The sequence below is a fragment of the Rattus norvegicus genome, chromosome 8 (genome assembly GCF_036323735.1).
Source record: "Rattus norvegicus strain BN/NHsdMcwi chromosome 8, GRCr8, whole genome shotgun sequence".
NCBI lineage: Eukaryota > Metazoa > Chordata > Mammalia > Rodentia > Muridae > Rattus > Rattus norvegicus.
In genome coordinates, this window is record NC_086026.1 from 37,842,553 (window position 1) to 37,971,519 (window position 128,967).

At 43.5% G+C, this 128,967-nt stretch overlaps 1 protein-coding gene and 1 long non-coding RNA gene across 5 annotated transcripts; both read right to left on the reverse strand.

Annotated features, from left to right (window-relative positions):
• Positions 1 to 14,854: 14,854 nt before the first annotated feature.
• Positions 14,855 to 77,935, reverse strand: Aplp2 (amyloid beta precursor like protein 2). 4 transcript variants are annotated; one of them, NM_012906.1, is made up of 18 exons: positions 77,275 to 77,479; positions 44,933 to 45,106; positions 44,035 to 44,158; positions 37,194 to 37,306; positions 35,732 to 35,922; positions 34,325 to 34,545; positions 33,183 to 33,350; positions 30,423 to 30,553; positions 29,262 to 29,336; positions 27,738 to 27,896; positions 27,275 to 27,403; positions 23,743 to 23,842; positions 22,957 to 23,109; positions 21,443 to 21,478; positions 18,817 to 18,902; positions 17,957 to 18,031; positions 17,491 to 17,646; positions 14,855 to 16,200 (listed from the first exon to the last, which is right to left on the reverse strand). In NM_012906.1, the coding sequence occupies exons 1-18, from the start codon at positions 77,377 to 77,379 to the stop codon at positions 16,099 to 16,101; spliced, it is 2,298 nt and encodes a 765-aa protein (NP_037038.1). In that variant the 5' UTR covers positions 77,380 to 77,479; the 3' UTR covers positions 14,855 to 16,098. The 4 variants fall into 4 exon arrangements, with proteins under 4 accessions (NP_037038.1, XP_038938011.1, NP_071965.1 ...); XM_039082083.1 differs by lacking the exon at positions 33,183 to 33,350 and having other exon boundaries at positions 77,275 to 77,935; NM_022520.1 differs by lacking the exon at positions 21,443 to 21,478.
• A 36,731-nt stretch (positions 77,936 to 114,666) lies between these two features.
• LOC134480153 (uncharacterized) lies at positions 114,667 to 123,297 on the reverse strand. Its single transcript, XR_010054346.1, has 2 exons — positions 121,212 to 123,297; positions 114,667 to 114,943 (listed from the first exon to the last, which is right to left on the reverse strand). It is a non-coding gene; the product is annotated as an uncharacterized LOC134480153 (long non-coding RNA).
• Between the last annotated feature and the right edge of the window lie 5,670 nt (positions 123,298 to 128,967).

Consider the following 128,967-nt stretch of genomic DNA (forward strand, 5'->3'; position numbering starts at 1 on the left):
GAAACTGCTGCAGAGATTTTAAAATGTTTTTCTTTTCCTCCTGGCTCTCAAACTGCCGTTGCAAAATGGACTGCCTGATGACAGTCCGCGAAGCTAACGATCGGTGTATTAAGCCCTTGCCCGAGCTGTGGTTGAGTTGATCTTTGGTTACAGTGTAGAAACAAAAGCTTGCTGTAATTGTATGGGGATTAAAGCCAAATGGGTTGAACTTAATTAAGGGAAGGCTAAACTTCTGCCATGCACAGAGTGTACTCAATATCTTGATCCGGCACAGTGATCCCTAGGAAGGACCTTGGCTGACATCTCCAATGGATACACTGTGCTCAGATTGTCCCGTGAGCACCTTCCCTGGGTAAGCCGTCTATGCAGTTCTATGAGGTAAAAGCAAAAGCTCTAGAGCTCTGAGGTGGGCTACGGAGCTGCTCTGCGCACAAAAAAACAGCACTTCTGAGCAGAGTCTCATTGTCTGCGGCTTTGCATTGGGCAGTGGCTTTGGATGGCCCTCTCGCTAAATGGTTTCTATTCCATCATCCGGTGCTAGAAGCATTGCTCACTTCTTTCTGTCCTGACCCCACCCACCTACAAACAACAAACACATTCATGAACACCCTGACTGTCCTCCTTCCAAAATACGCTCGCAATCTCTCTGCTCGGTCTTCTGCCACGCCCCACCCGAGCTACCGTCGTCTAAGATGGTCCCGGAAGACTTTCTTTATCCACTCTGCTGCACTCTTAATCCATTCGTTTCCCTGGGGGTGCTGGGAATCTCCGGCTCTCTTGTATTGTAGGTCAGCGGAGCCGTAGTCCTCATCCCCAGTCCCAATCCACTGGGATCACAGTCCGAGACAGAGTGCATCCAGAGTGTGTCCGCGTTCTCAAAACACAAAAGCTCTCGAAGGCGAGGATTAGCATCTGTCTCCCCAGCACACGCAATGAGTCATTGTTATTAGAAGGTGAATGTGCCCCCCAAAAATGACAATAAACACTTTCCAGTTTTTCCATTATCACCTAACTTTTCAGGAATAAATGTGGTGAAAGTGCAGAAGACGTAAGACGGAGAGAGACATCACTCCTGTGTGGGATAGCGGAACAAGAAAATGCAGGTCACCTCTCTCCCTCATCGGGAATACCTGGGCCCAGAATTCTCTGGGGTTTGAGAATATCTGCATACATCTGAAGGGCAGAATTCATTGACTTTTCGTGTATATCCTATCTGTGTAGCTGAGTGTAACTTTATACACCGTTATTAGTGTGTGTGCAGTCTACCCTGGGTGTGGAATTGTCCACTTGTGGCATATTGATAATGTATTTTTCTTTCTTAGAATAGGGTTGTCCTCGGCCTGTAGAGTGAGTGAGAGTGAGTGAGTGAGTGAGTGAGTGAGTGAGTTTGAGGCAGTCTCACTATGTAGCTCAGGCGGGCCTGGAATTCACAGATTCTTCTGGGTGTTGGGAGTAAAGTTTCTTTGTGTTGGGATTAAAGACGCGGCTGCCGCCATGCCTGACAACCTGACAACCTCCTCACTTCCCCTCAAGTCATACAATGTAGCCTTTTCTGACTACTTCTTTAGCTTTACTTAGCTTAGTAATCTTCTGTTTGTGAATATGTGTACACTAACACCCACCTTTGCTTTTTTATTTTATTTTTTGAAGACAAGGTTTATTCCGGGACAGTGTTCCTTGTGTAGCTCTGGCTGTCCTGGAACTTACTGTGTAGACCAGGCTGGCCTCGAACTCACGGAGAGTGAAAGGAGTGCACCACTCTAGCCTGGCTTACTTGTTTTTTACCCTCCCCTTTACTCTTTGATCACAGTCTCCCCATTGTTTTCTGTGCAGACTCTCCTGCAGTTCCATTTCGGTTTTGCCAAATGTCTCTCATGCTAGAATCCTTTTACTGAGCTCCCAGGACTGATTTTTCTTTAAAAACCGTCCTGTTCAGAAACTCACCAAAGGCTTATTTTCTTTCTGTCCTTCCTTATCCGTTTGTGTATGTACCTTTGTGTGTATGTGTGGGCAAGCTCTGCCTCAGTGGCACACATGTTAGGACTACTTACTGAAATTTGTGCTCTCTTCCCACTATGTGGGTTTGAGGGATCAAATTCAGTCCATCAGACTTGGCTGCAAGCACCCTTACTCAGTGAGCCATCTTGTGCTCCCTTTACTTTGGAGAGAATCGATTTCACAGGGAGTGGGACGACGACGATGATGATGATGATGATAATGATGATGATGATGACGATTTTGTTTTTTTAATATTTAATATGGATCTCCTATCTGGTTACTTCTTGTCTCCTAAACTCTATACCTCAATTCTAAATTCATTAGGAAGTGGAAACAGTAATATTGAACCCATTATTCCTGCTTATTGACTTGTTGAATACTTAGAAAGTAAGACTTCACAACATCCGTTTATATTAGCATGAACGTGCACGCATATGTGCGTACGGGCGCGCGCGCATACACGTACACACACACACACACACACACACACACACACACACACACACACGGAAGGCAGGAGGTCCGGGAAGCAAGGAAACGTCTGCTCATATTTCTCCTCATTAACTGGCTTAAAAGGTTGACTCCTTCATGTCTTCTGAGGTTATCTGGTAGCTTTCGGGCGCTGTGACCAAACGCCTGACATAATCAGCTTACAAAGACTGTTCCAGCACATGCTCAGTTGGCGGCTTTGGGACCTGGAGTAGCACAGTGTAGCATGATGGCACTTTGTAGACCAGAACTGCTCGTCTCAAGGTCAGAGAGAAACAGAAAAGGCCAGAGTCCCACAATCCTTTCCAAGGGCATGCCCCCCAGAGACTGGAAACTTCCTGTTGGGATCCACCTCTTAAAATTTCCACCACTTCTCTTTTGTGAGACTTATTTCTCTGTGTAGCCATGGCTGTCCTGGAACTCAATCTGTAGACCAGGCTGGACTCAGAGCGTCACCTGCCTCAGCCTCCGGAGAGCTGGGTTTAAAGGCCTGTGCCACTACGCATCCTGCCTCTCAATGGCACCAATGGAGCTTTGGCCTCATAAGGCTCTCTCTATAGCCAAGCGATTGCAGACTAATCGGTTTGGCTTTACTGTTTTTTGTTTTTCAGTGTTGGGGCTTGAACCCAGAGCTTTCTATTTGAGCTCTGCACCATTGAGCTGCACCCCTAGCACAGTCTGCTACGTTTATAGGTAGGACTCTGGAGATTTAAACGTCTTCTTGGTTCACTGACATCGTGAAGCATACGTACGTTTAACTATCTTCTCTTTGAGCGGCGAGGTTCGCTGACAGGTTTCCCTTTCGGCTGCTGTCCTAGGCATCTTTACTATACTTACGTATACATTCCACATTCGCGGGAGCGAAGGCGCCTGACCCAGTCCTACACATCATTACATTCACTCTCCACATTTACAGTGTACATGGCTGACACTACCCATCAGCCATTTCTTTACTATATCCTGAGAATGAAACGTCAAAGTCTTTTTTCTCCCCCGCTGAGAGAGGGCTTCTGTGTAGCCTGGATTGTCCTGGAACTCACTCTGTAGGCCAGGCTAGCCTTAGAGATCCATCTGCCTCTGCCTCCCTGGTGCTGGGATTAAAGGCTTGAGCCACCACCGCCTTCCTTGAAATGTCAAAGTCCATGCCTTGGTCCCTTGGTCATTGTTTCTTGAACTTTAGGTAAGAAAGGTAGGGGTTTTTATTTTATTTATTTTATATTGGTGCTAGAGGCCAAACCAGGGGCCACACTCACGCTGAGCTGTGTGCTGTAACTCAGAATTGCAACCTTGGTCTCAGGAAGCTGGAACCTTAGATGAAATGAGGTCCTCCACAGGTTCCAACTGAGACTTTCATTACAATGTAGGCACACACAATAGCACCTTATTCTATCTGTAATTCAGAGAGCCGTCATGTGACTTTGTTGTTCTAGCAACACTGGGGATTAACCGAGGTCTCACGCATGCTGGGCAAGTACAGCCCCAGCCTCACTTTTTATTTTTTTTAAGGATTGATTTATTTATTTTATGTATGTGAGTACACTGTCACTTTCTTCAGACACACCAGATGAGGGCATCAGATCTCATTACAGATGGCTGTGGTACTTGCTGGGAATTAAACTCAGGACCTCTGGAAGAGCAGTCAGTCAGTGTGCTCTTAACCTCTGAGCCATCTCTCCAGCCCCTTGAGTATTTTTTTTTTCCTTCGAAGCTGGGGACCGAACCCAGGGCCTTGTGCTTGCTAGGCAAGTGCTCTACCACTGAGCTAAATCCTCCCCCCCCCCCCCCGAGTATTTCTTAAACACATAAAATGTGTTTTAGTTGGGGCAGAGAGATGGCTCAGTGTTTAAAAGCACTGGCTGCTCTTCCAGAGGTCCTGAGTTCAATTCCCAGCAACTACACAGTGACTCGCAATCATCTGTAATGGGATCTGATGCCCTCTTCTGGTGTGTTGGCGACAGGGTGTTCATATACATCAAATTAATGTGTTTTAGTCAAGTTTATTCCCCATCCCTTCCCTCTAATTGTTCTGCTACCTCTCCTCCCCAGTACTCTCCCCTCTAAATTTCACTTGTCTGATTTTTTAATCGGTTGGGTCCACTTCATGCTGCCAATATGTGCACGGGTGTAGGGGCATCTACTGAGCATGGGCAGACTTTCGGAGGGTGTGTCCCTGAGAGGAACTGCCTCTCCCTCTCCTAGGAGACATCAATTGCCACCTAACTCCTCAGCAATGGGGGGGACCTCATGACCTCCCTCCTCTATGAGATTTTGTCTGGTTTCATCTCAGGAGGTCTTACGCAGGCAAATCACAACTGCTGTGAATTCGTATGTGCACTAGCCCTGCTGTGACCAGAAAACACGGTCTTGCAATAGCCCTCTACTGCCTCTGGCTTCTACAACCTTTACACTCCCCTTTCGATGATGATCCCAGCACTTTAGGAGAGGTCTCTGTGTATACAATATAGACATCCCATTAGACCTGCACACTCTGAAGTCCCTTCTTCTGTGCGTAATGACCAGTGGTGAGTCTCCATGTCAATTCCCATCTACTACAGAAGAAGCTTCTCTGGTGAGGGTCGTGAGACTCAATAATCCATGGCTATAGTGATAAGCCATTAGGACTTGATTTAATATTATGTCCATTTAGCAATTGGTAGTAGTAGTTCTCTTGTAGGGCCTATGATTTACCATGTCAATGGCGACAGATACGAATTTCATCTTGTGGGGTGGGTCTTAAATTCAAATGGGAAAGGAGTTGGTTATTTCCATAATGACCATTCCACGGGTGGGTCTGTGCCAGGTTGTTCAATTTCTATTTCAGAGAATTCACATCTGGGTAAGACCGTCGGTTTCTTTTCTCCTCCAGGTGTGTATGAAAGCTGGCCAATAGGAATGAAGCTTCTAGGTTAGTACCAGTTTGATTTTTCAATGTCCTATGATACAAGTGTTTAGTATCTGCAAAAATAGGGTCCAGGGGGGCTGGAGAGATGGCTCAGCAGTTAGTAGCACTGACTGCTTTTCCAGAGGTCATGAGTTCAAATCCCAGCAACCACATGGTGGCTCACAACCATCTGTAATGAGATCCAATGCACTTTTCTGGTGTGTCTGAAGACAGCGACAGTGTACTCATCATATATAAAATGAATAAATAAAATCTTAAAAAAAAAAAGGGTCTGGCCATCAAGTTCTGGAAGGTAAACCACAGGATGGCAGTAGCCTGTTTGGGGCCTACAGAACACCATGGGCCAATAGCTGGAAAATAAGCAACCTATTTCTGGTGCTTGACCTTTTATTTTTGAGACAAGATCTTAAGTGGCCTTGGTTGGTCTGAAGACCACTCTGTAGACCAAGGCTGGCCTCCAACTGAGGTCCACCTGCCTCTGCCTCCCAAGTACCACAGCAATTCAAGTCGTGTCACCACTATCGTGCTGTGTCTTTCATTTGGTACCCTATGGTATCCAAGAGAGGCTCTGTTTTCCTGTTACAGGGTGAGTATGCATGTGTTTTAGAAAGCTTCAAGATTCTGTTTGCACGTGGCATTTTCAGGAGTCTTTAGGGTCAGTGAGTGATCCCTCCCAATATTCTCTCCTCCACCCTGCCTTCTCATCCCACACTTCATCTAATTCATCTAGTCTCACTTCTCATTTAAATGACCCTAAGTCACACTCTGTCCCAGAGTCAGAGAGGCAAGAAGGGCAGGAACAGGAAGCAGTAAAGAGGAACAGATTCGCTCTATCACGCACTCCTACTTTGATGTATCATGCTGCTACGGGCCATGAACAAAACAGCCAAACCATGGTCCAAAACAATGGTTCTCTATCTGCAGCTCTTGACCCCTTGGGGGGGGGGTGTCGAATGTCAGGTATTTACATTATAGTTCATAACAGCAACAAAATTGTAGTATATAGTAGCGATGAAAGAATTTCATGGCTGGACTTCACCACGTGAGGAATTGTACTTAAGGGTTGGAGCATTAAAAAGGTTGAGAATCGCTGGACTAGAAGCTCTGAAAATAAGCCCTTCCTCTTTGCCTCAGCAAAGAAACTGAACACATCTGAAATGCCTGCTTGGGAGCTATTCAGAGTCCATCTAGAAACAGCTCACTCTGGGCTACTCGGTGTTAGCCTTCCCTGCCTCTTCTGTCCTGTCTACCTTATAGCACACCCGAGATCATCATTCCTTCAGGGCAGTGTGTGTGGCTACAGCCAGCCTCCTGCCTGGTCCACAGTGCCACATAGGGTTTCATTAAAACCAAAGTCCACTGAGTCACTCACTCACATGCTTCGATTAGGTTAAAATTGGTTAGGTTAAAATTCTTACCATTTGATAAAAATATGGCCATATAATTTTTTAAATTCATATTTAACACACACACACACATACACACACACACACACACACACCCCACATACGTATTTGTGGATGTTTTGTCTGCATACATCTGTGCATTTTTTAAAAAGATTTATTTATTTATATATAAGTACACTGTAGTTGTCTTCATCCACACCTGAAGAGGGCATCAGATCTCATTACAGATGGTTGTGAGCCACCATGTAGTTGCTGGGATTTGAACTCAGGGAGTCTGGAAGAGCAGTCAGTGCTCTTAACCACTGAGTCATCTCTCCAGCCCCACATCTGTGCATCATAAACACATCTGGAGTCCTGCAGAGGCCAGAAGGGTATGTTGGGTCCCCGTGACTGCAGTTACAGTTCTAAGCTACCATGGCAGTGCTGGGAATTGAACCCAGGTCCTCTGGAAGAACCAGTGCTCTTAGCCACTGAGCCATCTCTCCAGCCCCCAAATACCTTCTAAATCATAAAGACCCTGAAGCTATCTTTATAGTAGCCCCACCTTATCCTCAATTTCACTTTCAGATGTTTCCGTTATCCTTGGTCAACTTTGGTCTAAAAATAAAAAACGAAAATTATACAAACAAAAAGTCATCTTAAGTTGTCTACCATTTTGAGTAGCTTAATGAAATTTCAAATTATTCTACTCCATCCCATCTAGGATTTGAGTCCTTTTGTTTTAAATTTTTATTTACTCAGATAGGGTTTCAGATAGCCCAGGCTGGCCTTGAATCTGCTATATGGCTGAAAGTGACCAGCTTTTCTTCTCAGTGCCATTTTGGGGCTGGAATTACAGGTGCACGTCATCACACCTGGTTTATGTGGTGCGGGGAACTGAACCCAGGACTTCCTACATACTAGACAGGCACTCTACCAACCTAGCTACATTCCCAGCCTGTGACTCACAGTATCAATGCTATATGTACGACTTTCCCATTAAGTTACTTAGTAGCTATTGTAATGAGCAGAGCAAGCGTCATTGTATCTCAGGGCTTGTGTTAAAGTAACCCCTAGCCACTGTGTCTCTGTGCCTGCAAGATTTGCCTCACTCCATCTCTCCACATAGGCACTGTACTGTGTCCCATTGTCTCAAGAGAAAGGGGGAGCATAGTAATGAGACATTAGCATTGCTACAGCAGCTACAACGGTTCCATTCCTGTTAATCTCTTACTGTATGCAATTAATAAACTGAGCTTAATGATAAGTGCGTTGGGCAGCTTTCTAGCGATGTAATAAATACCTAAATATCAACTTACAAGGAAAATGATGGAGCAAAATTGCTTACCCATGACAAGCCAGGGAGAGTAAATGATTAAGTCAAAACCCCAAGATCTACTTCAGGGGCACCCCCTAGTGACCTAAGGGCTTCCCACTAGACCCCTCTTACAGATTCTAACACCTCCCAGTACTGCCAAGCTGGGGACACATGGCCTTGGCAAGATGTAAGGATCCAGACAACAGCAACAGGTATGTGAGTGGAGGAAACACTTTCAAAAGGAGTTAGTACGGCCTATCTGTGGCTTCAGGCAGCCACTGAAGGTCTCACTGAAAGTGCATAGAACTAATGAGGCTAATAATGTCACTAATAAGCTTAATAATTAAATGCCTCAGGGTATGGTAGCCACACCTGTGATCCCAGCATTCAGAAGCAGAGACATACAGCTCTTGGTGGGTTCTAGGCTAACCTGGTTTATATATTTAAGTTCCAAAAACATAAAAAATAAAGTATAAATTCTATATTATTATTGTGATTAGATCTAAGTTGCCTAGGGTGGTCTCTAACTCCTGCCCAGGGTTCCAAGTAGCTAGGACTAACAAGTCAACACTCCAGAGCTCAGCATTTCTGTATTTTTAAATACACATATGGGGAGGGGGTGTTCTCACTAGTAGCCATGGCTGGCCTGGAATATAGACTAGACTAGCCTCCAACTCACAGAGACCTGCTTCCTGAGAGCTTTAGTGTTTTTAAAGTAGATTGGACTTGACCAAGAAAACACTTTATAGAGTCATTTCATGACAGTGTTTAAGGTTGCTGAGTTTCCAGGAGCTCAGCTTGCTTTCCTATTGCTGTGACAAACCACCATGACCAAAGCAATTTGGAAAAAGAAAGCACTTCATTGGACTTGTGTTTTAAGGCCCGAGTCCACAGCATTAGAGCTCTAAAAGCAAGGCAGTGGCCAAGAGCCCACTCCTCATCCACAAGCAGGAGGCAGAGAGGATACTGGGAATGCCATGAAGTCTTTTGAAATCTCCAGCCTTGGACTGGAGAGATGGCTCAGCGGTTAAGAGCACTGACTGCTCTTCCAGAGGTCCTGAGTTCAAATCCCATCCACCACATGGTGGCTCACAGTCATCTGTAATGAGATTTGATGCCCTCTTCTGGTGTGTCTGAAGACAGCTACAGTGTCCTTATATATAATAAATAAATCAATCTTACTGTTGTCAGCTGCTCAGTACAGGTATCGGGAATTGAACATGGATGCTTTGCATGAGCAGCGTGTGATCGTGTGTTAACCACTGAACCATGTTTCTAGTTTATCTTTGTAAAATACTTTTTTTTTTTTAGAACGGTCTCTAGTCCAGGCTACCCTCAAGCCCCCTAAGGATAACCTTCAACTTCTCATCTTTTGGGCTTCTCTAGGAATACAGGCACGTGTCTGACTTATGTGGTGGTGCCAGTGATGGAACCCAGGCACTCCCCCAAGTGTTCTATCACCAGCACTCTTCTGCCATAAAAATAAGAGAGCTTGGGGTTGGGGATTTAGCTCAGTGGTAGAGCGCTTGCCTAGCAAGTGCAAGGTCCTGGGTTCGGTCCCCAGCTCTGAAAAAAAAGAAAGAAAAAAAAAAAAAAAAGAGAGCTCTATTGAGTGTTGCAGTTTAACTATGAAATGCCCCCATGAGCTCGTGTGTGGAAGACTTGGCTCCCAGCTAATGGTGCTGGGTAGAAATGTTATAGGTACTTTAGGAAATGGAGTGTTGCTGGGGGGAAGTATGTCATTGGGATCAAGCCTTGAGGATTTTCTTTTGATACAGAGTGTCACTATGTAGCTCTGGCTGGCCTTGAAAAACCAGAGATGCATCTGCCCCTGCTTTCGTGAGTGCTAGAATTAAAGGCGTGGACCCACAAGGTTTCATAACCTGACTCTACCTCTGTCAGCTCTCTACTTCCTGACTGCCCATGGCTACCCCACCACAAAGGGCTTCATCACCTCAGCAACTGTGACCAAGGACAAAGCCTTTCTCCTCAGTGGTTTGGTGTCCCGGTACTTTATAACAGCAACAGAGAAGCGACTAGCACTGCAGAATCACCAACACAGTAAGATGTGTATGTGTCTGATCTAAGCTCTGACACACATGCCACCTGTGGGACTACTACCATTATCTAGAATGTTCTTTCCGTTTTGATGACTCATTAGGTACAGCGTTGCAACAAACTGACCTTAGGACCAGGCTTCCCAATTGCTTTACTTGAAGGTATCAAAATACAAGTTAAAAAATCGTAAGAGTGCATTAGTCAGCCTGGCACCATTGTGACAGAGTGCCAAGTGAACGGCTACAAGGAGGAAGAACTATTTTTGTTGGTGCTTCCAGGCCTAGTCACTTGGTCTTGTGGTGAGACAGCTCATCACATTAAAAAGCATGTAGCAGACATCTGCTTACCTCCTAGAGACCAAGCAACAGCGGTGTGGGAAGGGAAGGGGCTAAAGCCCCAATGTACCTCCCAAAGACACTTCCCCAAGGGCCCAACTTCCTCATACTAGGTCTCACCAGTATCACATGCCGGAGGTCAAGCCTGACAAACAGGCCTTTAGGGAGACATTTGGGATCCAAACTTGACAAAGTACACCAGTCAAGCATGAAGCTTCAAGGTTGACCTTGAAGCTATATAAACCAGGAGTGGTGGCACGTACCTACAATTCTAGTACTTGGGAAGGGGCAGCAAGAACAGAGTTGAACAGCTAAGGATCTCTCTTGGCCGCATAACAAATCCGAGGTCTGTCTGAACTCCATGAGACCCTGTCTCAACCCCTCTTCCCTTTAAAGCTATAACAGAGAGAGCTTAACTCCCTATCCTTTTAAATGTAAGTTATATGAAACTATCTTTCCAAGGACAGAATTGTTGGGGCGGGGTAACATAATTTTAAAGTAGATAAATCTGCTACCACCAGGCTACTCAGATAATCAAGGTCACTACCAACTACATAACGTGGACGGTGATATTTTTGGGGGGTGGGGAGGGGGGTCTGTGATCACCCACTGATGTAAGTCTAACTCAGAAAGTAGCACTTGTTTAGTGTGTGTGATGGTTTAAATATGCTTGGCCCAGGGAGCAGCGCTATTAGGAAGTGTGGCCCTGTTGGAGTGGGTGTGGGCTTTAGTATCCCAGTCCGAGCTGCCTGGAAGCCAGTCTTCTGCTAGCAGCCTTCAGATGAAGATACATAACTCTCAGCTCCTCCTGCACCATGCCTGCCTGGATGCCACCATGTTCCCGCCTTGATGATAATGGACTGAACCTCTGAACCTGTAAGCCAGCCCAAGTAAATGTTGTCCTTATAGGAGCTGCATCCTTATTGGTCACAGCATCTGTTCACAGCAGTAAAATCCTAACTAGACACTGTGTCTTGGGTTTGATCTCAAACAAAGAAATTAAAGTAAAAACAAAGCAAAACAAAACATAACCCCCAGGGAGGCTTTAAAAAAAAAAAAGGATTTATTATACATTAGTACACTGAAGCTGTCTTCAGACACATCAGAAGAGGGCACCAGATCCCATTACAGATGGTTGTGAGCCACCATGTGGTTGCAGGGAATTGAACTGAGGACATCTGGAAGGGCAGTCAGTGCTCTTAACCACTGAGCCATCTCTCCAGGCCCCCAGACCCCCAGGGAGGTTTTTATACGACAAACCCAAGCACTCTGATGTTTTAAGGTGGAATATCTTACAAGACAGGTGACCAGTACTCACCTGTCATGACCACCAAAACAACAAAGACCACATCCTAGGAGAAAAAGTGAGCTGTACATATAAAGCAAGGAGAGGGAGACAGGGAGAGCATGCGCTTCAGGAGCGCACTATGCCACTCAATGAGGAGGAGCATAAGCGATCACCCCGGCCAGGTGTGTGAGGTGCCAGCACTATGCCTGTCATCCCAGCACCGGGGAGGCGGATGCTGTGAGCTTGAGGTTAGCCTGATCTATGCAGCTTCACTCATACACACACACACACACACACACAAATAATATCTGAATCCTAAAGGCTTTATCTCCTCCTTATACAATAATTTGGTAAAGACTATTTCATCTCTTTTCTGTCTCCATTTTGGATTTGGTACATAAATAATTTAAAAATAACTATAGATATCCACATGGCGCTGCTTCCTGAAAAGTGCCATTGAGATCAGGCATAACTCTACTCAGTTACTGACTGGGGGAAAAAAAAGGCTGTCATCGTGCTTATTGTATAAGCCTTGAGCGTCTGATGTCTGTTCCCAGGATTCACACAAAGGCCAAAGGCTGGGCAAAGCGCACCCACTTGTAGTCCCAGCCCTGGGAGGTAAAGATTCCTAGGACTGCTGATGTGTCCAGCCAAAGAGGGAGATCCAGGTTCAGTGAGAGACTAAGTGGATTGGCTGGAGCACTTGGCAGTTAAAGAGTACTGCTGCTCTTCCAGGAGACAGGAGGATTCGGTTCCTCGCATCCATGTTGGACAGCTCACAAACCGCTAACTCTAGCTCCTGGGTGTCTATCATCCTCTCCAGGCCTCTGCACACACATACAAACACATCATATACACACACACACACAGATTTTTTTAAGATGGAGAAAGCAGCTGAGGAAGACATCTGACATCAACTGCTAACCTCCATGTATATGTGCACACATCCATCCATACATAAACATATACACAAATACATACACACATACTTTGAGACAGGGTCTCCTACGTAGTCCCAGTTGGTCTTGAACTCTGAAAACCAGGCTGACCTTGAAGGAGTTCCCTTGAATGCCTCGGCCTCCCAAGTGCTGGCATTGTAGGAGCGCACCACTGTGACCCATTATTTGACTTTTAAATTTGTTATCCAGATCTGGATTTTCTCAAGTCCTCTCTAATCTAGGTTCTAGGGAAAATGTAATTTATGCCTAATCTCTGGGCGGCTCGACAGAAGGACTGACTAATGAAGTCTGTGGTCAAGAACATAAAGAGGCATCCCTATCTCATAGGCAAAAAGGCAAGAGGCACTGGTCTCTTCATTTTACAAATGAAGGGAAATACTCCTTTTGGTCGTAATCAGAGTCTGGCTGAGTCACTAGTGCTGGTGACAATGTTGTCATGTTTCAGCTACAATCAAGATGACCCCTTTCTTTCTGCTCTGCCCTTGTTCACGGCCTCTCCTAAAAATCTGACAGTATGTTTCTATGAATGTGTCCTCCCCCGCCCCCCTCCTCTGGAATCTTAGGGACTCACTGCATTTTAACCCGTCTTCTAAAATAGGAGTATTGACTGCCATGGCGATTGTCTACACACCTGGGTCTGGCACAGATCTCAGCCACCGAGCTTGGATTTGCAGTTGAGAGGACGGGCAGAGAGTAGCCTTTCACACTCAATAGCAGCACCTGAAGTTCACTGCAAGGTGGGCAGGGCCACATTCCCCAGAGGTCACAGCTTAGTCATCCAAGCAGAAACCAGCAGATGAGTAAGTTTCCCTCTGTGCCCACGAGGGAGCTGTACTACTAGGGTGAGGTCAAAGGGCAGTTCCTGCTTTACGTTTCTGTGGGTGTTTCCTTACAAAATTTAATCACTATATGGCTACCATAAACACAACTACCTCTACAGTTTACGGCGAATTCAGTTAAACGATCAACGCTTTGCTGCATGCAAAGCAAATCTGTACAGGCTGACACACACAGGCCTGGCTGCGTTAATTCTTGTGTTCTTATCCAACCTCCGTCATAGCTGTGCTAATCCACTGCGGGCTGTGCGCTATCCTCTCACAAGCTTTCAACAGAGTGCTGGTGACAAGTTCTGAGAGCTGACCAGTTGGATAGAACTGGACAGGGGTTGACTTGCAAAGATGACCAAGCCACACAGTACTTGTGTCTGTCGGTGAACAGACAACAGGTACCAAATAAACAAAGCTGTATTTTGGATTAGATAATGAATGGCAAAGTAACTTCCCAGACAGCAGTAGAGGGTCCAGGAATAAATATACCTCTTTATGCCACTTCAGATATAAGGGTCCCTCTTCATGACTCTCTTAGCAGCAACCTGAGGGGACATCATAGAAGCAGCTGGACAGTGTTGACTATTCACAGAGAATCAGACTGCTGGCAGCAACACCCCCCCCCCCACCCATTCTTCCTGGCTTAGAAACTCATACAAATATGGCCCCAGTAACTCCATGTTTCATAACATGTATTAACTCTTGGAGTAGTAGAGCATTTAAGACCGAGTGCTAACAGTGCACTGGGAGTAGCTAGAAACCCACAGCACTGAGCACAGGGGCCTCCTAGTGGCAAGTTAATAAAACTCAGACACAGGTGCTATGGACAACGTCCTGAAAATTCAGCCATGAGTTCTATTAACATTATTCTCATCACTGGGAAGAAGTCTTGGCTACATGGCCAATGCCGCCCTTCAATTCAACAGTCCTCCTGTATCAGCAACCCCTCCCCCAGGTGCTGAGATGAATTCCACAACATCCAGCCTCTTGGGGGTTGTGGCGGGGTGGGAGTTATGTGTATGACTGTTACCCGCATGGAGGCCAGAAGATGGTGTCAGATCCCCTGGAACTAGAGTTACAGATGGTTCTGAGACCTGAGCTGTCTATGCTCTTAACCACTGAGCCATCCATGATCCAGTCACTTTCTCTGAAAACAGAGCTCTTGGTTTAACTTACTATGGCCACTGTAATACAGGCTAGTAACTCTTCTCAGGAGAAAGATGCCCTTCATCCCCAAAAGCAGGCCTAGAAAGCTCCATCGTCGTAGATCAATGCCATGGTCAGTAACGAGGTGCTCGGGGGAAGTTAAAGTGTTTTATTGATGTAATAAGTTCTGTACATTCTCCACAGATCATACGAAGGAGTTTGTAGGTAAAGTTTCCATCTGTGCATAGTGGGAAGAGGCATGGGGGGGAAGGGGAGGGAAATCACAGAAAAATACAAAAAAAACCAAACCAAAACCAAAACAAAAACAGTAGCAGGTTACCAGAACCCTGAAAAACAAAACAGCAACAAAGCACTAAGGGCTGTGGCATCAACTCCAGCTGCGTGACATTACAAGTCAGTGAAGGAAACACAGTGTCTACAGATCCAATTTCATGTACAGCCCAGAACATCGTCCTTTCACCTAATGAGGCCTCCCGTGAAGTCTCCTGGGTCCTTAGCCATGTGTATATCGGTATTCTCTGAGGGGACATCAAAGGGGCTGAAGAGCGGTGGAGGAAGTGAGGTACGAAGGCAAGCAGAGGGTCAGTGCATGGGACGGAGACGTCCAAAGAAGGGGGTGGTGCACTCTTGGATGCACTTGCTGAGGAGAGTGGCTAGGAGGCTACCGTAAACAGCTGTGGAAGAACACAGAACAACTATGGGCTGGTTGCTGTGGAAGAACTGGATTTGAAGGAAAGCACAGTGGATCTAGTTTTGCATCCAGCTAGCTCAAGGTGACTTAGCCTTGCTTGGTGACAGCACTGGACACCCGGCACTGGAAGCACTAGGCTTCCAAGGAGACTATGCCTAAAACAGTCAGTAACTGCATACAATGTACTTCAGTTCCACTTACATTTCTCAGCAACCTGAAAAGGGGAATACTGCCTTTATACATTAAAACAAATGACGACAAAACCAGCCCAGCAAACGAGCCTAAAGAACAGACTTACATAACGGGAACAGCCTGTGTATATAGTCTATCATTGAAAAATCAACATTTTCCATTTATATAGAGCATGTGTGAGACAATACAATAGAAGTGGCATTTCTAATTTAAAAAAAGAAAACTACATCCATCAGATATCTGCAATAGATCTTTTTTTCACTTAAGGTTTATATATCATATATTGTTATATTAACATCTTTTAAACCCATTTAAAAGAATGGAAATTGCAATCCTACAGTAGTACTTTATAGTCTTAACAATCCAGGAGAGCAGGATGTAGGATGAGGCCTCTGGCACCGCTGGTGGTCAGCAGTCAAGCACAAACGCTGAGGCTCTTCCAGCCCACCTGCAGCAGCCTCAGCCAGGGTGTCGCACACGCTGCTGTCCTTAAATCTGCATCTGCTCCAGGTATTTGTAGGTTGGGTTTTCATAGCCGTGGTTCTGCATCTTGTTCAAGTGACGCTCTTCTGGGGTGAGCATTGGATCAACCTGCAGAGACAAAGACTGCAGGTCACTGTGGGGTACTAAGGAGGCCTGCAGAGCCTCAGAGCACCAGGCTGTTCACTGTCCGACCCCCAGGACTCAAAGCAGCCCAGCACAGATCAAGCAAGAGCTGGTGTCAAGGACAGAGGGAAGGGAAGAGGTCAGAAGAGGTCTCTCTGAAAGCTTGGTCCCAGTGACAGAAACAGAAAACAGCCTGCTGACAAACTTGACAATTTCTGTTTGATCCTTGGGATCCACATGGAAGGAGAGTTACTTGTTCTAATTGTACACACGTACACACACACACACACACACACACACACACACACACACACACACACACACGAGTAACTTAAAAGACCATTACTTAGGCTATCTCTACTATGTTATCTGTCCTTATAAGGCTCATTTGCTGTCCTGTTTTTAACACAAGGTGGCAGTGCTGCTCCCCTTGTCAAAATGCTGTGAACCGCAACACACTAATACACACTTACTCAACTTTTAAAGGACCAGTTTCTTGGTAGCCACAGTGACAAGTGGCTTCCAACCATCAGGTTCTGGGATAGTGGGCAAGTCATGTCATGCTCAGCTACCAGACAAGGAAAGGGTAGATGGGCTGTTCACTTTCAACTCAGACTCTCCCACAGAGGTCGCACCAGCACTCATACCTTCTCTCCCACAGCATTACAATCCTCGACCTACACACCTAGAAGCAAGAACTTAACGTTTCCCACCGTCCACTAAAACTGAGCTGCACACGACTCAGATCGTGCATCAGCAGACACAGAACACAAACAGCTTGCATTTGCTTTCTGTCCCCATCTAACCGTTATAAAAGAGTGTCACAGGCAACATATCTAGCATATTCAGGACCCTTGGTTCAATCCCCGGCAACATAAACAGGTGTACAACACACACACACACTCACACTCACACCGCCATCAAGGACAAGTTTCCATAGTAACAAGTGGCTCTCTGAAAAAAAATTCCAAGAAACTAGTGAAAAAACGTTTTACTTTCTGAAGCCTGTATTATGACCTCCTGGTACCGACCCACCTAACTGATTAAAAGCCATGCTGCAAGTGGGTGACAGTCCCTTGAAACAAGAGCAAGGTAACTCAGAGATGGCTCATCTCCAAAACGTGACCTATACAAAGGACAAGAGCAGTAAGCCCAGCACTCAGGAGTCCAGGTCTTTGAATTACAGTCCCAGGCCTAACCACTCATCCCCGGTTGACAGTGCAGAGCAAATCCTCATCAGCTTAGGCCAAAGGGAGAAGGCAGCCCAGTCCTTACCTCCACAATGCCATGGCTGATGGTGCCGTATTGCCTCTTCCTCAGCATCACCAGGCTGATGACGATGACTGTAGCAATGGCCACCGCGATGACCAGCAAGCCAATAAGGGCACTGCTGCTCAAACTGAAGTCCTCCCGTAGAGGCCCCACAGAGTCCTGAAACAACAGAACACAGTGACTGCCTGGAGATCAAAGGGGACCACGTGCCTCTCAGTAGGTTTCGAAAACTCTGGGCAACACAAAGATCTTGCTTTGTCAGCATCATTAACATCAGGAAGGTTGCCTACTTTTTCTAATCTGCATGAACATTTTCAGTTTTTGCAGTCATACTCAGAAATACGGAAAACTGGGCAAGAGCCCCTTAGTAACTGAAAATACCACAGATCTTTCACTTCCACTTGGAACTAAGATGACTAGAAAGTAAAAGACATGAGGACCGCCCTTCCATTCTGGATTAAACACATACCGGCTCTTCCTCCAGACCCCCAACTCTCTCAGCATTGAAAATCATTTCCTTAACATCCAGAGTCTCGTCAATGACCTGAAATCGTCACAAACATCAGCATTTACTCAGTGAGTAGGAGGGAATGAACACAAATGGCACTTCACAATGCTACGGGGCGCTGGGAAGCTATTTTCTTCCATCAGACTGATCCAGATCACTCAGCAAACCTTCAAAAGGAGGTAAGTGTGGGGCGGAGGTACTGTATGGTGGCTACTCTAATCCAGCGAGACTCTTTACCCGAACTTTCCTTGAAGTAACTGTGGTGGCGACAAAGCTCAGGACAGATAACTAGCAAATGACATTTAAACACTAAGTTCAGGTCCAGCCAACACTCAGCAGGTAAAAGTGCTTGCCAGGATAGCCGACAGTTTCTACATGGAAAGAAGAGAATGACTCCTAACAGTCCTCTGATCTCTGCACACCACAGCATGCATGTGATACACCACCCACCCACACAAGAGCAATTAAAAAAAAAATCAAGTTCATCTGAAGCCATTAAACAATCTAAATGGAGAGAAAACACCAGAAGAATGAAAGGAGGTATAAGAAAAACAGAAACTCAATTTTATCAATTTTCCACCTAATAAATGTTTACTTACTTGAACATAGCCTCTGATGTATACCTTTCGTTACAGGTATGTTTTTCTACTATATACTAAGCTTCACTGGTCCCCTCACCAGCAATCGGTGGGCATGGCTGGTTGCTCCCCTGTCATCTACTAGTGGACGCCTGGCTCACTATTAGCCTGGAGTACTACCCACCATGCCTTTTGCTCTAGTGTACAAGAGGAAGTGTGCTATGCAGAAGACAAGTGGCTCACCATATTTTCATCCATTTTATTCTTACTGTTGATCACCTTTTCTTCTGCACCAATCAGGCCCCCATCTTGCTCTGCCATTCCAGATCCTGTGTAGAAAATGTTGGCAGTTGAGTTCCTCGGCAGCTCACTTCAGACCAGTTTCTCAGAAGCAGCAAATCCCTGCCTGAGGGCCAGAGAGCTTCTTACCAAACACCCCCACGCTCTGTAAATCTGCAGTGGCATGTTTGAGGATGCACTGTTTTGCAAGGATGAATGGTACAAGCACTTTCAAAAGACTGATGCATATAATGAAGGAAGACACAGCACTTACTGGTCTCCCACCTGAAGGAATGGAATGTAAGCCTTGGGAGAGAAGCTGAGCCTGAGGGGGCTCCATCCCTTACACACGATTCTAACAGCACCTGCTATGCAACCACACAATTCTTTGGTACCTAGAGCCTACTGAACACATAAAGGACTGCTACTGCATGTGTGTGGAGAGCATAGCAGTTTACTTCAAAAGAAATTGTTTCTGCTCCAAACCCTTGCCACCTTCTACCCTCAAGTCCTCCTATTTGCCCTTCAAACTTCAGGATCTCTAGGGAGACATTTCTAGGTTGTAGCAGTTAACATACGTTTGTAATTATCTGTCTCCCAGTGGATGTCTAATCCCCCAGACTTGGATCCCAGAGTTAAATCTCGAATGGTAGGTAAAGCCAAGGTGAATAGGGAGAAAACAGTTTATCCACATTGAGAATTTTAACCAAGGCAAAAGGAGCAAGAACAGCACCTGTCCTTTTTCCAAGGTCAGAAATGGCTTGAGCCAACATCACTCGTGTGGCACCAAATACACACCACGTCTGGACTCAGAACAGACGCAGAAAGAAAAATCCCTTTTATTTTTAGCTTCAAGCGTGTGACTCCTGGCTATCACAAGTTACTTATTATAAGAATATATTTAGTATATATATTCATATACATATATATGAATGATTTGAATAGGTTATACAGAGACTCTTGGCAGCCAACCTGACATGCTAAGGTGACTGCCTACAAGTGAGTGCCATGCAGGTTACATTCAGCCCTGCTGTCCTGGAGATGCCAAAGGCAGGCGATGACACAAAGACCAGTCTCAGAGAAGCTCTTCATTTCACAACTAGACTTGTTGTCTTAGCACAGTCCAACAGGAGTGATTAATAATGGCAGTCACCAGGCTGCTGAGCTTGCAGCCTAGTTAATTTATTAACTTACTACTGTAGCCAAAGTGGTGCATTTTTTTTAAAGCATTTACTTCAAAAGAAAAGCATAACCTGATACCAGTTATTTGTGTCTCAAAAAAAACAAAAATCAAACAAACAAACAAAAAACAACACTGCCTGCCTACGATTCGAGAAAGAGGAATTTAGAAGGGCACTGGCTTACTTAGATGGATGCGCGTAATCAAGACTACTAAATTCTAACTCTGAGCTCTTCCCACCTCATGCTCTTCTCAGAATTTTAAAAGAAATACTGAATCAACTCATTTAAAGGCTCGCTCCAGGCTATCCCAATACTGTAAGTCTGACTAAACTTACTTTGGTTCCATAATGCACAGAAATGATTTTAATAGACCAAAGTTAGTAGTTATGTTGTTCCAACACATTTTTTAAAAGTAAGGCAGTTAAAAACAGTGGAGCTTAGTGTCTAAGATGTACACCTGAAATAAATATTAGCACAGTGACTTCCAAGAGGAGACACAGTCCAGTAATATTAGCATGCAAAGAATTTTCAACAGAGTTAACTCATCCTTTTTGATTCTAAGAATAAAATATGGCATAAATTAGAACATAGAATTGTGAGCTAGGGAATCTCACTTGTTACAGCCGTGACCACACTACCAAAGCCAAGAAAGTACACTCATAAAATACACTAAGAACAGGCACTACTGCCCATGACTCAAGAGAGGGGACTGTCTAATCACCTGGGACCTTCTGTAGCTGTTACTCGTAACTCAGGCAACAGAAACCACATGGGCCGTGAAGACAGCCTGGGGTCCAGACCTTGATCCTTTAGTTTCTTAACTTGCAGATTTGGGAAGCAACACATATAATCTCAGAGGGTTTTTCAACTGCCTAATCTATAAAACTGAGCCAAAAATCCTGCCCAAGAGGGAGGTTTGGTGGGTAAACAAGATAACGCAGCAGTGTTTTTAGACTGGAGACAAAGCACCTTGTGTTTTAGACGTGCTACCACTCAGGAACATGAGATAGTGGCATGGACAGAAGATAAGACAGCAAAGGGGGAAAGCCACTGGTAATGACAGGGAACAAAGAGGAAGGAAAATTACAGTCTACCTGACTGCAAAAGTCAAGCGTGGTCTTACACAGACTAGCTACAAACAACAATTTTGTTAAACTGAACATCCTTTTTTGACATTTCCCCAGACAAAGACTTAGGAAAGCATCTGTTTCTTGGGCAACTAGACTAGGAAAGCCAGGGGACTTGTTAGTAACATGGAGACAGGGCTACTCTAGCTTCACTCACAGCCATGGCTAAGGAAATGAGGTGGGGAAAGTCAGATGGTGGTATGAAACATAAAATGAAACTTCCAACACACCGGGGAAGTGAGAAGGAATGAAGTCTTAAGGAACATCTTTGACAAACCAACCTTTTTTCATTGGGTGGTACAACTCCGGCTGAGTGTCTAGCAGAAAGGAAAACAATAAAAAACAAAATAGCACAAAAGGAGATTAAGAAAGAAAATGGTTTCCTTCTAAGTTCCTCTCTATAATGTGACCAAAAGGCATTTTCCTTAAAAACTGTGCCTGAGATTCCCATAAACAAGCTGACCATGACCTAAATAGCAAATGGCTACATGTGTTCCTGAGGAGAAAGAAGCGGGAAGTCAGGATCCGGCCATCTAAGAGACATTTGGAAGAGCCCCGTATTATTCAGCTTACCCCATAAAACTATTCTTCTTCTTCTTTTTTTTTTTTTTTTTTTTTTTAAAGAAAACAGTAAAAAAATGAAGTTAGTATTGTGGTTCACTAACAGAGACACATGCTTTCCTGTAATGTTCTAATCCTGAACAAAGCAGAGAGAAGCTGTACATTCATGGCCACTGCACAACCTCATGGAGGTTTGGGATCTGTGGAGTGGGAATTAGGAATGGGGTGACATCACTTTACCCATGTTTCTTAGGTACAGGAGGGTCAGGTGCACAGGGCCTGAACCTCTGAGCTAACTGGCTCCAAAGGTGTTTTTGTAGAAGTCTAAAAGCTACCTTGCATGCACACCTTTCCCACTGGTCTGGTACCTTCACTAGGCTACAATATCTAATCAGTCACGTGACTACCCCAGAAGCTACAGGGACTGAAATGTCAGTGTGGATCTACTTAGCATCTAAGCTATGGGACACTCTGGACAAGAACTTAATCTGTTCAAACCTTAGGTTTTCCAAATGGGACCCTCACAGTACCTACCTTCAAAAAGTGTTGTGAGGATTGGACAAACAGCATCCAAGCGCCATGCCTAACTAAAGCTGGCACACAGTTAGGATTCCAAAGCCACGGACATTTCTATCCTTACCACCCTCACCATCAAAACAGCAGGAAATAGAATCTGATTATACAAACTGGGCTTAGGGCACAAGTCTCAGCAGCTTGTTTATTTTTGGTACAGACTCACAATTTTCTGGGACACTTTTAGACACTGAGAGAATCACCAAGAAAAACATGGCTATGAATCAAAGGATACAACTTCTCACCTAACTCACTTCAGAGATACGACCCTGAGCCAGTCAGGGCACCACCTCAGCCTCTCCCCCTAATCTGCCTCCCAAGACTGCTGGGAAAAGAATGAATATAACCAACATGAAGGTTCTGTTCAACTCAAAGGGAAGCATCCCCACATGTAAGAGACATCACGTAAGCAGAAGGCTTGCTCCAAAAATGAGACATAGTCCTGATTTCCTAACGGTATTAGAGTGTAGTATTACTTCCTCATGGAATTCAGCACAATACCTGCACATAGTAGGTGTAGGGGAAAAACATGTCCTCCCTTTCCCCGCCTCTCTCAACAGCACAACCTCCCCAACTCGGTCAGGTTTAAAATACAATCCAATTGTCTAATTTTATGGTGCTCTTCTCTGCTCCTAGGGATGGCTCTGAGGACCATACATACCTTCGTTCTCAGACAAGGATGGGAAGGGATGGAAAGGGTGGAACGGCGGGATCTCCTCACTTTCCTCAGAGCTCACCCGGACATCCACAGGGTTCTCTGAGATGGAGGAGGTAAACTGGTCCATATCTGCTCGCTGTTCCTGAAGGAGCTCATCTAACAAAAGCACAACAGGGAGCAGACAAGCACCTTTTAGAAGTAGGTCTAGGCACAGGACCAGCACTCTAAGAAAGGCCAATTCTTGTCACCCCAGACCTAAGACCTGGGAACAAGTCTGTAGTCTGCAACCCACCTCTTGTCTAGCTCCTGCCTACTGCCTGACTTTATGGGACATGTGGTCCATCTCTAACTCATCACACACAACAGCAACTAGACACCTTTGAATTATTTCACTATCTCTGCACAGCAACAGGAATTCTAGCAGATATTATCTACAGGTATAGCATTTTTACCCCGGAGTGTGCAGCACAAGACCAATGGTATAGAATGACTACAAGGTAAACTGGAGACAGGAAACTTCCCAGGCCCTGCGAATTCACACCCGGGAGCTTCTTCCGCTAGTAAGAGTGAAAGTCAATGAAATTCAAGGCTCCGTGGCTCCCAGCCAGTACATCTGTCTTTGGAGACTCTCGGCCTTGTCATATAAGCCTCCAGTCAATGCCAGGCTTTCTGAAAGCATGGTGTGCTGAAGCCTGTCTCCCCAGCCTTGCTTACTCCTTACATGCTTCATCCTAGTCGGTCATCACTTCCTGGCCTCAGCAGCCTGGCTTTGATAGAGTTGGTACCCACCAATTTCCTCCTGAATCTCTTGAGCCACATAAGGCACTTTGTACAGCAGAGAGAGACTTTGGTTCCTTCTTTCTTCAATGACATGGAGGTGTGTCATCACCTAGAAGCACAATATTGAGAGAGGCCTCGCTGAAAACTACCAAATCGGGAGGAAAAAAACACCCACAGAGAGCTCCAGAGACCCCAAGGTTCTCTTTCCTACTCAACGCAGCAGAGCAGGAAAGCCCGAGAAAGCACACCACGTGAGTGATGCAGTCACTCGCCTACAGAGAGGGCTACGCTTGCAAAACATGGTCCTGAGGAGCTGGAGAGGTGCTCAGTGGTTAGAGCATTCGCAGCTCTTGTGGAGGACATGTAACCCCACATGGAGGCTCACAACTGACTCCTGACTCTAGGTACAGGGGATCCTAAACAGCCTCTTTCTGGCCTCCATAGGCACCAGGCACACATGCAGTCAAAACACCCATTCACATAAAATAAATACATTTACAGATGAAAAACAAAACACAAGCTCACTAGTCAGTTGATTTGGTTTTTATACAAGACAATCGTCACTAAAAACACTGAGTACTAAAAACACAGAAGCCCGGGTTTGGAGGTACTAGACCTTAATAAATGTTTGCTGAGTCTGAGAGGAGGGAAAGTGCTGTCACTTTTTCAGCCAGTAAGATTAGAGCAGGTAAACTTACACTGAAACTATGGTGGGAAGGCATGGCTGCTCATGGACTTGGCTTAGTAAAACAACTGTCTAAAATATTATGGTTAAGGTCAGGACTAATTTACTCCCTTTTAAATTATGGTTCTTAAAAAAAAAACAAAAACAGATAAGGCACAAATAACTAATTTTTAGTAAGTGTTGAAGAAAGATTTATCCATGCTAGCTCACTATGTTTCCAAATGCAAAGGTTGTTAATTCAATAACAACAAAAGCTTCCAAGATAGAAAAGGTGACTCACAGTCCCGTTACCCACTCAGGCCTAGGCCTGCACTTGCTGAGCTTCTCCTAAAGAGGGCGCTCAACACCAGTGTACTGTGTGGCCCTGAGGCCATTAACATGAAGGGTTGAAATGGAAGAAAAATTAAAGATGCTTTTACTGTAGATTGATGTGCTTCTGCCCTTTAAAAGCAAGATGACAGTAATTTAATTTTCTACTTGCCATTCTGCCAATCAAATATACTGATGGGAAAGCACAAGTGTGAGTGCCTTGGCAAAAAATGCAAATGGAATTGCAGTGTGCTTCTGGAGCCTAGGCCCATGCAGACACCATTATACCTCCTCAGAGGAATTAGGGCCCTGTGACAGGGTAAGAACCAACCACAGGATGGAACAGTGGTTATTAATCATGACAGACTCCTTAGAGCTAAAGAGCCTGAGTGGCAGGGATAAAACAGAGAAGCACTAAAAATATTACAGGACATTAATTTCAGACTATAAGGTATATATGAAACATAAATCAATTTCAGGTTTAAACTTGAGTCGCACCCAAGAAAAATATTTTACAGGATTTATTTAACTTTATATGTATGGGTGTTCTGCCTACATATATGTCTGCGTACTGACTTGTTCCTGGTGCCTCCAGAGGGCCAGGCTGTGAGCTGCCACATGGGTGTTGGATATCAAACCCAGGTCTTCTAGGAGAACAGCCAGTGCTCTTAACCATCCAGCCCCCAAGAATCTTACTGTGCACATAGCAAACATTTTTTAAAATTACCAATCAGAAACACTTGCAGGCAAGGCTTTTTTTTTTTTTTTTTTTTTTTTTTTTTTTTTTTTTGGTTCTTTTTTTCGGAGCTGGGGACCGAACCCAGGGCCTTGCGCTTCCTAGGTAAGCGCTCTACCACTGCGCTAAATCCCCAGCCCCACAGGCAAGGCTTTTAAGTAAGGGATGTTAATCATGCAGCTAGGTGAGTGCTTACACTTCCCAGTGCTCAGGCAGTACAGAGGACAGGCAAGGCAATGCAGTTCAGTGCCCCATTTTGTCAGAATCACAAGCTGAGAACAGCTTACAGTTCCCAGCAGTCTGTCCGCAGAACTGATAGGTTGGGCTGACTCTAATTCTTCATTTACCTGCTGTGGATCTTTGTCTCAAGAATTTGCTAAGAGGTTATTTCTATACTGATCAGCCACAGGGATGTGTAGCACAGCAATAAAGTACTTGCCTAGCACGTGTAAGGCCCCAGATTCTACCTTTAGCACACATACAAAAAAAACCCACCAAACCCAAACCCAAACCCTCTCCATTGTATTATTATATGCAGTATATATTGTATTATAATATAAAGAGAAGATTAAAAAAATATAATAAAGGATGTGGTCAAGGATTCATTCTCCCGCCTGTCTTCCAGAGGCAGTCCCCAGCTCCTGGTATGCCCTCTTCCACTCCATCTAGTATAAAGTAAAACCTTAACTCCCATAATACTAGCAGCTTCCTGGGCCACAGAGACATCCCTTCCCACAGTCCGTTCCTCACACATCAAAATTCTCCAATTCTTTCAAACATCCAACTACCAATGTGAACTCTGAACCTTGGAGGAAAGTAAATTTATTTTAAAAGATTTGATTTATATATGTGAGTACACTGTAGCTGTCTTCAGACACACCAGAAGAGGGCACTGGATCCCATTACAGATGGGAAGTAGTCAGTGCTCTTAAACTCTGAGCCATCTCTCCAGCCGTGGAAAGCAACTCTTTATCTTCATAATTAACAAAATTAATTTTCTATTGCTCTGTGAGCTGTACACAAGGAATCCAACTTTGCATCATGAATCTAACATATAAACTTATGTGGTAACACAAAACTTCTGCCCAACAAATGAGTGAAACTCAGCTGCAGTCTCCTAAGACTTCTGGGTAAATTATTGTATGATCTTACTGTAAGAAGCTGGGACAGTTTCAGGAGTGCATAGAGCACCCATTAAAGCAGGAGGATAACATGAGGAGGATCATGATGGGATCACACAGCCCTCTGAAAAGCCAATAGAATGTTAGAATCGGCAACCCTAGGTACAGTTCACAGTTCACTTTCTATGAATATACAGACAGTACCAAACAGACACCTGGACAAACGACAGTGGGGTAAAGCTGGGTCAGCACGGGACAAACTCAGAGATGTCTGTCTGAATAAAAACCTCAATGGCTACAACAAGAATAAAGTGTTTTGTCTTGTGGCTCTAGAGATCAAATCCTGGGACTCAAACACATAGGGCAAGTGTCCCAAGCAGTGAGCCAAGATCAACTTTTAAGGCCTACATAATGTAGCTGCCTAGGAAAGGGAATTACACTAACTCAGGTGATAAAGTGAATCAAATGAGCGGACATAAAATCTGATTTGGGAACTGACTTGTCTCTTAACGAAATGTCTTTTTTTTTTTTCTTTTCTTTTTTTCGGAGCTGGGGACCGAACCCAGGGCCTTGCGCTCGATAGGCAAGCGTTCTACCGCTGAGCTAAATCCCCAACCCCAACGAAAGTCTTCTAACAACAAGCACAACCAGCAATGTGTTTCTGTGCCCGCTGGAAATCTGTTAGTTTACCTGGGATTTCATCTGCGCAGCCTTTTCTGGGTCAACAGCCAACACATGTTGGTAATGACGAATGGTGTGCAGGCGATCTTTGTTCTCAGCACGGACGTAACGACGAAGAGCTTGAAGAATGCGATGTGGCTGCAAGACCAGAAATTCAAAATAGTGGGGTAGGAGAGCCCACAGTACACATGGAGAAGTCGGTGGGGAGTTCTTCTCCACGTTTGTGTGGGTTCTGGAGATGGAACTCTGGCTGTCAGGTATGTGCAGCAGGTGCCTTTACTCTGCACCATTTCACCAGCTTCCTGTCCAAGGCTGCTTCAATCTAAGCATTAGAAAAAGCTGGGGACCACTTAACTCGAGTTCTCCTACGAACTAGTTTACCCAACTCCTCCTGTTTAGTAGGCTGGTTGAGACTCTCCTGCCTCTGCCTTCCACGTATATGCTGTAAGCAGGCCACACTAACCCAACTCACCCGAGGAGGGTCAGACTGCAGGGCAGCCAGGTAGTTTTCCAGAGCTATGCGCCGACGGTCATTCAGCATTGCTTCTACTCGGGCCAAATGGGTCTCCACAAGCTGCTGCTTCTCACTGGCTGCTTCCTTCTCTAAGGCTTTAACCATAGCTTGGAAATGCTAAGCCAAGAAAGAACAAGAAATTTGTGGATCTGTAGGAAGTCTATCAAGCTCATACCCTCAGAGTTCAATGCTTCCCTTTGCCTAGTACCTCTGTGCTTCCTAAGACAGTAACAGGTTCAGTGGCGCAAGGGCTAGGCACTCAGTCTCTTATTTCTATTAGGATGCTTCCATTCATAAAAAACAAATTACATTTCTCATGTTTCCATAGCTAACATTACTAAGTTTGCAATTTCAACATCTGGTTTTTCGATGTTCACAAAACAAGTTACCAACTTCTAAATCCCAAAGCCAATAACCAAGAGACACAAGTTTCATGTAGCAGCAACATGGTGGCTCACACTGAGTCACGCCTACTAGAGCTGTGAAGAGAACATTTATCTGTGAGCTGCCTGGCCACGTTTACTGGCAGCTTAAGGTAGCCCGGTCAAATATCCCTATAGATGAAATTGCTTGTGTAAGAATTAAAGCTCTGAGATTTTGAGTAACTGACCCAAACAAGCCAAGGTCTTCCAGGAAAGATAGCAGTGACTTGGAAAGCTAACCTGACATATGCCTACTTTAAACTGTGTGCTCAGGGGGCTGCAGAGATGGCTCAGTGGTTAAGAGCACTGACTGCTCTCCCAGAGGTCCTGAGTTCAATTCCCAGCAACCACATGGTGGCTCACAACCATCTGTCATGGGATCTGACGCTCTCTTCTGGTGTGTCTGAAGACAGTGACAGTGTATTCACATATATACATATAATAAATAAAATCTTAAAAAAAAGAAAATGTGTGCTTAGACCAGATGAGGTTTTGTTCAATTCTTAAAACTGGCCCCCACTCACAAGTTAAAGGAATAACACGATTCACTTTTCAAAACCAAATTAGTCTTCTAAATTGCTATTTCTATTGCTAACCCCTCCCTTCTAAGGAAGGAAATACAATCTGTTGCTATGATTTTGAGGCTACATTTTTACGAAGTAAAGGATAAGTTTACATTAAAGATCTTTGTTTCTGCCTTTTGCCTTGTCAATGAGTCTGCCAGTTTCTTTTTAATCCAGTAGTGTTGAAAAACAAGCCACAGCCCATGAACAAGATGACAGGGGCTTTTGCCAAGAAAGCAGAATTAACCAACAGCTAAGCCAAGGTTATTTCCTGCACAAATTAGGTGTGCTCTAGGAGAGGGTTTGGTTTCTTTCGGCCACAAGTAAAAAATACTAGTGGTGAAACTGAAATGGGGAGGAAAGGAGAAGGGGAGGGGAAGGGGGAGGGAGAGAGGACTTCCTTGTAATTTAAGTCCCTGTAGGAGGAGGTGTTACATGACTTGGACTGTGTTTGCAGCAGGCCAGACCGGCCCTCTGTCCCCGAGAAAGCGTCCCACCTGAATGAGGGTCTGTCGCTCTGCCTTGGGGAGGTTCTTGGCTTGAAGTTCTGCTTCTTCCCACTCCTTTTTTACCTAGAACAAAGATCAAAAACACTCATCAGGGAATACTCCTCCGAAACAACTTCCCTATTTTCTAAAAATACTGCTGGGTGCTGAATCCAATGCCGGAAATTGTGCAAAAGGAAGCCATATCATATGATCCTGGAGTCCAGACTGTTGTTCAGAAGTTTCTAGGCCTCGGTCATTCCCAGATCCCCTCGATACATTATCTTCTTGTTATATACCTTAGGCAAGTTATTCTTTATGCTTATTCTCCCTTCGCTTAAAAACTGAAAACTAGAGTAATGCCTTTTATCAGAAGTGTTATGAAAATAAATAATGGGCATTTCACTAAGAATAAGTCCAGTGTAGAGGATACAAGGGCAGAGCACAAGTCCAGCAAGCAATCCCTATTATTACTGCTGTCCTGAGACAGTCTTATAGTTCAACCTGGCCTCAGGCTCTCAGTGTAGCCAAGGATGACCTTCAAGTTCTGAACTTCCTGCTGCCTCGTCCACAGTACTGGGATAACAGCTGTGTCCCTCTAACCTGGTATATGTGGCACTTGGGACCAAGTCCAGGGCTTTACGCATGCTAGGCAAATAATCTTCAAACTAAGCTAAGCCCCCAGGCAAGGACAGCCCGGGTTAGGCTAAACATGATCTTGGAGGATGAACTATGCTATCTCCCTACTTTTAGAATGCTTCCAAGTAAAGAAACATCCCTGAGACTTAAGACTCTTGCCCTGGCAATTAGAAAGCATTAATAACTGTTTTACTTATCTAATTTAATTTTACAGTTTTATAACCCAGGTCTTCAATTTTAACAGTGACAAAAAATGGATTTTTAAAAATAAAAATTTAGAGTCAGCAATAGCAAAAAAGAGTAATAAGCAAGTGCCCAAAGAGTGTTCAGAAGAATCTGCAATGCCACTGAAAGGAGTGTTATCACAGGAGAGGCAGTAGGTGAAGAAAAGAGACTCATGGACCTAGGAGGTAGCTCTCCAGAACCTTGTGGCATGCCTTAGAGAGTACTTGCCTAGTGTGCACCAGGTCCTGGCTCCAATCCCTAGCACCACAAAGGAAAACCATACAAACAGCGTGAACTGGTGATGTTTACCCTGTCCATTCGGCTGCGATGCCGAATTTCCAACTGCTCCTTAGCCTTCTGAAAGCGGGCGTGCTCATTGTCATCAGCCGACGTCTCAAAATACACGTCCACATCATTGGTTGGCAGGGGAGTCGGGGGAACTAAACAAAGTCACAGAGGGAGTTCTCTTTAGCAGTCAGGTAAACAGTCAAGTTCAGGACCCACAAGATGGACTCCATCTGTCTTGGGCCTTTGTAAGAGAAGCACAGAGCACCCCACCGTTAGACTGCAGCGGGCAATCTTCTCTTTCACTGACCATGTCAGTCCATGATAATCCAATAACTTAAGGGCAGCCCGAAGCCCTAGCATCTACAGCACCCATGAGACATTTACCTATAATTAATTGGGCAAAAAAAAAAAGACCTGCTTCTACAACCTTCCCTTCAGAACAGGAAACCTGAAAACCTAAACAAGGGCCACCCTACTGTTTATTCCTAATGGTACGGAATATAAACCAGGGTTGAAACTAGACTTGTGGAGACATTTCCACACAGGTGCCGTCCATTTTTAAGAAGCAGGCTCCTATCTCTTAGGGCAAGCTTGGGGTCTTAGTTTTGGGAACGAATTCAGGTGCACGTTGTGTGCATATAGGTTAGCTGGACGAAGTCCAAACCACACTAGTTTAAGCATCGCTGAAGGACTCTTATACCTCTGTCCAGTAACAAGCTAACTAACGGCAGTTAACTAAATTTCTATATTTGATGAAGATGCCTTGGTGGTCTTGACTCATGATGATGACTGAGGATGCTTCCAGTTGTCCTCCGGAGCAGAGATCCATTAAAACAGAAACCTCTTACCTCACTCCTGATTAGGCGTGGGCTGTTACGGCCCCCAAGGCTAGTGCTTATGTGCAAGATGGACTGGGCAGGCAAGTTTACTCTGCATAGTTTTAACCCATTAGAATAGGTATGCAACTATGAGAAAAACCAAAAGAACAAAGACCTAGAATCAGCCAGCCACTCCACAAGATTAATTAGACGCAGCTTTCCTTGCTTCCTTTCATTAAGCCGTGTAAGTATAATTGTGTTATTTTGTTTCTTTGTAACTTAAAAAGGATCTCAGTATCTAGCTTTCAGATCAACTTAATTACAGTATGTTTCTTGGGAAATTATATTCTTCTAGTGTTTATTCAAGGTTTGGTGAAATTTTTCAAATCTATTTATGCTATTTTATACAGTCATCAGCAGTGTAAAGACTTTCATGCTGCATGAATGGTTTTGGTCTCTGGGCTAGGAAAATGCACACAGTGGGTCTAAATACTCCTAGAAACTAAAAAGGACAGCGCAGCACTGTGCAGACTTACTTCTAGAGACATGACCTTCAGGTCAGAATCGTGACAAGCTCAGCCTACCCACTCCTCTCAGCCCCCGTGAGATGATGTGATTACAGAGAGCCTGGTTGGTATCCACAGGTACTCCAGGCTCTCCAGCTCAGAGGCCTGCAAGAACACATACAGGAGCTTCTCCTCAACAGGGCTCTCCTGGCCCACAGGAAGCTTCGTCTCGTTCCAAAGCACCATCTGCGCTTTAGGCAGAAACAGTGTCTCCATATTCAGTGAGGTAATAAAGGGCCTCAACTCCTTAAACATTAGCCTGATACAATGTTTTGATAGTCCTTAGATAGGTCGTTTTTAAAAGCAGTAAACATCACAAAAATTCCTATCTCTAAATCTGTTCTAAATAAACTTTATGGATGGGAGTTCCAATGGCTCATTCTTTACCTTTCCAAGACTATTAAATAAAAACAGCCTTTTCCTAGTGTAGCAGGAATGGAAGCAGTAAAAGTACACCACACTAGATTAAGATCTTAAACCTCCTTGGGAAGAGGAAGACAGCAGTGAATAAAAAGCCATCCGAAGCTACAGCAAACATCAGGGACAGACAGCGACTTATTCCAATGAGTTCCAGAGTAGAAACCAGGGCAAACTGCCTGGTCTGAGGATTTTCCTAGCACATGAATTAATGCCCCAAGACAAAGTCTTAACAAAGGAAGCAGTACCTATGAGAGATTAAAAAAAAAAAAACTTCCTCTATTTAACAGGAGTCAAATGCAACTAAAATACTGCCCTCCCTCTGAAACCAAATCACACACACACAGAAATGCACTCACTTCCTAAAGCCCTGCACAACCCATGTGACCACAACACCGACAATGCTGAGTCAAGAAGTTTAGAGCGCAGAGTTCTTCCCACTAGAATGCACAAAACAAGCTGTTCCAATATTCTGGAATCCCACAAGTATCCCTGTTGCTACTCCTTTTGACGGTAGGTATCCTAAGAGGTAGCATGTAGCACAGGAGCCAGCAAACGGTTAGGTCAAAGTCAGAAAAAGAGGCAAGGCCCAAGGCACATGCTTGAGCACGCTCAGTGCTATCATGTAAGGGCTCTATGGTACCTCTCAACAACAGCTGACCAGAAGACACTAATCCCCACCCCCACAGCCTATGAATTCCAAGGCCCACAAGAAAGAACAAGACCCTGAGTGGGCATACTACCACCAACAACCATCAGTAGACACACAGGGGACACAGGACACCAAAAACTGAGCTTACAACTGCCAACAGGAGAGCAAAGCCTTGGTCTAGAAAGCACAAAGATGAGGGGAAAATGACTGACGGCAAACACCTGAGTCAGCATAAACATGACAGATGCAGTCACGAGGACGGCCAGGAGAGACAGAAGGCTGGACAGGATGGCACTGCTGTGCAGGGCCAGCACAAGGCGGGACTTACTCATCGTTTTACACACAGCCATACAATAATCCTCAGACTCAAAATTGTTCCTGTTGCCGCCGCAGCCGCCATATATAAAGCGTACGCACTTTCCCTTGGAGAGGTCGAAGTACCAACGAGGCATCACGGCCCGGCAGGGCCCCGTCATGGCCTCCTGGGAGCAGACAGCTGTGTGAAAATGGTCAGAGTGTCAGCAGGGCAGAGGCAGTGCGTGCAATGCTTCACAGTGCCCCAGGCCAGCTGGGGCAGAGCTGGAGCCAAAACTAGCCCATAAGGCCCTGACCAACCTCACCAATATAGGCAGGCAGGACCGTTTTCCATGTGATAGAGAGGAAGATAACTTTACTCTTTTGGTTTTGCACTGAGTCTAGATTAGTACCACAGGCTGACATAAAGGATCTCCTTGTGACCCTCACACTTGTGATCTATCTGTGCAGTGGTGACAGGTGCCCTCCTTGTTTGTTTTGATGGCTCCTAGGATCAAAGGAGTCAATGTGAGAAGGAGGACCATTTAAATACCTGCAGCAGGGGCTAAAGTCCCTGCAAAAGACCAGTGTTTCCACTGTCAAAATCTCCAAATACATCGCACACTTCTACACCAGTCAACAATTTCCCTCCAGCTGAGTGCTTACTAATTCTTCGGGTCTGACACACTTTCAAACATACAATCAGCTGTATGTAATGGCTCTAAACTATCGTAGCCTCTTCCTTTTCAATTTCATCTTACCCACTAGACATGCCTGACAAGGGTAGACTATAGACAGGAACACACATGGGGAAAGAAAACCAAGCAGTCGCTCCGCTCTAGAGAGCTGGTCCCTGAGCAGCACGGAAGTGGGAAGCGCGCTGGGAGGACAGCACATCGTAGCTGGCTGTGGAGGAGCCTGAAGCCAGGCTGCTGCTTATTTCCCAGTGCGACTCTTAGATGCCAAACCCTGCTTTCTGGCTCCGTTCTGAATGTCTTCTGGGTGCGCCACCCGCTCATGCTGACAGCTCCACTGCCACACGGGAGAGTCTGTCTTCCTGACGGTGCCGACACTGCTTCACCTTCTGAGACTTACCCATGCTGAGTGATGAACGCAATACAAGCGCCAGGTAAAGACGCATGTGGATCTTAAAGCCATGGCTTTACACTGCGTTACCTTTAACATCGTGAGCAATCTCCTTGTCTGAGATGGTGCCATCGCTGCTGGGTTCAGTTGGGTTCTCCTCATTGTAATCATCTCCTTTAAAGGAGTCATAGTAGTAATCACGGTCTTCTACCACTTCCTCCCCTTCCTCCTCCTCCTCCTCCTCCTCATCCTCGTCCTCATCTGCAGCTGCTTCTGTGAAGTCTTCCAGATCTGCTTCGGTAGGAAATTCACTAGGGACCATATGCCAAAAAGCAAAGTTAGTAGCAATTTTTATGCACAAATCATGATTCCCTGAAACATAGAAACAGAAGCAGGAAGTAAGTCCATCTCACGTGTAACATCAAAGCCCTCAGCACAGCTCTGTGTCAATACAGCACTGCATTAACCTGTAAAAATAAAGTGGCCTGGTGCTGCATGCTGGTTAAGAGCTCTGAATGCTCTTGCAGAGGACCTAGGTTCAATCACCAGCACTTACATGGAGGTCCACAACCACCTCTAGCCCCAAGGGATCATCCTGTGCCCTCTTCAGACTTCAAGAGCATAGGCATACACATAAGGCACATACATGTATGCAGACAAAACACATATATGTAAAATAATAAGTAATTAAAAAATGATGTGGTCCAAACTGATGGAAAGAAAAAAGCCACAGGTTTTCATATATTCAGTTATGACTAAAATAAAAAACTAGATGACATTCAGCACAAGGAGACACTCCTGTCCTGGTGGTTGGGTTTTGTCACCTGACATAAGCTTTCTCTGAGAAAAGTCAGTTGATAAAATGCCTCTATCAAGCTTGCTCATAGGCAAGTCTATATGGCATTCTCTTAATGATTGATTTCAAAGGCCCTCGTCCACTGTGGGTGGTTGTCACCCTAGACAGGGGGTGCTGGGGTACATGTGACAGTAAACTGAGCAAGCCAGTAAGCAGCACTCCTTCATGATCTTGCAGTCCCCATCCAGGTCCTACCCTGTCTTCATGGAGGACTGGAAGCTGTGAGGTGAAATGAACCCTTTCCTCCCCAGACTGGTTTTGGTTACTGTTTTATCACAGCAGTAGAGACCTAACTTCCCAGTCTGCTATTCCTTGCAGCACATTCAATACCAATAAATTTTTCTTTGTATTCAGAAAATAAAGAAAAGAAAAACAGAAAAGAGACCTATCTAAGACACTGACCTTACCTTATTCAGCAATGAGGGACCAACAGCCACTTTTACAGAAAGGCTAAAAACCAGGCCTGCTGTGGTGTCATAAAACTGTAGTCCCAGAACTCTGGAGACAAAGGCAGGCAGATCTCTAGGCCAAGACCAGCCTGGTCTGGACAGGCCAACAAAGGCTACAAAATGAGACCCCTATTTCACAAATCAAAGAAAACCAGACAAAATAAATCCAACACTTTAAACAAATTATCAAACCTTTTATCAAGAGCATAGTCTTCTTCTTCATCCTCTTCCTCTTCTTCCTCCTCTTCTTTGGACATAGTGGAGTCAGAGTCAACAACCTTTGTCTGAGGGCAGCACACATACTCAGTGCCATGGAACTGGTCTACCCCACAGGGCAGCAGCATGCCATAGCTATATAAGGTCATCCCCTCAGTCAGACATGCCTACAAGAAATGCACACATCACATCAGGACATGTTCATAGCTCCCTCAAGCCCTAGTTTATCCAAAAGAAATCTTTATCAGAACACTTAGGTGGTAATGCATTCTCTTCTGGACACATTAACTGTTCTGCCAAAAAATTATCATACTATTATTTTAAGAAGTTTTTCTTAATGTATAATTTCATCTTAGACAAAAACAACTGAAAGACCAAACTTAAGATCTAACGAACAATTTAAAGAGTTTCAGGAATTAACAGGTTAAAGCTATCCAAGGCCATTACTCTGAGATAAGACACTACTCAAGAGTCTGACTAAAGACAAATTACTGGAAGACTAATCTAACTGAAGGATCAGCATAAGAAAGGGTGTTCCCCCCTATCAGAAGAATGAAACTGCATCCAAACTTGCTCTGCTAAGCTTGTGTGACTGTGCACTCCTAGGTTTTCTGGAGTTGGCTAGCTCTGCACTGAGGAGCTGGGAATGCCTTCTTGGAAGCTCTACTGACGACATTCGTGATCCTTGATTCAACTGTCTTTAACACCTCCTACCCCATTCTGTGGTGTTAGGGATTAAACCCACCAAGGCTTGCACATACTAGAGAATTGCTCTTGTAATGAGTTATATCCTAGCCCAAATGGAGGAAATACCACTGAAGTATTTCCTGTTCCTTTTGTGACAGTGCTAGGAATAGACTGAGCCCAAGGCTTCAAACATGCTCTGTAGGGCAACAACTTTATATCCTTAGCTCCCTAACTGTTTTAACTCTAGAAACCACGCTTGCCCTGTTGTACCTGTGTACAAAAATAGCTGGTCTTCTCCCAAGTATCTTTTCATTATCTGTATCTATGTGTCTGCCACATATGTACAGGTGCCTGTGGATGCCAAATGAGAGCATGAGATCCAAAGACCTGAAACTACAGGTGGTTGTATGTCACGCAATGTGGGGGCCGGAACTTAACTCAGGTCCTCTGAGAGGGCGGCAAGCACATGTACGCTGAACCCTCTCTCTGGCCTCCTTCTAGGTATCTGTGATTTAACACTGAAATATCTAGGTGTGGTGGCACACACCCCTCTTAATTACAGCAGGAGAAGGCTAAAGCTGGAGGACTGTGATGAGTTCCAGGACAGCCTGAGCTATATATCAAGTACCAGGCCAGTTAGAGCTACACGGTTTAAAAAGAAAATTTAAAAGAACGCCCTGGTGCTGGTGGAAAGGAACGCTCCTCTTCTGACCCCTGGGGACTGCCTGCCCCACACAAGGCGAGCTCTTACCTCCTTGACGACTGTGTGCCACCGCTGATGCTTCTCACACACCTCCATCCGCTCTTGGTGGAAAAACTGGCAGTTTTCTGGAACTAGCAGAACATCACTTACAAATTCACCCACTGGGAGAAACAAAAGGCCTTTGTCAGAAGCAAACCTGGTTGTGATCCAGGGTGAAGACAGCCTTGAGTTTAGATCTCCGGATTACTGTTTGCAGATAGCTGCACAGCCAGGCATTCCTAAGCACCAGAACAACTCACCCCACCTGTAGCTTTGCCAGGAACACTTCCTGGCTACAACCCTGTGTGGGAACTACTGCAATACGTTTCTGGGAGATGTGACAGGATCCCCTTCCATGACCACCTCAAGTGACACACCTCATGACCAGTGTGCTAAACCTTTCTTCACAAAACTATTAGAACAACTGATAGATAAAATTTTAAATGGATGATTAATCACAAAAAAAGCAAGGAATCTTTTCGGTGGGAAACTACTGAAACTTAGTGACCAGATACTGTTCCAACTCAGGACACGCTGATGCAATGCTCTGAGAGTCTATCAGCATCACCTACAGCAGGCCTGCCAGAATTGTTTGAATGTGATCCTAACAAAACAAATCCAAGCTCCGAGATATTCTACATTTCAAAGATCTTTTTAATGTATGTGTATGAGTATATTTATATGCACAAAGGTGCGGGTTAGCACAGACCCCTGGAACTAGAGTTACAGGCAAGTTTGAGTTACCTGACATGGGTATTGGGAACCAAATTCTGGTCTTCTACCAAGTGTAGCAAGTGTTCTTAACTGCTGTGTGAACCGTCTTTCCAGCCCCCAGGAACAGTTTATTAAACAAATGGTCTGAACTCAAAATATATTGTCAGTCGAGATTTCAAAGGCTGAGAAACTCTCCTGGTCAAATACAATGTGTGCTTCTTGTTTGAAAAAGGAAAACTATAAAGATTAATTTAACATTTAGGGAAGTGTAGTGACTGTATTACCATTATACCATAGATTGCTCCTGTTTTAGAAGCAAGTTTAAGTTGTTTAGAAGTGAGTTGTTGGGGCTAGAGAGATGGCTCAGTGGTTAAGAGCACTGACTGCTCTTCTAGAGGTCCTGAGTTCAATTCCCAGCAACCACATGGTGGCTCACAACCATCTGTAAAGAGATCTGATGCCCTCTTCTGGTGTGTCTGAAGACAGCTACAGTGTTTTACATAGAATAAAGATAGACAGACAGACAGATATAGGAAGAAAGAAAGAGAGAAAGAGAGAGAGAAAGAGAAAGAGAGAGAGAAAGAGAGAAAGAGAGAAAGAGAGAAAGAGAGAAAGAGAGAGAGAGAGAGAGAGAGAGAGAGAGAGAGAGAAGAGAGAAAGAGAGAAAGAGAGAAAGAGAGAAAGAGAGAAAGAGAGAAAGAGAGAAAGAGAGAAAGAGAGAAAGAGAGAAAGAGAGAAAGAGAGAAAGAGAGAAAGAGAGAAAGAGAGAAAGAGAGAAAGAGAGAAAGAGAGAAAGAGAGAAAGAGAGAAAGAGAGAAAGAGAGAAAGAGAGAAGAGAGAGAGAAAGAGAGGAAAGAGAGAAAGAGAGAAAGAGAGAAAGAGAGAAAGAGAGAAGAGAGAGAAAGAGAGAAAGAGGAGAAAAAGAGAGAAAGAGAGAAAGAGAGAAAGAGAGAAAGAGAGAAAGAGAGAAGGAGAGAAAGAGAGAAAGAGAGAAAGGAGAAGAGAGAGAAAGAGAGAAAGAGAGAAAGAGAGAAAGAGAGAAAGAGAGAAAGAGAGAAAGAGAGAAAGAGAGAAAGAGAGAAAGAGAGAAAGAGAGAAAGAGAGAAAGAGAGCTGTTTCAATGTCCCAACTTATTTTCAAGTAATTGGCAACCAAAGTGTATAGTGAACTTATAGTAATCCATCTGCCTCTCCCCCCTGAATTCTGGGATCAAAGTTATGAGCCCTACTGCAAACTAAATTCTTAAAAATGAAAAAAGGAAACAAACAAAAAAACCAAATTGACTCAGTAATTCCAACTGCCCTAAGTAATAAATAAAAGTGTTGTTAACACTGGCCATGTTATTAATATAAAAATAGGAGAGTCATCAAGGAATGAATTAAATGCTGGTACCTACACATGTTAGAATATTAACATCATAAGAAATACAGCTGTATTTAATATGGATGTTTTACCACGGCTTAATAAAATTTTTAACAATCAATAAGCAACTGTTGGACATAGCAGCATGCATCTGTAATCCTAGCACTGGGTTCTGGGTGGTGGTGGCCAGGGCTACAGCGACACCTGTCTCAACAGAACAAAACTGTATCATTAAACAAAAGCAAAGAAGCTTACCCCTGTATTCCTGGTCACTCTTACTGCAAGTTGATTAACTTAAGGCCAGGCCTGTCTCAGGCAATGACACGCATAGCCCTAAAAGTGGCATATAATAGCTGCCCAAGGTCAATTAAAAAGTCTATGCAATCTTATCGCATTCAGAAAAAAAGATATTTAGGCATATCTATCTATCTATCTATCTATCTATCTATCTATCTATCTACTATCTATCTATCTATCTATATGCATGCATCGGAAGAAAACTTGGCATTTATATAACAAAATGTACATTATGGGTGACTACAGAAACTGGAGTTGACCATTTTTACCTCTGCCCTCTATTGTAAGCTCCTTTTATTAAAACAATAAAATAAACTTTCCACACAGTGAACTTGGAGAAGAGCATCTGCATTTCAGCATCAGCTCTATCATTCACTGCTCCTAGTCTTTCTTAGCATCTGCTACAAGACTGCAGGGAAACTTACCTAAGCAGACCATCACTGGTCAAGGTTTACAAACACTGAAATGCTTTGTCCTACTTGAAGTTTATGTCTAGTTTGTAACAATGCTCAGTTTACCGCTTTCAGTACAGTACAGCAGCATACAATCTCCTAAACTCGTACAAGCACAGAAATGCACTGGTTGGGATGCCCAACGCACAGATCATGAAGAGAACCTGCCCTGATCAGTTAAGTTGCAGCTCTGAGTTACCTGTCCCACTCAGTTTTCCTCACCTCAGTCCAGTCAAACAACTGGTTTCTTCCAGGTTTCAAACCCTTTCTGGAGGTGCACAAATCTCTTATAACAGCAAAGGTTGTCAATCACTTGGGTTAAGTCCCCAACGCTGCTACACAGGCAATAAATCTACAGCAGACATACTGTCCGCTGAAAGTAAAAGGGGGCTCTTGGAAGCCATAGTCAGGTGGCAGAAAAACAGCAGAATGAGACCTGTCTGATAGATCCATTGGTGACATCTCTGAGGTTAACATGGCCCCATGGGGCTGACTCACTATAGAACCCTTAACCTTGCATAAGGACTCGTTCTGGCAAGAGAGAATGTTTAGTGGCTACAGTAATCCAAAGGCTACCAGGCTGGCCAAGGAACACCTGTAACAATGCACATATAATATCAGAGATGACTAAACGTCCTCACAGATAGCCTGAGTCTTACTGTTCCAATCCTATATATGTCACAGATACCAAAGGCTATTTGTGAGGCAGGGGAAGTCTGAACTGCATCTTTTAACTAAATGTACCATATACCATCTAGAGGAGTCACACTGGTTGGCAGATTAGAGATGCAGTGAACAGGTATCTATAGACATTACAACATTAGACCTGACACAAATCCTGCTAGCAGCTCACCTTCAATTTGTGATCAAGACATTGTTCTTGGCACCGGAGATATAGATCAATTAATAAAATATTTGTTCAGCATGCAAGAAATCCTAGGTTCAGCCTCTATTATTGGGGGAATGGGGGTTAGAGAAGAAAAACCAGGTATATGGCACATGCCCATGATCCCGGAACAAAGGAGCTGGGAGCAAAAGATTAGAAGTTCATCCCTGGTTACATACCAAGTTTGAGGGTAGCCTAGGCTATATACACCCCGAAAAGGAAACAAAACAAAAACGAAGGAAGAAAATATCACTCTTTTTCTTAACCTAGAGAAACCAGTAATCAGAAAACATCACACACAGCAGGTAGAGCAGACAGTAGACACCTCTATCCTGTGTAGGGCACTGCATGAACCCAGACACATACTCAACTTTCAAATCCACACAACAGCAACAATAAAACAAAATGGGAGAGGGGGCTGAAAAGCTGAAAGGCTGTGGGGATGACTTGTTGCTTTCCAGGACTCAGAGTCAATTCTCAGGACCCACTCAATGGCTCACAACTAGCTTTAATTTCAGTTCAAGGAAATCTGATGCCCTCTCTGGCTTCTGAAGGAGGAACCAGGCACAAATGTGGCACAGACCTGCATCCAGGCAAAACATCCATTCACATTAAACAGAGGAAGGAGGAAAAAAGAGTTGTGTTGGAGAGATGGTCAAGAGTGTGTATTTTTGGGGTTGGGGATTTAGCTCAGTGGTAGAGCGCTTGCCTAGGAAGCGCAAGGCCCTGGGTTCGGTCCCCAGCTCCAAAAAAAAAAAAAAAGAGTGTATATTTTTCTTACAGGACCTGAGCTCAGTTCCCAGCTCCCACAGCTCCAGGCTCACAATCACCAGCAACTCAGCTCTGATGACTCTGACTTCCACTGGCACCGCATTCGTGTGTACATTACTCTCACCCCTAATTAAAAGTTAAATCTTAAAAGAAAAATGAAACTAAGAACTCTAGGACATCCAAACCAATTAGCAGAGGTACCTAATAAAATATATAGCTACTTTTCATTCATTCTCCCCATCTCTTTCTGGTTTACTAGGCAGAAGTTTGGGGGAGTTTTGTTTGTTTTGAGACTGGGTCTCTCCATGTAGTCCTAGCTGTCCTAGAACTCAAGAAAGATCAGGCTTTCCTGACACTCGAGAGACTCTCCTGCCTCTGCCTCCCAAGAGCACGGTGGTGTAGCTTTTCAAAACACATGCATGTGTTTATTATGTTGTGTGGAGAGAGAGAGAGAGAGAGAGAGAGAGAGAGAGAGAGAGAGAGAGAGAGTATGAGAGAGAGAGAGAGAGAGAGAGAGAGAGAGAGAGAGAGAGAGAGAGAAAGAATGAATATGAATATGTGTGTGGCAGTGAGAAGACAACTTTTGGGAGTGGGTTCTTCCCACACGCTACAGCTCCCATGGTCAAAAACCAGAATTTTTGCTAAGACATAATTTGATCATCTTATATCACTAACGGCAACAAACTGTGAACATGACTGAGAAACATGCATGAAGGATGGGGTCACAGTTCAGACAAGAAGTGACAAAAAGGAGATATAAGCCAGAAATTCACATTTTCTGGTTCTCAGTACTCTGGGTGCCTGAATGGTTGGGTTTGTTTCTTTGCTTGCTTGATCAAACCACTAAACCAGCACAGCTTTTGAAGATAACGTTGTTAGGTCCAATAGCAGCTTACTATCAGGGCTCATCACCTTAGTACATGCTGGGCGCTGGACAATGCACTCGGGTCAAACGCTACCACTTTACCTCTGGCGACGTTCATGGGACTTACTTTTTAATCACAGAAACCATTAAAAACACAGTCATGAAGACAGAAGGTTGTTGAAAGACTCGAGAACAATCAAACTAAGCTAGGCAGTGGTGGCGCAAGCACTTAAACCCAGAGCTTGTAAGGGAGGAGGATCTCTTGAGTTCTAGGCCAAGCTGGAAAAGCCAGGGCTACACCAAAAAAACAAAAACAAAACAAAACAAAAAAAACAACAACAAAAAAAAAAACCCTGAAGCTAGAAACACATCAAGCGTTGTTCCAGTTGCAGTTTGAGAAATTTATGGGTGAGTTTCTCAGAACGAAATGGAAAGGAAGACCACCCTTAAACCACATCATACAAATATACAAATATACAAATGTTTTAGCATATTCCAGACTCCATAGCAAGGTGTCCAGATCTAAGGGAGATAGCTAAGCATACACAATGTCCCTTCTTTCTGCTGAGGAATGCTGACAGCCACACAAGCACTGCTTGGGTCTAAGTCTTCTCTTGGCAATACTTTTTTACTACGTGTGAGCCTAATAAAAGCAGCATACTCCATTTTTGCTGATGTCTGTAGTTTAAGGGAAAGTTTTGATGGAGGGAGGGAGAGGAATAAATTTAACAGATGGCTCAAATTAGATCTAAAGATCTCCTCAGATGTCAGTGTTAGTGCCTTACCTGTGTTAACACGACTAGGCCAAGCACAGTTGTTTTACCCTTACTAGTATCTGAGACCCAATCTGTTCTTGAACCACCCAGACTATGTATAATACTGTGAGTTAACCATTCACATGTCAGACAACAAAGGGTTAAAAAAACTACATTCACTAAGTAACAACCCTATTTCTGAGGAACACACTGTCACTCACAGCTTTGTTCAAGCTAGCACTAAATGCTATCTCACCAGTGACTGAATGACAACACTTGGGGGTAAAGCCCCAGCCCTTGAGAATGGCGGGTCCACAGAGCAACTGGCCCTGGCACCTGGTCACATGTTCCCTGTCCTGCGAACTACACATTGCCTGATCTGACTAACAGTGCAAATGTGAAGAAGATGAACTGCAGGAACAGAGGACCCTTTTTCTTAGCTGCTTTCTCAAGTGCTACTCCTCAACTATCTTTCTTAATACTGATTTCAAATGTTAATGTTAAGGGCAAATCTGCACTGCGTTGGTGTCCTGGGAAAGGCTCATCCTCTAGAGGCAAAAAGAGGTCCACAATGGGAAGGCATGCAGTCTCAAGAGAGAAAGTCTACCACCCACACAAGGAAGCAACAAGAACCCATAGGAAAAACTCCTCCACTAACTTTAACAGATGCAGATACTTTACTGGGATCCAAGAGCAATGTTCAAGGAGCAGGGAGGAATACTTCTAAAAGGCAACCGAAAGCACTTACCAAGACACTTGAATGGTATAACAATGTGACTCCTGCACTGTTTTTTGTCCCTTCGGCACCAACTATCAATATTGACTGGCTGGTTTGCTTCCATCACATTTGTGATCTGCAGCTCTGGATATATCTGTTTAAGAACAACAAAAATAACAAAAGCCACACAATAAACATGCCCGCAGATGGACAAGTACCTCCGAGACCACCCATCGGCTACATCGACCTCAAGTTCTACTACACTATTCCGTGTTCTAACGACAGAGTAAAAATATACTGAACTACTACTTTTCTCACTTTTATAACAGATATAAATGAAATGCCTCCAAAAAGTTTTTTTGAGACGTTATCATCAGCGTTAGCCAACTGGAGAACAGAATCATCTGACTTGCCTGTATTATGATAGCACAGGTTTTTAAACTGGTCACTAAACCTGCCTGTGACCTTGTCAACTTCACCATATTCATCCGGATGGACATGGGGTCCCTTGGCACCAATGGTGCATTTGTTCCCTGAGCATTTCTGCAGGTCACACAGATCTGCAAATTCACCATCATCACTCTGCCTGTGGACGCTGCACCTGCTCTCTCTAGTTCCAGTGCAAGCAGATACAACGAAGGCTAGTTTCCTTTTGATAGCTTTTATTTCTGCCTCCTCCCATTGATTATATTTAAAAATGTAGTCTAAATGTAAGATAAATGCAGCAGGCTTTCAACCCAAAACTAATCTGACCTGGCGGCTGTCAAGAAGCAAAACCTCTGCCCAATCTAAATCAGTAGATGGAACCATACTTAGAACAAAGGGGGCTAGAGCTCCAGTTGTTAGCACTGGGTCTTGGGCAGGGGAACACATACAACCCTGACACAGAAAAGGGGGACGAGGGGGAGCGTTCTGGCAACACTCTTACCTCCTGGCAGTACTGAAGAACTTCCTCCTTTGTTCCCAGGCAGCTCTTGGTGCCGGTTGGGTCAGGCTCCCACTTCCCAGTCTGAATGTTCACATGCATGTTCAGCTTCCCACAGAACATGGCAATCTGAGGTTCAGCAACCGCAAAGCCTGTTCCAGCATTGGCTGCGAGAGCCTATCAAAGACAAACCAGAGGCTTCAGATGTATGCAAAAGATCTGCAAAGGCAGCCATTTAAGGACTCACACAGGATCCATTACCTCACAACTAGATTACTCAGTACAGTTGGAAGGTGCTAAAGAATCCTGTAGGAATATTCTGATGTGGGGGTAGGGGGTCAACCAAGCTGGCAAGACTGGTTATCAGGCACTTATTGCCAGCCTGACGACTGACCTTGATCCCCAGGACCTACAGGATGAAAAGAGAAATGACTTCCATGTATGTCAAGAACCTTTCATCCATTCAACTGCCACCCACCTGAGGGGGCGGGGGACACAAAAGAACTACCAAAAACTACATGGAATTGAAGTTCTGTCAAGTTTGAAAGCAAGCATTTCCAAACAAATAAAAGAAAATTCAACTTTGTACTTCCCTAAGTATGAACAGGTTTATACTGACTGACATATGAGATCAGTAACAAGTGTCTCTAAATTAGAGCATCTGAAAATCGAGACAGCCATGTCTCTAACCAGTGCCTCTAGTGGCTTGGCTCAAGCTCGATTTGGTAGAATAAGTATGGCTCAGTATCAATTGGGGGAGGGGGTCTCTTTTAAAAAATATTTTATAATCTCAGATATTTACTTTTTGTCTTTACTCCACTCTGGCACTGGAGAGTCAATCTAGGGTCTCATGCACCCTAGGCCTGAGAGCTACACCTGTGCTACACCACTGAGCTACACCTGTGCTACACCACTGAGCTACACCTGTGCTACACCACTGAGCTACACCTGTGCTACACCACTGAGCTACACCTGTGCTACACCACTGAGCTACACCTGTGCTACACCACTGAGCTACACCTGTGCTACACCACTGAGCTACACCTGTGCTACACCACTGAGCTACACCTGTGCTACACCACTGAGCTACACCTGTGCTGTACCACTGAGCTACACCTGTGCTGTACCACTGAGCTACACCTGTGCTGTACCACTGAGCTACACCTGTGCTGTACCACTGAGCTACACCTGTGCTGTACCACTGAGCTACACCTGTGCTATACCACTGATCTACACCTGTGCTATACCACTGAGCTATACCTGTGCTGTACCACTGATCTACACCTGTGCTATACCACTGAGCTACACCTGTGCTATACCACTGATCTACACCTGTGCTATACCACTGAGCTACACCTGTGCTATACCACTGAGGTATACCTGAGCTATACCACTGAGCTATATCTGTGCCTCTTTTGACATTTTTTACTTTGAGATAGCATCTTGCTAAGTTACTGAGGCTTGTCTTGAAACTCACTCTGCCCAAGCGGGTCTTGAATTCTTCACGTCTCATCTTCCTGAGTGGTTGAGATAATTAGCCTGTGGTACTTTACATAAACAAACCCATCCTGCAGAAAGTATGCCAGAATTTAAACGACTTTTGGGTATGTACGATGAAGTGAAATGGGAAGTCTAACCGCTACTGAGTACTCGGGCTATCCAGAAGCTGACTACCATCCAGTCTAATACAAGCTGCTCATTCCCTCACATGCAGATCATGACAGCAGAGAACAGCTAAAACTCCAAATAATTTCTTTAATTCACTCCTACAACAAAACATCTCCATCAAACAACTAAATCTAATGACTATACTTCCTCAGAACTCCATCTAGTGTCAAGTCAAAACTCACTAAAACATTCCCAGTCCTAAAGAGGAAAATAACAGTGCTGAGAGAACATCGTCAGGAAGAATGTGACCTTGTCAGTTGGAGTGGAGAGCTATGGAAGGAAGCAGCAGAGCCAAGTCTCAAGCCTTCATCACTGACGTGTTGAGAGATTTAAACATAGAGCTCTAGTTCCCAATGTCTCTGTGCTGGTCACAGAGTAAAAGTGGACTGTAAGTAAGCCAGGGAAGGGCTCAGAGTGCTAGAAGTGTGTGGTCCAACCGAATAGTGGTAGCATGGGCTAAGGTGGTGTCGAGTAAGAAGAGACTCACGATCATAGAAAGAAAACAGTAAGACAGGTGATAGATTAGAGGTGGAGAATAGAAGAGGCATCGAGTTACATTATTTGCAGTATTCTCGGAAGGGAATATTGGAACACCACATTTTCTCTCATACATTCATTCATACCATGATGCTCAAAAGTCACAGGGCTAGCAAAACAGAGCATGAACTGAGGCCGCCAAACCTGAAGGCAGTATACTCATTTCTTTGTTGAAAGCTGATTTTCTCAGGCACTTCATTATAGCATAATAATACAACAATGTTTAACAAAGTTTGCAATATTCAGTAGTGGCAGCCTCAGTCATGGAAACAGAACACAAAAAAAGGATTTCATAAGTTATGCATGTGTCTATTGTTCTAGTCCATCAAAAGGCTGAGGCAGAAGTCCATGAGTTTGGAACCAGTCTGCTCCACAAAGCAAGCAAGATCCTAACTTTTTCAAATAGAAAAGAAAGGGATAGACGGATTTCATAAACAAATTTATCTCATTCTGCATAAAAAATATTCCAGCCATTCTTTGGCATTATCTATGTTTTAGGACAAGACTTTAGTCAGGAACAGCTCAGAAATAGGCAAGAAATAGTATTTAGTAAAGGCAAGGCAGCACCTCTCAAGCAATGTGCCCTTGAAGACACACGCATCTGAGCATAGTGTTACAGTAGTCCTTTATCCATGGAAGTTATGCTCCTGCACCCACAGTGGATGCCTAAAACTATGAAGTACACTGAACTGTATACATGCTTTTTCCATGCCACAAAAAACTTACTGTATAAAGTAAGCATAGGGGGAAAAAAAATAAACACCAAGGGGCTGGAGAGATGGATTAACAGTTAAAAGGACCAAGGTTCAACTCCCAGCACCCATAGAGGCTCAAAACTATTTGTAACTTCAGTTCTCAGGAAATGGACATCTTCTGGCCTCTGCAAGCACTAGACATATATGTAGTACACAGACTTACATGTAAGCAAAACACCCATACCATGAAGCAAGTTGGGGAGGAAAGGGTTTATTCAGCTTACACTGTCCACATTGCTGTTCATCACCAAAGGAAGTCAGGACTAGAACTCAAGTAGGTCAGGAAGCAGGAGCTGATGCATAGTCATGGAAGGATGCTTCTTACTGGCTTGCTTTCCCTTGGCCTGCTCAGCTTGCTTTCTTATAGAACCCAGTATTACCAGTCCAGGGAAGGCACCACCCACAATGCCCCCCCGACCCCCTTGATCACTAATTGAGAAATGCCTTATGGCTGGATCTCATGGAAACGGTTCCTCAAGGGAGGCTCCTTTCTCTGTGATAACTCCAGCTGTGTCAGGCTGACACACAAAACCAGCCACATCTAATTATATGGGAGACTGGACAGAGAGGGGACGCGTTTGACCCTTAAGTCCTCAGAATGAACAGGGATAAGAAATGTTGATTAGTTGTATGCGCTCACTGAGCCACAACCTTGAAATGGTCGATTCTAGTGCATTTATCAGCCAAGACTATGTTCCACATGTTACTCATTATGGTTGCTGGCTAAAAGACCACAAGAGTTTCAACTGTATAAATGCTCAGTTAACGGGTCAACCGCGGAGGTCAATACATCAGTGTAAGTGCATTTGATTTCTGCAGTGAGATGGTCAGTGTTATCTTCCCTAAAGAGTCTAAAGTATCAGAGGTTAAAGCAACAGGAAGGAGAGCAAAACAGCCAGATCTCACGTCAGTTACCACCAAGAAAAGAGAGTAACTGGAATCAATCCAGACAGCTAATAGGATACAGTGATTCACTTCTGAGTTCAGAAAGATTAATCCTTGTGGTCATGAGAGACTCTCAAGACAGTATCCTCTGAAATATAAAAGGCCTCTGTGGGCCACATGTAGGAATCAACTAATCAAACATACCCCGACCTCACCTAGAGCGTGACAGGGTCACTGTTCTGCGATGTTTGTACGTCTTTCCTTGGAAATGCTCTTATTTAATGTGCTCTCCATTTTCTTAAGCACCGACAGCGCCTTGACCCATTACTTCAACATATAAATCAATCCACTTCCTAAACTAACATGTTACAAATGGGACTTCACTGCCAAGTCAGCACTTCTGATATCCTGTGAACTTGGAATCCTCTGTGAAAGAAAATTAATGCCCCCGCCCACACACTGGCACTTAAGCCAGTCCCTGTAATCTATGCACACGGCAGCGCTTTCAAGGCTTTGAAAACAAACTGCATCAACTGCTTTCCTAGCCAGGGCCTCCACTTACTTAATAATTCATCCTTAAGAAGAAATCCCATTTTATTAATTTGGCTCAGCAAAAATTCAGCTATCTAAGGAAAGGAATTCAACTTAGTAGACAGTGCTCCTAACACTCTGAAGAAGTTTGAAGCATTTTCAGCCAATATTTGAAACAGAAGTCTGGGCCTGCAACAAATCTGGTTTTTGGTTTATTTTTTTGTTTGTTTGTTTGTTTTGGTTTTGGTTTTTTTTGGAGCTGAGGACGGAACCCAGGGCCTTGCAATTGCTAGGCAAGCACTCTACCACTGAGCTAAATCCCCAACCCCTAACAAGTCTGTTCTTAAAGTCACTTCATGAGCCCAATCCCTGGATGGAGTTCATAAACTGTCTCCCTTCTCAAAGCTGCTAGGACCAAGGCAGCTCTCCAACCTCAAAGCTGGTGATGTTAATTCTTTCCTCACTGAAACTACTGTCCCCAAATCAAACCTGGCCTTACAGTTTGATAAAGAGCCTACTGAACTGGTAGCAAGGCTTTCTCCTGCAGCTGTGGAAGTGAGGTTTCCTTAGATGGAAAGGCAATGCTTAGTGATACACTCCACCATTTTCCAGCCAGTTCCAGCCAACAGCTCAGTTCCCACAGTGAAGCCGATCTCTACAGCATCTAGCTAGGCTTACAGACTAGTGATAAAAGACACTCAGTCGAATGTTCTTATACCCTTTTCAAAAAGAAAAAATAGTAAAATTTGAAGATACTGTTTCATTCCTCTCCAAGCATTGAATAAACAAACCTTCATGATCACCAGGCAGTGGTGGCACACACCATGGGCAGAAATAGTCAGATCTGAATTTGAGACCAGCCTGATCTACACAGAGTTCCAAGACAGCCAGCAAAACCCAATCTCTAAATATAAATATAACGATTTAAATATATGTCCACAAACTTTTCACCAAAGATATTCTTATCAAAAGAAAGTGAAATACATTCTGTTCTTAGCACAGTTCAAAATTCAGGAGAAAAAACATAAAGTTGGGTTGGGGATAAATCTGGAAAGAGCTGGGGAAGAGAAAGGATGTAATAAAAGTATATTGTATGCAATCTAAAAAATAATGAGCAAGGGGAAAATCTTTCTCAGGCAGTGGCTAAGACAATTAGAGTGGACAAAAAGACAATTAATAGTGGAAACACTACCAGACACTAGTGTGAATCTCACCAGCAGCTAAACATTAAGGAAATGGGTCAGGGAAAAGAAACCAGAACTGTTACAAAGCAGGAAAGATCAGGTCCCAACCACAAATGAGTGCAATGTGGGAGCTCGAGCAGGATGCTGGAACAGGAAAAGGCCACTGGTGGGGGAAACCGGGGCAATCATTTGCGTAAGCTGTGCCAACACAAGCTCCTGTACTCCATCTATGGGTTATGTAAGAGATAAACTCCTCGGCTGGGCTCTCCACTGCAGAGAATTCTGCAGGATTGTCAACTTTTACTTAAGGCCTAAAACACTCAAAGTAAAACTATTGGAGAGTTGATGTAACTCATCAAAATAGCACCTAATCAGCATGTGCAACCAGTGGGTTAGATCCCAGCACCACCAAAACAACCAAGTGGTTTGTTTTAATCTTGATCAAACTGCCTAGATCCCATTCTGGAGGGCATAGTTTCAATTTTAGAAATCCAATCTGTCAAAAAGAAGACAAGCTGAGTCAGGTGTCAAGTATATCGCAGCTCCTGGGAACCCTGGGGTGGTCTGAGTCCAAAAGCTTGAGGCAAAAGTGGGCAACACAGTTAGACCCTACCTCAGAAAACAGGATGGGGAGTAAAAGGAGTGAGGGAAGGAAAACACACACTTGTAGATCAGACAACCAGTAATGATTATCAGAACACACTCAACTCCTGAAAAGCAAATGCCCTAATATAGCATATGATGGATATTATACACATGAAACACTTTGGTTGCTGTTAAAAGTGTGAATGGTTAAACCCATCAATTTGACATTTAGATGCCACCTCTAGGCATGTCTGGGAGGCTGGAGCCACAATGTGCACATTTCATAGACAGGGGTGTCAAAGGGAGAACAAAGGTAGCATAGCACAGCATTTACTTTTGCTTCCTGAGAGGCCAATGTAATCCGAAGTCCCAAAATTCTGCTGTCCAGCTAGAGCTACTTTTGTTTTGTTTTGTTTTTTTAAAGATTTTATTTATTCATTTATTATATATAAGTACACTGTAGCTGTCTTCAGATACACCAGAAGAGGGCATCGGATCTCTTTACAGATGGTTGTGAGCCACCATGTGGTTGCTGGGAATTGAACTCATGACCTCTGGAAGAGCAGTCAGTGCTCTTAACCACTGAGCCATCTCTCCAGCTCACCTAGAGCTACTCTTAACCCCACATGGCACCTATCATAACGTTCTGTGCCCTCAAACATTAGCCAAAAATAGACTCTTTCCTCTTAAATTGCCTTTGTCAGGCATTTTGCAGGAGCAACAAGTAACCGATAGAGTATGGTTAGAACACTGGTTCTCAATCTTCTTAAGGCTTTGACCCTTTAGTACATTTCTTCATTTTGGGACCAGCCCAACCATAAAATTATTTCATTAATACTTCATAACTATAATTTTACTACTATTATGAATCCTAATGAAAATATCTGATATGCAGGATACCTGACACTCGACCCCTGTGAAAAGGTCAAGGGATCTTGCCCTATACGTTAAGAACCTTCACATCACCTTCAATAGCATGTTTAACCGTCAAACAGTTCAACTAGTTGACAAAATAACAGAACTCTTAGGCAATGTAAGTGGGGGAAAAAAGACAAACTTGTCTTTAAAACTCACGTTTGATGAGGCCGGAGAGACTGCTCAGTGGTTAAGAACACTTGCTGCTCTCACAAAGGGCCTGGGTTCAGTTCTCCGCACCTATTAGATTGCTTATAACTGCAACTTTAGATGATCTGATGCCCTCTTCTAGCCTTTGCATGTATATGATGTACACACAAGTAGGCATACATTTATAGACATAGAAAGAAAATAATTTTTAATAATAGCAATACAGTTAAAAGAGTTTACTTTATTCACTGGGTGAGGGGAGGTATTTGTATGCACATGCTACGCATGAATGTGGAGGACAGAGGCCAATCTTCATGAATTGATTCTCTCCTACAAAATGAGACTCAGGGCTGGAACTGGAATCATGGGTCCTCACAGGCTCAAACGCCAAGCCATTTTCCAGGCTACATCTCAAAGGTCTTGGCCTTTATAGGTATAGGGGGAAATGTGAAACATTTAAAGCTATTATTCTTAGACTGATGCATATCGACTATTAGGTGTTGTTTTCAGACATAATAGTTTGTGCAAATAACCTGTTATTAAGAACTTTAAATATTAAAGCAGAAATGAAATATCATTTCCAAGATTGAAAATGGTTTAGATGGTCTCCAGGGCTTTTTATAGGAACATGGTAATTTGTCCAACTGGATTATATTGGTAAAAATCCAAGCATCATTATTAAATAGAAGCCTGATTTTCACCTTATGCAAGAATGGAAACTGAGTCTTTCATAAAGAAAATTGTTCAAAAAAATAATAATGCTTAAATTGGTTTCCAACGCTATTATAACACAGGAAGTCTAAGAAATTTACCTCTAGGTGTGGGGTAGAGATCTATGAAGGACTTATCTTAGATAAACAGCCATCTCTCTGCACTCTCAGAAGGGGTCCATGCGGTGGCACTAAGAATACAACTCTAAGTCCAGTTCCATCATCAGCTACCTATGCGCTACCTCCTCTTAAGGTTAACTAGCTCCCAAGCCCACTTGTCCTATGATGACAGGTCAGGAGGACTGGAGAGATGGCACACTGGCTTTTCTTCCAGACGACTTGGGTTGGATTCCCAGACTCACATGGTAGCTCACAGCTGTTACTCCAGTTCCAGAGGACCCAATGCCCTCTTCTGGCCTCCACAGGCGCCATGCACACATATTGTGAACAGACATATATCGATAAACATAGAAGTTTGAAAGAAAAAAACCTTTAAAAGGTAAATCAAGCATAATTCATATCTGAAGTCACAGCACTTTGGGCAGGTGAGGGAGGGAATGAATTGAGATTATAAATTCAAGGTCAGTATAGGATACAGTGTGAGATAAGAGGGGTTGGAGTGGGACGCAGCTGAATTAGGAAGGACGGCTTAGTTAATAAAGTGACTGCTTTGCAAGCTTAAGAGCTAGCATGAAGAAGACTACCAACAGCAACAGCAGGGCTGTAACCTCAGCAGCGGGGAAGTGGACAGGAAGGGCCCTGCCAAAGTGGACTGGTGATCCCAGGTTTAGTGAGACCCTCTTTCAAAAAGTGGGGCAGGGCACATTGACTACACAGGAATAACATCCAAAGTGGGCCTCTGGCTTCCCTAAAAGTACATATCCATGTTCCTCTGTAAGCCTGCCCTTGACCCCTACAATTCATTATTTCAAATAGAACAAAAATCTTTTATGATATTATATGAGCTTATAAGAAATGTAACAGACTTTCAATAAGTAATTGTTTTAAAATAAATTTTAATACAAAGTGTTTTGAAATTTTGCTTATCACACAAAAGGAGTTCAAGCATTTATAAACATCATTATCAATATTTAAATTTCTTCATCTATAGAACAAGGCTACTAATATACCTCCTCTCATACCTGTTATGTGCACAAAAGCACAATGAGCAATTCCTGCTGCAGAACAAGCGCCGTTATCACTGTGCGCCTAAAGATTCCGTTCTATCAGGGTTGGGTAGATTTAGCTCAGTGGTAGAGCGCTTGCCTAGCAAACGCAAGGCCCTGGGTTCAGTCCCCAGCTCCGAAAAAAAGAAAAAAAAAAAAAAAAAAAAGATTCCATTCTATCTGGCTGCAATTACACACAAGTTGGCTTAAATGAGAGGCAATCAAGTGAAGAACACACGAGGGCCCCATGTGTTCATCATCTCTCCAAAACACAGGTTGGCATCAAACTGGTTTAAAAGACTACATTTGTTTTTATGTTATTAAATTTGGAAGTGGATTTAAAAAAAAAAAAACAAACAGGTTGCATTACTGCTCCATGCCGATTGTAGGAACTCAGACATAAAATATTTGTATGAACAGTCAGTCCTGCCATTTTTAAAGCAAACTACTAGAGCTGCTGCTTGTTTCCTGGCTTTGAGCCACTTTCCAGCTGAGTCAGAACTGAGGTCAAGATGGACCTGCTCCTACTACCAAGGCACATCTGAGACTGACATATTACAGGGGCTACTGAGATGGTTCAGGAGGCAAGTGCTTGCCGCACAAGTTAGGTGATCCAAGTTCAATACCCAAAGCCTGTATAAGGGTAGAATGAGGCCACAAAGTTCTCTGACCTCCACACAAGCACTATGACTGCACCATATACACAACACACACGCACACACGCACACACGCGCACGCGCGCACACACACACACACAAACACAATTTTAACAACAGTGACAGTTACTTCTTTATGGTTTTACCTTTTTTGTGAACTTCACACATACACATGAAGTACTTTGATAATATTCACTCCCAATTTGTTTTCTTGATAGCCTTCCATATACTTTTAGTTACAAAATATTACAAGTTAATCCTTTTTTGTCTTCTGATATTTCTTACTTTGGTGCAATATAAATGAATTTTAGTTTATACAAAAGGTAAGAAACCTAACATTTAAAGGGTGAGGCTTTTTTTTCACACTGTAACAGATAAGTCTACTTTCCCAAAACTTCTCCAAGAAACGCCTCTTGGGAACTCACTGAATCACATTCTCTATGATGACATAACAGTCATTTGCCTAACTCTGCAAAGCATGCCAGCTAACTGCAGAGATCAGGAAGCCCAGGGGCTTCTGTAGTGACATAGTATTATCTAAATCCTATGGACTTGGCCTTCATCTTTAACTCACTGGCACTAGCATTACTTAGGCTGTTACTAAGAGCTGCGTGTTCAGGATTAGAGAGATGTACAGGAATGAATTGACTTAAATCTTAAAAGATGAAAATCTAAATTATTCTTAGTGAGTCACATGATAGAAATGGAGGTTTTCTACAGCATATCCAAACACAAGCTAGCAATCCTCTTAAGTTATAAGCAGCCTCTGGATGATCGGATGCGAGAGTGTTTGGTTTTTATATGAATCTAATCACTGACAATCTAGAAATTGTAAGCATCTTTTTTTTTCTTTTTTTTTTTTTAAATATTTTATTTATTTTATGTATATGATGAGTACACTGTAGCTGTCTTCAGATACACCAGAAGAGGGCATTGGATCCCATTACAGATGGTTGTGAACCACCATGTGGTTGCTGGGAATTGAACTCAGGACCTCTGGAAGAACAGCCATTGCTCTTAACCACTGAGCCATCTCTCCAGCCCCGTAAGCATCTTTTAAGTTCTTATAAATCATATTTCTTAAAATATTCCACTTACCAGATAATTCTACTAAAATGAGTATTTAACTTGGAGATTTTACCAACAAGGAGAAACTAACCAACATTCTGTTTTAGCCAAAACATATATTTAACTACACAGTATCAAAATTTACTATAAATGGCAGTGTATCAGAGATTTGAAAGTGGATCCACGTCAGTTCACTTGTTGAGAAGGGGTAAGAAAACTAAACCATGTACCTTGAAACGCTGGTGATTTCACATACAGGACCATTTTTATATTTATTTTCATATGTATGCAGCTTTTGCTTCCATGTATGTCTCTGCATCATGTACATATATTAACTGCAGAAGCCAGAAAAAGGGGGTCAGATTCCCCCCTGGAATTGGAGTTAAAGACCATTTTCAGCTGCCATGTGGGTGCTGGGAATTGAGTGTGTATGGTCTTCTGTAAGAGTACCCATCTCTCCAGTCCTGGGATTAATTTTACTGATGCTTTAAATCTAAAGTTCCCCAGATACCTACGATAGAGATAATAAAGTTTACAACACGTTTGGTGACATCATGAAAAGTAAGAAATACAGAGAAGTGGCAGACCTAAGTGGCAGAATGCTTGCCTACATTGCATGAGGTTGTGGCTTCAACCTTCAGCACTGCACCATGACTAAAAGCTGGTGTGAGAGGGGACGCACAACATCTTGCACCAGTGTATGCACACGGCATGTAAGGCTAGAGAGTCACTGTCTTCTTTCCAGACCAAGTGTCCAGAATTCTGAGATACCTTCTTTTCACATTTTGTTATTAAAAGGTCATAAAATGACAGCACTGGTAAGTAGGTAGCCCTTTTTAAAAAAACATGGTCTTTTTATAATGTGACGTAACTGCAGCCTTCTCTACCCAAAACTTCCTTGTTGGGCTTGAGGTGGTCAGACGTAAAGTCACCTGCTGCTAAGCTGACCTGACTCCCGGGGCCCACGTGATAAAAGGTTAGAACAAACTCCCAAGTTGTCCTCTGGTTGCCACATGCACACTGCTGTCAACAAAATAAATATTTTGAAACTTACAAAAAACAAATACTGGAAGGCACGAACCTAACTATTTCCAAGAGTCTATGATACTGAATGGCAAGAACTTCTTGGGTAAATAATCTGCTTCTTTCTTTGTAACTAAAAAAAGATTTTTTTTTTAATGACCAAGGGTAGGGACAAGTTTACTTTTTTAAAAAAAATTAAGTGTATATTGCAGATGCCAAGAACTGCATGCTGACAGGAGCCTGATATAGCTGTCTCCTGAGAGGCTCAGGCAGAGCCTGACAAATACAGAGGCAGATGCTTGAAGCCAACCATTGAACTGAGAATGGGGTCCCCATTGGAGGAGTTAGAGAAAGGATTGAAGGAGCAGAAGGGGTTGCAACCCCATAAGAACAATGATACCAACCAACCAGAGCTCCCAGGGACTAAACCACTACCCTAAGAGTACACATGAACAGACCCATGGCTCCAGTTGCATATGTACCGGAGGATGGCCTTGTTGGGCACCAATGGAAGGAGAAACCCTTGGTCCTGCCAAGGTTGGAACCCCAGTGTAGGGGAATGTCAGGGCGGGGAGACAGGAAAGGGTATGTGGTTGGGAAAGAGGATAACATTTGAAATGTAAATTAAAAAATCCAATTAAAAAAAGATCTGGAGTATTTAAAAAATCTATTTTTAATAAAAAGAAAAATGGTAAGATTTTTTTTAAAAAATTAAATCTTTAAACAGTTTTGTTACATATTTCCCTACCTGCAAGCAATATTATATACAAATCTTGATTAATAAATTTTAACTTTTAATGCCCATTGAAACTGGGAGAATAAGAAATATATGAAAGTGTTCCACCCTCAAGTTCAAAGCAAGTCAAAAGACATCTTTCTCATGATTTATGTAGCATTTAAATTTAAAAGTAAATAGACTGCACCATCAGCATGCACCAGATCTGCTTTCAGACAATAATTCTCCCTGCCTTGGACCAACGCCCACATGCATTACTGTAATTATCAGCAATTAAAAAAATAAAGTAATAACGCTAATACACTCCATAAGTCAGTATGTCTACTGCTTGCCGAATGGGCCATTAATTAGCCTTTCTAGGTACATGTCACCTAACTATTACATAAATGCATAAAGAGGAACAGGAAAACTTAGGAGCAATAGTGAAAGGAATAAGTAAGGACAGAGACACACATAAACATCCCACACACAGAGCAGAAAGTACAACAGCACTTCAATTCTGCTAGTCAGGTGGCCACCGGGGAGCTGATCAGTCTTCGCCCATCAGGATCCTGTCTCTACCCACCTCTAGGTCCCAGAAACACTAGTTAGTTCCAGGAGATCAACAACATGACCATGACCTACCAGGCCCACAGGGGGCAGTCCCTGAGTCTACCCCTAGATGTTCCAGACCATTTTCAGGGCAGGACCAAGCCAAGGGGCTTTATTCCAAGCCCTCACCTGTGAGTCTCTTTCCCTGGTCTTCCTAAAGCAGATGTGTGCTCACCTTTCAGGACTCCACTCAGTGGAGACCCTCAGAACTGTCTCAGTCCAATCTGTAAAGGTTCCTCCCAGCCTCCCTCATGTGCTGGCCACATCAGCACTAAAACTTAAGTAACTCACCTCTATCTAGCAATAGTACCTAGCATAGAGCAGGTAATCAATTCTGTTCTGATTTCTAGAACAGAATCAGGCTCTAAACCCAGAGCTCTTGAAGTCTGTTCTATACATTTCCCTAAACTACAGTCAGCAGTGATCTCTAAGTCAATACAGCATTAGCGTGTTTATCAGCATTAGCGTGTTTATCAGCATTAGCGTGTTTATCAGCATTAGCATGTTTATCTAGAATAAGAAGTGTATGTGAAGAGATGTTAACAGAACTGAATGCACACGCAGAGCTCTAGCACTACCTCAGGCAGCCACTGCAATTCCAACTCCAGAGGACCCGATACCCTCTTCTTACCTTCACAGGATTTGTGTGTATGTGGCATAAACTCAGACATACACACACATTAAAATAAATGACTAAATAAACAAAAAAATCTACACAGGATGACAACCTTCAATTTTGAAAACCGTAATGTTTACAAAATGACTTTCTTACATACATGGATTGAGAAACAAGGGAGGGTCAATATACTAGACACAAACTAACATTGTTCCCAGCGAAGGTAAGCACAACCCTCAGAGGTAGCACTTGGAGGCTATCAGTTGTTCAGCTGATGTTTACTTCCTCTTATCTTAACACATCCTTAGCATTTTTCTTGGTCTTTTAAGACCAGACAATAAGAAGAATTTTTTTCAAAGTTTAAGATGTCATGATTTCTTTGTGGGACAGGGTGTTTGTGCCACGCATGCAGAGTCAAAGAACAACCTACAAAAGTCAGCTCCTTTACCTTGTGAGTCTCAGGAACTGAGGTGGGGCTGCCAGGCATGGCCATAGCATCTCCTTTACCCATGGAATCATCTCCCTGGGTCTTTCTACACTTTACAGGTTTTTCACTCTTAAGCCATCACACTATCTTAAAGTATCCATTCTCTTGTCCTGTTAGGGATTCATTTCCATACCAGACATGTGCGGTATGGATTACAATTTCCTGTCTGTATTTATTTTTATTTTATGTGCATGCTTTGCCTGCATGTCTGAGCAAGGGTTGAGCAAGGGTGTCAGGTCCCTTAGAACTGGAGTTAGACAGTTGTGAGCTGCCATGTGAGTACTGGGAACTGAACCCAGGTGCTCTGGAAGAGCAGCCAGTGCTCTAAACCCAAGTCATCTCTCCAGCCCCACAATTTCTGTTTTGTTTTTTTTTTCCCCTCCCAATTTCTGGTTTTTAAGATTCTTTTTCTATGCGTGTGTGTTTTGTCTGCATGTATTTTGTGTACCACATTCATGCCTGTACCCTCAGAGGCCAGAATAGAGTGTCAAGTCACCTGAACTAGAATTAGATAATCGTAAGCCATCGTGTGGGTACTGGGAATTGAACCTGGGTATGTTCAGCAGTCAGTGATCTGAACTGCTGAGACATTTCTCCAGCACATATTTAGGTATTATCTCTCTGAAGATGTCTTAGTTACTGTTTTATTGCTGTGGAGAAATGCCATGACCAAGGCAATTGGGGGCTACCTTATAGTTTCAGAGGCTTATTCAATTATCATCATGGCAGGGAGCATGGCAGTAGGCAGGCAGATACGGTGTTGGAGCAGCAGCTGAAGACTTCTATATCCTGATCTGTCCACAGGCAGCAGAAGAGGGAGAACTGGGTCTGGCTTGGGCTTTTGAAACCTCAAAGCCCACCTCAGTGACACACTTCCTCCAACAAGGCCACACCTCCTAATCCTTCTCAAATAGTGCCACTCCCTGATGACTATGCATTCAAATATATGAGTCCATGGGGGCCATTCTTATTGGTACTACCACACTGGAATTACCAATTGTATCTTTCCTTTTACATGCTTGGTGCCCAAAACAAAGACTTGAGACTGCCAGAAAGGCCCATGAACACTCTGCTGTGCACACACAGGTCTGCTGCTCTTCTTTCTTTCTTTCCTGAAGCCAACAATCCACCCTCTCTCCACTCCCCCACTACAACGGGAGCCACTACTCTCCAGGCCTGAGGTCCTCAACTGTGCTTCATAGTCAATCTTTTATATCAATACTAAAGATATCTTAATCTGTCCTGAGTATTATTTCTATTGCTTTAAAGCACTAAACACCATTCAGCATCTATGACTTTTATCAATTCAATCATTCAACATAGGAGATGTTTATTAATGTAGATGCCAAGAAGTTAGCAAAATCTCACATAACCTTTTCTGTAACCGTTTGTATAAAAGACAGAGGGAAAGATTTGTTCTAGTTTCTTTCTGATAAAAACACTCTAACCAAAAGCAACTTAGGGGAGGAAAGGATTGATTCGGCTTACAATTCCAGATCACAGTCCATCATTGAGGGAAATCAAAGCAAGAATCAAGGTAAGAACCTGAAAAAGCAGGCCTGCTTGCTATTCCTTGCAGAATTACCTCTAACCTCTGAACTCACTTGAAGCCTAGGAATTACAGTAGAAACCATGGATTACTCACAAACAAATGCTTGGCTAGCTTTTTTACAAAGCCCAGAAATGTTAGTTTGTGTCTGGATAGTGCAGTCCATTAAAGGCTGGGCCCTCCCACATCCATTAGCAATCAAGACAATCCCCACACACATGCCCACAAGGCCATCTGATACGGGCAATCCTTTATAAACTCTCTTGTCAGGTGACAAAACTACAACAAGGTTGCACAAAAGGAAAAAAAAACGCAAATGAAAACATGTAAAGTTAAGCAGAAATACTGGATAGGAGAGGGTAAAGGAGTCGGCAAAGGCTCTGCTGTAAATTACGGCTCAGGGTGGGGCACATGCCTAGCACACTCAACAATTCAATGTACTGTGGAACGAGGAAAATTACCAGCAGGTCATTATTCAAAGTTTCAGTTTTCATGGTTTACAGAGAACTGTGGCCAAGAAATACTGAATGGGAAATTCCAAAAATAAACACTTCCTAAGTTCTGAATTGCTTACCATTCTAAGTTACAAAATAAAATTTCACTCTGCCTTACACCCAGGGCACAAATCATTCCTTTGTCCTATGTCACTACCCACCTAAGTCATTTAGTAGCTGTCTCTCAGCTATCAAACTGTTTCAACACAGCACGCATGCTCAAGTAACCTTTACTCCACCTAGACACAAAAGCCATGATGGTTGCAACTCAAGCCTGCTTTTTCTTGCTTCCTCCTTTCCTCTGTTCCTCCCTCAAACCTTCATTCATTCATTCATTCATTCATTCATTCATTCATTTTTGGGGGGTGTACAATAAACCTATGTCCTTGTACATGCCATGCATGCACACCATACACTTCTTTCACATACCATATTAAACTATCACAAAGGGCAAGTTCAGTTCTGTAAAATCTATTCAAGCCATCTTGACTACGGAATTGCTAAAACTGCCCTGCTTATTACTTACTAGTATAATTACTGTGCCTAATTTATTAATTAAGCTGTTATCACAGATACACACACATATAGACTTGTATGTATTTACATAAATATCTATATATACACAGGTGTACTCTGTGTGTGTGTGTGTGTATGTGTGTGTGTGTGTGTGTGTGTGTGTGTGTATGCCTGTGTGTGTGCACGCATGTGCTGGCATATGTGTATTTCAGAAAAATAAAATAGTAGACAGAGTTCAGTGTACTCTGAATTCACAAATCTACTGGACATTTTGGAACAGACCTCTCACAGGTAAGGGGATCCATTATAAATGTTAAGAGATCATTTCTCAACCAGCTTTCTCCTTCTTCCCTTTTAACAAGGGTTGAAAAACCAGAAGCCTATACATAATAGAAAACAGGATAGGTAGACCCCAGCATTTCCTCACCGACTAAAGGAGCCTGTTGCTACTTGGCCCCTGCTGCCAGATGTTATTTCTTCAAAACCTGGCAAAAACTTTTTAGATTAAAACTATTAATTGAAAATGAAAATATTTACCTAGAATATAATTACAGTCAAGTCTAACATGGTGAGGACAAAACAAAATAGGGACAGCCATACTCCATTCGCAAACTACATTTTTTTTCGTTTCTTAACCTAAATTTAACAGATTAGGCTTCAGAGTAAAGAGGGCTGGCAATCTAAAGAGCAAAATTTGGCAAAATATAGGCTAAATTCTGATGGATCCTGTCAATTACAGAATTGCTATAATAATTTAAAGATCTCAACATTTGGGCACAGGACGTAACTCAATGACAATATATGCTTAGACAGCACATGACCCTGGATTCGTCCTCAAGACTGAAAAGATCTTAATACTGTTATTAACACCACTACCCAAAGCAATCTGCAGACTCAGTGCAATCGCCTATCAAAATCTCAACAGATTAGAAAGGCCACCACACAGGTCATACAGACTCTCATATCCTGAAAAGGAGCAGTTCAGAAATAAACCTTTATATATATGGCCAACTGATTTTTGACAAAATTGCCAAAACTATACAATAGGAAAAGGACCTTTAAAACAAATGGTCTTGTGAGGATGAAATTGGACTCCTACCTTAAATTACATATAAAAATAAACTCAAGGCCTGGGGAGATGAGTGAGTGGTGAGAGCACACACCATGAGAACAAAGGGACTTGTGCTGTCAGTCCCCAGCATCCATGTGGGCACAGCTGCTCACACCTGTGACCCAGCTTTGGGAGGAGCTCGACAGCCAGTTTAGCTGAAACAGCCAACCTCTGTTGCAGAGACCCTGACTCTCAGAGGAAGGGACTAGACAGCCTCCTCTGGTTTCTTCAGGCATACCTGTACACACACTCTCACACAAATAAACTCAGAACTGTGGGATGCCTTACACTCAAAGCTATGGCTCTCAAATATCTCAAGGGAAAAGCTTCATGGCATGGCTTCTCGGATACGACATTAAAACAGGGAACCATAGGGAAGAAATAGAGAATGTCCCTGTATCAAACTTTACAACGTTGTACATCGAAGGACCCTATGTCAAGAGTGAAAAGACATGGGAGGGAGTACTGAGTCACTGCTCTGATTCACACCCAGAAAAATAAAGGGAACTCTTGCAACTCAACTATCTAGTTGGAAAACAAACATTTTGAAAAGACATTTCTTCAAAGGAAGGCCAACACGAAAGGACATTCAACACCACTAGTTATAGGACTTACTCAAACCCACACCACAACAAAATGCTGCTCCACACAATTAGGATGCCTGCTACCAAAAACTAGTAATTCTAAGGGGAAAAGAACTACTACCAAGGATATGGAGAACCTGGAGCCCTTCACACTGCTAATGGAAATATAAAATGTACGGTCACTGTGTAAAACAGCTTAGCAATTTTCAAAAAGAAAACAAGGAATTACCAAAGACCTAGCGATCTCATGCATGGTTACATAGCCAAGGACACACTGCTCACTGCAGAGCCAAAATGCAAGGCAGAGTACCCAACTCTGCTATATCCACAAGGACAAGCAAACAAGAGAACTATCAATATAGGCCTAGAACCCCACAACTGGGTAGGTGAGGGCTGTAAAACCAAAACGGGGCAGGTGGATGAGAGTGAAAGGAGGAAACTGTCTGTGTAACATTAATGAACAGGGGACACACTGTTCCATAAACCTGAGCCAGTCAGAGCCAGTCAGAGAGCAAATACTTAGTGATCCTACTAGTGTACCTCATCTAAAATAGTCAAATTGTAGAAACAGACATCAAAATTGTAGTAACCAGAGGCTGAAAGGGAGAAAAGGTTGCTATTCAACAGGTGGAAGTTTCTTTATGGACTCTCCATAAATTCTAGAGATCCAAAACAACCCTGGCCAATACTTAGCAATGTATTGTGTGCTTAAAATTTTAAGAGGGTTGGTTGAGAAAGCTTGGTAAGCAAAGTTAGTATTGCGTAGAATACAGACCTGAGTTTGAGCCCAGAACTCACATAAGTAATGCCAGGTGTGGGTAATATACATTATAAGCCCACAGAACAGATGTGAGGACAGACTGGGGCTCACTGGCTAGCCAACTTAGCCTACTTGGCAAGCCAATGAGACCTTGTCTCAAAAACCAAGGTGGAAGGTGCCTGTGGAACACATGCACTCACATACATATGCACCAACATATGAATGTATTTCCATACACAAAACGAGGACTGATCTCACTGTAAATTTTCTTGCTGACAATAAAAAGTTTACTTTTAAAATGATACGTTTTCTATTATATATATTTTACTACAAAACTCAAAGTTGTGGATTTTGAATTGTGTGATATAAAGAATTTTTGCACTTTTTTGGCTGACTATAAACTACTATGAAATAAACCTATATAATTAGTAAGAAGAAGGGATTATGATAGATTGAAACAGGGCTGGATGATGTGGCACATGCTTTTAATACTGGCACTCGGGAGGCAGCGGTAGACAGTTCTGAGTTCGAGGCCAGCCTGGTCTACAGTGTGAGTTCCAGAACAGCCAAGGCTACTTAGGAAGCCTATCTCGCAAACAAACAAAAACAAAACAAAACAAAACCCAAAACTACCGACTAGGCACTATCATTTGTCCCAACAGAAGCATATTTTCCTTCATTTCAGGAACTATATTGCCATAATACCCTGCACAGCAGTTCAACTCCTACTGACGAATCAATTACCATGTCAACACCTTCAAGCTTTGAACAAGTTACATCCAAAAGTTCTTTAAATGACTGCCTGAAATGTGTGTCTAAGGGTTAATTGGAATGAAGTAGAGCTCAGTGTGCACAGGCCAGGGCATCCTCCGCACTACAGAAGCCTGTCACTGTGGTATCCACCCAAAAGGTGGAGTGAGAGGCTCAATCTCACTGTGCAGCAGCCATGAGAACAGCCTGGGCTACATGACCTTTTGACCCAAACAAAGAAAAAAAAATTGCAACATTCAGTGGGGCGATACTTTTGGGGTCCTATAGGAAAAGAGACAATTGGGCAGAAGCAGTATTTAAATTGATAGAGACATTTTAAAAGAGCTAATGTCTGAGAACTCCCTAACAGTAATGAAAGACACCAAATAGCACAGATTTAAAGAGCTCCCCACTCAGAACTCACACCTAAAAGCCAGATGATGGAGGACACTTGCAATCCAGCCCCTAGGAAGCAGAGGCAAAAGGATCTATGCTCTGTTACCCTCCACTAGGTGAGTTCAAGGCAAGTCTGGGCTACACCAGACAGTCTTTTAAAAAAAAAAAAACAAAAACAAGAAAAGAAAAAAGAGAATATTTACACCTAAATACATAGCAGTGAAATATCTAAAGACGAGACTCAAGAAACTTTTTTTTAAAGAATGACAACATTATTGATAGAGGGTTTGGGGAGATGGCTCAGTCAATAATTGATTCATGTAAGTGATTTGAAACATTCAATACCAGGAATGGACCATGATCTTTATGTCAAACACTTTTACTGTAATTAAACATTTTTGCTTATGCATGTGTTATGTGTATGTGGACAGGCATGCATGGGCCATAGTACAATAGTATAATGTGGAGGTCAGAGGACAACTTCAAGATTCTGCTGTCTCCTACCATGTGGGTTCTGCAGGTCATGAAGGCTCAGTGACAAGAACCTTTACCTGCTAAGCCATCTTAACTTTCATTGTTGTTAATGTTTGTAACAGAATTTCTATTTATCACTTTAAACTGTTGCTGTATGTGGGTGATGGAGGTATGCACATATCATGCAATGTCTGAGGAAGTCAAATAACAACTTAATAGGGTTGGGTCTCTCCTTCCAACTTTGTGGGTTCTGAGGGATCAACCTCAGGTTGTCCAGGCTCCCATAGTAAGCACCATACCCACCAAGCCATCTTGCCAGTTCTCTTTTATCTTAAAAATCCTATTTTGGAATGGGGAAAGGGGACATACCTTTAAGCACTTGGGAAGGCAGAGGAAGGGAGAACTCTGTAAATTCAAGACCAATCTGGTCTATGGAGCTAGTTCAAGGACAGTCAAGTCTACACAAAGAAACCTTGTCTCAAGAAACAAAAATGAAACAAAAAGATCATATCTTCTTTATGGTTAGTGAAGGTTTAAAGTCACTTATTGGGTTTAGCTGTTAGGATAATTCTTTGAAGAGGATCTGTGGGTCTTTTCTCTGGTTAAAGCTTTTCTTCTTGAATCTTGTTTTCAAGCATGAGGAACACTTGTTGAATCATGACAACTCATATAACACATGCTTGTAGTCCCAGCACTGGGGAGCAAAGCTAGAAGAACCCCTAGGGCTTACCAACTAGCCAGCCTACCCTAAACTTTAAACCGAGGGCCCCAGTAAGGAATCCTATCTCAAGACAAGGTGGCCAGCTCCTAAGAAATAACACTTGAGGCTGACTACTGGCACACACGTGAACAGACACACGCATACATATACACACATAAGCACATGTGCAATAGATATTTTTTTAAACTGATAAAGGTAAAAACATTGATAAGTAAAATGTCAAACCAATTTGGGGGGCATAGAGGTGAAATCCTAAACAAAACTTTAGCAAACCAAATCCAAAACAATAAGTAATCAAGGTAGGGGGTGAAAGGAGGACTATGAGACCATAATAGTTTGGGGGAAAGAAATAAATGACATTCACAGGGCTGGAGATTCAGTTCACTTATAAGCACTGGCTGCTCTCCTAGAGAACCCAGATTTGACTCCCAACAACTACATGGTGACTCACAACCATTTATAACTCATCCTGGGGAATGTGACACACCCTGCTGGTCCTTGCAGGCATTGAACACACATGGTCATACGGTGCACACGTGCACACACAAGCAAAATACCCATGCACATCTAAAAAAGACATTCATACCAAGCACCTGTGTTAAGTTTACAAAGGCCTCTTATCTGATACCAAGTGGGACTGGTTATGTATCACATAAAAGGGAACCACAGCTTCATCCTGAGACCAATAATAGAAGGTATCCTGCCAGCTCTAACAGTTTCAACTACACAGAACACTTACTAGAGCTCTCTAACCAGTGCGACCAAGGGAGGAAAAAAAAAAAAAAAGGAATGTTCAAATAGACTGGCTATGAAAAAAGCAGTCGCCAATCATAGAATAAATTACTCAAGTTTGGACGCAAGCAAAGTTGTGGACAAAAGGACAATTTTACAATATCAAACTGCAACTGGGGAAATATCAAATTCAATATTTCCCCAACTAATCTATATTTCGTGCAATCCCCAACAAATCCCAACAGGAGGTATGTTTTTGGTGACATGTGGTAAACATACAAAGAAGTGTGTTTAAAATAAAGAGAGAGAGAGAGAGAAAATAACCAAGTTGCAAGGGCTAACTCTAATAAATGTAAAACTTATTGCTTAGAGCAAGGGCAGAGAGGTCAATGGAACATAAGAAATTTAAAACAGATTAACAAATTATAAAATAAAAAAATAACAAAATTGGCAGAGTGGAGCAAAGGGAAAAGACATCTGGTGACACAGGACTGTAATTCTAGCACTCAGGAGGCCAATGCAGGAAAATCACAAATTCAAGGTTGACTGACCTGGGTACCTTATCATCAAGGGCAAACATATATGAAGGCAAAACACTCATATACATAAAATTTAAAAATACATCCTTTGATGAGGTTGGAGTGATAGCAGTTAAGAGCACTGGTTACCCTTCCAGAGGACCAGAGTTCAATTTCCAACACCCACAGGGCAGCTCACAACTAATGCCAATTTCAAAGGATCTGGCACAGATGCGCAGGGAGAACACCAATGCATATAAAATAAACCTTTAAAAAAAAAAGTCCTTTGGGGGGTTTCTATTGATTAGTTCAACCATAAAGTGCATGGTTAGCATGCTAGAGGCCTGGGTTCAATCTCCAGAGCCTAAGAAAACAAACCAAAATATTTTTAGTAAAGCCACAGAGAGAAAGCACATCTTAACTCCAAGTGAAAAGAACTCAAGTGTCCAAGGGCAAAGTACATTGTGGTTTTATTCATAAAGGACAATAACAGAAGCCACAACTATGCTCAGTACAAACAACTCTCAAAAACATGTTTAGTGAAAGACACCAAATACTCAGGAATACATTGAGTAACTCCATTTACGTTCATCTTAAAAATCAAAACAGGGAAATTTTCCTGAGGACGCCTGTTAAGACTACAAAGAAATGCAAAGAGTAAATATGGAAAAGCTGGGTCACAGTTCCTTCTGGAGGACAGAAAGAAGGCAAGGCTCTGCTCTCTGGACCTTGGAAGTGATCCATGCCAATAAACGTGCTTGGCTACTTTTCTTTTGTGTATTTGCAAATCTTAAAAGCTCAAAAATAAACAACAGACAGCTAGGAACTTATCTCAGTTGGTAGAGAATGTGCCTAGCATGGTCAAAGCCCCGGGGGGTTCCATCCCCACCGAAGTATAAACCAGGCATTAGCACAGCGTGCAGTTGTAATTCTAGCAAAGAGAAGTAAAACCAAGTGGACCAAAAGTTCAAGTCAAACTGGGCGTGGTGTTTCACATCTTTGAGGCAGTGGCAGTGGCAGGTGGATCTCTGTGAGTTCCAGGCCAGACAGGGCTACACAATGAGACTTAGTTTCTTCAAATGTAACATAGTTCAAGGTTCTCCTCTCCTACACTTGCTATTGAGTGTAGGGTCCACATGCTGAATGAGAACTGATTCTTGCCGTGCACACACATGTACACATGCAATCTCTCTCCCTCTGCTTCTCCCTCTCAAAACTGTTAAAATAACAACAAAAGGCTTATGAAAAGCCTGGTTAAGGAGGACAAGAGTGAGTAGGCACCTAGACATCTGAATTTCACATTCTTACCTCATGAAATCCTCACAGCAGGCTCAAATAATGAGTCCTGCATCAATGAGCAAATGATCACAGCTCATCAGAACCCTCAGGACCTCTTATGAAAATGTAAATTGGAATGGGAATGCTAAATAATCAGCTCAAGGGAAGAATTACTTCTGGGAAGTCCAAACAGCTACTTCCTCAGTAATGCTTTATTTCTGCCTGAAGTGTGTTAGCCTTAGTTTTGCTGTTCCTAGCCCAGGCTAGCCCTGAGCCCCTAATCCTCCTGCTTACATTCCCTAAGTCCTGGAGTCACAGAGGTATGCTATATATATCCCTGACCTTGTGGGCTTTAACTTCCTATCCTCCTGCCTCAGCCTTTGGAGTGCTGAGATTACAGGAGTATGCTACCATGCCTGGCTAATTGTTTTTAAGTCTAAAGCAAGCATTATAAATGTTAAGAGAAACAAAAACAGATGTTGACTAGATGTATTTTTAAAGCTGCCTTGCTGTGATTAATTAAAGGTGAAATAAATGTTGCCCAAACATTTCATCTCTCAAAATAAAAATCCTATTTCTGCCCCCCCAAGTCATAAATTTAGCGTTCCAGGAGAAAAAAGTATTTGAAAATAGCTCTTACCACACTACTAAATCTTCCATTTTCTTCTCCAAGTCATTTTTTTATACTCTTCCAACCATTCTGGTGTGGGTTACATCTCTCAAAAATGAAGTATAATATCAGAAGTCTTCTGCCATGCTAGCACCAGGACCTGAGTTCTCTTTCTCAGCACCCATGTAAAAGTCAGGTATAACAGTGACATCTACCGTCAGCTTGGGATAGGAGAACAGAGACAGAGCCCCAAGTTTGCTGGCAAACCAGCCAGGAAGTCTAAGTTCTCTGGTTTAATCAGAGATCTTATATCAAAAATAAGGTGACCAACAACAAGAAAATTCCTGATGCTAACCTCTGGCTTCCATACTGCGCGAGCTCGCGCACGCACACATGCGTGCCCACACACACACACACACACACACACACACGCACACACGCACACACACACACTTGTATTTAAAAGGAAGTGGAACATGATAAAGCTCATCAGATAACTTTTAACCCAGAATAACTCCGTAGGTAGGAATTACTTGTTTCTCTTTAAGCCAACTCATGTACAGAGCTTCCCAAGTGGAGAGAGTTCTAGTAACAGACAGGCACTGGGTTTCTACCAACAATATCTCTTCAAACCAAGCCCAACTTGATTCAAAGCTGCTCCATTCTCCTCCATGGCAGGTCCTAGGGACCTGAGACATTGAAGTGGGACTATCCCTCCTCCACAGAGGAGCCTTGCATTGGTCAGAGTCTTGTGCCACCCGACTAGGAAATATTTCCTCACCACAAAAGGAGATATACAAGGCAATTTGCTCTTCCTGTGGACATTACCATCCTCAGAGAAGTGAGTCTCAGGAAGGCCAAGTGAAAAGGTTGGTGGTGAGTTGCTCAATTAATAAGCTAACCTTACTGCTGTCCCATATCAAAATCTAAGTAACTTTTTTTCTGAACCTCAATCTACTAATTATACAGAACACTGATGAAGATTTGTAAAAATATATCTGGAGGGGTTGGGGACTTAGCTCAGTGGTAGAGCGCTTGCCTAGCAAGCGCAAGGCCCTGGGTTCGGTCCCCAGCTCTGAAAAAAAGAAAAAAGAAAAAAAAAAATATCTGGAGCTGGCAGCCTCTTCTCAGAATGACATAACCCCAATTCTGATACAACCCCCAACATGGAATTATGTCTTAATTATTTTCTTATTGTTAGAATACAAAGATAAGGGCTGGGGGAATACAAAGGGCTAGAGAGATGGCTCAGTGGTTAAGTGCACTGGCTGCTCTTCCAGAGGTCCTGAGTTTAATTCCCAGAAACCGCATAGTGGCTCATAACCATCTATAATGGGATCTGATGCCCTCTTGTCATGCAGGCATACATGCAAATAGAGAACATAGATATATAAGTAAATAAATCTTTAAAAAACACAAAGATAAAACAAGCTTACTATTAAAGGGAGCTTGTGCTAAAAGGTCTTTATAATCAGTGGAAAATGTAATGTGGTAAAGCCTTCAGTACTGTAACAATAACTTCAAAGAGTTAAGTTTGGTGTGTACCAGTCCATAACATAAATTGCTTGAATTTACAGAAGCCTACAGCCAATAACAACAGGAGACTCCCTGAGAAGAATGAAGAGCAGTGAACTTGGAATAAGACAGATTCATCTACTGGACTCACTTTTTGGGGGTAGTAAGAACAACTATTTTACCAGACTACCCCTGGTGTGGGAGCAACACTCCTCTGCTACTTTCTTCTCTATACCTCAGGAGCCTGAGGAGCTTTTGGAAACAGCATCCCTGATGCGGCCAATGAAATCCTTAATCACATGGAGTACACCTGGACAGCAGGAAGCAACCGATGCAGCTTCCACCGCTGCACCATTTGGCATTCTGTACCGAACCAATAAGGTTAGCATTAGCAAAAAAAAAAAAAAAAGTGGGTTGGGGATTTAGCTCAGTGGTAGAGCACTTGCCTAGCAAGCTCAAGGCCCTGGGTTCGGTCCCCAGCTCCGGGAAAAAAAAAAAAAAAAAAGGTTAGCATTAGCTGAACAAACAGTAAATGAACCATCAGCTTCCTAATCTTCCTTTTTAAAATAGATTACAGGGGCTGGAGAAGTGACTCGGGGTTAATTAAGAGCATTGGTCACTCTTCGGGAAGACCCAGCCAGGTTCAATACCTAGCACACACAGAGTGACGCACAGCCACCCAGTTCCCAGGGATCTGGCACCCTAATGTGGCATCTTCCGATACAGGAGCACATGTGGTACAGACATACATTCAGGCACTACTATACGCACATGGTAATAGTAATAATAAAAACAATAGATTACAGTTGTGTTTAAGACAACCTCATTTTAAAAACAGCTTCAGCTTGAGATGCACATGAGGAGTAGAATGCTTGTTTACTATGTTTTTACATATTCTTAAGATTCTCCTCAGCTGGCTGTAGTAGCATGCCTTCAGACAGAGCTCTGGGAGTTTAAGGCCAGCCTGGTCTACATAGCAAGGCTCCAGCCTAGCCAAAGCTATGGGCTACATAGTGAGAACCTGCCTCAAAAACAAAAACAAAAACACCTCAAAATAAAAGAACAGAAATGATTTGTTATGCTTGATATACTGGACTGGAATCCCTTCTATCCGAGGCTACATGGTCTACTTTCCAATTTAAGCTATAAATCAAGGTACAGTATACTAAACTCAATTAAGTTTTGAAGTAATCTAGTTTATCTCACTAAAAAACAACATGAAAATTGAATTAGAGGCGATTTAGAATCCTCTTCTCAACTGGCCCCGCCATAGCAACTGCAATCTGAACTGAGATTCGCCTGCTTTCAGTCACACAGAAATGTTATTTTCTGTAAGTAGTTCATTTTAAGAGAATTAAAAATAAGTGCTGATATCAGTGTCAATACACAGTGTGTGCCACTTTTATAAAACTTCTACACATCCTATATCTGGAAATATAAGCATCACCAGAATGTTTTCCAGGCTTCTTTGAATTTATATAATTTCAAGCTATTTCTCATTTATTTTCTGTTTTGTTTTTTACATCTTACAATGACTGACTATGCATTACCTACACAATTTTTCTTGTGTTCCTTTCAAAGGGAAAAAATGCAAGCTGGTTGTGGTGGTGACATGCTGGCAGTCCCAGCACTCAGCAGCCCCAAGTGGGGTGGGGATGGTAGAAGATACCATGACATTAGCCGAGCCTGAGATACAAGACCATACATCTCAAATACGCAAGAAGTGTGAAATCCTGAGAACTGAGTAAGTTAAGAATCTTGAAAAGTTATGTTTTGATTTTCCAAAGTTGAAACTATCAGGTGAGTTAAAATCTAGTCTTTATATTTGGAAAAATTACATAACTTTTCACATACTAATGCCAATGGTTCAAAAGCATATTAGCTTTTTTTTTTTTTTTTTTTTACGAAAGTGACCAGATCGGGGTTGGGGATTTAGCTCAGTGGTAGAGCGCTTGCCTAGGAAGCGCAAGGCCCTGGGTTCGGTCCCCAGCTCTGAAAAAAAGAACCAAAAAAAAAAAAAAAAAAAAAAAAAAAAAACGAAAGTGACCAGATCAACTAACAGACTGATGCACAGACACAACACAGAATAATATATCAATATTAAAATCTCCCAGATCATAACTGTCCTGATGTTATATAAGAGAATGCCTTTACTGTAGGTCTTCAGGGGCAAAGAGGGTGGTATACATGACTGACTCCCAGGAAGATCAGTAACAAATATAATAATGGTAACAGAACAAATGATAAACTCTTTCCCCACTCCAGGGTGCTGGGCACTCTGCACTGAGTATACCCCAGACATGTAGAAGCCAATTCTAAACATTCGGAATGTCAATGCTGAGTGCAGGGAAATTCCACGAGAGCTGTTTGAACAGTTTTGCATTTTTGTAGGCTTGAAATCATTTCTAAATCAATTTGAAGTGAAGAAAAAGCTAACAAGGAAAAAAATAACATTCAAAACTGTGCTTTAAGGGGGAAAAAGAGGGGCCACGGGCACCCTTCACACCCCCCCCCCCAAATAACACAAACAAAATTAGGCCTCATGTCAACAACTTGAAGCAAGACTATTGGGGGAAACATGACAATATATTCAAAAATGGTGCTAACAATGCATGCAGAACGGCAGTGAGCAAAATGTGTGCCAGAGAAATACAAAGGCTTACATAGGTGGTGTTTATTCAATTGTCTAGGAGCTACACCAGAACACAAAGGAGACTAAAAAAAATAATACAAAGGTATGTTAGCCAATGCACTAATTAAAATTAATGCACTTATAAAAGTTAAGGTACTTTATTTTTTTCATACTAAGTCTTCACATCCTGGTGTGTATGTTACACTTCATAGCACATTTCAATTCAGAAGTCACATTTTCATAGAAAAATACCTGATTGGCATTTAATATAAAAAAATAAACTTTTAAAAAAAGATTCTGGACTGGTTGGTGGCATGTACCCTTAATCCCTGCACTAAGGAGGCAGAGGCAGGTGGTTCTCTGAGTTTGAGGCAGGTGGTTCTCTGAGTTTGAGGCAGCCTGGTCTACAGAGTGATTTCCAAGACAGCTAGGGCTACACAGAGAAACCTGTCTGGAAAACAAAACAAAACAAAGCAAGTAAAACAGATTCTGGGGCTGGGGATTTAGCTCAGTGGTAGAGCGCTTACCTAGGAAGCGCAAGGCCCTGGGTTCGGTCCCCAGCTCCGAAAAAAAGAACCAAAAAAAAAAAAAAAACAGATTCAAAAAATTAAGTTACTTCAGAGTTTGTTTCCCCAGCAGTGGAATACCTACACGTTGGAAGGAGAGAAGTGACTCGATGCTTTATACTTTGTCCATGACCAGCACAGTGGCCTCAATATACAAATAAATAAGCGAATGTATCCTTAAAATATTTTACAGAGGGAGCTGGAGAGGCTCAGTGTTTGAAAGCTCTTCCCACTCTTCCAAAGTGGGACCTGAGTCTGGAGCCCATAATCTACATCTAGTGGCTCACAGTCCCTTGCAGTTCCAGCTCCAGAGAATCCAAAACCTCTTATGCTCCAAGGGCACACACATGCCATACTCAACACAGATATACACACATGCACAGATAATAAAATAACATCTTTTAAAATATTTTAAAGGCTTTCCCCCAACTTTCAAATATAAACGTCATTGAAGAATTTCTTCCTTAACCATTTAAGTCCCATTATGCTGACTGCTTAGTTAGATGGGAATGAAAAGAAATTCTTCCACAGAAGAGGACCAGACTGATAACACTTAGTTTCTCTGTTGCTAGCAGTGTCTTTACAAATGCACTTGCAATAGAAACATTATCCTGACACAACTCTACCTTTCTCAAGTATCTCAGAAAGCAGTTCCCACCTCAGTTGTCACTCTTGAGTTTCCTGGATACTGCCCATCAAAAGATCACTTTCAGACATAGCAGAGGAGATTCAAGTTCTGGCTTTCAGAAGCTTAAACATCCATAGGAAAGGGAGCAGTTTGGGCACACACTTGGGACTTGCACACAAGAGAACATGCCCTGGGATTTATGAAAGGAAGTGCCCAGAGCAGAGAGGTGTTTAAAAAAAAAAAAAAAAAAAAAACAGGTGCAAAAGATTAATTTAGTCAACACTAAGCAACACTAAAGATCCGCCAATCAATAATTCTGTGCCAAGCAACTTGATCAGGGATTTGGCCAGAATCCCCTTGGCTAATCTCAATAAGGGCCTTCTCAAAGACATCATGATTTAAGCCATTCGCATCTGAATTACGGCTCTAGCAATCCTTTGCTTGACAGCAAATAAACAAGGAGTACACATGTGAATAAAATTCTGCCAGTCAGCAAAAGGAAAGACCACTTGAGACAACAAAAATACTGTTCCAAGAAACTAAAGTGTCCACAAAACCCCATTTTAAAAGGATTTGGGAAAAAAAAATGTTTTTCATGTTGTTTAGCCAAACTTTTCAATTGAACAGTGTAGCTAACGGTCAAAATTAATCCATAACAACTAATTCTGATATTGGTTTTTTCCCCCTGGAGGCATTAAATGTTAAATAGATTCTTTAAAACTGAAGAATCCTTCGTTGTAAATTCACTAGCACCTAACGTTTTTCACACCACTGGGAAGTGAGGTTGAGTGTGAACAATGGTTTTTGACACTGACCCATTAAGTCTCACCTAATAAATAAAACTCAGTTTCCCCACCCCCACCCCTTCTCTTCTTATCCTGCTCAATGTAGCAGTTTCCCAGCGTCATCTTATCAGGGATCACAGATACTGCCCTACCGACTGTGTGGAAGGTGAAAGAATCTAAAAGTCCAGGTATAAACATTCGTTGTTTCTACTTAGGACTTATCTTTTTTCCCACATCAGTCAAAAAGTTTTAAGCAAGACAAATACAAAGATTGTTTTGAGCTGTTCCATCCAGAGGATTTTTTTTTCTCATTAGATCTTTTTACCAGAAGAAACATTTACACATTCTGTAGAAATGAATTCATTCTGAGTCGGGTTTTTTATGAGAACAATCTCAGGTAATGCCTATTTAATAATGCAATCTCTGACACAAGCTCAACATACAGAAAGCTACGGTGCTTTTTTTCTTTTTTTAATACAACGAGCAGGCACAAGAAGAAATAAACTACACCAGAAACACACATCCCAGTCCTACAGTTCAAGCACTATTTCGAGAAAAGTAAGTAAAAATAAAGTCCCACGTCTCCCTAGGCAACAGAGGGTTCTTGCGGGGAGGCTAGGTGCAGAGTATGCCGCAATACCGGTTCCACACCCGACATCCTGCCTATTCCAGTGGCCTGAACTCCCGCCAACCACCAGGGACCCTAGACGACTTCTCCAGGTTAACGGGGGTGACCTCTGGTGCAGAGCAACCACTGTGATCCCGACCCAAGTAAATTACCCCTGAAAGGTTTTCCAAATGTAATGGTGGATAGCTTCCCTAAAGGCTCAACGTCCCCTGGGAGCAGGAAAGCCGGGCTCCCTAGTTTGCCAGACTTGTGCAAACGGCTGGGAGGCAGGGAAGGGCGCAGAGCGCCCCGCTGCCCTGGCGGCGCCTCCTCTCCCGGCTCTCTCGGCATCTCGGCCACTCGCCAGGGCTGGAGCTGCATCCCCGCTGCCAAGTCCACCTGGTCAACGACGGCTGCGCGCCGACCGTCAGGTGAACCCGAAGCCCAGGCCCCCCGACCGCTGCAGGCACCAGGGACCCTGTGCGGGCCGGCCCACTTAGAGCGCCGCGGGACCGCAGGGCGCACGGCCGTGGCGCGCAGGGCCTCGGGAGAGGGAGGGCGCGCGGTGCGGTGTCCCCGAGGATGCGGCGGCGCCGCCGGCGGGTAGGGGGCTGGGGCGGCCCCGCGGCCCCGCAGCCCCGACGCCTTTCATTTGGCCTCTGCGGCGACAGAGGCAGCCCGACCTCAGCGCTAAGCTCTGCGCAAAGCTGAGGCGCGCGGGCGGGGTGGGGGAGAGGCAACCTGCCGCTGCGCCGAACCTCGCGCCGCGCCCCCGACCACAGTCCCACGCCCGCCCACAGGCCGCGCTCCCGGGCTACCGGAGGAGACGCCGCTCCGGCGTTCGCCTGGTTCTCACCTCGATATAGCCAGCCAGAGCCGCTGCGGGTGCCGTGAGCCCGAGCAGCAGCAGGACAAGAAGCTTGCCGGTGGCCGCAGCGGCCGCGGTCCCGGTGGCCGCCATCCCTCTCCGGGTCGCTGTGGCGCTGGGCTCTCCTCCTCTCACGCACAACCGGACCAGAGCGTCTCCCTAACGCGACCCAAAAGCGTCTGAAGCCCGTTCGCCGCCGCCCCGGGGGTTTTACACCGACCGGAACTGACTTCACAAAACCACGCCCTTCTTCAACAGGATCCAATACGAGCAGGCATAACTAGCTAAGATGCCGCCCCTTGTTTAACCAAGGCCCAATCAGAGCATGGATGCAGCGTCTCCCCTCCCCGCCCAGCGCGTGCCCCCGCATGGCCCCGCCCCAAGCCTCGGCCAGCCCCGCCCCCGCTCCGGACTCGAGGCTGGGGACTCACGAGTATTCGCGGGCAGACTGTGGGCCGCTGTTCCGAAGGCGGGAGTCTCCTGCGTGGTTATCTATTGGGGTGACTCTACATCATCCACCTTCAGATTCGGGATTCGGGCGCGCCCCACTCCCCCGACCCTGCGGGATATTTTTCCTATTCCTTTGGGTACCGCCCTCTTTGGAGCTTCTAGAAAATGTTTTAATTAAAAACAGGATGAATTGTTGGGAGTCCTGGACGGTTTGCAGAGGACCGTCGCCCGGGAGAATGAACGACCGCATTCTGTTCTCCCCAGCGCTGCACGGGGCGCGCTCTTCCCCAGACCGCTGCGCCCTTGTTTCGCCCCTGAACCCCGCAGTGTCTGCACACCGTTGACCTCTGCTCCTTAGGTCCTTTTTCAGCCCCTCCTCCTCGTCGCAACCCCTGCGGCACCGACAGGCCTTCCGCGGAGGCCAGTGGCGCCAGGCCACGGAAACACAAGCACCCCCCACCACCACCAACCCCCTTCTCATGTGTGTCAGGACAGGATGCTGGCATCATTTTTCTTCAGTTTAAGATCTCTAAAGCAAAAGACACGCTTTCTCTCTTTTCATGCTTCTCAGCATCTTGGTTCCTGGGAAAGCGGCCTGCTGCCCCAGTTCACAACTGGCACCTTGTCCTCCCCATCACGAGGGCTCTGCAGGCTTTGTTTCCTTTCCGTAGCGGGTGATTTATGTACCACCCTCTGTGGAGACCTGGACTCATTTCTTTAGCTTCAACCAAATCGAGAACTAAGTTCCTCTCCGTAGGAAACTCGTAGTGGAGAGGGAGAGACAGTGTCAATAGTGGGCAGAGTGGGACAGTAAGAACCCTATATTTTACAGATGCATTCTGCAACTATACGCCAACGTGAACAGCCCCGCTGTGGTCAAACTGGCTCTGCCTCATTCTCCAAAGAAGTCAGGCACTTTTCCATTGCACAGCCCTTCCTGCTCCTGCTCCATTCCCATAGTCCTCCATTATCCACCTACAGGAAACACCTTATGCAGATGTCATCCCATCCACATCAGAATGCTGAGAGGGCTGTGTCCTACTGTGGCACTTTCCCCCTGGCTAGGTCTCTATGTCTCTCACATCACTGACAAGACATTCTGCGCAGTGCGTCTCCAAATGGGGACCTCATCTGATAAATGTTAGTGATTTAATCCAGAGGCCCTAGAACTGGCGTGAGTTTAGGGCTACATTTTCCTTCACACTCATGTATACATTGAACAAATGTGGCACTTGACAACAGGGCCTTTGAAAGGTAACTAGGTGTAGTTGAAGTCATGGATGGGGGGGCATTTCATGATAGTATTAGTGACCCTTAGAACAAATGAAGGCAATGAGAATCTTGCCCTCCCTTTCTGGATCCTCTCCTCTCTTCTCTGTCTCCTTGCCCTTATGAAGACATAATAAAGGCATCTAATGTGGGGCTGGAGAGATGACTTAAGGGTTAAGAGCACCGACTGCTCTTCCTGAGGTCCTGAGTTCAAAATCCCAGCAACCACATGGTGGCTCACAACCATCTGTAATGAGGTCTGATGCCCTCTTCTGGTGTGTCTGAAGGCAGCTACAGTGTACTCATACAATAAAATAAAAATCTTTAAAAAAAAAAAAAGGCATCTAATGTGGGTGGGGGGGTGGGGGGGGAACAAATACAGGAAATGATGTAAGGGGTCTTCAGCCTAAAGCGAGAGTTGGTGCTGAAAAAAGTTTATTTGCATGTTCAGGACACTAAAGAGTGTTCATGAGAAGTGATTGACACATTGACCAATGTTCTGGACTCTAAAATGATACTCTGTTTTCATTAAGTGGTGCTGTTGGCATGCACCTAGTCTTACAGCTCTCATACAATAAATTTTCATCCCAAATGTGTTCACGTCAGTGATCAAGGTTAAAGAGCACCATCTCTTAATCTTTTTTTTTTTTTTTTTTTTTTTTGGTTCTTTTTTTCGGAGCTAGGGACCGAACCCAGGGCCTTGCGCTTCCTAGGTAAGCGCTCTACCACTGAGCTAAATCCCCAGCCCCTTAATCTTTTATTATCTTTTGTTCATGAAAGTAAAAGGCCCTACAATTGATTATCTTATTGTTCCGTTTTCATAATAATAAGACTTTGTCTTCCTTGTACCTTTAAGGCACATACATTTCTTTGTTTTAAAAAGGCCTGAGTTCCTGGTTCTATTTCTAACTTGTGCAGGAGTCTTCGTTCATCTGTGTACATATGGAGAATGCAGACTATGACTGTCGCTCCCAAATGAAGATTCTTTCCAGAATCAACTAAGAATTTTATTACGAAAGACCACAACTCCAGAAATCCTGACTCTCTAAGGCTGAGGTAATCTAAGGGAAACAGAATATGCATATATTTATGAAGCTTCCTAGGAAATTCTAATTACTAGTGTTTTATTTTATTTAAGTCTGGGAATTGAACAAAGGGCTTCCAGCATACTAGACACACTGTACCTTTTGAGCATCTTCAGCTATATCCCCAACCCGCTAGTCCTTTTTAAGAATCAGTGCTCCACCAGAACAGTGTACATTTGCTCCTGTAGATTTGTTCTTAACCCCCTTCCCATGATCCAACTGTGTAAAATTTCTGGTCACTGATTCCAGGCTTTAAATAATTTGTAAATGTTCCGTTTCTACACTTTATCAACCACTAAGAATTTAAACAAAAATTGCATTCTCTGTTCAGTTGTTAATGCCAGGATTCATATTTCATTTCATATGCTTTTCCTTGGTTTTAGTTTTTGGGGGCTTGGGGGGGTGTTTGTTTCATTTTTTGGCTCATGAATTTTTATTTTTGTTTGTTGATAGAAATGTAAGAGTGGAAAAAATATAAGAATTAAAAAGGCGGGTGGTAAAAAAGAAAAGAAGGAGGAGGAGGAGAAGAAGGAGAAGGAGAAGGAGGAGGAGGAGGAGGAGGAGAAGAAGAAGAAGAGGAAGAGGAAGAGGAAGAGGAAGAAGAACAAGAAGAACAAGAAGAACAAGAACAAGAACAAGAACAAGAACAAGAACAAGAAACAGTGCTTCAAAGTGATGTGGTGGGGGTTGGGGATTTAGCTCAGTGGTAGAGCACTTGCCTAGCAAGGGCAAGGCCCTGGGTTCGGTCCCCAGCTCCGGAAAAAAAGAAAAAAAAAAGTGATGTGGTGGTTTCTCAATTCTCAGCTATGGTGGATGGGAATATCCCAGCAATAACAAAACCCAGCGACATTGTTGTTTTGTTTTGTTTCTATGCAGTTCAGGTTGGTCTCAGACCTGTGTTTGCTGAGATTTTGCAGGCCCCTTGCTATGAACCTCAAAAATATTTTTTTTTAAATTGGGAAGGTATATTTGCTGATATTTTTAAGCTTTCTAGGTTGAATATTAGACCTATTAAATTATCAAACATAACTTGAACATGGAGGGCCATTGCTTTGTACTTGCAGAAGGGTGAGGCAGGCACTCTTTGAGTCTGGAATTGAAGGGCAACTTCAGTAACATATTGATTGATACTATTTCTTCGAATAAGATATAGCTATATTATCATCATATTTTTGTTATAGAGCAACTAACAACAAAATGATAAGAATGATCGTGACTTTAACATTTTACAGTTGGATACAGTGTACTTTCTGATAATTCTTACTTGTCTCAGCACAGGTCACCATTGTGGATGCTTCCAACGGAATAGTCCCGTTTAACAGCTCGGAGAACCATTACATTAAGGGAATTGAATGGGTTACATCCCTTGACCAGTGCTGGTAGCCTTGACTCACCTGCTTCTTCCTATACATTGCCTTCTTCCTGATTATCTTTGGCTGTCTTAGTATTGAAGATTTCGTTGGTGTATTGTTTCCTTTTGGGTGATTTGGTAATTGTCTTTTTCCTTGCTGAAGCCCCTTCGAGTCCGCACAGAGAGCTGATTAGAGTCCCTTTGAGTCCACACAGGGAGCTGATGCACACCCCTGCTATGATATTTGTAGACAGACTATAAGCTGTTTGTTCATACCACAAGTCTTTGAAGGGAGCTGTCTCTACAGTCCAGCAGAAGGATTATTACCAACCAGTATTCCAAGACCATTTGCTAGGCCAGAAGCATAGCTTAGTGGTACAGCATGTGCTTAGCATGGATGTAACCCTGGGTTCCCCTCCAGGCACTCTTCCAAAATGGCTGAATGGATGTGTAACTATCAAGCAGTTCAGGCTGGTCTCAGACTTGTGACTCTCCTGCTCTGCTTCCCAAATGCTAAGATTTTGCAGGCCCCTTGCTACGAACCTCAAAAAAAAAATGTTTTTTAATTGGACATTTATATTTGCTGGTTTTCATTTTTAGCTTTCTAGGTTGAACATTAAATTACCAAACATAGGTTAGGGACACATAAATATTGTCCTGGTGGAAAGTCATAACTGACATAAGAGGAAAACTGGAAGTTTCTCAAGTGGAGGGTGGGAAGGAGGAAGTCAGTCACACATGTGTGGAGGATCTCAGCCAGAAATTATGAAAGAGATGGCGCATGAAATTTCCTGGGCACGTACAGCAAACATGTCCACAGGATGCACGTAAGGGATGTCAGAGAAGAATCCGAAAGCGTGGCAGAAACAATGCAAGCAAAGCATGGTCCTGGGAAGCCACAAGGTTTGTAAAGGTGAGAGCTCACTGTATTGGAGAGGAGAGTTTGTAATACAGCTAAGACAGGAGGGTGGATGGGTTTACCCAAGTCAGTACGGGTAAAAATGCAATAAGAGCTGAGGGGTATTTTTTGTTTGTTTGTTTTGGTTTTTGGTTTTTGTTTTGTTTTGTTTTTAGATTTATTTTATGTATGTATTTTATGTATCTGGGTGCTTTGTAGCCTGCACAGCAGAAGAGGGCATCAGATCCCATTATAGACAGTTGCGAACTGCCATGTGGGTGCTGGGAATTGAACTTTGAATCTCTGGAAGAATAGCCAGTGTTCTAAGCCTCTGTGTCATCTCCCCAGCCTCCAGAGTTGGTGTTTTAAATCAGAATGAATGTGACAGCTACATCAGCAATCAGGTAGAGGCTGCAGGAGAGGAGACAGACATACTGTAATTCCGGGGAAGGGATAGGTCAGCATAGAACTGACAGGGATGCATTGGGATTGGAAGGAGACAGGCACAGAGGGAAATTTTCTTGTCTTGGCCAGTCACTGCCTGAGAAATCATATATACAATAGAGATAAAAACAAAGGATAACAAGAACTTCGAATATCCAGGCGTAGTATTGAGGACAATAGGCTGCTGCCGCCACCGTCGTTGTTTCCACTGGCAGAAATGGAGAAAGTGTGATTATGGGATGGGAGAAAGTGAAATGAAATCTCAGGGACGGTACCTATACAAGATGCCTAAGCTACTTAGAGAATGATGCTCAGAGGGAAGTTGGAATCAGGGTTAGCATTGGGGGTGTTACCCACGCAACATTCATCACGTAAGTCAGTAAGATAGCTAGTGGGCCCACCAACAAGAAGACTAGGAAGAAAGCAGAAAGATGTCATTTTTCCATCCATTCAATATCAGCAGGGTAAGAGAGAATTGACAACTAGACAGAGAGTCAGATAGTGTGAAGACTGGCCTTGGAGACCTGATCATTGGCCGTTTCCTTGTGAGGATAAAAGCTACTTGCAGGAAATGAAGGTACAAGTGGCTGTTCAAGGAGGAGAGCCAACAAGTAGGGTCATCCCTTAGAGATGCCCCCTGGAGCTCCCTGCCTGGTTTTTGATTTGTCCAAAGATACTTGAATAAATCCCTCAGTGGGCACATGGAAATATAGCAATGGCTTGCCTTTCTCTTCTCTTGCATTTTAATATGGCTTTGTGATATTCTGCAAAATCACACTTCTAATAATAAGCAGAAACCAGTATAAAGATGACTCATAGCTTTGCGCTCTGACAGAATCACAGCCAATGAGGCTTCTCCCAGGAGTGATTACTGCTAATTCAAAGTGCGACTCAAGAGGCGTTAGAAAGTTGTCTAGCTAGCCTATCTTTCTCTCAGGCCTTGAAGGAGGCTTCTGTGTTCTGTCTGCCACTGAAGCTTGAGCAGGTGGGATTACTCCTCAAGGAAACAGTGGAAGCTGCTGTGACTGGCTTATGCGAGTCACAGCTTTACCAAATGAATGGATATTTATGATGTGAAGATTTTAATTCACAAAGCCTCTCTTCTAATTCCTGCTGGACTAAATGAGAACAAGGATTTGTCCAACAAGACAAATGTCAAATATTTTTTAATCAGGGCAGAGTCCCAAATTTGAGGTCCAAGAGTAAACATGGGAGCACTGTTCTCAGAGATAAGGTGGTTAGAATCGGAGTATCATCTAGGCGTGCCTCATATCCAATGCTTGAAAATTACACTTAAAACAGGCTGTGAACGTACTGCTTTGCTCCGCTACTAAGCTGGCTTGCAGGTTTAAAGCAAACAGGTTTGGTTTGGTTCGGTTTTCAAGGCAGCTTGAGCAACTCTGTTCTAGCTCTTACCAAGAATTTAGAAAAACAAGCAGACAACTGAGGCAAAAGAGCAGCCTTGCAACTTAGTGGTGGCAGAAAAACTGCCTCTGGCTGTAAGTGATTTGGAGAGGAGCAGTCCGTGTGGGTTGGGCCGGCCTGGTTAGTTTCCTTCACTGCGGCTGTTCCCAAGTTTCCTTTGAAAGGAGCTACGTCATGCCTTGTACTCTAATTGGTTTAATCGACCTCTGTGCTTTGCTTATTTTTCTCAGACGCCCATAATAATGGTGTGTGTGTGTGTGTGTGTGTGTGTGTGTGTGTGTGTGTGTGTGTTGTTTCTTCCTCTGACTGATTCTTGAACCTCCAGTGCAGAACTGTAAACCCCACTGATGAAAATCTGGATGCTATCAATGGGAGGGGAGGCCCTTGGTCCTGTGGAGGCTTGATGCAGGGGATGGAGGAGGGATGGGATATGGGTGTATGGGTGTTGTGGAGGGGAAACCAGGAAAGGAGGATAACATTTGAAATGTAAATAAATAAATAATCAATAAAAAGAAAAGAAGAAAAAAAACTCAATGCTAGGAGCTGCGTCCAACTGTAAATATTTATTGTTGGGGCGATCTCTAAAAGTAGTTTCTTGCTTTCAAACCACTAACACGAAGCCACTCAGTTTGAGATGCCCAGATAAAGATTTTGAAAACATTTAGGGCATCTTTCTGTTCTGTGCAGAAGTCCTTTCTACAATATCCATAATGAAGCGCTGGGTCAGAAATGAACACGGATAATCTTGTCAGAAGGGAGACTGAGAGATGAGAATCACCTCATCCCAGATGTTCCAGGCTATCCTAGGCAATGTCTCAAGACCCCCATAAAACTGACGAGGTCCCAACATATGTGATGACAGAACAGGAAAACTCACAGCTCTCTTGACTAAAACTTACCGGGTTGCTTTGTTTTGTTTTGTTCTGAGGTTTGGTTTTTGTTGTTGTTTTATTTTTGTTTTTGTTTGGTTGTTTTGGGGTTTGTTTGTTTGGGGTTTTTTTGGGTGGTTGGTTTTTGTTGTTGTTTTTTGTTTTTTGTTTTAAGAAAGGGTCTCATTTATTCTCTCATGGTTAGAACTGACTTTGTGGCTGAGAATGACCTTAAATGTCGTATCCCCCTGCCTCCACATTATCTCAGTGCTGACATTGCAGCTATGTGCTACCACACCTGGCTTATGTGGTGCTGGTGATTGAACCTGGGGCTTTGTGTGCATTGAGCAACTATTCTATCAACAGAGATCCATGCCCAGCCTCCAAATTTTTGTCTATTGAGCAGATATTCCTCAGACATCTAAAGGTACTGCCACTCTCCATTTGGCCTCCTCCTCAGGGACTCTCCTTTGATGTAAATATGACCCCTTCTTTATCTATTTTGACCACGACGATGTTTCCAGATCCTCTGGCTATCCTTTCATCTTTACATACTTTCCAACGTGAATCATGCCTTAAAAATGCAGAATGTAAAACAGAACAAAGCCATCTGTATGGGCATTGACGTGGTACAGGAAGCAGCATGACAGGAATGAAGACGAAGAGGAATCCTTAGGGACAAAAATTTTGCCATTGATCTCAACAGCTATAGAAAACCATTAATGCCTGCCAGACATACGGTTTAGAAAGGTCACTCCGGGCCGAAGAACAGATTAGGGAGATCGTACAAGAGATCTCGGTAACCTAGTGACCATGTAATAAGAGTCTGAATCAGGATGGAGATGGTAATCCTGTGAGTGACAGGAATTAGCAAAGACCCCTACTGAAGAAATGCAAGGGCTAAGGGTTTAGTTGAGCTGAGAGTTGTGTAGAATACATAGTGGGACTGCAGGTGAACTTTAGAATCAGGTCAATTCAGAATTTCTGTCCCTGCTCTGTCACTCCTGGCCATGTGTATCTTCAGTGAAAACTGGCATGGCCTCCACTAACACACCCCAGACAGGTATTCTTTGTGTAACAGCCCTGGCTGTTCTGGAACTCACTTTGTAGACCAGGCTGGCTTTGAACTCACAGAGATCTGGCTGCCTCTGCCTTGGTAAGTTCAGCTAAATTGGCTTCAAAAGGATTATCCTAGCTGGACTTGTCTGTTTACATCCCATCGTGGATGAGTGGGGAGGATCCTAAGACCATCACTTAAGTTTTAAGTATTATTCAACTTTGCCTTAGCTGCACTTGGCCTTAGAGAGAAGTTAAGAGTGTCTGGGGAAGGTGAAGGGGGAGGGGGAGGTGTTATATGACAAACCTTTTCCTGGGGAGATCCAACACACACCCCAGATCGGGAATCATGGCAGACCAAAGTATAAATATGGCACCAAAATCCTATTTGGTGGCCCAATGAGTTTTATTGGGGTTACTTATAGGGATGTATGTGAGGGATTTCTTACAGGAACAAAAATGACTCAAAGACAGAGACACACAGCTGGGAACCTGGAGCACGTAGCACAGCCTACCAGCAGCTCACAAAAAAGTGTCCCTTCCAGTGATTTTAGATGGTCTAAAACTCTTCCAAGCAGGTCTGGTCTCAGCTCAGCTTCTTTCTGTCTAAGGGGGACTCTTGGCTTTTTCCCCCTCCCTCTGGCAGGAGGGGCTTAGTGAAGTGAATCCGGTCAGTTTCAAGGATATCCTGAAGTTGTTTTAAATTGCTGAAGGAGCTTTCCTGAAGGATACAATGTTTCAATCTGAGAGGAAACTGTTACCCTACAGGAGGGAAGGCTCCATCTACACTGCTACAGCTTTTTAAGGGAAGCATTATCCTGCTGGGTCAAAGGTCTCCAGCTGTAGACTGCTGGGGAAAGAGTCCACCCATACCACCAGTTAGTAACCTCTTTTCTACCCTCTGTAGGGAAGTGCGATAAACTCCCTGAGGCCCCACAGTGAACTCTGGCCTCATACCTCAGTTTGTCACTGAGACTTTGGGAATGGGGGATAGACCTTGTTTACCACGACCTAAGGGAAGGAATTTTAGCTCCATGTGTTTAGCTCAATACACATTACTTAAGTAAGTGCGTGGTACAGAATGGTAGGGAATCGTAGATCATTGTTTGGGAGAGTAGAAAAAAGGGACCAGAGATGGCAATAGAACAATAATAGCTCATTCTGAGCAGCGATTTTTCAATTTACAAATTTCTTTTGTATACATTCTCTAGTTTCATATTCATATGGACCCTGTACAGCTCAGATACTTCATTCCAAGGAAAAAAATAACCTAGGATGAGAATAAATATTTTAAATGCATTCGAGGGATTAGTTATTTACTTACGTATTTTGAAGTTGAAGACACAGCCCAGAGTTCAGCAAGCATTATGCGAGTACATCGCCTTCTTTGTAGTTCTTGGTTTCCCTGAGACACAAGTCCTACTGTGGAACCAGGCTGTCCCTGAGCTTACTATAAAACTCAAACTGTCTGTTCCTCCTGCTTCTGCCTCTTAGTGCTACGATTATAGGAGTAGTCACCATACTAAGAAAGATATGATAAATTATTTTAAAACATAATGTAAATTGCATACAATAGTAATTTTAATTATGCATTTAAAGTAGACTAGCAGAAAATAAGCCAACATGTTAATTTTTCTGTATAGTAGGATTAAAACAGTTGCTTTAGTCTTCTCAATATATTACATTTTCTATAATAAGCATGTATTCCTCTTATAATGTGGGGAGTAATGGATCCCTCCTCTTTTGTTTTTCTGTGTCTTATTCACAATCCATTGTTAAGTAGATATGGTACCTGCTATACTCTCATTTAAATTACTAATGCTTCCATCAATGTAATAGCTATAACACTTTTAAAACTTTCTCATGCTAGCCATTATAATTTTTTAGAATGAATTCCTTAAAAATCATAGCTAGCCCTGTCTCATATATATATATGTATAGACATATATATATACACACACACACATATATATGTATATATACTGTTTCAGTATAAATAGTCTGCTCAAACTGACTTAAACAGAACTACATGCTGAAGTGTAGCTCGTTGGTTCAATCATGGGGTCAATCCTTGGTATTGGGGAAAAATAAAAAGAAAACGTATTTATAGACTTACTTGTTGAAAAAGTCTTACCTGAAGGGGAAGAAAACAGGCTTGATTCCCATCAGCACGTTGATTTACATCTAAAAAAATAAAATTATTATAGGGACTGGAGAGATGGCTCAGCAGTTAAGAGTACTGGCTGCTCTTCCAGGGGACCCAGGCTCAGTGGGCCCAGCACCCACATCATGGCCCACAACCATCTGTAACTAGTTCCAGGGGATCTGATGATGCCATTTTTTGGCCTCCTCAGGCACCAGGCACACATAAGCAAAACACTTATACACATTAAATAAATAAACGAACAAATAGTGTGTGTGTGTGTGTGTGTGTGTGTGTGTGTGTGTGTGTGTGTGTGTGTCTCAGAGCACATACTCATTTATGGTGGACATGTGAAGGTAGGAAAACAACTCCAGGAATGGTCTCTCCTTCCATCATGTGAATCCCCAGAGTTGAACTCAAACAGTTAGGCTTCTCGGTAAACACATTTACCTATTAACTCCCTACCCCCAAGTCCATCTACATCTTTATTCTGATCCCCATGTCCTCCAGATGTGGCACCTCTAGGTGTGGCCGTGCCTGGTGTTAGCAGTCTGTGGGCAGTTTCAGGCCCTGTTTTGTATCCTCACAGGAAATTGTACTCAAGAGACGGCTTCTTCACAGCCTTCTAAACGAGTCCTGAGATTTTTTTCTGGCTGAACAATTTAGGTCACATGTTCACCCCAATCAATAGCCAGGGGCTGGGGTGGGAGGAAAAGGTGGGAATAGAAAGTACTCTGAATCTTAAGCCATCTAGGCACTCTAGGGAATTGAGGGAAACACTGTGGGGGAAGGGTAGATACAGGATTGAATATCAAACAGAAAAGACTCATTGGGAAAGTAAGCAATAGACTACATTCCCGCCCCCCCCCCCATCTCAATATTCTGTTTAATTTGGCACTTAGTGGTCTAACAAGCATCTCTCCTGCAATCCTTGTCTTTTAGTTTTCCTCTGTGATCATTGAACATACATGGTTTAAGTAGAGCTTATGAAATTCCTGCGCTTAAATCACCTTAGTAAATCTTCAACTTGAAGATAAGGCAGAATTTTTTTTAATTTGGTTTATATGGTCAGCAGGTTATTTGTTAGTTATTTTTATATTAAGCCATTTTATTATGTTTTATATTAAAATATTTTTATTGTATGCGTAGGGGGTGTTTTGCCTGCATGCATGTCTGGGCCCTATGTGCATGCCTGATGCTTTCGGAGGCCAGAAGAAGGTGTCAGATTTCCTAGAACTGGAGTTAGAAATGGTTCTGAGCCACCGTATGGGTGCTGAGAATTGAACCCAGATCCTCTAGAAAAGCAGCCAGTGCTCTTAACCAAGAGACATCTCTCCAGCCCAATTGTTATTTTATTTTATTTGTGAGTGTGCACGTGTGGGGGGGGGGAGACAGGGTGGGTGTGTATGTGAAGACAGAGATAGAGAGAAAACAAAAGGGAAGAAGTGTGTGTGAGTGTGTGTGTGTGTGAGTATGTGTGTGTGTGTGTGTGCGTGTGTGTTATGCAGAGGAACTTGTCATTTATCCTGTTCTACCGCTCCAGTGATCCTCCAATTTGGGAGCAATTTAATATGCTTTAGAACCAGGAGTGTTGACACACACCTATAACACTAGCACCTTGGTTGATTCAGGAATCATAAATCCAACGTCAGTCTGGGCTACATAGTGAGGTCTTGTTCCATACATAGGTAGACTGGGAATGTAGGTCAGTAGTAGAGCATTTGCTGGTCTGTTTGTTTGTTGTGGTAGCATGTGGTTTAATCCCATTTCCGCACACACAGACATAAAAAAATACCACCTCAAGGTAGACAAGTTTTTCTCAAAGAACTATAAGGCACCTATCAGCTGACAGTGGAGTTAACAGATTTCAGGAGCTATAACGCTCAGAACAGCCCACAAGGAAATATCCCTTTCTCAAGGTATCTGAGAGCTTGAAATATTAACTGCAACTTTTTTTTTTAGTAGTTTACTAATCTTTTTACAGATTTTACTCTTATTTATGTGTAGGGATGCTTTGCCTGCATGTATATAGGAGGACTCCATGTAGGCCTGGTGCCTGCAGGAGACAGCACAGGCTGTTGAATTTCCTGGAACTGGTTGTTACAGGTGCCTGTAAGCTATCATATAGGTGCTGGAACCAGACCTGGTTCCTTTCAAGAGCAGTGAGTGTTCTAATCCTCAACCATCTCTCCAGCCCCATATTTTAATTTTTAATTAAATGTCTATGCAGGGTTTTTTGTTGTTCTTGTTGTTCTTGTTTTTTTAATGGGAGCATGGTCATGTGTTAGCATAGGCGCCCAAGGAGTCTAGAAGAGAGTGTCAGATCCCCTGGAACTAGAGTTACAAGTAATTGTCAGCAACTAGATGCCAGCAATGGGACCAAACCCTTCATCCTCTCTACCAGACAAGGTTAATTCCTTTTCTTTTTTTTTTTTTTTTTTTTTTTTCGGAGCTGGGGACCAAACCCAGGGCCTTGTGCTTGCTAGGCAAGCGCTCTACCACTGAGCTAAATCCCCAACCGACAAGGTTAATTCCTGAGCCATCTCTCCAGACCCCTAACTGCCAAAATGTTAATGGCAGATTTCATACTCACGAAATGTTCTGGAGCTTGAAAGAAAGAAAGAGAGAAAGAAAAAAAGAGAGAGAGGGAGAGAGAAAGAAAGAAAGAAAGAAAGAAAGAAAGAAAGAAAGAAAGAAAGAAGGAAAGAATGAATTTATTCTACATTACATAGAAAGTAAGCAAAATTCGGGATTTGAACTCAGTTCTGCCTCTTTCTAGAGCCGCCTCCCAAATATTAGTCTAGACGCGTGCTGCTTATCCGAACTTGCTTCCTGTTGCCGTGATAAACATCATGACCAAAAGTAACTTGGGGGAAAAAGGTATATTTCAGCTCGCAGGTTCTAGACCATCTTAGAGGGAGGCCAGGCAGGGAGGAGCTCCAGGCAGGAACCTGGAGGCAGGAACTGAATTAGGAACCATGAAGGAATGCTGCTCAGCTAGCTTTTTAAATCAGCTTAGGCCTGTCGGCACTGCAGGTACCTGCAGAAGTCAGAACACATCAGAGCGCTCCTGAGTCAATCAGCAATCAAAGTGTCCCACAGGCACGCCCGCAAGCCAATCGGATGGAGACAAGAGGTTCCTTCTGCCCTGGTGCCAAATTGATAATTAAGATTAATGAGGCACTAAGAAAGCCTATTCTAAATCTCCATAATATTACTCTTAAACAGTGGCCTGGTTTCCCAGGCTCTGGAGGGCTTCGTGTGGCTCTCTGTGTCCTGACTGCCGAGGAGAACTACTTCAGCGTCATGCTTTCTGGCACACCCCCTCAAAAGCGCAGTCAGCAGCATTCAGAACAGCCCCTGGACGCCTGCCCTGCAGGGACTTTGATGATGGCTGTTCTATTTTGAGATTAAAAAGAGAGAGAGAGCGAGCGAGTTCAGCATCCAGTGGGCCAGAAACATATTCTAGCATCAGCTTTTTAAATCTCCTGATACATTTTACACGGCAGAAGCTTCAGGAGGCTTGAGCTGTTTCCAGTTTGACTGCGGTAAGACAGATTTCACTCCAGATGGGGAGAGCTGTGGGTTAGACAAGTGTTCAATTCCCAGCACCCCACATAGCAGCTGACAACCGTCCCTAACTCCAGTTCCGGGGAATCCGATACCCTCACACAGAAACACGTGCGGCCAAAACGACAACACACATAAAAATAAATAAATGTGTATCTATTTAAAAAAAAAAAAAGAAAAGAAAAAAAGAACAGCCTGTGAAGTCTGATAGGAATTATTTGCAATGACTTGTGTGGAGAGCGATAAAGGCAGACTATGAGGCCCATGTAAGAAGAACCATAAACGTTTGGTGGTTTGGTGATGACAAGTGATTTGGGGATATCTCAAGATCAAGTCAGTGTTGCCACATGACTTCCCGAGTCATAAAGTCTGACCTATGACCAATAGCCCAGCCTTCCAAAGAGGAGCTATCCTTCAGTGTTGGTGGTTTTACCCTCCAGCTCTTGGCTGCTTCTCTAGTCAGCTTCAGGCTGAAACTTTCAGTGTCTATGAGGCTGACTCCACAGTGACTTAGGCGGCAGGAGATAGGAGAATTTTTGTCTTTAAAAATTGATAAAGAGGGGTTGGGGATTTAGCTCAGAGGTAGAGCGCTTGCCTAGCAAGCGCAAGGCCCTGGGTTTGGTCCCCAGCTCCGAAAAAAGGAAAAGAAAAAAAAATTGATAAAGAATGGCTTCCCATCCGGCTCTCCATGTCCATGCCAGTTTGCTTCTCCCTGATGAACAGTTGTCCGGCGTTCAGTCCCGAGTTCTCTTGCTCTCTGGGAATCCGGCTTTATGTTGATTGTAACTGACTGACGAAAATTCACCCACCATCTACTTTATGTGCTTTTGAAGACCTCTGTCTTAGTTTCTCAACCTACTGGCCTTCTTTTTAGGCCTTCCCTTGAGGAAATGCCTGCACAGATATTTTTTCCCCTGAGTCTATTTGACTCCTGTTTGAACAAGTCCAGCAAAAGGTCATATGGACCAGGTGGGCGCTTCAGCCGAGAACAGCACAGCAAAACAATTAATTATAGTGAACTTCGGAGGGTGATTGGGCTTTTCCATTATGGGAATTCTACCTGCTTATTGATTTGCATATTTTTCAAAACAAGGTTTCTCTGTATAGCCCTGGCTGTCCTGGAATTCGTTTTGTAGACCAGAGCAGCCTGAAACTCAGAGATCCACCTGCTTCTGCCTCCTGAGTGCTGGGATAAAAGGCAGGCACCCCATGCCTGGCTGGAAGTTGACCTCTTACCAAAGCAAATCGGTGCCATTTGTTTTGAGACGGTCCAGTGAGTCCTTTAAAATGGCCTTGGACTTAGTGTTTAATCTCCCTGTCACATAGTCTCTTCTATTCATTTGGGAATTAATCAGGAGTAAGGCAGGGAATGATGCCGTTACTCAGGAGATTGAAGCAAAGAGTCTGTGATCTTGAGCTCAGCCCGGACAACACAGCAGACACCATCTAAAAAAAAAATTAAGAACAACTGGAAATTTTTCAAAATTTCAAGCAAATTGCTGATAACTTAGAGCCCTGCCTTTAGCACAGTTCCTTCTGTTGTGGTGACCCCCAACCATAAAGTTATTTTCATTTGGTACTTTGTAACTGTAATTTTGCTACTCTTAGGAATTGTAATGTAAATATTTTTAGAGATGCAGGTTTGCCAAAGGGGCCACCACCCACAGGTTGAGATCCAGGCCTTAGATGCTGGCCAATCACAGAGTGCTTTGGGAGCTAAAAGTATTCTGTATTTGATGTCCAATATGGTCTCACACACCTATAGTCCTGGCACTTGGGAGGTAGCAGCTGGGAGAATCGGGAGTTCAAGGTCATCTTTTGAACTATATAGCAAGTTCAAGGCTTGCCTGGACTAAATGAGGATGTTTCAAAAAACAACAAAAATTCTACATTTTTATTGTGATTATACTTCTTAAAGCTTAAAATTGAGACACATCATCTGATAATGAGATGAAATATTCTAAGATGTATTTATTTGAATTTTATGAGTATGAGTACCCTGTTTGTATGTAGTATGTATGTGTGCCACATGTATGCCTGGTACCTGTAGGGGCAAGAAGAGAGCATCAGATACTCTGGAACTGGAGTTATAAATATTTGTGAGCTACCACGTGGTTGCTGAGAATAGATTATGGATCTCCTACAAGAGCAGCATGTGCTCTAACCACTGAGCCACCTCTCCAGTCTGAAATGAGAAGCTTTAAATTAGAACACTTAACCACCATGTGTTCTTGACAGTTAATATAATATTTCCCCAGTATGCTCCTTGTTTATAATTGCTTTTATTATTGTGTATTCAGCAACTTTGGCCTTAATCAAACACTTCCACTAAGAGGGGAATCAATAAAAAGAACACGTGTTAAAAAATAAAAGAAGTCTACAATTTAGTGGTGCAAAATAACTGAAAATCACGGTGTTTGGAAATTTAATATTCTTCCATTAACCGTAGGCCATTATTTTTAATAAGCCTTATTTTCGAAGCCGTTATTAGGCCATTTAAAAATTGTTTTACAGTTCTAGCCTATCTGATTTGCAAGAACAAAAAGACAGAAATGTAATCTTCCTGTATTCAAGTCTGTAAAGATTATGTGTATTGTGTACAGTTTTGGTTCCTAATAGAAGAAAGATGTGCATAACTTTGGAACAGTCTCAAACACATGAACTAAAAATATTCAGAGGCCAGAAAAGAAGCCATGTGGGCTTTATCTTACGACATACTCAGGCAAATGGGTGCTAATGTATAAAGCTCACACACTATAACAAAAGCAAAGAATTGGAAGCCATCCATGAATACACATCTGCATAATGAATTCACCTCAAAAGTAATTAAAGAAAAAGGCTGAGAAGTAGGGACAGGCTGGCACACTTCCGTGTTCCTGGTAACGTTCAGAAGCTGAGACTGGAAGATCTAGAGTTCAAGAGCAGCCTGATCTATGTATCCAGAACTTACTTCAAAACATTAGAAGGCTCTTTTATAGAAAGGTTTCCAAGATGTATTGTTAAAGGAAGCATGACAGCATACAACTTGAGTGTAGGACACTACTGCTGAGTTAAAAAATTAAATGCAGAGATGGGAGGTTGGACAGGTAGACTGCTTTGGGAGTACAAGACACTTCTTGTCAAGCCTGACAACCTGAAGTCCACCCTTAGGGCCCACGTGGTAGAAAGAGAGTATCAAGTCTGACAGGTTGACCTCTGACCTCCACGCACTCACATACACACATGCAAAACAAACCAAGTGCAATGCCTACTTTTAGTTAAAAGGGAAGTCTCTGTAGTAGAGTCCTTGCTTAGCATGTTTGAGGAGAAAAATGAAAGTAGGAGAACATGTACATTTGTATCCGTGCATGAGTGAGATTAAGTCTGAAAGTATACATACGAAATCAGTAATGATTTTCTGTGAAAGGGGTCGGTCGGGACTAAACGAGGAGGTGTAGAAAGAGAAAGGGATGTTTTCTTTTCTAACTCTGTATACTTTTTGACATTTCCTATTGTGCTATTTATTTTAAAAACCAAATAAATAACATTAAATGAGGAGCATTAAAGAACCACTGTGGAGAAATATGAGGAGAGGGATGAGGGCTGCATTGTGTCTGTACTTGTGAATGGTCCTTAGTAACTTATCTTATGGGCATCTCCACAACCAGTGTAAATTACCACACGCTTAACCCAATTGTAAAGACAATGAATGGATTGTTCCACAGGACAGTTCATTCATGATTCAGACATGGTCCTAATTCACAGAGGAGAATATTAAATTCGTGGCCTTTTTTTGTTATGAAAAAACATTAGTCAGTGACGAATAATACAATTTTCTACTCTCTAGACTTGACAGTTGTAAAAGTATTGTTTATAAATGGCGTTCTTGTTTAATCCACCTTTATAAAAACCGTTCTATAATACATCGGATAGAAATTTCTATTTTCTGGTCTACAAAGCGAGTTCCAGGTCAGCCAGGGTCATACAGAGAAACCCTGTCTCAAGAAACAAAATCAAAAGCTTTGTTTTTTATTTGCATGTTCTAAAGAAGAAATGTCCAACCAGAGCTTCCGGGGACTAAACCACTACCGAAAGACTACACATGGACTGACCCAGGGCTCCAACTGCATATGTAGCAGAGAATAGCCTTGTTGGGGCACCAGTGGAAGGGGAAGCCCTTGGTCCTGCCAAGGTTGGACTCCCAGTGAAGGGGAATATGTGGGGGAGGCCAATAAGGGGAATGCAATGGGGGGGAATACCTGTATGGGGGAGGGGGAGTGGATGAGAAGGGGGCTTATGCACAGGAAACCAGGAAGGGGAATAACATTTGAAATGTAAGTAAAGAAATATACCTAATAAAAAATTAAAAGAAAAGAAAAGAAATGTGCGTGAGAGGGCTGGGAGATGGTGTAAAGGCTTGAGAGTGTTTGTTTTGCAAAAGGAGGACCTGAGTTCAAATCCCATGTATCAGTGTAAAGTCCAGGACAGATATAAGTGTCTATAGCTCTAGCAATGCCAGAGGAAGACAAGTGGATTGTCTCACTGGCTAGCCTGGCACGTGCATCTCCACATTCATGAATGCAACACACACACACACACACACACACACACACACACACACACTCACGCACACACTGGATATAAGACATTAAAATTTACTGATGCACCCAACTACTGGAACACAATTTTGTTTGTTTCGTGATCCTGCAAATGGAACCCTAGGTCTTCTACACACTAAACAAGCTCTCTACCATTGAGCAACACCCTCAGTCCATCCAAGACAGCACTTGAAACTGAGTCTAGCTTGAAATTAAGAGTTAAATCATCACTGAGGGCTTGCCAGTTTGCTGAATGCTCTAGAAGGCCTCTTACTGCTAAACTGCGTCTACTCCTGCTGTTTCTGGCACTGAATTATTGCATAGTTTTATTTCTTTATTCTGATCTAGAGATTTTGCTGAATTTCTAACTTGTTTCTTCATAGTAAAAAGCATATTAAAATATCTTTAATCTAGCTGGGCACTGGTGTCCTTTAATCCCAGCAGTGGGGCTGGGGTAGGGTGGGACAAAAGCAGGTAGATCTCCGAGTTCTAGGCTAACTGTTCTAGGCTACAGTGAGAGGTCCAGAACACCCAGGGCTACATAGAGAAATTCAGTTTCAGAAAACAAAACAAAAACACAGTCTTCCATCTATTCAATCTTAAAAGTTGATGTATCTAAGAATTTAAAAAAAAAAAAAAAACTTATGCAGATTCCTAGGACCTCTAACTATTCTGATTGACTGGGTCCTGGACTTGGGAATACGATTTTTATACAACTGTTCTTTTTCAGGGCATCTGAGCATTGCCATAAAATTATATTCGACAAATGAGGTTGCTTGTAGCTGGTGACTCTGCGTGGCTGATTAAAATCAGCGCAGCTCCTCAGAACCTCTCCCTGAGCTCATTATTGCTAATACAGAGAGGCAAAGATGAGGAGCTGGTGATGATTAGCCCCCCGAGGGCTGAGAAGAGGCCCTGGTAACTAACAACACATCAGCTAGTGTGTGTCTATAGTTCAGAGGAAAACACAGATTAAAACAATAGAACCTCTGGTTTATCTCTGAAACAATGCAAGTGTGGGCTAAACTGTCTTCCGAGGTACACGGGTAGAGGTGGGATGACGGTGGGTGGTCTGAAGTTGCCTATTCTCTTCAAAGGACACTTGTTACATGTTGACCAAGCTAATTAGATACCTTTGAGGTTTGGGATTTCTGTTACCCAGTGACTGCTGTCCTCTCCCCACCCCAGCAGCCCTGTGCCCTCTGAGATTTGAAAGGGTGTATCCACCTATGTCCTCAAGTTTCCCCTACAGAGGCCTCACTCTGGACAACCTTGTTTACGGAACTGCCTCTCCGCCTCAGTCTCGGTGAAGTTCCAGCATGGCTTCCTTTGCAGTTTGGCGAGCATCTCTTCCTCCGTCAGTTGACCTCTCTGGCTGAGTATTTTGTGAAAGCAACTTTAAAATTATTTGAGATGGCTGGATGCCTAACGCACACATTTGTCATTTGCTGAAGGGTTTTACAGTTCCTGAGTATAACTTCCTGAGGTTTTTTTTTTTTTTTTTTTTTTTTAACTGTGCGCTTATGGTCCAAGGCAATTATTGCAAAGGACATACTTTTATTAATTGAAATCATAAATACTTGTAGGCGTTCTAATAAAATGAGGTGATTTAAGGTTTAAATGTCGCATTGAGTCATTCTAGAACAGCCCACCTTGGTAAAAGCCAATGGAAAAGTCCAGAGAACAAAACCATTAAACAGCACCACAGGAGTCATAGGAAGTGTGAGGAGTTCAGCGGGGTCTGGTTTACTTTAGTTTTTGTCAGGCAACCGGGATGGAGCCTAGGACCTCACACAAGCTAAACAGCCCTTGTAGCACAGAGCGATAACGACAGTCCCTCATGGATTTCACAAAGATATCGTCAGTGGCGATTTCATTTTGTTAATTGTTTTCCCTTAATGCAAAAATTAGCAGGTGCTCTCAGCCTGTCCCACCTTTCAGGAGAGAACGCCCTTGTAGGAATGGTTCTATGCCGTAATCATTTACTGCCCTTATAAAAACACGTAATACTTACCGGACAATTCCTGCTTTCTTTCTTTCTTTTTTTTTTTGGTTCTTTTTTTCGGAGCTGGCGACCGAACCCAGGGCCTTGCGCTTCCTAGGCAAGCGCTCTACCACTGCGCTAAATCCCCAGCCCCCAATTCCTGCTTTCTATACGCTGCATTAATGGCAATCATTGACTGACTCTTCAAAATGGAAGTGCACATGCACTTTGACAATGCACAGACCCGACTCCAACTTCAACTGAAAGCATCATCTGGGATTAGAGGTGTAACTGCCCACAGGGTGTGCTTGACACCCGGAACTGGAAAAAAAAAACACTTCACCCATAAGAGAAAAAGGAAAGGTAAAAGGTAGAGGGCTGGGTGTGGCAGCGCACGCCGATGATCCGGACCCTTGGGAAGTAGAGGCAGAGGATCAAGAGTTCAAGACCAGCTGGGCACGGTGTCACATATCCCAATCCTAGCACTGGCAAGTCGATCTCTATGAATCAGGCCAGCCAGGGCAACATACTGAGACCCTGGCTAAAAAACAAATAAGAAACAGTTCAAGACCAGCTTGGTCATTCGAACTGCTTGAGACCGTGTTTTGAAAAACACCAACAACGGATCCATTGAGTGTCCAACATGGTGGCACACTGTTATAATTCCAGCACTCGGGAGGTCAAGGCAGGAGAGGTGCCTTCTTTGTGGTTAGCCTGGGCTATATAGTATGTACCAGACCAGTCCTAACTGGTCCTATCTACAGAGTGATACGATATCCAAGAGGGGAGGGGCAAGAGGGCTCAGTGGGTAAGGATGCTTGCCACCAATCCTGACCATCTGAGTTGAATTTGGTCCTGGGAACTCACATGTTGGAAGCAAAGACCGAATGACTGAGACTTGTCTTCCGGTCTTTACCCAGGAGCCATCATGTGTGTTTTAACATTAAAAAGTTAAAAATACTTGTTTAAAGGCAAGTGTGGTAGGAGGCGCTTATAATCCCATTATTCAGGAGGCTGAGGCAGGAAGATAGAAAGTCCAGCCCCATCCTGTGCTACACAGTGAGAATTATCTGAAAAAAAAAAAAGCATGCCACAGCCTAGCTTGGCAGCAGGGTAAAGAACAGAGCTTGGGAGTTTCCTCTCCTGGTCTCAGGCTGGGGCTTCTCTGTGTGGCTGCTGCTCTATTGCTCAGACTCTCAGGACAAAGTTATGCCCTGAATGGTTATCCTGAGAAAAGATCATAGCTTGGATGTCAAAGTATGCACCCAGATATACCTCAGTGGCACTGGACTCACCTGCATTGCTCAAGGACCCGGACCCTAGGTTTGGTGTCCTGTGTCGACAAAAAACTAAGAAAAAAAAGAGAATAGTCATCTCCAGGGAAGACCAGAGATGAACTTACAGAGCCACGTGTAGCCAGTGGCTATGATAACAGGCAGGGAAGGTAACGTTTGTACATGTTAGGCACCGAATCCAGACTGCTTTGAGAATTCGAAACCTAACTTTGGATTAGCACTCCGCATGAAGGAATTAGATTGTTAAAAATGCAAAGAATGGGAAAAACATCCTCATCTATTATTTACATAGGAGAAAAAAACACATATAATTTTAAGCCAAATCACATAATAAGGAAAAGCGCCGTCAACTCAGTGTCTGTACAATACCAACAGACTATTCTGATCCTCCCCCACCCCCATCCCCACCCCCACCCCCACCCCCCACTTCCTTCCTTTCTTCCTTTCTTCAAATAAATGGAATGGAGCGAATTGGCAGATACATTTGGCACTGTGTAGCATGGTGAAATATAAATGAATAACAAACACCAGAAGGCCTAAGTGGATGTGGATTAAATTAAATATTTACACACTACACAGCAGATCTTTCGTGAAGGGCAAGCCTGTGAACCAGAAGCTTCGATGCTAAAAGGGGTCGGAGATTGTTTTGTTTGTATGAAGCCTGCTGTTTGACACTTGGGCCAAAGGCAGTCTAACCCAGCTGCCAGCGGGTAACCTACCTATCAGAAAATGAAGTCATCCAGCTGTTTTTAAAGCTGCATTTGTACCGGCAGATGAATTAAAAAAGATGAATAATGTATATGCCAAACACATTGGTGGTGATTATTTCTGTCAGGTTGGCTGGCGGCTGTTACTAGGGGTAACACTTTGTGCTTTCTCCAGGTTTCCAGTCCTGAACTGAAACTGGTTTGCTTTTATTTCTGGAGGCAGAGCTTCAGTGTGTATCCAACACTGGCCTTGAATCCGAAGTTGCTTCCACCCCCGAGGGCCACTTTTACAGGCGTGCACCATCATTCCCAGCTCTGGAACACTTCTTAAGGGGGAAGGGGGAGAGTTTTTCTTATGAAGAAGTGGGTTTGGGAACTAGGAAGAGTGTTCGGTGGGTAAAGTACTTGCTTTACAAACATGAGGACCAGAATTCAAATGCCCAGCCATGAAACAGATAACTACATAAAGCCCGTTATGAAACAGATAACTACATAAAGCCCGTTATGGTGACGCACACCTATGATCCCAAGGCTGGGAGATGGACAGGCTAGCCGGTTGGTGAGCCTGCTATCCAGTGAGAGACCCTATCTCAAAAGATAAAGAGAAGAGGAATAGAAGAAGACGCAGATTGTCAACCTCTGACTTCCATATGAGCAGACACACAAAAATAAAATATTGTTTTGAGGGGGTGGGCTTCAAGACAGGGTCACTATGGGCTGGAGAGGTGGCTCAGTGGTTAAGAGCACCGACTGCTCTTCCAGAGGTCCTGAGTTCAAATCCCAGCAACCACATGGTGGCTCACAACCACCCGTAATGGAATCCGATGCCCTCTTCTGGTGTGTCTGAAGACAGCTACAGTGTGCTCATATACAAAATAAATAAATAAATCTTTAAAAAAAAAAAAAGACAGGGTCACTCTATATAGCACTGGCTGTCCTGGAACTCATTTCATAGAGCAGGCTGGCCTCAGACTCAGAGATCCCCCTGCCTCTGTGTCCCCAGTGCTGGGATTAAAGGGATCTACCAGCAAAATAATTTTTTTCAATAAAGAAAAGCAGAAAAGAGACTAATACCCAACATTCAACATACTCAGGCTGCATCAATAATTCCTAAATAGTCTCCTTTGCTTTGAACATTCTTTATTCTCTTTCCCTCTCTCCATCCATCCAGTCCTCCCAGTCCCTCCCTCCCTCCCTTCCCTCAGCTTTAACTGAACTCCACAGTCATCACTGCCCCTTCCTCCCAGGAGTAACCATTAACAAGAATGCCAATGCTCTCTACACGTTTTAAGTGCTGCTTCTGATGTATGCCTGCACTCGTGCACAGTCTGGGAAACACATGTGTGCCTTGACAATCATGATGAATTATATTGCATTTGGGAGTGGGGAGTGGGAGGGAGCGGTTGTTTGTAGATGAGAATCAGAGTGTATAGCCCAAGCTGGCCCTGCACTCTTGAGATCTCTCCCCACCCCCAAACCCCTGCCTCTGTCTCTTAAATAGCTGGAATTACAGATATATACCCCCAGATTGCTATTTTTTCATTTAATTTTATGTCTGTGAGATGTTAAAATACATTAGATTCCTTTCTTTCTTTCTCCCTTTCTCCCTTTCTTTCTCTCTTTCTTTCTCTCTTTCTTTCTTTCTTTCTTTCTTTCTTTCTTTCTTTCTTTCTTTCTTCCTTAAGTGTTCCACCAAAACCACTATTAAGCCAATGAGACAGCTCAGTGGATAAAGGCACTTGCTGTCAAACCTGACAACCCAGTTTAATCCCTGGGTCCTGCGTGGTAAAGGTAAGAATTCAGATTCACTTCCACAGGTTGTCCTCTGACCTCTACACACATGGTGGGGTGCACACATACAGTAAGTGAATAAATGTTAAAGAAAGGAAGGAGGAAGGAAGGATGGATGGAAGAAAGGAAGGAAAGAAGGAAGGAAGGAAAGAAAGAAAGAAAGGAAGGAAGGAAGGAAGGAAGGAAGGAAGGAAGGAAGGAAGGAAAAGAAAAAAACAAACCAGGCAGTGGTGGTGCACACCTTTAATCCAGCAATTGGGAGGCAGAGGCAGATCTCTGAGTCTGAGGCCAGCCTGGTCTACAGAGCAAGTTCTGGAATAGCCAAAACTGCACAGAGAAACCCTGTCTCAAAACAAAACAAAATCTTGGGAATAAAATGAAAACAAACCACTAGGACAATAACAAAAGGAAGCAAAGGGTGAGTTCTTATGGCACCATATTGGGATTGAGAGTAGCTGGGTGCTAGGACCCAGCATTTGGAAGATCCTGGTTTGATCCCCAGCACAAAGGGGGTTGAAGGGGGAGGAGGGAGGGAGAGAGGGAGAGAGGGAGGAGAGAGGGGGAGAGAGAGAGAGAGAGAGACAGAGACAGAGACAGAGACAGAGACGGACAGACAGAGAGGGAGAGGCACAGAGTTCATGTATGATATCAATGGAGGCCAGAGGGCAGCCTGGTGTGTTAGTTCTCTTGTTTTAGAGGCAGGGACTCTTCCTGGCCTGGAAGTTGCCAAGTAGGCTAGGTTGGATGGCCAGTGAACCCCAGAGACCCTGAGCAGGATTACATGTGCCTGTCACCCCAATTGGCTCATCCTCAGGACCTCAAAGCAAGCCCTTCACAGCTTTTCATTTTACCCCTTTGCTTCCAGTAGACAGCCACAGTGCCAGGCAGAGTGACTCATTGCTAGACAAAGGCAAGAATCAAGAACTGAGCTAGGAGCTTAGGCATGGTAGCATATGCCTAGCATTCTGGAGGCAGAGGCAGGCAGATCTCTGTGAGTTTGAGGCCAGCAAGAGCTACATAATGAACCTCTTGCTTTTTTGTTTTAATAAAAATAAAATTAAAAGGGGGAAGAGAGGAAGAGAGCAGGTGCCCTGGCATAGCAATGCATCTGTGGCCCAACTGCTGGAGAGGCTGAAGTAGGAAGCCAGCCTCCAACATAGCAAGAACTTGTGTGAAAGAAAGAAAGAAAGAGAGAGAGAGAGAGAGAGAGAGAGAGAGAGAGGAAGGAAGAGAGAGAGAAAGAAGGGAGGGAGAGAGAGAAAGAGAGAGAGAGAGAGAGAGAGAGAGAGAGAGAGAGAGGGAGGGAGGGAGAGAGGGAGAGAGAGAGAGAGAGAATAGTAACAGAGGAGAAAAGTCAGGCTAGAGAAGAAATAAAAGTAGAAAGGGAGAACCAGGTGGGGTGACACCGGCCTTTGATGCCAAGCACTTGGGAAGCAGAAGCAGGCAGATTTCTGAGTTTGAGGTCAGCCTGATCTACAGAGTGAGTTCCATGATAGTTGACTATACAAAGAAACCATGTCTTGAAAATCACAGACAGACAGACAGACACAGACAGACAGACAGAAAACAAGTCTTAATTATTGATGCTCTTGGTGGTGCTGAACATTGACCCCAGGGTTTTATTCCTGCTAGGAAAGTGGTCTACCATTGAGTTAAACTCCCCCTCCTCGTATCCAAACTAATGCTTGCCCCTTGCTTTCTTCTGTACCTCTAGCTTCCTTTCTATGAAATGGGACAAACATGTCCTCCCTAAATATCTGTACTTATAAGAGTATGGTCTTTTCTAGCTATATGACCCACTCCCTGTCTTTCCCATCTGTTCATTTGGATGTGTGCATATGTGTGTATGTAGGTCCATGTGCATGTATATATGAGCCTATGGAGGTCAGAATTCAGTGCTACGTATCTTGTAGCTTCTACTGTTCTCTAACTTAGTTTGTTGGTTTGTTTTTTGAGACAGGGTTTCTCACTGAACCTGGAGCTCACCAATTGGCTGGATGGGTGGAGAGCAAGCACCAGGAATCTTCCCATCTTGCCATTCCCAAAGGGCTTCAGGTCAACATCACAATGTTGTCCTCGTGCTGGGTGCCAACACTTTACCTGCTGAGATTTTCCCCTGCCCATTCCCACTAGCCTTTTTAAAAATAAGATTTATTTATTTTTTATTTATGCATATGAGGGTTTCGCCGGCACACATGAATGTATAACACATGTAAGTCTGGTGCCCGTGGAGGACAGAAGAGAGCATCGGATCTCTTGGAACTGCAGTTATAGATGGTTTTGGACCATCGTGTGGGTACTGGGTAGGTACTAGGAATTGAACCTGGCTCCTCTGCAAGAACAGAAAGTGATCTTAACCACTGAACCATCTCTCCAGCCCCTCTTATTGGCCTTTGATGCCCTCTGGTCTTCCCAGCTCTGAACTTCCAAGTCATGCTGCCTCACACTTGTCTAGGTCTGACCAGCCAGATCCCTAAGTCCTCTTGGCAGACCGTCTCTGGACATCGGGGCAGTGCACTTCTTGTACTGGTGAAAACCATCAGAAGCGGTCTCAGGCTTTTGTGGTGAGCCTTAAGCAGTCACCCTCCTCCATTGTTAGCACATCTGAAGGAAAGTGGGATTATAAGAAATCTAGTGTTGGCAATCAGTCCAAGGATGGAGTCATGTGGGAGAGAGAGACTGAGAGAGAAAGAGAGAGGGGGGGGGGGGAGAGAACTTGTGATCTCAGTTTTTTTCAAAACACAGAATTGTTCTTGGAATGTGTTTCATGCTCCTCCCTGGTATAATGGATAGATAGGAGTGAGTTCACCTCAGCTGCTGTCATTCAGGTGCCTCTATGGAAAAACATGTTTTTCCCACATTCAGCTTGTTCTGGTGAGTATGCATTTTACTCTGGTGACTCTTTTTTTTTTTTTTTTTTTTTTTGGTTCTTTTTTTCGGAGCTGGGGACTGAACCCAGGGCCTTGCGCTTCCTAGGCAAGCGCTCTACCACTGAGCTAAATCCCCAACCCCTTGGTGACTCTTCTTAACCCTCAGAATATAAACTGTCTGATGCTCTGAATAAGGTTGGCCATTGTATGAGACTTTAGTCCACCTTGTGTTTAGGCCCCGCTCTTCAAGGTTTACTCTGCCAACCAGAGCAGCAACTGACGCGCTTCTCATTGTTGGATGTCATTAGGTCCTGGTTACATCAATGAGAACTTCTTCCCTGTCGATCGTTGAAGGCAGCTCCCTCATCTCTGTCACTGTCACTTCGAGGAAGCAAGCCCTCTTTAGGGAACACCATCTAGTTTCAGACTGGACCCTTTAGCCTTCTCAGCATGCCTTCACGGTGTGTAACTTCCAGCAAATGTTACCGTTTCTCTGTTACCGTGATGGCGCGGGTGACACTCACTGGGCTGTTTGTTTTGTATCAGGCTAGGGATCAGATCCGAAGGCCTCACCACGGGCTCTGCAATTGAGTCCAGCCTCCAGCATTTTGAACCCAGTAAGTTCATGAAAATGCACCGTGATTTCAGCCAAAATCATAGGTTAACAGCTGTGGGCAAACAGATATGGAAAAAGAGTGAGACTGGTCCCTTTTGCCTGTCCCTTCTGCGACACGGAGAAGCAGAGAGTAGCCCCTCACCAGACACTGAATTTGCCAGCATCATGATATTAGACTTTTCGAAATCTGAAACCAAGTAAGTGTTGTTGTAAATACAGAAAATAAAAAAAAAGTCTAGAATGCATTCTAGGTCCGGCACTGCAGTGCCCCAAGATATCTGCTGGATATCTTAATTCTCAGTCAGCAAAGTGTCTGATCTGACTGCTCCATCCCGTACCACACTACTGAAGACCTTTCTCTGAGCCTGGCAGTACTCTCTCTACCTATCTAGTTCCCAAGGCAGGTTTCCATGCCAGAAACACACATCCCAACTCGGTGGCGGCCCAGACCAGCCGCTGCACACTTTCTTACACTTAAATCGCAACAAAAAAGAACACACAACACAAATACCTTTGGCCCAATTGATTAGATATAATTGCCCACCTAAACATACAAAGCCCAATACACATCCATCCCTTAAAAACATTCCTAACAACCCGTAAAGGTACAGCGTGGAATCTTAACATCACCCGCCATATTGTCCTGCCACCGCTTCTCTCCCTCTCCCTCCTGGCTCTTCCTTTTTTCCGTTCCAGTCTCCTCCTCTTCCTTCAAGCTTCTCTCCCGCCCATCCTTCCTTCTCCTCCAATGACAGGCCTCCTTCTATCCTGTACCTGCCCCTCACCTGTGACATCATCCCACAAGTAAGTAGAAATAAATTTATGCCCTCTGTATATTTAAAAGTAACGTATAGGGGGTTGGGGATTTAGCTCAGTGGTAGAGCGCTTGCCTAGGAAGCGCAAGGCCCTGGGTTCGGTCCCCAGCTCCGAAAAAAAGAACCAAAAAAAAAAAAAAAAAAAAAAGTAACGTATATCCAAAGTAGTAAAAATAGAGGGAAGTAGTGTAAGGGGCTGAAGAGAAGATGACTCGGTGGCAAGAGCAGGTGGCCAGAAGACCTGGGTTCAGTTTCCAGTATCTAGAAGGTAGCTTACAATGTCTGTAAGTCCAGTTCCATGGTCTCCACAGGTGCTAGGAATGCAGGAAGTGCATATATATATATATATATATATATATATACATATATGTGTATATATATATATTTATAAATATGTATGTGTGTGTGTGTGTGTGTGTGTATGTCCTAGTGCTTTTAGAGCTTCTAGTGCAGTGATTCTCAACCTTTTTAATGCTCCAACCCTTTAGTACAATTCCTCATGTGGTGAAGGCCAGCCATGAAATTATTTCATTGCTACTATATACTACAATTTTGTTGCTGTTATGAACCATAATGTAAGTAAGTAACTAAGAAAGTGTTAGTCCCCAACCTGGTCGTGTTGTTTTTCCTATGTAAATGGACTCCCAAGCTGTGTGTTCTCCTTCGGCTGGCTTCTTAGCATATTTCTGCTCCTTAGCTATGAATAGGTATGGACATTCACACACACGTCTTGGTGTGGATGTGTGTGTGTGAGAGAGAGTAGAGAGAGAGAGAGAGAGAGAGAGAGAGAGAGAGAGAGAGAGAGAGATGAGAAACCTTTGTCTGTAAAAGGTTAACCAACTTGCAGGCAGCCGCTCTGCCCGGACATAGCCAGCATTCAGCCTAATCTGATTCTACATCCCATCATCTTTCTACCATGGAATGAGCGCTCGCTGGGTATTTGCTTTCTTGAACAAGGATGGGTGCGGGGCACCAGGATGCTGCAATGGCCTTTTTTTTTTTTTTTTTTTTCAGCCCAGGCTGTGATCCTTGCAATAAATCAGGTGAATAATGGGGCCTCGGGTCAGGGAAAGAGTGGCTGGTCTTTTTGTCACCCAGTTCAGGATATCAAGCCCCGGAAATGACTCACATGACTCATTTACGCCTCTAGTTTGAGATAAGATTTCAGTCTAGACGTAGCGAACGTGGTAATGAACAAACTGGCCACGGTAGAGTCTTTCACCCCCGAGGACTTTGACAGTCTTGCGAGTTCCTCGGGCAGCCGCAAAACTGGAGGAGACTTTTACTTCCCTCTTGCCTCTGAATCAGCGAGCAGTTTCTGAAAGCGCATCCGTTGACAAGTCCAGGCAGTCTCTGCGTGCGCCGCTCACTCGGTTTTGTATGATTTGTCATAACACCTGCAGCTGGGGTTCAGACTGATTCTAGGAAGACACGGGAAATGACATGGGTTGAAAGGATGGAGCAAAAATGTCCACATTCTGGAATTTTACATGCACCAGGATTTTTAATAAAACCCCATCTTCTCTTATTCATATCTCTCTCTGCGCCACCGTCCCAATGGGAGGTCTGCTGGGGTAAGCAAGCGTGGAGCCTGGCATTCTCTCTCATTCATCCTTGACGCCAGGGGCTGTGTCTTGTTCAGCTTCGTCTTCCCACAGAGCATGGCATGACGCCTTGTAATATCGGACCTGCCTCTCAGCTCTCACAGCTTTCCCAAACTAGGGCAATCAATCAGTCTCTCTGCTGCTCTCCACACGCCTTTCCTTGACCCCATCTGGTTCCTAAGCCACCTTAATTATCTTTCTGCTGCACTGTTTTGTTTTGTAACTTAAAGAAAAAAAATGGCATATTTCCATTGCAAATAAGACAACAGAAATACAAGACATTTTTGTCTGCTTTGTTTACTTTCGCATGACTATGGCTCAAATTCAGGGACCACTGCAAACCATTGGGAGCTGCTGTTACCGGGCTGCGTCGCTGTCTCAAATCAGTCTTTTGAAAATAAGTTGAACTAACTAGCCTATGTATTTATGCATGCATGCATATGTGTGCGTGTTTTAGTAGCTTATTTATTTCTATTTTATGTGCATTCATGTTTTGCCTGCATGCTATGTCTGTGTGAGGGTCTCAGATCTTGGAGTTACAGACAGTTGTGAGCTGCCATGTGGGTGCTGGGAGTTGAACCTAGGTCCTCTGGAAGAGCAGTCAGGGCTCTAACTGCTGAGCCATCTCTCCAGCCCTGTATGTATGTATGTGTTTCGAGACAGAATCTCACTGGGTAACCCCAGGCAGTCCTTGAACTGATCCTCCTGCCTCAGCTTCCTCAGTGTCAGCATTATAGAAGCAGCCACTATGCCTGGCCCCAAAAACATCTTCTTTAATTATTTTTACATCTGTAGTGCCAGGATTCAAACCCCGGCTCTCACACATCCTATGCTAGTGCTTTACCACTGAACTACACTTCCCCAGCCCTCTCTGTGCATTTTAAAGATGGCTGCTGACTTAAGGGCCTACCCAAGGTAACAAGACAAGTAAGTTTAAGGCTGTCAGTTGCTGTGGGAGAAAATCCATTTTCCTTGGCAGGTCCTAAGAGACCTGACTCACAACCTGTAGCTTGATGTCTCACCGTTCACCTCTCTTCTGTGAAAGACCATGTACTCATTCTTACACACTCTAGCACGTGCTTCCGGCCTGAACAGGATATGAGCGTTCAACACAGACCCCCGTTAGATGGATAGCTGCTTTGTCCTTCAATAAGGCTTCTAAGACATCTAATTCCTCCATCTTCTTCGTGTTGGCGGAGGCATAAGGATGGCAAATGAATGATTATTTTTACTCTTTCCCAAGTGGAATCACTGATTCAGTCAGCCTACGTCTTGACGATTTTTTTAAAGGTCAGTCTTTATTTTAAGACTGTAGAAGTGTCCGTGCTTCAGAACAGAAGAAATTCATTGAGAAATAACAAGTCACTGGATATGACAGTGCACGCCTACAGGCCCAGCATTTCGGAAGCTTCTGTACAAGGATCGGAAGTTCAGGGCTAGCCTGGGCTACACAGCAAGACCTTGGGGTTTGTTGTTGTTTAAAAAAATAAAAATAAGAAAGTAAAATAAGCCGGACACTGGTGATGCTTGCCTTTAACCCCAGCACTTGGAAGGCAGAGGCAAGTGGATCTCCTGGTGAGGCCAGCCTGGTTCACAGCCTAAGTTCCGGGACAGCCTGGGCTATACAGACAGACCCTATCAGAGAAACCTCCCCCCACCAAAAACAAAACAAAACAAAACAACAACAAAAACAGACAAACGCAAAAACAAACAAAGCAGAGCAACAAAAACTGAAATAATAACAATAATAATAGTAATAATAATCGAGTGCCAATTTGCATAATATTGGGCACTCGATTGTAATTTGAAAGATTTTGCTGTTATTGTTTTTGCTGGGGTTTTTTTGGTTTTTTTGTTTGTTTGTTTGTTTGTTTGTTTTTGAGACAGAGTCTCCCTATATAGCTCTGGCTGTAGTGGAACTCACTAAGAAGACCAGGCTGGCTCTTAGAGTTACAGAGATCAGCCTGCTTCTGCGCACGCCACCACTGCCCAGATTGACAACCTTTTTATTTGAAAGGCTTTCATTGGACATTTAAAGTCGAACTGCTGGCTATTGTTCTCTGTCGTTTTGTTTTTCTTTTCCAAGACTGGGTTTCTCTGTGTAGCTCCGGCTGTCCTGCCGGTTATTGTCTCAAGAAACAATATAAAAGTGGAGTTAAAGTTCAGAATGCTTACCTAGCATACACAAGACCCTGAGTCCACCCCCTCCCCCAGCTTATAAAATAAATAAAGGAAGGGGCCGGGACAATAGCTCAGTGGTAGGGCACTTTCCTGGTATATGCAGGGTCCTGAGTTTGATAAACACTCCAGAAAATAAAAACTAAAGTGCTAGGCTTTGGATGTGCGCTTTGACCAGTCAAGGTTCGCGTGCTGAAGGCTGAGTGCTCAGTGTTAGCCCTGCTGGAAGGAGGTGCAATCTCTCACCTGAGCAGCCTGAAGGAAGTAATGAGGTCATCGGAAGCTTGGCCTCAGAGAGGATTGATGGCATCTCCTAGGGACTGGTTGGAACTGGGGAGGACCGGAATAGTTACCATGAGAGTGGATGACTCTAAAGAAGCCAGCCTATCCTCTGTTGGTCCCTGTAAAGACACCAATCCCAGCTCCCAACCACACTCCTGTAAAGACACAGCACGAGGTTTGTGAAGAATCATCTCGATTGCCAACTTGGTGAGACCCGAATCACCATTGAAACACATCTCTAGGCACATCTGTGAAAGAGTATCTGGATTAAGGCAGCTGAGGTGACATCCTAAATGAGGGTGGTGCTTTTCCATGGGCAGGAGTCCTGGACTGAATGAAAAGGGGAAAGTGAACTGTGAACTAACTTCCTCTCCCTCTCCTCTCCTCTCATCTCCTCTCCTTTCCCTCTCCCTCTCCCTCTTCCTCCCCTTCCCCTCTCCCTTTTCTCTTTCCCCTCTCCCACCCTCTCCCTCCCCTTCCCCCCCCATGTGTTTATTTGGATGTGTGTGTGTGTGTGTGCGTGTGCATGTTTGTACACGACCTAAAACCTGCACAGACCTTTTGGAAAGCAGTGTGGCAAAATGTCTCCTAAGGTTTGACAACTTACCTCTGATGCCTATACTTAGGAATGATCCTAAACAAGGAACAAATTACAGTATGCTAAGGGATATTTTATTTATTTCTTTATTGGACAACCGGAGAACACAAACGCAATTATTAAATGTTTATTTGACAGGACATGAAGTGACAAATATGAATAATCAACATGGGCAAATCCCACAGACATGCCTAGCAGGCAAGCAGAAGGATTGAATCGTGTGAGTAGTGCTGCATATTTCTTAGAACCACACACACACACACACACACACACACACACACACACACACACACATGTCAATATATTATGTGCTGAACGTATTTATAATGTACTGCTGAACAGTCACCAACTTCCAGAAAGCGATTAAGACAGCAAAGGAAGGAAATGCAAGTAAGGAGGATTACACCAAGGGTAAGACTTTCTGGATAATACTGTCCTACTCACGCCGCCATCCACCCATGCATCTCTCTCTGTCCCTCTCTGTGAGGAGTGAGCCCAGGGCCTTCTGTGTGCTGAGCACACATTCTACCGCTGAGCCGCAGCCCTAAACCCCTAATATCTTATTTGATAATCTCAGTGCTGGTACGGTGTTCATTTTATTATCACAACTTTTTGCATATCTGAAATACTTTGTGACAAATGTGAAATATTACCTGTATGAAAGAAAGGATTTTTGAATGTTTTCACAACAAAGAAAGGATGAATGTTTGAGGAAGTAGGTTATTTCCCCATTTGAACATTACAAAACCTGCATGGATCCATGTATGTAGCTGAATGATAGTACGCACAGGTCCAGGGTTTGACGAGAAAAAAAATTAAATTAAAAAATGATGCAGCGGGTTGGAGAGATGGCTCAGCAGTTAAGAGCACTGACTGCTCTTCCAGAGGTCCTGAGTTCAATTCCCAGCAACCACATGGTGGCTCACAACCATCTGTAAAGAGATCCGATGCCCTCTTCTGGTGTATCTGAAGACAGCTATAATGTACTTATATATAATAAATGAATAAATCTTTAAAGAAAATGATGCAGCTATCAAGTAGTTCCACAGAAAGCCAATGCACTAATGCAATAATGCACATCGTGACACTCATTGTTAAGTAAATTACATATCCAGAACAATCACAACTTTGTGACGCTACCAAAAGCCTTGCAAAGAAATATCCCATAGCTGGGTGTGGTTAGTCCCAACACTTGGGAGGCAGAGGCAGGCAGATCTTTGTGAATTTGAAGCCAGCCTGGTCTACATAGAGAGTTCTGGGGACCCTGACACTTTTCCTCCTTGAATCTTCTTCCTTGTTCTTTAAAAATGTTTATTTTACACCCTCCTATGACTGACCGTGGTTGTTGTTAATATAGTTGAGACATAACGAAGTCAACTGGACATGGTGGCACATGCCTGTTACCCTGGCCTTTTGGAAGCTGAGATAATGAGTCTGAGGGCAGTTTTGGTTAACACTGTGAGTTCTTAGCCAGGCTGAACAAACATGACAACATTGTACTCCAAAACACCAAAAGAAAAGGACTTATTTGACTTCACCTTGCCACCTTCAGGTGCAGATGCAGATAGAAATTGATGATGCTCTTCCTCATTATTCCAAACGTCACTTGTTGTAGCTGGGCCGGGTGGCACAGGGATGTAGGAGGCAGAGGCAGGAGGATTGTAAAGATACCCTGTGTTACAGTGAAAACAACTATGTAAGTTAAAGTGAATTTAGGGTGAAAACAGAAGGGGGGTGCAGAGAAGTTTCAGTGGTCAAAAGTATATATTGCTTTTTAAAAAATAGTCATGATAGCCAGGTGTTGGTGGCTCATGCCTTTAATCCCAGTCCTCTGGACACAGAGGCAGGTGGACCTCTGAGTTCTAGGACAGCCTGGTCTACAAAGTGAGTTCCATTACTGTCAGACCTGTCTCGAAAAACCAACTAACCAAACATCAAACACTGTGTCTCTGTAGTCATTAACTCACAGTAGGTTGCTTTTTGTCTCTTGATGTTTCTTTCCTTTATTTCATAATGCCGGGATGAAATCCAAGGTCTTGCACATCCTAGGCAAGTGCTCTCTCTGCACCGGCCATGCTTCTAGGCCTGCCTCCTACTCCTCATAACCAGAGGAGTGGGGTCCTTGGAGCAGAAGGGTCACTTCTGTAACTGAGGTCACTTTTTCTCCTGTCTGTCTCCAGAACTGTGCCTCCATGACCCTGCGAAGAGCGTCGATGTCTTTCCGGTCCCCACACAGGCTTTGTCGCCATGTGTGATGGAAAAATCCATCCAATCCCTTTCATCTGATTTGCATCAGAGATATCTATTTCTAAGGATTATTCAAGGATTACCCGTAAATATTCAGAGCCCCGTCCCCGTGGGTTTTAATCTCTGCTGCATTTGGCTTAGAGTTTGGTTTTCTAAAAAAAAAAAAAAAACTTCTATTCTTTTTCTATCTCTCGGCTTATGATTCACCTTGTTTAACATTTGGTCAGCCCTTATATTTGCAATCTCCTATGGCAGGCTGGGTAAGCTGTGGGGCTTTATATGAGAACAGAGACTTACTCAAAATAGAGAGCTTGTCCTGCATTGAGTTTCAAAAACTGAAATTTAAATAAACTTAAAAGAAGACAGTTCTCTATATGCTTCATTGGTGAGAATTCCTAGAAAGTGTTTTCTTTTTCCCTTTTTTTCCCCATTAAAATTTCTTTTGCGTTGGTGTTTTTTTGCTTGTCTGTCTGTGTCAGATCCCCTAGAACTGGCGTTACAGACAGCTGAGAACTGCCATGTGGGTGCTGGGAATTGAACCAGATTCCTCTTGAAGCTCTTAACCTCTTAGCTCTCTTAACCTCTGAGTCATCTCTTGGGCCCCGGGAAGTTTGATTGGTCTCTAGAAGCCATCTCCGTGAAGCCTGTCAATCACATGTTCTCAGCCCACCCCCCTGAAGTTTCTGTTGTCTTCCGGTTCACTCCCTAGTAATGCCTTTCTACTTTGTTGGGAAAGGAAACCATCAAGCCAGGGGACCAGATCCTGCAGCTGTCTTTCCATTCTGTCCCTGTCATTTCCTTCTGTCATTTCCCCGTCATTGTTCAGCTGACGCCAAATCAGACACAGAGAGGAAAGCTGGCCACTGCTTGTTTAGGGTCTCCCCCTCCCCCAACAAGGTTTCTCTGTGCAGCTGTAGCTGTCCTGGAACCTGCTCTGTAGACCAGGCTGGCCTCGAACTCACTGAGATCCACCTGTCTTTGCCTCCCAAGTGCTGGGATTAAAGGTTGTGCCACCACTGCCTTGCTCTTTTGCTTAGTCTTTAAAAAATAATGTTTATTTTCATGTAGCGTGTGTGTGTGTGTGTGTGTGTGTGTGCGCGCGCGCGCGCGTCTACCTGTGTGTTTCTGCAGGCACAAGCATGCATGAGGAGGACAGAGGTCAGCTCTCAGGAGTTGCTGCTCTTTTTTCCTGGGTTCTGGGCCACTGAACTCAGGTTGTCAGGCTTGTGCAACAAACACTTTTACGAGCTAAGCCATCTTGCCAGCTCTTGCTTTATTCTGTTTATTTTTAAGTTTTCTTCATTTGTTTATTTTATGTGTATGAATGTCTTGTCCACATGTAGGTCTGTTGTACCACGTGGGTGCCCGGTGGCTTCGGAGGTCAGATGATAGTGTCAGATCCCCTGGAACTGGAGTTACAGACAGTTGTGGACTTCCGTGCAGGTGCTGGGAACCAAATCTGGCTTCTCTGTCCTCTGGGAGAGCAGCAGCTGGAGTTCTTAACTGCCGAGTCATCTACTCCCAGCCCCCACTCTTGAATAAAAGCAAGTTTTAAATTAGTTTACACTTAACTGTACTCTGGACTGATGTCTGAAAGGGACCTCGGAGGAACACCCAGCCCCTCAGCTACTCTGTTACACAAAAGCAGAAACACAGGCCTCCAAAATGTTTCTCAGGAGCTACCACCAAGGTCGCAGACAAAAGAAAAACACCGGCTGCTCACTGAGTTTCCAGCTGTCTGAGAGGATCCCAAGTAACCTTGACAAAGGAACAGACCCAGACAAGAATTGACACAAGCTCATTGTGCCTAGGGAAGAAATGCTAACTGCCGCTCTCTGAAGCCCAATCTTCGTAACTGGGTCATCACATCAATCCAAGTAGATTCATTGTAGACAGTTTCCATGATTATGATCACTGTTCAGGGAACAATTGTTTAGAATTTCAGGTGCTCCCTTTAATGGGAAGACGAAGGTTATCTGCTTAATTAGGAAAGAAAACTTAGTTGCATGCTGAAGTTGCTACAGTAAAAACCACGCCTCTAGCTGTCAAACTGAGGGAGGAGCTAACTCCCTGGAACTCTGCTATCAGTAAACGGCTGTGGTTGACCAAAGCTGCACAAAGTCGTACCACAGATAAGGGGAAGGTGGGGTGGAAGATATGACGCAGGGTTTCTCATTATTTGTTTTATAAAAAATGAAACAGTCATTTGTTTGCCTTTTGGCTAAGATCAAGTGCAAAGGAAACAAGAGAAGCATTATTCCTCTGACCGCTATTAGGTTTTATTCCATCAACTGTTTGCTTTGGTGTTGCTGTGACGGTGTTTGGATATGTGATTAAAGTCACAATCAGTTGACTTTGAGTAAAGGGGAGTATTCTCGGTCGCCTCCGTGGGTCTTTTTCAATGAGCTGAAAGATGTTCAGAGGCCCTGGGGATGTAGTATAGCAGTAGAATACTTGTCTGGTACGCAGAGTGCCCTGGGTCCACATATGCCCACCCACCCACCCACCCACCCACCCACCAACCAACCAGAAACAGGCAAGTCCTTAACAGCAGAACTAAGACATTTGGGAAGAAGAAAATATATCAGTGGAAGGATCAGCTGACCCACCTCCGACCTACGGCCTGGCCTCTGCACTCTTCAGATCTCCTGTTCCAGCCCCTCCCCCCAACCCCAACCCCCACCCCCAGCCCCAAAGTCCTTCCAGAAGTCTATCTAGCTCTGTTTCTCCAGCAGAGCACTAGTTCATGCAAAATGCTTTTCCATTTTGCCCTTTTCACTGAACAGTATCCCTTGGAAGTCATTTCAAGTCCACGGAGAGAGCAATAGTTCCTTATCTTTGATCAGCGCACAGGACTTTCTTAGCATTTTTATCATTTCGTTATCTCTAACTTCATCCATCCTGTTGCAAACAAAAAAAGATTCATTAAATGTCCTGGATCGGTGCTTTCCTCTCTCCAGCTGAACTGAATGACTATGTAGATGTAGGGCAAAGGGAAAGTGGCCCCTAGCTTTTCCACTGACTTGCTGGAACGAAACGACAAAGGAAGATTAATAGGAGAAAAAGATAAACACATCTATTTACATGCTTGAGGAAGAACCACAGAAGTGCCATTACCCAATGAGGTCTAGATAATTATATTGCCTTCTTTGTAGGGAGAGGGAGATGGGGAAGATGACCAGTTTGAGGAGTCGAAAGCAATATTAGAGGAACAAATGAACCCCGGGCCTAGACAACAGTTAGTGAAGGATTGTGTTTGGGAATTGAATGGGCCTAGGACATAGTCGATGGCTCCTGAAAAACCTGTCCTGTTGTGATTACATTCTTTAGTCTTGATTCCTGACGATATAGGGTTAGTTAATGAAAACTTAGGGAAGGAAGCAAAAGTAACTGTGCTCTTTGGAGAGTCTGGATTTAGGTAGATAAAGGGATTTCAAAGCAAAGTGTCCTCCCAGATCAGTTGTTCTCGAAGGATCTCTAGTTTAAATAATTAGCTTGCTAAAATGCCATATTTCAGGACCAACATAGATGTTATTTACATTCTTATAAAAACAGTTACTGTTAGTTGATGTTACTATATTGCTTTCAAGCAGATTGGACTGGATCCTACTGCTCCCAACATAAACACAAGCACTCTACTACAGTAGCTGCTGCTGGAATTAATTTTTTTTCTCCCTAATAACTATAGAATGACATCTCATTCCCTGAACTTCCATTTCTAGGATGCATAAAGTTTAATGCATTACCTTTTAATGAGAATTTGGACATTTATATTATTTATTTTACCACTGGATAGAATGTCTAAGAAATTTTAGGGAGCTGGGGCTACCAGTGTCCAGCGTGCATGAAGCTCCTGGTCCAATCCTTATCTTCATAAACATATAGTCAAAATAACTATTTACATTTCATTAAAAACATTCCTTCTAGGGATAGGCAGGGTGGAGAATACCTTTAATCCTAGCACTCAGGAGGCAGAGGCAGGAAGATCTCTGTGAGTCTGAGGCTAGCTTGGTCTACAAATCAAGTTTCAGGACAGCCATGGCTGTTACAGAGAAACTCTGTCTCAAAAAGCAGAAAAACAAACAAATATTCTTCTGTATTCAATTTAGACTCCATAACCAATTATACTTCCTTTGTTTCAAATTTTGGTGAAAAAGGTCATCACCATATCCAGAAAAGATAGTAAAACCTAGAGGTCATGTACACACACACACACACACACACACACACACACACACACGTATATATATACACATATTTATAAATTATATCATGTATCATACATCATACATCAGGCATCATATATTTTATTCTCTGTATAGCCCTGGCTCACAACCACCTATGACTCCAGCTCCAAAGGACCCTTATATCTCTGTGGGCTCCAGAATTCACTACACACACCACCTCCCCTGTTAAAATTAAGATAGATCTGAAAAACTATTTAAAGATTTACAGTGCCATTTTTGTTGTTATAGCTTTTGGACCCGATTTCTATAATCTAATGAGCTTTCTTCTTATTCAAAACATATATTATTTAGGGGAAATGGCTTAGTGGGTAAAATGCTCACCACAGAAGCCTGAGGATTTGAGTTCAGTCTCCATAGCCACATTAAACGACGACGACAACAACAACAACAACAACAACAGCTGTGATCTCAGTACTGGAGGTACTGGGTAGAGGATCCCAAGATCCCAAGATTGGCCAGTTGTTCTATGAACTTTATGCTCACTGAAGGAAGGTGGGAAAATGCTCTTGTTGCCAAACCAGCATGTGACCCCTGTGACCCACATGGTAAAAGAAAAGAACCAACTCCCAAAAACTGTCCTCCAACTTCCACACCAGCATCAGGGTGTGAATATCCCTTCCCCAAATAAACAAGTGTAATAATTGTTTTAAAAAGGTAGAAAGTGATGAGGAAGTTACTTAATTTTGACCTCTGGCCTCCACAAGTGTGACTACATACACACACACACACACACACACACACACACACACACACACACACACAGATTCTTTTGAAGATTGGGGCATGTGTATCTGTGTGTGTTGAGAGAGGAGAAGAAGAAGGAGAAGAAGGAGGAGAAGGAAAAGGAGGGGAAGGAGAAGGAAGGAGACGAAGAAAGAAGAGGAAGAGGAAGAAGACGAGGAGGAGGAGGAGGAGAAGAAGAAGGGGAAGAAGAAGAAGAAGAAGGAGGAGGAGGAGGAGGAGGAGAGGAAGAAGAAGAGGAAGAAGAAGAGAATGTGTTTATATGCAACATGGGCATTCAGGTGCCTGTAGAAGCCAGAAAAGAAAATCTGATCCTCTGATCCCCTAGTGCTGGAGTTACAGGAAACAGTGAGCCACCCAATCTAGGTGCTAGGAGCTGAACCCCAGGTTCTCTATAAGAGCAGCAAGTGCTTTTAACTACTGACTCATCTCTCCAGCTCCTAATATCTTTGAGTGTCTTGTAAAATTGAGGCGCAGTCTAAGAAATCTTAAGTCTAAATTGTATTGCAAATGGAGATTTAATTCTAAACTATTTTTATACTGTCCTTGGCTTATTATAACTCTCAGAAATCTTAAGGCAGCACTCTTGCCCTCTTAGGGGTAGAACATGCCTTAAAATGCACATGTTTATAGTAAGCAGCTTAGTAGGGTTCGGAATCTGTACACATTGTGAATCTGTCACTGCCGGCAAGAAAGTGAGCACACTTATCCCTAGTCAAAGTTTTCTTCTGAATTTGTCTAGTCCCTCCCCTGTCACCCTCACTGCCCAATCTCTGACCTGTTTCTTATCGCTACTAATCTGTTTATATTTATTTATCTAATAGAATCCTGCTGTGCGGAACGTTGTGGGAGTCACGCTGGCTTTAGTTAGCATCATCATTTTGAGATTAATCTATGCTATTGCATACATAAACCATTCATTTGCCTTCGGTGCTTAAAAAGCACTGTGTTTATAGCTACATAATTCCTTTTTAACTGTTAATGGTCATTCCATTTTGGAGTTATTACAAATAAGACTTTTAAATGTTTATTTATTATTTTAATGTTTATTATTTATTTTATGTACATGGTTGTTCTTGTCTGCCTGATATCCTAGAAGACCATAAAAAGGCTCCAGATCCTCTAGGACTGGAGTTACAGATGGTTGTGTCATATGGGTGCTAGGAACAGAAACTGGGTCGTCTGCAAAAGCAAACCATGTTCTTAACCCACCTCTCCATCTCTCCAACCCTTATGTTTTGAGACGGGATCTCATGATGCCCAGGCTGGTCATCATCCCATGATGACCTTGACTCCCGATTCTCCTTCTACTTCCCAAGAACTGGTATTGCAGGCATGTGTCACCTCACTTGGCTACAAAGTCAGATTTTTATAAACATTCATGTATATGTCTTTATATGGATGTGTACTTCTGTTTCTCTTTCATAAATGTATATATAGTAGCAGGCCTGGGGCATAGGGAAAGTGCTGGCTTAAGAAGCTGCTAAATGGGGGCTCGGAGAGATGGTCCTGCCACTGAGAGTGCTTCTTGCTCTTCCCTGGGACCTGAGTTTGGTTCCCAAGCACTCAAGCAGGGTGAATCCCAGTTGTTTCTAATCCCAGCATCAGGAGAATCTGTTCTGCCAGGGCAGCTGTACTCACTTGAACACACACACACACACACACACACACACACACACACACACACACACACACACACACCCACACACCCCCACAGGCTCCTAAAAATAAATCTTTTTAACGATTTTTAAAAGGTGTCAAGTGTTTCCTAATCTCTCACACCATCTCACATTCCTCTGATAGGGTACTCTAGCTTACCTGCCCCGCATCTTTCTCTGTATTTAACTCCACCAGTCTTGTGGACATTTTTTTTTTTTTTTTTTGCTGAGGACGGAACCCAGGGCCTTGAGCTTGTTGGGCAAGCGCTCTACCACTGAGCTAAATCTCCAACCCCTCTTGTGGACATTTAACAGGAATCTCTGTGATATTTCCCAGAGAAATAACCGGGCTTTCTTAATTATTGCAACCTAGACCATCTCTCTGGGAGAAACCTTTGTGCACATATATTTTCTGTGGTGCTGTGTGTGTGTCTCGTTTGCGTTACTCACTGCCAAGTCCTTGCATGGTTCGAGGACTTAGACTTGTCGAGGAATGGTAATAAGGACTGAAGACAGACAGATGGGCGTACAGAAAGAAAGCTGGGATGAGGTGATCCGGACTCCCTGCTGGAGAAACCTCAGCACCCTGGAAGCTCAGTGTGTTTATTATAGAGTTGAAGAGAGGCGGGGTGACTGCATACAGCTGAACAAGGACTGAACTATTGTACACAGATCAACAAGGTGGCATGGTTGGTCGTGGCTGTATCAAGCAGACAGGTTTAGCTAATCTTGGTATGAGTACTCTCTGTGGGGGTGATCAATGAATGATTCAAGAAGATGCCAGACTTTCTCAGATCGATCATGAAGTTCATACAAAGTTGAGCTGCGTCGGAGAATTGTACACTGTTATGTAATTTAATTGTATGAACATCTCTCCTCTGTGGCTTTCTGATCTGAACGGGCTCAAGGCCCTTTTCTCTATAGTCTCATCCTCATAGTCTGTGCAGATTCTTTTAGGAACTGTTTTTATAAAACAGTGTCTTACTATGTAGTCCAGCCTGACCTCCTGCCTCAGACTCTCCAGAACTGGAATTACAGGCATGAATCACATGTTCTCTCTCTCTCTCTCCCTCTCTCTCTCTCTCTCTCTCTCTCTCTCTCTCTCTCTCTCTCGGAGGGGGAGCATAGGAAGGGGGATTCCCTTGGAGATGGTACCTGGAACCCCATGGTGCTAGGTGAGGGCTCTCCATCACTGGCTGGATCCCAGCACTCCCACTTCTTTCAGATGGCTCCACTCCAGATCTTAGAAGTCTACAGAATCCTGTAATGAAGCAAGGTTTGATACATACTTATCTCTGAGGGTATCTTCCTTGGCTTTAGACTTTTCTTTCTTCTCTCTCTCTCTCTCTCTCTCTCTCTCTCTCTCTCTTATCTCTTTCTTTCTGACAAAGTGCTGGAGCTACAAGCCTGTGTCCCTGCACCTCATAAAGGCAAGGCTGAGGATCAGGAGTCTGTGGCTTTGTGCATTCTAGGTGAAGGGCCTCTGGTCAGCTCAAGCGTGGCTGTGAGCATAGCTCTGGCAGGCCTTGCCCTTCTCCCCAATTCCCTCTGCTTTGCTAAAACCCCTTAGATTGCATTCCTAGAGCTGGCCACCAAGGCTTAGTTCCTTATTTGGCCACTTCCTGCAGGAGGAGGCTGACTGTCAAAGTCAAGCTATCAGAGTATTGAAGTCCAGCATTCAGAAGCCCCCCTTGGCTGCCCTATTAACGCGACCCAATACAATTAAACACCTCATCCTAACACGGAGGGGGGGGTCCCCTGGTACCTTTATAAACTGTCATTTGTCTATGAGCCACTTTTGTTTCCTCTCTATCCTTTATCCCCTGGGACAAATACTCCTGATCCCTTCCTTCCCCCTGCCCCCCATCTCCTGTCTTTGTCTTTTATTCCCTGACTTCTGTTCCTTTTATGGGTCCAGAATGATACTTTTCCTTTCAGCCTACAGCCTTGTTTTTCTTTTCTAATCCTATGTTCTTTGGATTTGTCTATTTCATTGTGCAACACCTCTACAACCATGTGTTGTTTAACAAAATTGGGGGGGGGCGTGTAACACATATGTATACTCACCCTAGATAGAAAACCCCCCAACAATCCAAAGTACAGATCCCTGCAAAGTCCAACTTGGTGAACCATTGAGTTTATCTGAGTTACTTACCAAAGTATGGGTGAGGGGTTAGTTACAAGAACAGAAATAACTCAAAGACAGCAATATCACCAAACCCTATGCCACCATGGGTGGCAGCTCACAGTGGGAAATCTGAAGCATGTTGCACAACCTTCAGGCAGCTCAACAGGTTGGAGAATGTCCTTCCAGGTGCTTTGGTTGGTCTAAACTTCTTCCAGGTAGCTGATCTGGTCTGAGCTGTCTTTGTGGGTTTTCTCCTCTGAGAGTTTTCTTTTAAGCTTAGCTTGCTTGAGTCCTAGCTGGTCAGCTACCTCTGTCTTCAGTGCAGTTCAGCATCAGAGGTGGACTCTCGGATTGTATTGCTTATTCTCACAGGGAGGGGCCTAGTCAATCTGGTCAGTTTCAGGGACTTCCTGAAGCTATTTTTTTTTCTTTTTTTCGGAGCTGGGGACCGAACCCAGGGCCTTGCACTTGCTAGGCAAGTGTTCTACCACTGAGCCAAATCCCCAACCCCTCCTGAAGCTATTTTGAGTTATTTACCTTCCTGCTTAAGGATCCAGCAAGATGGAATGTTTCAATCTCCTAGAAAGCAAAACACCATGATAATGGGCAGTAGTAGGATAAATACATCATTTGTTTATGATCTTTAAGGGGAATAATTTAAAAATTTTAGCATTAATAAAGCAGTTGTGGTGGCCTGAAATGTTAGCATTTGGAAAGTAGAGGGAGGAATATCAGAAGTCCAAGGTTGGGGTTGGGGATTTAGCTCAGTGGTAGAGCGCTTGCCTAGGAAGCGCAAGGCCCTGGGTTCGGTCCCCAGCTCCGAAAAAAAGAACCAAGAAGAAAAAAAAAAGTCCAAGGTTATCCTTCGCTACATGAACTTTGCTTGCAGGGGATGAAGAGATGGTTTAGTAGTTCAGAGCACCTAGTGTTCTTGCAATGAATCAGAGTTTGATTCCCAGCACCCAGGTCAGGCAGCTCACCTTACTTTTAACTGTAGCTCCTGGGGATCCAACACCCTCTTCTGGACTTTGCAGGTATCTACACTCTCATACGTGTACAAAACCTACATGTATACCATGTACATGATTTTAAAACATACATTTTTAAAGTTTGAGGCAGTCTGGGCTTCATAAGACTCTGTCTCTCCCCGACCCCCAATAGCATTCATGATGTTTGTTGTGAAAACTTTTCTTGCCTACTATCTATTTTCTGAAAAACTTTTCCTTATTAAAAATTACACAGAGGGTAAAAAGTTAGCTTTGACATGAATGAAACCCTGCTTCGATTCCTAGCACCCTACAAAAATCAGGATTAGTGGCTCATATCTGTAGTCCTAGCAATTAGACTGTCGGGGCAGGGGGTTCAGAAGTTCAAAGTCATCTTCAACTACATAACAACTTTGAGGTCAACCTGGGCTACACGAGACTGTCACAAGAAAGAAAGACAGAGAGAGAGAGAGAGAGAGAGAGAGAGAGAGAGAGAGAGAGAGAGAGAGAAGTCTTGAGTCTATTAATCTATAAAATATAAACTCCTGCTGAAACTTTTCATAAGTCCAAAGTATCTGTAAGGTTTAATGAGTGTACATTTACTTGTGTCCCATGTGGTGCACATTCTGATCTCTAAAATCAGGTTTTTCACTGTTATTGGTACTTAAACTCTGCCTAAAAGAAGGTTTTGCATACCTTTCACATTCATGGTATGTGTTACATGTATGGTTTGTTCGTTTCAAGACAGGGTCTCACAGCCACAGCTCTGGCTGTCCCGGAACTCCTTATGTGGACCAGGCTTTCTTGGAACTCACAGAGATCTGTGTGGCTTTGCCTCCTGAGGGCTGGGATTAAAGGCATGGACCACCAGGACTTTAGGGTTACTCGAATAGTTCTTGCATGCACTAGAAGCAACTCGAGTAAACAAGGCCTCTTAGTGCATTCACAGAATGCTTCTTCTGGACAGCTGTCACGCCGTTTCATGATTTTCTCACTATCATACCACATTCATTACTATGTTTTGGTTTGGTTTGGTTCATTTTGAGACAGGCTCTCCAGTGGCCCAGGCTGGCCTTACCTTCACTATGTTCCTGCCTATAATTGCCAAGTGCTGGGATCATAAGCCCAAGCTACCATACCCAAACCAAGACAAATTTTATGGCATACCACAAATATGAATTTTCAAATGTGATCTGATTTGATATTGAGGGATTTCTTGCCTTTCTTACACATGCAGGGTTTGTCTCCATTATGAATTCTCTGGTGTTTAACGTATGTGTACATATGTGTGTATGTATGTATTGCTGATAATTATGTATGTAAGCAAGAAGCAAGCATTCTACTGTTGAGTTATATCCCTAGCCCTACTTGTGGCTTTTTTATAAAAAGACTTTTCATGCCTATGACTTTCAAAATTCTTCCTTGTACGGATTAGCTGATGAACAAGGAAGTTTTTCTTCCGGCTGGAGATTACTGCATTCACTAAATACGTAGGGTTTCTTCTCAGTACAAAGGTTTTTTATCTTTAATGAGGTATTGCTTCTAGCTAAGGAGGCTTGACAATGAGATAGCTTTCCCACTGTCATAAGGCTCTTTAGACATGTGAGTATGTATGCACCAGAGTTGGCTTGCCTCCATGTTTATCACTTGTATGTGGATTCTTCCTTCTAATTTTTGATACAGGGTCTCACCATGGAGCTCTGACTGGCCTGAAACTCTCTATATATACCACACTGACCTAAAACTCGTAGACATCCACCTGCCTCTGCCTCCTGGGTTAGAGGCTCTCACCAACCGTTTGTAGCTTATATGGATTCTTAAATGTAGAATGGGTGGTAGGATTCAGTAAAATGTTTGGTGACCTGAGGAGGTAGACCAGTTGTACAAACACTTTTCTTGTACATAAGAGGTTCGAGTTTTAGTTTTCGGCCAGATAGAGGGAGGCAAGAAAATACATAGAGAGAATATCATTTAGATAGAGGAAAGAATACTAGATTATATCCAGTCCACAGATGATCTTTCTCTCCTATGTATATTTCCCTCAAATCTAGGAGGTATTGCCTTAGCTAGGGGGTTTTCCACATTCGCTGCACTCATAAATGTCTTTCTGTATAAGATTTTTAAACGCTGAGGGCTTTATTTGAGTTGGAAGCTCTCCAGCATTTCTCACAGGCTAAGGCTTTGTCATAAGCAGCAGGAAATTCATCAGACTGCTGCCTGATGAGTGCTTGAGGAATCTCCTCAGGGATGGGGAACTCTGTTCAAGTGTAGCTGGGTTCTGGATGTCACAGAAAAGACTCCTGGGATGACTCAGAATAAAGGAACCTTAGGGAGTTTCAAGGTTGAGCAGAAAGCAAGGTGCACTTGAAGGAGTCAAGTGCAGGGTTAGGAGAGAAACACACCAAAGTGTCTCAGGACTAGCTGTGCGCTAGCTGTCGGCTTCAAAGCTACTACATCTGAACCTAAGTTTAGGTGTTAGATGAAGTATGTACTGTATGTACTGCCGTGTTCCTTTTTTCTTATTCTCAGAGTTCTATCCTTGAAAGGGAGCCTACTGGAGGTGGGAAGGATAGCAGAGCTATAACACCAATCAAAAGAACCATCACCACTTATTAATATGTCACAGGAAGGTTGGACTCACATATTAGTTCATTAGCCATATTTTAAAAAATTATTTATTCTTATTTTATGTGCACTGATTGGTGTTTTGCCTGCCTGTGTGTCTGTGTCAGGGTGTTGGATCCTCTGGAACTGGAGTTACAGGCAGTAATGAACTGCCATGGGGGTACTGGGAATTGAACCTAGAGCCCCTGGAGGAACTGTTGTTAACTGCTGAGCCATTTCTCCAGCCTCACATTAGCCATCATTAACTTATGTTTCTGGTTATTTCTCAAGAAGGGGAGTCGAGTTCTGCTGGTGGTCTGGCCCGTACTGAAGATGTCTCAGGGTAGGGTTGTCAGGCTGAGAGACCAGAGCTAGGAAAGTTGAAGGAGCTCTTTTCCTTCTTATGTCCCCTCTATTTCTTAAGTATCTTCCTTGCCTTAGTTTCTCTTTTGTGTTGCTGATTCTCAGGAATCAGTGATACATTTCTGATGAAGGCTTTTCCCACACAACCCACGTTTAAGTGAGATTGCTACAAACAGAATGAACAGTTCTAAGGATTTATTGAAGAAACCCCCACATTCAGTTTTTCCTGCCATACTCTTATATAATGCAGTAGACGTCTGTGACAAAATATATAGGACCTTCAAAACACACACACACACACACACACACACACACACACACACACACACACACACCAAGCAAGCAAGCAAGCAAGCAAGCAAGCAAGCAAGCAAGCAAGCAAGCAAGCAAGCAAGCACGCAAGCAAGCATTTCTGACCCAGAATCCTCAAATCCAGCCCATGTCAGATGCTATCTTCCAAGAGACGCCTCAGATCCCACAGACTGAGGGCTTACTCTTCCAGCTGCTGCCCACTGAAGATGCCAGCCACAGTCCCAGGATGGTCCGCCTGCATTTCTGATGGCCGGTTCTAAGCTGTCATCCCCACAACTCCACCTTGGTTCTACTGCGTCGCTACCACAGCTCATAGAACCGGATGCAATACTACCAAGGATACTGGTGAGTTTTGGATGGTGACTTGCAGAGGGTAAGGTAGGAGGATGGACCACCGTCCAAGAACCTCCACATGCTCACTTATCCTGGTTAGCCAAATTATCTCCTTTTGGGTTTTGATGAAGGTCTCTTTATGGAGGCTTACTTGGTTAGATTGTTGCCTGTTGGCGATCAGCTTAACCTTTAGAGGACAGGACAGAAAGTCCCATCTCTCTAATCCTGTTTTGATTTTTTTCAGGTGACCACCTCCATCTAAAGCTATCTAGGGGTTGCCATTGCCTGCCCACATAAACCAGCCAAACTTGTTAGTACACAGGAAAAGACAGCGTCCCTCACACTAACATCTGAATTAAGGTCCAAGAATCATCCCTACTGAATCCCATCCAAAGAGGTCTTTTAGTTTTTGCTTTGTTTTAAAATTAGCTTTAAATTTGATTCTAGACTCGGGCAGTACTTTCATTTCTTAAAACAGAGCAAATCTTCTCCACAGAGGTGTTTCTTGAAGTGAAATGTGTGATGAGAAGTTTTTTTTTTTTTTTTTTTTTTTTTTTTTTTTTTTCCTTTTCTTTTTTTCGGAGCTGGGGACCGAACCCAGGGCCTTGCACTTGCTAGGCAAGCGCTCTACCACTGAGCCAAATCCCCAACCCCGAGAAGTTTTTTTCTGTTTCAAGTGCTTCTTGTTTTTTAAACCTTGACTCTGTTTGATGGAGAGGGAGGCATCTTGACTGGAAATCTTCTTTTGGACATCCCTCTGTGGACCAGTTCCCCAGGTTTCTTCTGGTCTTTATAACTCTTCCCTCAACATCTATGACTGTGGTGGACACAATCCAGTTTTATGACGCACTATTGTGACATAAACGTGTATCTGGGTATTTCCTGTTACTTGCCACATTAGTCCCAAAACCCTTCAAGTGTGTGGGGGGAGAGGGCAAATGTCTCAGGTGCCAAGGAGATAAATGAGGGATTTAGTTGCTTCAGGATGGGGACTGGCCTCTAAGAAGACCAATACCACTGGGAGTTTCAGGCCCACTTCCCACTTTTGAAGTAATGAGAGGGACTAAACCACTCACTAAAGATTAAATTGACCACCAATGGCCAATGACGTAATCATCAATCAACCCTGCCTATACAATGAAACCTCCACAAAGCCCTCAAGGGAGCTGGTTCAGAGGTTTTGGTTTTCTGAATGTGTGGAGGTTACTGGAGAGAGGGCTGTGGATCAAGAGAAGGTGAGCAGGTCCCACTCTTTACTTGTGTCCTTTGCTTATGCATCTGTCCGATGTGCATGTCCGTCAGCTCCCTTTGCAATCTTCTTTATGATAATCTAGTCCGTTTCGCTGTTACTATTTGATATAGGGTCTCTCACTATAGCTCTCTCTGGCTGGCCTTGATCTCGGAGTCAACCTCCTGACTCAGCCTCCTACCTGCTAAACTAGCAATTGTAAGTAACCCTCCTGAGTTCTGGGAACCATTTTAACAAATCGAACCCAACGATGATTTGTGGGGATCCTGAATGGTGTCTGAGGTGGGAGGCATCTTAGGAACTGAGCCTTCAGCCTGTGGGTTCTGACCCCACCTCCAGGTAGACTATGCCAGAGCTGAATTGGAGGGTCCCCATCTGGTATCTACTGGAAATGTGCTGGGGTCTCAGAAGGCTTTGTGCTGAGTGCACGGAAGCAGGAAGAACACTTTGGCTATTCCCATTTCTTACATCGACTCTAAAAACTTCTGGTATCTGGGCACAAACAAAAGCAAACATCTCATACTAGCAGGGGTTTTTTGTTTGTTTGTTTGTTTGTTTGTTTTTGTTGTTGTTTTTTTTTTTTTTTTTTTTTTTTTGGCAGTCATTTCTATTCTTGAAAATGGTGACGTTAGGGCTGGAGAGATAGCTACCTGGTCATATGCTTGCTTTGCAAGCATGGGAACTTGAATTCAGTCCCCAGAACCCACACTGAAAAAAGCCAACGAAGGCCCCGGCAGACAGCTCAGTAGTTAAGAGCACTGACTGCTCTTCCCAGAGGACCTGGGTTCAGTTCCCAGTCAGTACCCACATGGCAGCTCAAGGTCACTCCCTTCCATTCCAGACAATAGATGCCTTCTCCTGGGCATCAGATACTCATGTGGTGCACAGATAAACACGCAGGCAAAAATGCCTAAATTCATTAAAAAAAAAAAAAAA

Bases quoted from the DNA above. Each gene is read 5' to 3' on its own strand.
- Aplp2 (NM_012906.1), bottom strand. From the start codon at position 77,379: ATGGCGGCCACCGGGACCGCGGCCGCTGCGGCCACCGGCAAGCTTCTT. The intron at 37,307-44,034 runs GTAAGTGCTTTC...TGTTTCTCCCAG, and splicing joins TATACCATTCAAGTGTCTTG to TGGGTGAATTTGTAAGTGAT. The intron at 23,843-27,274 runs GTAAACTAACAG...TTGTGCTTCTAG, and splicing joins CTGCGCAGATGAAATCCCAG to GTGATGACACACCTCCATGT.